The 144,179-nt window shown below is 43.1% G+C and overlaps 2 protein-coding genes across 3 annotated transcripts; both read left to right on the top strand.

Moving 5' to 3' along the window:
- The first annotated feature begins 24,204 nt into the window (after positions 1-24,204).
- Positions 24,205-126,187, top strand: ADAMTS5 (ADAM metallopeptidase with thrombospondin type 1 motif 5). Of its 2 annotated transcripts, XM_085078163.1 has the most exons (11): positions 24,205-24,619; positions 63,913-64,030; positions 64,933-71,734; positions 81,853-81,985; positions 93,234-93,401; positions 97,198-97,481; positions 98,566-98,749; positions 99,191-99,366; positions 100,023-100,198; positions 113,773-113,837; positions 124,638-126,187. In XM_085078163.1, exons 3-10 carry the CDS (start codon positions 70,859-70,861, stop codon positions 113,819-113,821), a joined length of 2,046 nt encoding a protein of 681 aa, XP_084934289.1. In that variant the 5' UTR covers positions 24,205-24,619; positions 63,913-64,030; positions 64,933-70,858; the 3' UTR covers positions 113,822-113,837; positions 124,638-126,187. The 2 variants fall into 2 exon arrangements, with proteins under 2 accessions (XP_084934289.1, XP_084934283.1); XM_085078157.1 differs by lacking the exons at positions 113,773-113,837; positions 124,638-126,187 and adding an exon at positions 103,591-108,124.
- A 2,269-nt stretch (positions 126,188-128,456) lies between these two features.
- Positions 128,457-136,427, top strand: ADAMTS1 (ADAM metallopeptidase with thrombospondin type 1 motif 1). The gene is made up of 9 exons (XM_085078145.1): positions 128,457-129,403; positions 129,654-130,000; positions 130,467-130,599; positions 130,962-131,129; positions 131,391-131,677; positions 131,895-132,081; positions 132,182-132,357; positions 133,206-133,381; positions 133,677-136,427. The coding sequence occupies exons 1-9, from the start codon at positions 128,899-128,901 to the stop codon at positions 134,416-134,418; spliced, it is 2,721 nt and encodes a 906-aa protein (XP_084934271.1). The 5' UTR covers positions 128,457-128,898; the 3' UTR covers positions 134,419-136,427.
- The last annotated feature ends 7,752 nt before the right edge of the window (positions 136,428-144,179 follow it).

Raw genomic sequence — 144,179 nt, 5'->3', positions numbered from 1 at the left:
ACTGAGAAATGGGCAACACAGATTGCTACCTTTTTATTTCTGGGAACAGAACCCAAATGGCCCAGAAGTTCTACTCCTCTTAGATTACTTCATGATAATTCCATGAAAAACATGGAGATAAAAGGTAAATAAGCTTGGCTGTATATAGGCAGGAGTGCAAAAGCAAGGGATTTAAATGCAAATAAACTTTATGAGAGATTACAGCAATTGAAGGTTTTAGACTTTTCAACCTTCATAAGGCTTAAAAAAATAAATTAAAAAACCCAACAAAAAAATAAGAACAACACCACCACAAACACTTCAACCTCTTTACTGATAAATAAGCAATAACTATAAGTGATCAAAACTCTCCCCAGTAGTTCAGTTGTGGAGGTCCTGGATTTCTTAATAATCAAGTAATCTTTCTAGATTTTAAGCTGGACTGTAAAGCATATCCAAATTCCCTTTTGGTTATAAGGGCTTTGTCAGAAATTGTATTCTGCAGAAAGCCAAATTTTCATAAAACTACCTCTCAAACTTTACTGTGGACACTCTTGGCCTTTTAAAGACAACTTTTCAAAAACAACATAAATATTAAGACCAGGAAGGCCAAAATATGTGACCTTTGATACACAAAAAAATTTAAACTCTCTTCAGTGAACTTCACAGTGTGTTCAGCCCGTAACTGTGGGATGAGTTACAGCATGTCCTGCAGAAATATATCTTGATCTTAACACTTCAAGTAAGACAAAATGCAGTATGTCCTCAGTAAGATTGTTCTAAGGGATTCACTGCCCTCCAGATTAAAAACCAGGTGATCCTTGGGGATGGCTGGGGGTGGTTTTTTTCTGTCTAATGCTTTGGTAATATTGTTTCTCATCCCTGTCTTTTCTACAGAGACATTTCTCCTCTCATGTTTTTATTTGAAAGTATTCAGTCAGAATCCTGTTCAGTTTCTAATTACAAAAGTAAGAACAAGCATTCAGGCCCACGCTATACAAATCTCTGTTAATGAGCCTTTAACTTCGTAACATATAATGAGAAAAATGGGGGAGAACATCGAGTAAGTCATGTTGATGTGTTTAAACTGATTTCTTTGGCCAATCTTGAAGAAAACAAGGTTTCTTACAACTCTGAAGCCCTGGTAATTTAGGTCTGGCCTGCAGTTGCAAATTAACTTACATGTAGCTCATATTAGAGAATATTTGAACTACTTCACATAGAGCTCAATAGAGAAACATTCTCTGCTTTCAAAACAAACAGTGGCTGTGAGTATCCACCTGTGATTCATGGCAAAGACATCTGAGGCAAAAGAGCAACTATTTTCCAAGAGGTGAACTGCAGTTAACTGGGTTCAAGTTGGAAACACTCAGAGGAACTCCAAATATTGCTTAGATGGTGTGCACTTAGTCTGAGGGCTTGTTAAAGATGGATTCTGCAGGATTCCAGCAGGGAGGAAAAATATTTTTTTTCTCTCAGGCAGTGCTATTCTTTGAACATTCAGTTGGGATAAGTTCTTTATATTTTGGAAGTACCCGAATGCTCCTTTTGTGTTTCATTTGCAATACTGAATTTATTGCATGGGGTTGAAAATAATGTTCATTGCAATTTGAAGTTGATGCCACAGCTAAAACTTTTTTTGAGTGATGGGTAGCTATGGATGATACACCCCTATCTTACTGTAATTAACCAATTAACCAGGTTTTTATATAGAATCACTGCTTGGAAGCACATGCATCAGGGCTTGTCTGTCATCTTTAACAATCAACTGCTCCTTTATATAACTTGCTGCTCTACTGAAGCTCTTTGGGAGTTAATTATGTTAAAACTGATTAGATTCAGAGGAGGGTGTGCAGAAAGTCTGAGGGAGGAATATCTTATTGTATACTGTGACATGAAATAGGTGACTGTAGTTAATTCAGAACTACAAAGAACTTGGACAAACACACAGAAAATGTCTCCAAATAGGAGGATGAGAGCAAAATGCCACCATTTTGGGAAGGCAAGAAGAAGATTCCTAGATTTGCAAAGAAATGTTATTTAAGCAAAGCTGATTCTGTAGCTTTGACAAGGCAACCACTGGACAGTAATATCTGCCTGGAGTCTACTTTAGAAAGAATTTATAATGAAATTTTATTATTTTCTCCTTGTTTCCATGTGATTACATTTATTGTCATCGCCAATTTCTTAATTTTCTATTAGATTATTTTAGCATAAATTTCTCTAGAAAGGATTAACTAACTGATACTTGAAATTCAGCTCACTGTATCAGCTAGCTGTTACTTCTCTACCCTTCTTCTCTTCTTAAACAGAGGGTCAGAGAAGTTTTCTTATTTAAATTGAAAGAGGTTCTGTTTAGATGGGATATTGGGAAGGAATTGTTCCCTGTGAGGGTGGGGAGGTCGTTGCACAGGGTGCCCAGAGAAGCTGTGGCTGCCCCTGGATCCCTGAAAGTGTCCAAGGCTGGCTGGATGAGGCTTGGAGCAACCTGGGACAGTGGAAGGTGTCCCTGCCCATGGCAGAGAGTGGAATGAGATGAGCTTTAAGGTCCCTTCAATCCCAAACCATTCCATGATTCCATGAATATTAACTCTATAAACTGTAATGAAAAGCAGGAAAACTATTTGGGAATAAAGAATAGCATACAACAACAACTTGAACATGTTTGCTTTTTAGTGAAACACTACTGTTAAGAAGTAAAGGAGAAGGTTTATTACCTGATGAAATATTTCTAGAGCTTCAATCACAGCTGGAGGTCAGCGTAAAACATTCCTGGACACAAGCACCAGGGAAGAAATCAAAAAGTTTTGTTGTAAAAATAGTACAACAGAAGCTCAAGGGTAGAAGTCAGTCCATGGAGAGTTGCAATGAGTTGCAATTTATAATTCTCAAAGCACCAAAGTGAGAAATAAAAAAAATTTGAATAGGGAGAAAAATTATTTAACTGCATGAACATAGTTTTCTAAGGTGTAGATTCACTTTTCCAGTGTATAGAGAAAGTGGCTATTCTTGGCATCCCCATCATTTGCTAGCAGGCAATTGTGTCAGAATAACTGTCCCAGATCCTAGAAAATGGCATCCTTTTCACAAAGGCAGCATATTGCACAAGTAATGCTTTTCTGCACCTATGCCTTCTTGCTGTAGCAGGTTTTGAGAATCTTACAGCTAATACACCAGGCATGAAGCTGAAAAAGCTTTTAAATCTTCCTGAATTAGTTGGTCTTTTCCCTCCTATTTTGCTTCAGATCAGCTATCACTCTTGGGAATGGACAAGTAATTGCCTGACTCATTAAAAGCTCATAAAAAGGAAAATAGTGAGTGCAGCTATTGAAAAGGGATGATCACTTTGACTTCATGTGGCAAAACAACTTCACAGAGAGCAGAGAGATTTAGGGAGATTTGGTGGAAATTATTATGCAGTTCAGATGGTAAATGTGCTTATAGGTGTCGTATAAATGCTTAAATCTGCTCCTTCTTTCACTGTTCAGGAAGCATTGGATTTTATTTTATTTCATTCCATCCAGGAACAGAAGGTATCCGGCCGTTTCTGAGGCAGAGGATGTAATTGAGGTCTCCTTGCAAGTGGCTGAGGTGGTGAATAAAGGAGCACTTTGTGACATATCATCATTTACTGTCACATGATCTGCTCAGACAGAACTTCTTTAACTGAAGTTCTGAGAATCTCAAAAGAGAAAGGGGAGCTTGGGGGCGGGGGGGAGGAAGGAAGAAAGAGTTACCAGCTCTTTATTACACCTCCAGAGTTTGATTCATGTCTGCATCGTGAAGAACAGGCAAGGCTGTGAGAGGGTGGGTAATTCACAGGAAACAAGGAGCTCATTGTAGGTATCCTGCTCCTTCTGAAAGCTGCATTAAAACCTGCAAACACTGGAGACTCATCACAACGCTTGGTCCACCCATCACACATGATGGTTTGTTCCAAAAGTGTTATCAGCTGTGCTCCTGACTTCTCCAGCTGATTGGCGTTATGAAATCCTAGATAATATTCCACAGTATTTTGAGAAAGGCAGTCTGTACCTATTCAGGCAAACTCGTAGGAAATCTGTAGAAAGTAGTTTTATCTATGAATATCTGTACCTGCTATTTTGCAATTTTGTTAATAGCTTTCCTTTCTTCATATGACATATAAAATTATGTGTATCATTATTGTAGTTTTTACTGGACAGATTATTTTTTAAGCCTGCTTCCTGTAATTCTGATTAAGTCATGCTCTTTATTCCTGCAAGTGATCAGCATTTCCCATCTTGCAATCCACATTTCCATTTATTGGCGTTTACAGTGCTTTTCTGGCATATCTATATCCTGTTTAGCACAGAATTGAAATAAAGCTGGGCTTAATCATATCAAGCCAATTCAAATGAAATTCAGTTAGAAGATGTACCTCTGATTTTTACCCTCCATTGAGTCTAAAGACTTACCTTCCCCTCATGTTACAAAACTAAAATTCTAAATTTTAGTTTTCTGTATTCTCTGTTTCATACTCATGTCTTCTCTATGTTCTTTATATCTCTGGAAACTTTATTTATCCCTCAAATAGTTTTGTTTTGTGATGGGTACCAATGGGTGAATTCAATCCACAATAATTCTCAGCTACAAAATGGAATGAAGTATTTTCAATACTGGGAAGTATTTTCTGCCATTTTCCAATGGGGCAAATTGGAAACTAATTAGTATTTCCAGTACCTCATTAAGAGAGCAGTAATGGTATTCCCATTTTGCTGATGGGATAGCTAAGTTACAGACTAATTTATTTGTATAAAGCCACTCTGGAATCAATGGTAAACAGGAGAATAAATAATGGAATTCTTTTGTCCCCCAAAACGATGTTCAAACCACAAGATGCTCTCTTTTTCCTCAATATAAAGTTAAATATGTGAAGTAAAATAATGAAGTTGTTCTACAGATTAAATTTACAGTAATAACAGATGTTCAACAGTTTTTAATTTCTCTTTTTGAGGAATGGGGTCTGCATGCTGCCTGCAGCAGGATTTAATTTGTCTCGTTGCCGTTATCAGACAACTAAGCTGCTGTCAAAACAGGCAGATCAGGAATTAATGAAAACATTTCTCTGCACAGTTCTGTGATTACAGTGCAGGCAGCTGTATTTTAATTTCCCAGCATTTCAGTTTCACATGCACAGATCTCAGTCTTAAATCAGATCAGAGCATGGGCTAAAGCTCACCTCACATCTGAAAATCTGATCTCATTAGGAGGGAATCGACAGTGAGAGCCTAGAAATGCTCTTTAATAGTCACATTTCCCCAAACCCCTATCACAGTTGGCACTGAGGGAAACCTTTCTTCAGTGACTCATCCCAACAGTCAGCACAGGAATACACAGCAGACTTTACACCCCACACAGCAATACTTCAAAAACATGTTTAAGCCAGAAAGGAATACAAAACTGCCCAAACTTTACTATACTTGCAAGAGTCTGTATGACCTTGACTGAGTTATCTTCTTATCTCTCATGGTAGGCCTGTGCCCCTCAGTCTTGAGCAGTGTTCAAATCACTGAACTGTGCTTGAGTGGGGAAAAAGGGTGATAAATGTTCCTCAGGGCATTTTGTTCTCATCATGAATTTGTAGTCTGGAATTACCTGGTTAGGTTTGAATGTTGTGTGTAATTTAGAGCCAGTGCTGAAGCCTGGTGAATTCTGTGAGCAGCTATGAGATGTAATTTTTTTTAATGTATCTTTTAATAAGCACCTACAGAGATGTAACCCTCAAACCCTTAAAACCAGCCTTTGGGAGGTTCCTCTCCCTGTATTCCCTACAGCAAAAACCAGAGGGCTTTTGGTTCTGTTGTTACAAAGAAGAAAACTTTGGGTTGTTCCTCAGAAGTTGTAATAGAGCTGTTGGCTGTCAACCTCCAGGGAGATGTGCCATACTCAGATCACCTTCAGTCTGAAGTTTGGGGGTTGTTGGGTTTTCATTGCAGCACTGCTCCCTCACTAGTCCAAATTAGAAGTATTGGTAGTGGATTCTGTAAAGCCTGTGCTGACCTGATTGGATTTGTGGCTCCTGGAGCTCTGTGTAAGCAATCTCTCTTATTTTTCTGGCCACATATTCTTTCCTGAATTATCCCTTTGATTATTCTGTGGCAAATACTTCTGCTAGGACGCAGGGAGATGGAATGGGAGACTAATCTGACTGAAATAAAGTCCAATCTACCCCCTCCTTGCCTCATGCCCAAGAAAAAATTAAATTATTGTGCTGGCACAACAGAGATGGCAGAAGTTACAGAGATGCCAACTGTCTCTGTCCATCCTGTCACCAAAAATCTTGTTTAATAACTGTCTCACCCTAGGTCAAAGCCCATCCCAAGCTGCTCTTATTGTGGATCAGGTGTTCAGATGCTTATTCAGTGGAGAAAAAAGTGCAGTGATGTCTATTCCCTTTCAATATCTCATTGTTTTCTGATTGCTCAATAATTTTCAATGCTTCATTCACCTTTAATGCTGTCAGGATATGAATAATGGGAGGCTATGTACTCATGCAAAAAATACTTCCCAGTATATTTCTTCCAGGGAGAACAACAACAGCAAAAAAATTTCTTATTCCTTAACCAGTGAGATATCCACCTAATGCAGTTAAATTAATACATTTTATTCTGAGAGACAAAGAAATGTGGATGAAACTTCTGTCTTTTATTGCAATAAAGAGGTTGGAAGAAGCAGAGAGGTTACAATATGTGTAAGAATCAAAGATTTATTTCACAGGGAGGTTTGCTTGTTTGTTTTTTTATTATTCAATACTGATTAGACATTTTATATGAAAGTTCTCCAGCATTGTTAAGCATTCTCCCAGGAAGGAAATTAATTAGTAACCTGATGCATTTAATTGTCCTGAAGGTAGGACTTAATATTCTCTTTTAGAAACTTCATTCACAGTCTTTCTTCCCTGTGAATGCAAAAATGAAAAATATTTTAATTGTTTATTTATACCACACCTATACTGGAAGAAACAGCATTCAAGTAATTGTTTTTTCTTTAAGACATCTTGAGTCCATGTGTTCATCCAGTCCCAGACAGCTGTTTAGAAATTTAACTGTCTGGCTGCTGACCAAAATAAATGGAATGCCCTTTGTATAACATCCTTGTAAAATCTGTAGTCATGCACCAAAATCGATAAATCTTGAAGAGAAATGAAGAACTGAGCTTCAGGGTTGCAAGGCATCTTAAAAAACACGTCCTCTGTTTTTCACCCTTCCTCCAACCTTCCAATTTAATATATGTGTTGGCTCCAAGTAGCTGGAATATTCTCTTTAAATCCAAAGGTCACAGCACTGTGGCTTGATAACATACCATTCTTGATTGCTGCTTGAACAAAACAAAAAACGCTGTTTGGCATAGTCAGAGGTAGAAAACCAAAATTAGAGACCACAATAAAGCCTGCCTGTAATAATCTGCAGTCTTTAAGAAGAGAGAAAACATATGCTGTGATTTGGGTATTCTCAGCTTGGCCAGGGCTCACCAGCAAAGAGCATTTCCCTTATTTTGCTTTTCAGTCCAGTCACTGTATTAATATTTCATTACAAACCTGCAAATATAAAACTTGGAAGTAGCTCCTCTGCATGTGCTGCAGCATCTTTAGGAGGCCTTTTCCCCACCCACCCAGGGAGTGGAAGGGATAATAAAGAACACCAAAATATTCAGTCCTCCTGGGATGCAAATCTGTGTGAAAATCCCCAGGAACAGATTTAGAAAATAAATTCAGTCAGATGAAGTATTCCAATAGAGGAGGATAATAGAACAAGGAGGATAGGAGAATGCAGGGAGCTAAGGAAGAGTTCATTTGGTGAGCAAGGTGCAACTGTTCTGAGGTAAAACTGGTTGTAAAAGGCTTCAGCTTAATCTCAAAGGGTTCTCTCTGAGATCTTGAGGCACACACAGTGTGACTCACAGATACCACACTTCTATCTGTCAGGACAGGGCAGTTATTACAGCAAAAAAATAATCAGTGGTGGAAATGGAAATTGCTCCTTTTCCTTGTACAGCAGTTATGGAGTGGGGGATGCTGCAGCCAGCGAATTCTTCTGTGCAGGAGGCTGAAATAAGCAAAAAAAAAAACATTTAGACCTTTTAAATCCCTCATTGTCTATCACTAAATGAGGTACCCTGATATATTTGGGTTCTGGATGGTCCAGAACATCTTCTCACTAAACTATTATTTACTTTCACTGCAGCCCATATGAAGCATGGAATATTTCCAGAAATAAAGTAGGGATTCCTGGTGAGGCTGGGTGAAGTGAAGGCTTGTGTGCAGTTGCAGCAGCTTCTGGTGGAAAGTAATAATTTAGACCCTGCTAATTAACTCCTGATGGTATTAAGGAATTTTTTTTTCTCCTCCCTGAAGTCCATAAAATAATGAGGATCTGGTTAAACAAGTCCTTCACAGCTGGCATACCACAGAGCTTAACAGATCAAGGAGCTGCATTCCAGTGCTGCAAACCCTTTCTCCATGCTCATCTGATAATCTTTAAATACTGAGCAAAAGCTCATGCACGTCTTTGGGCACCACTGACTGAGCTCTGAGTTGTGGAAGGTGATTTACTCAGAATGTCCACATGAGCTGTGGTGGCTGTGTGAAATTTAAGCCTTGGGCTGCCCAGTGCAGTCCTTCCAGTGCTCCCAGTGAAGCCAGATCTCCACATGAGCAGCTCATGCATCCACTTGCTGACACATCCATTGGGTAAGGACAGGCCACACAGCTCTGTGATAATTTATATGTTATAGCTTTGATTCTGACACCTGTTTCAAGATCCTACAGGTAATTTGTTATGGGGTGAGAGCAACAAAGTGGGAGGAATTATTTTTGTGGCTGCCCCTGGATCCCTGGCAGTGTCCAAGGCCAGGTTGGACAGGGCTTGGAGCAGCCTGGGACAGTGGAAGGTGTCCCTGCCCATGGCAGAGGGGTGGCACTGGGTGATTTAAGGTCTCTTTCAACCCAAACAGTTATATGATTCTATGAGACTACCCTTAATAACATCCCCTACAAGAAAATGGGTTTATGTAGTCATTTTAACTTCTGACCCCCGGGCCTGCTACCCACCTTCAAAAGAATTCATGAAAATGGGCAGAAATAAATTTTAGGTACTTCCTCTGCCACCTATTTCTATTCTGCAAAACAATTGTAAATTCTGTGTTTTCACTGTTCTCCAAACCCAGACTAAGATCAGTAAACCCAGATTTTTTTAATTAATTGTGAACTGACGCATGAACATATTTTATGGACAGCATTTCTATGCAGGCAAACCCCAAAAGTTTTGACAGGAACACTAGAATTGCTCTCCTGCCAACCTGTTCAGCCCTGTCCTTGTATGCAAAGCCTGGAGCAGAGGACTCCTCCCTCCCCTCTGAGAGGACAGCAGGGATGGGAAGGGATCCATTCCCCTGGAAGCTCCCAGCCACCCCAGGCTCTCCTGAAGGGAACAGAAACACCAAGTCTGGCCCAGCAACCTGACCTGGCCCTGGGGCAATGGAGAATTTCCCTTTCCAGTGCTTGGCAGAGCAGAGTCCAACTCACAGGCAGGGAAAGCTTTGCTTAATAACCTTTTAGACATCCCTGGAAAAATGCCTTTTTCTACGCTGGGAGTGTTTTGGGGGGTTTTCAGCCATTTGTGGTTTTATAGGGCCTGAAGGTACAGGGATGAACTCATCCACCTCACTGGCCCTTTGGCCTCAGACGTGTTCACTGAAGTCAGGCTTGGGAAAACAATCTGAAAACAGCAGCAAAGAAACACAAATGTCACCTTTTCCTTCTTTATGGACAATGACAAACAATGAATAAATAATAAATAATTGTCACAGCCTTTTTTAAAATTGTACTGGTAGAGGTAGGAAGGGAAACATCTTATTCTGCAAGATATAAAACTACATTTGTACAAAATGTATAAAGCACTGACCTGCCAAAGTGTGTTTCTACTGTTGGGACTAAACAGTGGATTTTCTCCAAAATATAACTCGGTTCTGAACAATTTATTGCCGTTCCTTTCTGTGCTCTCTGATTTATAGTTCAGCTACTTATGATAAATAGGTGGCGTTAATCTTTATGAGGAGATTGCATCTGCTGATAGGACAGAGCCTGATAAATTCCACCAGGCTGTTTGCATATTGGCAGGACTTCTAATTATTAACATTAATTCTCCGAGGAGCTGAATTCCTTATCACTGATGCTCTTCCTTTATGAGTCCCTCCCCTCCAAAAATTCAAGCTTTCAGCTTTCCAGCAACAAACTCTGCCTTTGCTGGGATTGCTCAAGCCGTGTCTTGGAAGCTCCTTCTTTGTTTTTCCTTCCATAATTTGCTAAAAGTACTACCATGTGTAACCCTAATGTAGCAAAATATTTGAGTATATACTTAAAATTAATCCTGCAAACCTAAGAAAGAAAAATGAGAATTTGCTAAATCAGCTCTTCCAAATGAAAGGGAGAAATGGGAAAGTACCATATCCATAGCTGAAAAAAGATCATTAGTGTGATTTATTTGAAATGAGAAAGCAAGGATCTGTGTTAGGATTCTTAGCTCCATTTGACTTTTTGAAATCAGGGCAAAGAATTGTTCTAATCTGGTATTTTACATCTCTGTTTCTCCGGCTTAAATGATTGTAAACAATAAATACAGTACTTTTCTTTCTTGCAGTAATTTAGTATATTCATAAGAGCAATATTTTTTTTAACTTTTCTATCTACTTTTTATTCTTTTAATATTTGTTCATTTTAACCTTTTTTGGGAGGAAATATCAGGTGTTTCCTTATGACTGGGAAGACAACAGTAACAACACTTTCTTTTAGTAGATTATATTTCTTATATAATATTCACTATAATCAGAGAGAGGGTTTTGCCTACTCTATTCTCTTGATTTCTGCATCATTTTAGCCTTAATTGAAGCAACATTTCTGATGTGTCCTTTAATTTTTGGCACAGCCATCCCTCTCCCATCAGTGGTTTTTCTTGGACAAGTTAAAATTTTCCATATGTATATCGTTGGAAGACTGACACCTGGAAATATGGATCTCCAGCCACATCTCTGGTCTTGTTTTTTACCTTTATGTTTTTCACCTGTGCTGAGAGTCAGCAGCTGAGACACATTCTGTTTGCCAGAATGGAAGCTTTGATCTTACACACAACAGCCCAGTTCATGCAGTTGACTTGTTAATGATGAATTTTCTTCAGGAGGCAAAAAGAGAGCTCTTGTCCTTTTTATGCTAAACTGGTATGAAAATCCCAGGTCGAAATACATGCTGAGCAACACTTCTTGTACTTTCTTACTCAAGCAGCTTTCTCTTAGTAAATGTCTTTTCCACCACAGCTACAGGTTACTTTTTATTGGGAGAATATGACCACTGGCTCCCCAAAAGGGAAAGGCTTGTTTCCATATTGCTTTCCAGACCACTCCCTTCCCTGGGAATTAAGTGGCCTGCTTGCAACAGTAAAATAGCTCTGAGCTCATGTGAAAAAGCCATTTGAATCCTGGATGGATTTCACAAAACTTTGGTTCATTGGGTAATAACCAGATTAAACAGGCCATGACATAATAGATTCCATCTTTTATAATCATCATCTGCATCTTGTCTAATTAGACAAGAGGCAGTAAGGCTGAAAGGCATTAATATGTTAATTTAATAATTGCATGGGAGTTGCTGCTATTTTATTGACAAGATCCTGTACTGGACAACAGAGTTGTTTCTCCAGATTAGTTTGAAATCAACACACTCACTTGTTTTTATTCAGTGCAGATATTTTTTATACAAAGACTTGAAGTGAAATGGCTTCAACCTGAAACAAAAAAATTAGGTTTAGAATTTTTATGTTAGAACGAAATTCTTGGCTGTGAGGGTGGGCAGAGAGAAGCTGTGGCTGCCCCTGGATCCCTGGCAGTGTCCAAGGCCAGGCTGGACAGGGCTTGGAGCAACCTGGGACAGTGGAAGGTGTCCCTGCCATGGCAGGGGTGGCACTGGGTGTTCTTGAAGGTCCCTTCCAACCCAATTCTCTCCATGTGTCTATTATTCTATTATTTTATGGCATTTTTATAGCTAAATAATATGCATCCGGTTGGACTCAAACAACAAAATTTTTTTCCCTTTTCTGCCTCCTTGTTTCTTCCCCCTTTCTTCCAGTGGAAAGAAGTCAGGAGAAAATTACAAGGATTCAAGGATTCCTAATAACACAAAAGCTGAGGCTTTTCTTTTCAATCGAACTTTTAGTATTTCCTCAGAGAAAACTTCTTGTTTTGGGTCTAACCAGAAATAAGAAGGTAGGAATGAATGCACAGCATCTTCTTAACGTTGCCTGCTGAGAGCAAGAAGGAGATTCATAGAATATGCTGAGCTGGAAGGACCCACAAGGATCATCCAGTCCAGCTCCTGTCCCTGAACAGACACCCCAACAATCCCACCCTGTGCATCCCTGGCAGTGCTGTCCAAGCACTCCTGCAGCTCTGGCAGCCTCAGGCTGTGCCCATTGCCTGGGGAGCCTGGGCAGTGCCAGCACCTTCTGGGGGAACAACCTTTCCTGATATCCAACCTAGCCATCCCCTGGCACAGCTCCAGCCATTCCCTGGGTGCTGTCACTGTCACAGAGAGCAGAAATCAGAGCTGTCCCTCCTCTTCCCCTCGTGAGGATGTTGAAGGCTTCAATGAAGTCTCCCCTCCATCTCTCCAGTCTGAACAACTCAGGCTCCACTCCTCACAAGGCTTTCCCTCCAGGCCCTTCCCATCCTCATGGCCTTTCTTTGGGCTCTTTCTAACACCTTCATGTCTTTCTTATATGATGGCTCCCAAAACTGCCCCAACTGAGCCCCCCCCAGGATCCCCCAGCGGATTTCCTGCTCAGCCAGAGGAGAATCCCCAGCAGAGGGCTGAAGGAGAGGTCAGCACAAGGCCAGCTCACACCACCAAACCCTTTGGTCTCCCTCTGCCCTGGGGAGCTCACAGAGCACAGCCAGGAGTGCTGTTTCCGTGCCCTGCCTCGGTCTGGGCTGACTGATTGGGGTCCAAGGAATGTGAGGATTGAAAAGCTCGTTCCAAGAAAAGGTGGGTGAGATGTGGGGTGAGAGCTGGCAGGGATTGTGGTGTGCAGAGCTCCTGGTCAGGGCTAGACCACAGCGTGCTTTCAGGTTCCTACTCTTTACCTCCCGAGCAGGGGATTGCCAGAGCACACCAGGCACAAAAATACATTTACAGTCTATAAACAAAAATAGGAGTGTAAATGGTTTCTTGGCGTAAACGTTTTAATATGGGCAGTTGCTAAGCAGTAGCCAATTCCTTCCCCTTACTGACAGCCTCTGAAATATGATTGTTTCACTTTTTTAATCTTGTTTGTCCTAACACCCAGAGGCTTCTCTGTTTTTCAGTGTAAACTGAAGTGTTCTGCATTATCTTTTAATTGTTCTTCTAGAAAAGCTACCAATTAAAAAGGCATTTTGCCAGTGTTAGTTTTCTTCTTCTCCTGTGACTGAAACCCTGGAGAAAATTGCAATTGCCTAAATATTTTCCTCAAAGGGGCTGTGATTTTTCAGGTTAAGTTACTGCTTATCCATCATGATGTCTTTTCCCTTGTTAAATCACTCCTTCAAACCCATCAGCCTTTGAATCACACATGTTTTGTGCTGCCATTTCATGATTCCTCACCTTGGAGAGGAAAAACTGGTACAAACCAATTCCCCCTGGATGTTTACACCACAGAAAACACCAGCTTAGCTTGTACTAGCTGTGACCACACGTAATTTTTTCAGGCTTATTAAAGAGGACTGGAGACCAACTGGGATTAGCCACACGCCTTTGAGGAAGTCTTGGGAGTTGATGGTGAAGCTTTTTTTGCAGGGTAGCGAAGAAAAAAATCCCCTGCATTCCTCTGTCTTGTGGTGTATTTGATCTGTGGGCAAAACAAGGAGTCTAATTTAATTTTACAGTGTGCTGTGATATTTTTATGGAGGGTGTGATGCGTGCGCTATTTGAGGTTATTTCCCTGCTCCTTGGACCGTCAGCCTAACACCTTTCACAGGCATTAAACCCTCATTTAACATGTGGAAAGCCAGGCTTTAGAGGATAAGGTCCAGCTATCAAACTCCTCTCAGACGAGAAATGAGAGGAGGTTGGGCTGATCAGCTCTTTTACCAACTTTACTGTGTCCTTCTCCTTTACCTTAAGTATATAAAATTTTGAGGAAAGAACGAGTTTGGGATTCTTTTTTCCCGAGAATCTAATTTTTCAGGTAAATCCTAACATAAACAAGGTGAAATATTGCCCAGAGACTGCTAATATTTCTTTTTTTCTGACTGAATCCTGTTCTGCTCAGCCACCATGAACCACATTAGAGTAGGAGGAGAGTGATGAAAAGCCTTCTGCAGAAAAAGCAAGTTGACAGCAGCAATCAAAATCAATTTATTTAGGAACACTCTACCTGCAATTTTTACCTCCTTTCCTCCTCTCTTATTATCAGAGAGAGTGTGACTTGCCTGAGTGTACTGGGGGATTTACTTTTTAGTGGTCAGTAGCATAATTTCTTTCTAAAATCATGTTCTTCTGTTTCAGTCTTGGAGAAACAACAAAATACATAAATAATTTTTTAAAAAATAGCACATTCTGCTTCACAGACTCCAAAACTTCTCACACTTTATTTCCTTAATGGTTTCAAGTGATAGCAAAATGGACCAAGTCCTCCAACATTTACCCCACCTGCAGCTTTGAAGAAACAGGAATTATACATCCTTGAATGAGATGTGAAAAGATAAAGCAGCTGTATGAACTCCTCAGTGAGTGCTTTTGAAAACTGGGTGTCAGAATCAGCATGCAAACCTAATGAGATACATATTTTTTAGGAGATTTTCAACAAAACCAACTCACCACATTTGGAAAACATCTGAGCAGAGCCCATTTGTATCAGTGGTGGTGCCTTTGCCCTCACAGAAAGGAGGTTTTTCAGCACACAGGCTCATAACATTCCCAGAAATAGTTCCACCCCAAAATCAGTGGGTTAGGAATATAGCCTTCTCAGAGCAGGAATGTTTTACCAGCTCCATTTGTGACACAGTATCTGCAAAGATTTTGCTTGAAAAATAAGCCAAATTAAAAAGACAAAGGCTATTTGCAAACAACAGACAAAGAATACAAATCATGAAAGAACAAATAGAAATAGTCAGGAAACATTGGATAGCCAACCAAAATATAAAACCAAAACCAAAAAACCAAAATCAGAAAAAAAATGCTGAAAGACCTGATAGCAGACCAGAAATGTTTAAAACTGCCTCTTCTTTTTTGATGAATACATTAGAATAAATATATTTTTATTGAAGTTGTAACTGTGAAAATTTTTACTGTTTAGCAGATAGAAATTATAAATTCTTTTTTTTCTATATCTATATCTATCTATATCTACATATCTATAAATAAAGGCCCACTTAATATTAGAAAATTTCAGATTTTCACTCTTTCTATGTATTCCCAACCATTTCAGGATAAAGTGCTAAAACACATGAAGCTGAAACAAAATCATCAGTGCTTGCTTCCATTGCAAAAGGTGCTTATTTCATTGTTTTCACACTTGGAAAAATGCCAATATATTGTCCTTAAAATGAGCCCTATAGCCCTGCTCAGAATAATTTATTCACACTGACACAGTCACACACAGTCCTATTAATACATGGGATGGATTTACTATTTCACAAGCACTTTTGTTCAAAACTTGCTCGGTATTTCATACTGAAGTAAGTTTTTACTTTAAAAGGGTGGGAATTCCTTGGCTCTTCCTTATATAAAAATGGGAGTTTGGCAAGAGTCAGAGGAGCCCTGACTGCTGTTAGGCAGAAAGACCTAAAGGATGGAGAGGGATGGAAACAAGGTGCTGCTCAGGGAGGCTGGAGCATCCTCCCCTGGCCTCTCCCACCTCCCAAGTGCCCTTATGGAATAGGAATGAGACCATGGAACTCGAGGAGCAAGATAAGGGTTTGATTTGATGTTTATCATAAAGATTGCAGCTATGGTTGCTTCATGGGATTATAAGGAGAGAAGGAAAAAAAAAATACGAACTAATGTTTTTAGTGATTTTTTCTTTCCTTGGAGTGAGACTTCAGGACAGGTAGTTGGAGTACAAACACCACCTTAATGCAGAGATTGCTTAAATTGACATCAGGTACCCAATCCTTTCTCACTAATGATCAGATCACATCCTTCCCCAACAGAATTGCAATACTGGAGAGGATTTTCATGTATTTCATGGTTTTCATGGATTTTTCAGGCCCAGCCATCCATTTTTGCACTAGGGAACAAGGAAAAAGCCTCATATTTCAATAGCAAGCTCTCAAAAGCCTTTCACCAAGGAATTTGGGAACACGTAGCTATCTATAGACCAGTTCAGGAACTGTTTCTTCAGCTCAAAAATACCCCAAATTTACCTGGTTTTTTTTTGTCACCTATATCTTAGATTTGAGGTGCAAAAAAGACCTGTCATCAGAATTTCAAGAAGCCTCTTAAGGCACTGTTTGAACAGCCTGGAAAACATCAGCTGCTGCTTTGACCTCACCCTCGTGGGCCACATTTTCTTTCTTCCTCAGACCAATATATTAAAGTATATAAAGCCCTACTTAATATCTGGAATCTCTTGTTCTGCTCCTGCTCCCCCTCCTCTTCCCACAGCTCCAGTTGTTCGAGCAGGATATATAAAGATACCTTTGTTACCCTTTCTGGAAAAGGAACAGCAGTCCTGTAGTTCTTTGAGAATTTATCCACTTTGAGTTTTTATTTGGCCATTGCAAAGGAGGCCACGGCTTTGGCAGCAGAGCTAGAGAACATTGACAAAGGTATTTAAAGTTTCCTTATTCAGGCCAGTGGGTCAGAATTCTCCCTTTCCCAAAAAAAAAAAAAAAATCTACTATTAAGAAAACGCTAATGTCTGCTTAGGAAACAAATGTGGTGTATCTGATTTTATTGCTTCTGCAGCTGATAGAGGCTGAAAAGTCTGAGCTCTGATTCCTGATACGACCACAGGTGTGAAGCTGGAGATTCCAGTTCCCTGTTAGAGGCTGGATTAGAGCCTCCAGCTCTGAACCCTTCAACACCAGAGCCTGCTGCACTGGGAGTGACTCCTCTTGTTCCTGCAGGCTGGTGCCTACAATGCCAGAGCTCAGTTAATAAAGCAGCTCCTTCTGTGAAGCACTTGAGGAAGCTCAAATTTCTAAACAGAGATTTTCCCAGTCAGCACTAAAGCCTGACCCTTGTGTACATTCAGGATAGTTACTATTGATAACTGTGGCCAGCTTTAACATAAACAAAAATCATCTTGCAGGGAGCCTTTCCAGAGGCCAAAGATGGGTTATTTGAACTGCTGAGGCATCTGTGTGTTGTGTCAGGAAACAATCTGAGTAATTCCAGTGTTTTATTCCTGCAGCTCCTACCATGCCTGCTTTTCCATTCTGCTGGCAAATGGATTTCATATTTCATTTCACACGCGCCCCATCTGCACCACCATAATTTGTGTACCTTTCAGCTGCCTTTATGGAGTGAACTGGTTTAACTTTTCCTCAGGAAAAGGCATCATAAAACGAGGTGTTGGTATGCCGCGGCCAAGTGTTTTTCCTCAGAGCGAGCTAGAGCTGTTCCTGCTGGCACCAGGGTCTGATAAGAACAGAGTTAAGATTCATTTCAGATGTAACCTGGAGAAATTTGTTTTCCTCCACAGGATTTGTCCTGCTCAGCGTGGAGCACTGGGAGGCTTTTTCAGCACTTTACACACTCGAAATAATCCAGTAGGGCTGTTGGCTCAATTATTCATCTAATACACCATAAGAAATGTTTCAATGTTCTGTAAAAGTGCCACTTTCTTTCTTTCTTTCTTTCCTTGATTGCTGCTATTGAATAATTAGGCTTTTCTAAATTCTGAGCTTGTCTTATAACAAATATTCACTTCAAAATTTGATATTTCTGATTAGCAGAGAAGCCTTTGCAATTAGGTGGAAATAGAAAAAAAACCAAACCTGGCTTACCAAGCAAGAGATGTTTGCATTGTTAGATTTACTTCTTTCTTGTCAAAATGAGGGGTTTGGGGGTTTTGGTTTTGTTGAAATTTAGACTAGGTGAAAGGAATTTGCAGATTCATGACTCAGCAGAACATATTTCTTCTATGAACAAGGTGGTGGTTTTATGTTCTTGAAAACTTTTTTTTAAAAAGAGGACTCAAAATTTCTTCCACTTCATTTGTTGCTTTTTGTTTCTGTTCATCAGGCATATTTACATAGCATGATGTAGAATCTGAATATCAGGGATTATTTCCAGCCCTAGGTATTGAACCTCTTGCAAAATGCTCTGAGAGGTTCCCTGAGCCCCTCATACCTCCCAAGTGTGAAATGAGTGGTCTCCTGTTACCCTTACCCATATCTTTGATTAAAAAGCCAACCCACTATAAATGGTTTAAAGGCAGCACAGGGATATCCTTGTTTGTTAAGTCAATAAAAGCCTCAATTGAAAGGATTGTAAATCTATGAAGTATTTACTGATATGTTAATGTTATCCCCACTATTTCCAAGCACACTTGGAGCATTTCTTGTGATGTTAATTAAATGTTTCTCATTCTGTTTCTGCCACTTAGGCCAGGTGGCTGCTAAATCAATCAAAACATGAGGCTGGGAGGGGGAAGCTGTAGGGGAAGGATTTTCCCATTTTCCCACCTCACTGCAGCTCACAGGTACAGAGGGGATTGTCTTGCAAAGAGACATTAATTCACTGGAATAAATGGTCAGAGATCCATCACCTTTAAGGAGCTTCCCACTTTATTGAGACTCTTGCCCCACTGATCTTTAAAGAGGAGTCTTTTTTGAGAATTATTTTCTCACTCTGGTTTAAATTTGAACCCATTTTTATTGCCATTACCTAAAATCCTTCCCTTTTTTTTTAGCAGTAGTTAGTTTTGTTTTGTTGTCCTTAAGAAGTAGTTTTCTTTTCTCCTCTATTGCATTTTATTTGAAAATGTGGTTTCCAGGGCCAGCAGCCAACTCAGCAGTTGCCTCTTAGAATAGATATTTGACTGGAATTTATGGAAGAAATATAGGTGTGAGGCCTCTGAGCAAGACCTGGCTGGGGCTGGGTTTACAAGAGCCCCCTTTGTCCTGCCTGCCATGGAAGTTGGGCACACAAACACGTGAGACTGCTGTGATGGGAGACAAACTGCATGTATTTACACACAGAGAAAAACAGAAAAATAAAAAGAAGACCTTTGGATATAACTGTGAAGTGTGCAGACAGAGCAGGTCTATTAAGGCTCTGAATCTATTAATTCCTGTTTTGTAGCTGGCTGGGCAGGAGCCCTCTTTGTACAGGGATTGTGGCAATTGCACCTTGCTCTGGAGACAGAAGGGCCCAGATACCCCTTCTTGCTTTAGAAATGGAAAATCTCCCCATACAATGGAAGAAGTTACACAGGATTTTAAATTAATTCTTCTGTGTGGATCTTTTACTTGTCCCTGCACTGGAGAGGCACAGAGGCTGTTCCAGCTGCACTGAGCACTTGCTCATGAAACCACTCACAGTGCTGTTGCTCTTTACTTTGGCTGCACTCACAAACGTGCTGAGGATGTGCCAGCACAAGGATATGGGCACAATCCACCTCCTCTCTTTTGAAAGATGGCAAAGCTTGACAGCATTTTAAGAAAGATCTTGACAGATCTCTGAGGCTGCTGTGGAGTTTGATGCCTGTCTAGCTGAGAGCCAGGACCACAGCAGCTGCTGCTGTAGGATGAGACAGTTGTCACTCCCTCCCTCCCTCTCCCTACCCACCTTTTTGGGTTGAATAGAGCTCAAAACAGGAGAATTCACACAGACCTGGCAGCATCCCTGTTTATTGAGGCACAATGTCCTTCAATTTCACATAATGTCCTTAAAATCCACTGATACTAGAGTTCACAGGGAGGGGTCACAGACTGCCCTTCTTAGTGACAAATGTACCTCTGAATGACCAAACCTGACTGCTAGTTATTCTTCCTGAACATATTCTTGTAAGACTTCTCTACAGTTCATTTTTATCTATACTTTGACCTTTTTTTTTCTTCTCTGAAAGAATTGTCTATTCTCATATATTAAAAAGAACTGCTTTAAAAATCCACTCAACCCAGGCTATGGCTGTTCATCTTCATACATTTAATGAAGGTTAATGTGAATCCCATTAATTTGACCTGCTGGATGTACCCAGTGCCCTCCAGCCTTGTCAAAGCCTCTGCTCTCAGTCTCCCTCACATCAACACTGGAGCATGACTTAACATATAAATTCATTAAGTCAGGAGTACAGCTCTTGACAAGTGCTAAATGCATCTCACATCTAACAGCATTCGTCAAAAGTCTTTTCTCATTAAGCTCAATTTGGGTTTTATAAGAAGTTTCCTTGGAGATGCTGGCTGTTTTCATCTTGCACCAGCAGTAAAGAGTATAATAGTCTCTTAATTGATCCCTGAGGAACTGCAAATGTGCAGAATTGCTGCTTTGTCGACTGGGTTCTCCCAGGGACAGGAGCTCTTGGGTAACTTTAAGGCTGTGTGATGAACATACTGTTTGTTTCTGAGCTTCTGTTCGATTTGGCTGTTATTGAAGAGAGCTGGGCTCTTTGCTCTGTGCTTGTAGAAGGAATCAGAGAATCACAGAAGTGCTCAGCTTGAAAGGGATTGAGGATTATGCAGTTCCACCCCCCTGCCATGGGCAGGGACACTTTTCCCTAAACCAGGTTGCTTAAAGCCCCATCCAACCTGGCCCTAAACACTTCCAGGGATCCAGGGGCAGCCACAGCTCCTTTGGGCGACCTGTGCCTCACAATTCTCACAGGGAAGGATTTTTTCCAAATATCCAGTCTAAACCTACTCTCAGTTTGAAGACATTACCCTTTGTTCTCTCACTCCAGACCCTTGTAAAAAGTCTCTCTCCATCTTACTTGCAGGTTCTCTTCAGGTCCTGGAAGGTCACAATTAGGTCACCCCAAAGCTTCTCTTTTCTAGGCTGAACACCCCAATTCTCTCAGCCTTTCCTCAGAGCACAGCTGCTCCATCTCTCTAACCAACTTGGTGGACTCATTTTCATCCAGAAGACCCCACAAGGACGCTGAAGGATGAGGCAGAAGGAGCAGGCAGAAGGGAGAAAACAACAACGGGAGGCACAGGCCCTGTATTTCCATTTTCTTCCTTGAATGGAACAAGTTTTTCCCCTGGCCCAGGCTCCCATGTTTGTTTGAGCAGACACTACTTTGCTGTCTTGTCTGCTGCCTACAGTGAGTGCTCTGTGATGCTCAAAGCATGTTTGTTTAAAAACTGTTTGATAGTCCCTCTTTGGAAGCCCTTTAGGAACTATTCACACCATGTTAAAACTCGGGAGACATTACATTTCACGTAATGCTTCCTGAAAAGTTCTGGCACCTAGCCTGTGTTTCAGGAAAGAGTTAACCAGGGAATACACATGGCAAAAGAGCATACATAAAGCTGTCCCCACCTTTCTCTTTGCCATAACAAAACACAGACTTCTTTAAGGGCAAACTCAAGCAAGTCATTCAAAATGAGCTCTTTCATAACTTATCAGTACCTTACATATTATATTGTACAGGTGTCACTGTGTAATCCCCCACTCTCTGCACAATTTTTATACCAAACTGAGGATGTAAAAGTCCATCTGGATTTCCTCTGGCTTTTCCTCCCAACATTATTCAGTCTCTGTTTCTTCAATCTTTGCTAAGCTGGTGGAACGTGCCCTAAAATGTCACTTACAGCACTTTCATATTCTACACTGAAAAAAATTAATGGAATAGAGTTTGCAATTCAAATCCTGCCACTGACAGACATTTGCTGAGGCAAAGTCAGGAGGTTCAATTTAGAAGCTGTAAACTGTTACAGGGCTATAAATTCCTATTCCATTAATGTTGTGCAACACTTAAGTGGGGGAAGAATGAAACCAGCCCTCAGATTTTCGGAGCATATGAAACCATGGGTGATCATGGTGCTGCTACAGCTGCTTCTCCTACCTGTGCCACCTAAAAGCCCAGGTGAAAATCCAGCTCCTTGGCCTTTTAATTGAACTGTAGATTCCTGAGTGAGAGGCAGGATTTTTATTTTCACCTGTTAATACCTCCTCTGAAAACTGGCAAAATTGTAACTCAATAGAGACTTATTCATATTGACTTACAGATTATTTCACTTACTGAATTATGTTCTCTCTTTGAGACATCATGATTTTTCTTTCAGAAGGAAACGAAAGGGAAGGGAAAGGGAAAGGGAAAGGGAAAGGGAAAGGGAAAGGGAAAGGGAAAGGGAAAGGAAACAACTAAGAACCACAATTCACAGTCCAAGATAAAATTAACCAACATCCCAATAGGCACCAGACACTGTAGGTTTTGGATTGGCAGCACTCTTCAAAAATCCTGCTTTTGCTGTTTGACTCCCATCCCTCTTTATGGTTCTGCATGGTTAATACTGAATTTGAAAGCAGGGTAAGATATTAAGAACCTTAGAAGGTTCTTCCATTTTCTCATTTCCTTCCCTCTCACCACCACCACCACCATCATCACAACCATCACCTTTTTCCATCCAAAATAAAAGGAGAGTGCTGGGAATAAAATGCTACAGCTTTTTCCACAATATAGTCCTGATACATTCTTTATATTTCATATAAATCCTTTGTATCTTGTCCTGTTTAGCCCTGCTGCAGTGCTTTCCACAGCAACTTCTGAGTGCATTAATTAGAACATGTGCTCTGGTTTTCTTTCCATCACAATTTCTTGTGCTCAGAAAATAGGATCAGACAACATAATCCGATTAGTTCCCCGTTCCTGCTGATTAACTGTGGTGTTTCCCTGGACATCTCAGTGTCTGTGCATGCTCCTGCTCCTGGGGAGGACAGACTGTCACGACAGAGATTGTTTTACCACTCAGGGCAATTTAACCTGTATTAATAATGGATTCCCATGAGAGACCATGAAAATCAGTCTCCACGGTGGGATAATGCCAAAACCAGGTTTGAGTTTCAAAGTTACCCATGAATCAAGAAGGGTGAGAAATTATGTCTGAGGAACCATTTCCTTCAAGTCTTGTTCTTGCACAGCAGTGAGGTTTCTTGCAGCATATCTGTAAATTTTACTCCCTTCATAAAATTCATCAAGGCTTTTCACAGAAGCATTTCTCATGTATTTCTAGATTTGGGGGGTTTTGGGTTCTTTTCACTGCAAATGTTAGTGTGAAGATAAAACAGGGAGAATCCATTTCCCTCATAACTTCCCAAATCATTATATTTATTAAATTTTTGCCTACAATTTAAACTAAAATCGAGCAATATTTTGCAGTAAAACCCATGGTCATGGATTCAGTTCAAAACTAACGGAGAGGAAAGTCCTTTAACACATTTTGTGAGCACCTCTAGCTTTGCACACTCTTCAAAAACTCACGCTGGCTCAAGTTAAGCACTGGTATATTATCTAAACCTTAAATATTACATGTGTTTCTTTTCCAAAGAGGTTTTGAATTTGTCTTATGGTTCAGAATTATTGCTAAAATGACAGTAGTTATTTTGGACAACAGCTGCTGCTCTTGATAAGAAGTCTTTTTATAAGGGCAATGTATGTTGAGGTGGGGTGTTTTTTCTCTTTTCAATTTCAACTTCTTATCTAGCTTCTTTAAGGGTAAGGCTGTGTCCATTTGGAATCCCAGAAAAGCACATTTTTGTCCAGGCTTCTCTTCTGTATTGAGCAGCAAGGAACAGCTGCTGGGGAATTCTAACCCAGAGTGAAAGTGGTTTGGGCTCCCTCCCCCTCTCCCTTATTCCTCCCAAGAAGAATTAGTTTGCTTTGAAAGCACAGTGATTATTCTGGAATAAAGTAATATTCCAGATAGAATGTTCCCAGGGGATGGGGGTGTGCTGAAGCTACTGCTGAAGAACAGGGATACAGTTACCCCAGTTAGTTTTCCTATTCGACTTTACTTGCTTTGAAAACAAATCCTTTCCAATTCAATTTTAAGGAATCAAATGATCATAAGCAGGTGAAGAGAGGGGAAATTGAAGTAGTGCATTTTAACAAAAAGTCAGGCAGTTTGCTGAATTGCATCTCATAGAGGTGGCAGTTGGGAGTTTGCCTCAGTCATCAGCTTGAAGATGAATTTCTTACTCAGCCGGTAAAAGGTGTGATAGCAGAAATAAATGGGCTTAGGTGACTGTGAGGGGAAAAGGCCAATTACTGGTGTAATTAACCTCTGATTATTCTGAAATACATGAGTTTTTACGTGCAGAGGCCATGGGACAGGGCATTAAAGGTCTGTAGGTCAAAGTCACTTCCAGATTCAGAGTGTGACTTACAGGTGTTGCCTGCTGGATTATTCCAGGATTGCCCTTCCCACTTCTGTGCCAGGACAGCACTGAGGCTTGGAGGTGGCAGCACCACAAGATGGTGCTGATGGCTGCCTGGCCACGTTTGGGCTGGGACAGGGGTCAGCCAGGAGGACTTCTCCTGCAGCCAGGCATGCAAACTATGCATGCACAAGGAGATCAGCCAGAGGCCTTTAATGCTGATGAGACACTCACTGCATGGAGAAACTGCCAGGCAGACCTTGGAAAGAGAACAATAACCCATAATTTGATGAGTCTAAAAGGTCCTGAGCATTGGCTCCAGCTCAGGTAAGAAGCAGCAAGATATTGAAAAGCCTTTCATTTACCAGAGTCAGAAGACTGTTTAATTTCAGCCATTTTAGGGTGGGTTTTGAGCACACTGCTGTGATCCCACTGATCTCCATATATTTGCTTCTTCCCGTTCTCCCCAGCCCCCCATAAATTGGATTAAAGGCTTGCATGATTGATACATGCAAAAGGTTGAATTCATCAGGCAGGAGATTGGGGTCAGAAGGAATTTCCATTAGAAGCAAACTGGAAATGACCTGAGGAAGCCTGGAGGAGGAGCTGAGGGGGAAGTGAGAGGGGGCTGAACAAGGAAATATTTCTCCAGAGCATTTGGAATGGATCACTCTCATATTGAAATTAAAAGCAAAGCAATCTGACATTGCAATTTGGGTGACTTTATTTCAATACAGTTTCTGAGGTAGTCCAGAATCCTTTCCTAAGGCTTACAATACAGCAATATTTTGCCGAGGGAAAGAAAACATTAGGATTTGGAAATGTGCATGTGGAAATTAAGACAAAAGGTACCTGTTTTATCTATTTCCACAGGAAGTAGACAGCTCTAACCACTCCTTCTAATGAAAGTTAAAGGGAGAAATAATTTGTTTCTAATTTTAGGTCATTGCTTGTATAGGTTGTGGATTTTTTGTTTCACAGCAAATATCCCTCTAGCCAGGTAAGTCTTATATAACGACACAGCCTTTAATTGCAATATTATTAATGTCACATTTGATTGAAAGAGTGATGCAGTGAGTGATACAACACCATGAAGTACTTGCCTGATATGGTTCATTCCAAATCATAATCACAAAAGATTGATAACAGGGCTTTTTTTCTATTGCCTTTTTCTCTGTCACTGGGGAATTTCCACCAGGGTGCTTCCTGGATACTCCAGGGACCAGTTTGGGTGGAATTTCTGTTGCATTTTGCACGTATAAATGACCTTTTGCATCTGTAGCATGTGGAGGCAGGGGTTAGAAACAAGCTAATACTTGTTTGATATTATTACTTGTGTTATCACCACCTGGTGTGCAGCTAAAAAAGTACCTAAAATTATTCTCTGTTACCACCTGGCATTTCCTGGCAGAGCAAAATGTTGGATTTGGCCAACGTAAGAACTGCAAAGAGAGAGTTTAAACACATGAAACTGAGATTCAACTAATGCTGCACCATGTGAAATGTCTTTGGTGCTGCTTATGCATCCCAAGTGGATAACATGGAGCGGGGAAGAAGAGAAAAAGATTTTTTAAAAATAGATTTGGAACTCTAAACATCTTACTGGTTCCAATTTATCTGCAGAAGGAATTTAAGTAAACAGAAACATAGTAAAAGTAAGAATTGAAAAAGATGCAGCACACTAAACCCAAACCGAATCAAACATTGGCTGTTTCATCTCAAAAATGCAATAAATTGGGGGCTGATGAAACCCAAGAGCTCAGTTTACAGATGAGATTAAGCAGTCAGGACAAATTTATTACTTTTGGATTAAAAGCAATCACGCAACATTTGTAATCAACAGAAGAAAAAGCAAATGTGATCCTGGTGACCAGGAAGAAGCTGAATTAATTGCTACATTATGGTATGGTGTTTATGCACCCTCAGTGTCACCAATCATTCCTGACACACAGGTATCAGGTCACAGATGTGGGAGTTTTTCCCAGTTTTTCTACACACACACACACACTTTTGTTTTTTAAATGTTTTTTAATGAAAATGTCCTTTCTGGCTAAGTTAGCATTGAAGAGAAAAAACATCTTACAGACACTGTGTTGTCTTGGTGGAGGGAAGTTTTCAAGGAGATTCACAGTCCCACACTTTTGCTGTAAATTAATGCATCTGATATTTTTTATGGTCCTTGCTTGGCCTCTGGTAAGAGCAAGATATGCTGCGTAATAAATAGATATCAATGTTAAGTATAAAGAAGGAAATTGTTTGTTTTGGTTTTTTAGCTCAAAAATGAATGAGCTAAAGTTTATGTTAATATTGTACTGAGGTTAACATTTCTCCAGTGAGAGGCTAGCAGACATAAACAAATGGGTTCTGCCCAAAATTAAGTTCAGCAGGTAACTATTAGAGAGTTTGGATTTTCCTATTGAGTTGCAACTTCTGTCATGGAAATTGAGAACATAAATGCATAACTTCTCTGGAATTCATGAATCTGATTTAAATCTGTGTGATTTCTTAAGAGCTGGAAATTGAAACTTTTCTGCTGAGTGGCTTATTTTGATTGGTGGTGTGAAATTCCTTCCCTTGGTTTAAAAACTATTTGAAAAATGCAAGGTAGGAAAAGAATAGCTCAAGCTTGACAAGAAGCAGACCATTGAACTGTGATTCTGTAGTGATAAAACTAGGATACACATCAGAAGCATTGAGTGAATTACCTCTTAAAATCGGTTTAATGTCATGTCATGTTACTGTCTAGATCTCTGTGACCAAAGCACTAAGAGAAAACCCTTCTCTGAAATGGTTTCACTGAGGTGAACTACAGACAACGTGGAGAAAACTCTCCAGAAACCTCTCATGTGGAATACACAGCAACTTTTTAGTTAGGAAAGGCATGGCAGCAGGAGCAGGGCAGTCATTGTCCTCTGTAATTGGACTGGTGAGGCCACACCTCAAATCCCGTGTGCAGTTTTGGGCTCCTCACTGTAAGAAGGACGTTGAGTGGCTGGAGAGTGTCCAGGGAAGGGAATGGATCTGGGAAAGGGGCTGGAGCACCAGGAGAGGTTGAGGGAGCTGGGAAAGGAGCTCAGCCTGGAGCAAAGGAGGCTCAGGGGGACCTTGTGGCTCTGCACAGCTGCTGACAGGAGGGGACAGCTGGGGGGTCAGGCTGTGCTCCCAGGGAACAGGGACAGGAGGAGACGGAACAGCCTCAGGCTGGGCCAGGGGAGGGTTAGACTGGAGATTAGGGGAAAATTCCTCACAGAAAAGATTGTAAAGCACTGGAAAGGGCTGTCCAGGGGAGGGGTGGAATCACCATCTCTGGAAGTGTTCTAAAAGACTTGTGGATGTGGTGTTTGGGGACATGGTTTGGTGGTGCATGTGGCCCTGTTGGGTTAATTGTTGGACTCGATGACCTTAGGGGTGATTTGCAAACTTTATGATTCTTCTGGAGCCTCTGGAGCTCAGTTCACTTTGATGTGCTGTAAGAACTGAGCACACTCTGCTGCTCCAAGAGCACTGGCAGGGATCACACACCTCACTTTGCTCGAGAGGAGCCCAAGCCCAGTCCTGCATCCACACATTGAAAAAGCTCCAGGGGCAGGAAGAGTGGGTGGGAAGAACAGAAACCCACCGTTTTCAGAGGAAAGATGAGGAAACAAGGCCTCAGAATTTAACATTCATCCAGGTTATGATCTGAGTTGTTGCAATCCTTAACTGCTGACAGCAGTGGAGTTGGGGATCTGCACAAGAGATTTCAGGAATGGCCCTGAGCTCTCCGCCCAGCTCTGCAGGGGAAGCCAGGAGCAGTGCTGGGAATGAACCCAGATTTCCTGAACTTCAGCCCCTCAGCCACAGGACTATATCTCCTCCTCCAGCGAGAAAATATTTCCTAAAAATAATTATTACCCTAAAATAAGTCCAGAATTTGTGTAGTTTAGTATGATATCAAGAATACATTGAAAATTTATTCAATCACAACTTTTTTTACTGGACACTTTCATAGTATTTTCAACCAGCACAAAACTTTAGCCCTACAGTGATGTGGTTCCTGACCATAATGGGGTCAGAATTAATGGGAGGCAACATGGCCTGAAATTGTCCTGTTAGCAGCAACTTTCAGTCTTCTTGAAGAGTTACATTCAAGCAAGCTAAAAAATATGCTGAGCAAACAAGGGAAACATTTTGAAAGATAAAATATTTCAAACACTAGCAAATGAAGCACTTATTGTGAAAAAAGAAAAAGCCTTAGGAATAAAAATTTTTTTAAATGCAGTTTGTTATACCATAATTATATTAATGCCTCAGAACAATCGATCCATTTTCTTTCTGAGAATATTTCCAAGCAGTTGTTTTTGAGCAATTTTTCTCATATGAATAATCAGTCTTTTGAAGCATGACTCCAGTGTAAGGTCAAAGTTGTTTTTTATATTCTCCAAGCAGCTGAATTGCTTTCTGCTTATGTAATACAGATGTCAAGCTGTTTGAAATACTTGTGCACTTTGGTGACTTGTAAGAAAAAGAAGCAAGAATTTTCTACAGCACTTGATTTTGTCAATTTGAAATTTTGTTTCTCATGTAAAATGGACTTTTAAGTCTCATGCATGTGGAAAATCTCCCCACTTTACAAACAAAATGCATTAATGGCTCAGTTTATAGCAGTGACATTTTGTCAGGATTTAACTGTGCTCGCAGTGGGGTGACAACATTCCTCAATTTTCAGTGAGCAAATTTCAGGCAAATTGGAGTCTTACCTGAAATACCTTCGAATCTGACAGGCAATTGAAAGGTTTCTTTCCACCTTGTGAAACACCTACAGGTAATTCTGCTCTGACAAGAACGAAATTTTGGTCCTACTGAGCCTGTGCGGCTTTTGCGTCATTGAGGTTATGTAAGTTTTATCCTTTAAAAGACACAGTAATGATAATAATGATGATGATAATGATAATGATAATGTGAAGATTAGGGGTAACAGGGACAGTGTTGGGCATGTTTGAGCTGGGGTGGGTGGGAGAGGAGGGTCAGATACAGAGGCCATATCCATGGATTTTGTGTGGAAGCTTTGGGGCTTGCCTGTAATAAATCAAATTTACAGCACAGCTTCTGAGGAGGGGCTTGTACAGCCCTGGTGTGCTGGGACAATGCAATTTCTCCACGATCAAAAGGCCTAATCAAACATAATTATTGCTATTGTGAGGGCTCCAGAGCCAGCCCTGGCAAATGGCCATTTAATAGTGGTCAGGCTGCTCCAGTCACACAGGGCTGTCACTGCAGCACAGGGAGTCACTGGCTCAGCTTCCCATCAGCTCCAGGAGCTTTGCAAAGTTGTGTGAATAACTCTAAATGTTGCAGTAAGACAGTAAACATTCCCCAAGTAGTGAAATTCTAGAAAAAACAGAACAAAGAAGTCATCCAGAATCTCAGACACCACTGGATAGAGCTGGGTAAAGCAGTTGGCTGGTAGAGCCACAGAACTTTCAGCTGGACAAAAAAACCCCCAAACAACCTCATGTTTCATTACTACAATGCACAGTGTGTTTTGTGAACTTTACATCCACACTGACTGAATCTTCACCTGTTAATGTGGTAATAATTTAATTTAAATGGCGTAGTTGTAAATTGCACCTTCTCAAGAGGAATTAAGGCTCAGCTTTTGCAAAAGGTTGGTAAATTTAATCCCAAGAAACGCAGAAAATGAAGTTGCTTTGGTAATCTGTTTTATTAATCTTTATCTTATCTTTCTTTTGCCACCACTTTGACAGTAAGAAAAAAGGCCTACATTTGGTAGCTGAATTGGAATTAGGTCAGTGCATCTGAAACATCTATATCCACTGTGGACAAATGCAAACCATTTTAATTTTCTTTAAAGGATATTTCTTTGTTAAGCAGATTTATCGATAAACTGCTCTGTGGTATTTTGTTACTTTAATATTTTCATCTATAGAGTGACACAGCAGAAGAATAGCCTAAATTGGGCAATGAGGAAAGAATTGATTAAAACTAAGGCAATACAAATTAAAAAGGATATATCCGCAAGAGGTGACAGAAATTACAGTTTAGGTGTTGATTTTAGAATTGTTGGGTTTAAGAAATCCATTTAGCTCTACAAAGGGAGAAGGCAGACTCTGATGTTGCCAGAAACAAGAACAGAGAGAACATAAAAATTTAGGAGGGTAACATGAAGGATGATATTTGAGTCAAGCATCTCATTAAAAGAAGAAAACTGGGAGGGGAATGGAAACACAGAGAGGAGCATGTTTTTCTCTTCAAAGCAAACAAAAAGTTAATACAATATAAAAGGTTAAAAAAAAAATAAGCTGAAAAAAGGCCAAAACTTTAAAGGCAACTTATGTTCCCATATTTATGAGATTGTATCATGAATACAATTTGAGCAGGGATATTTCCCACTAAAACCCAAAACTTTAAATGATAGCTCTTCAAAATGTTTTCCAGTGCTTTATGTTTCCTGTAATGGAAAATGTTATCCTTCATTAAAAGCCAGCTAGACTGTCAGTATTTTCCACCATCCTCTATTTTCTGCTAGGCCTATATTATAATTTAACAGCATTCTTGATCTTCATTTTCCCATCAGAAGAACGATACCATTTTTTCCTTCTATGTTTTCATCAGTATGGAAAAGGCTCCTTTTGTCTGTGTGGAGTCCAAACCCAGAATACTTGCCAAAAACTCATAGAGCCACAAAAAGGAGAGGTAAGGAATAGACATGACTGCTCTGTGCTCTTCTCCCTCCTCAAATCAAACTGACGATAGAAAGGTGCACCTTTTTGATGTCTTTCCCTAAATATCTGTGGATTCTGTTACTACTCACTGATCCTATTAAAGCATCATCCCACAAGTCCCACTTCATACAAATTCCCCACTGACTGAAGTGCAAAGAGGACCTTGCTTTTAGAGAGAGCCAGAGCTGCCATTTGAGGGCTTTCTGTGGAAAATCCTACTTGCTCAGGTTTAGGCACCTGTTGCAGGAGAGCTGACCTAAACCACCTGGTGGAAGATTCGAACAGAAATGGGGAAAAAAAACCCACAGCAAAAGAAAACAAAAATATTACATTTCTTCATATATTTCCTAGCTGACCTGGGGAATTCTTTGTGGATCCTAAAAGTTTATATGGATTCAGAAAGCAGCTGTGTAAAATCCTGGAGTGAAAAGCTCACTGAAGGTCTTTAAGCACAAGAACATTCATGGAGTGTTCGAATATTTCTCAGCTACAGAGGCTGCAAGCGAGTTCTGGAGGGGAGGAACACTGCACACCCATTGTTATGGTCCTTCCTACACTGGTCAGAATGAAAGAAAGAGCTCTGGGGGAAGATTTGCTGTCATCTAGGAAGACAATTGTTGTGTAAGAGAACTTCACCAAATGGTGACAATTTGCATGAGGGGAAAATGTCTGGATGGAGTAATCTGACCCTTTCCCACCTCTACTGCATTCTAGAGTTGGCTGATTTCATAACATTCCATTTTCTCACGCAGTTCCTTTAAAGCAGCAAACAAATTTTGGTAATATCTAAAGAGACTCAGCAGAGAATCAAATGGGATTCCTTGTTTCTAGGTTGGTGTCTAAATGAGCCTTTTAGGGACACCAGCCCCGAGCAGAAGTGTGCCATCTGCTCCTCTCTGCCCAGCTTCACTTTTCACCCTCTGCTCGGCTCACTTGTTCTTCCTGCTGTCCCATGTGCATGAACAAGCTGTCTGAGGGGCTGCAAGTGTGCACAAAGGGCACAAAACCATAAGGGACATCATCAGAGAGAAACGCAACACCAGCTGAAAACAGACGGTGAAAAGAGATTCTCACATGCTGATTTTCTTTTCTTTCATTCATTCAGTGCTTGGAGCAGGAATAGAATTCATCTCTGCTGGTTGGATATCTCCTTCTCTTCATTCCTAGATTAACCCAACTGGTTTGTATTTTATTCACCCAGTTATTTCCAGGGCTTAGCTAGATTAGTCACCTGTGTTTGTGCATTTGAGTCACTGACATTTGTCCAGCTTTTGCTTAAGTTATACATAGTAAGGTGAAAAAAGAAAATTAATATTAGAAAGTATGTCCAAGGAGCTAAAAAGAGGCTGCAGAGTGCATTAAATTACAAGAACCCTTCTGTGGAGTTTTAGGATTTCTATAAGTTGACATATATAAAGTGTGCCAGTCCTTTTGTCTTCTAGAGAGTTAATGTGATTAAGCTTTTTATCTGGCATGCCTTTTCACTAGAGAATCTGCATGAAATCCCTCTAAATTCTCTTCATGTCTTTCCAAAAAATAATATGAGCTTTTTTAATGCAGCCTATTTTACTGTCTGGAGTGTGTTTTCATTTTCTAAGTGCTTTTCAAGGTTGAAACGAAGAAAGTTTTGGTTACAAATCCAAATCTCCAGCAAAGAACTCGAGTGAGTAGACCAAAGGCTGGCATGTCCTCTTGAAACCTGAGGCCTTTCGAACTCATTTTATCCTAGATGCTGCTTTTGGATCCTACAACGTGAACTTCGTCCCTTTGGCAAAACCAGACTGATAAATGATGTCACTGAAATGAAACCCCAGCACGTGTGAGCATGGAATTTCTATTACTGCCCTCTTTACCTTGAAGGGGTTTTATTTTCCAGCATAGCCAGGAGTGGATCCCCACACTGTACAAGGGAAAGTTGAAACTGTATGTTCTGGATTTTCTTCTGTGAGCAGATTTGTGCAAGAAATTCTGTGATTAAAGGCCAAATGGAGAATTGGGGTAAAAACTGAGTAAGCTGGCTTTTAGCAGATGCAAATCTCTCCTTGCTGTAAGCAGTGTCCCTGAAGCTCACAGTCAGATGGCTGGGGGTTTTCAGATGGAGAATCACAGAATCATGGAATGGGTTGGCTTGGAAGTGACCTTAAATCTCCTCCAGTTCCACCTCCTGCCATGGGCAGGGACACCTTCCACTATCCCAGGTTGCTCCAAGCCCTGTCCAGCCTGGCCTTGGACACTGCCAGGGATCCAGGGGCAGACACAGCTTCTCTGGGCACCCTGTGCCAGGGCTTGACCATCCTCACAGGGAACAATTCCTTCCCAATATCCTGTTTTTCTTGTCCTCTGTCATTTTGAAGCCATTCCCTCCTGTCCTGTCCCTCTCTGCTCCGGTCAATAACATCTGGGGCAGCAGAAAGCCTCAACCTCCTATAGCTCTGTGAATTGCTGGATTCAGGCTGGGATCTTGAGCTTTGTCTTCCTTCACCATCAGTTCCCATCCAGCCCTCCAAGGCAGTAACTGAAATAACCTTTTGGTTGAGGAGCCTGAAAACCAAACTTTCCTGTGGTACTTGGAAACTTTGTTATCAAGGACTGAACTGAAATCCCAAAAACTGTTGGAGGAACAAGGAAAGAAAACTCCAGCTTGCTGCTAGCTTTGTTCCCACTGAAGCAAAGCTGAGCACCACAACTACTGGGGGAAGAGAAAAGCTTCAACCAAGAACAGTGCCCTGAGGTCAAACTGAAGAGAATATTCAGCCACCCTCCTGGCAGAGCTTTGTCTGAACATGTCCAGTGCTTTGGAACACTGAACACACTCTGTATTCCAAAAGAATACCCTAAAGCTGAAGTCTGTGCATTCAAATATTTGCTGCACGTTTCATCTTCCAGAGTTTTGAAGAACACCAACATTAACTGTACTTAAGTAATGAATTAGACAGAGCTAATCAGGCCATTCTGCAGTAAGCTTGGCCTTTAAAACCCTGAAGTGTGCCAGTCTAATTTTGGCAGTCAATTTTCCTCTTTAGTGCATTTTCACAATTTCTATTCAAACCAGCTCTCCAGATAAACAAGTTCCCCAAATGCTGGTTCCAGTGTAAATTATCAGCCTTTCCATATTTAGGCACTGGAGATCAAGTTTTGCAAAACAGGCCTACATAAAAGGAGGAGAAATAAAACTCTGGGAGTTGCAGAAAATAAACATTTAAAAGTTTATGTCTTAGCAGCGTGTTGGGGTTAAGCAAGAAAATATTTTTGGAAGCATTCTTTGCTTGGAAATGGAAAGAAATTGTCATTTCAGTAATACCTCAGGGGAGAAAGAGGAAAGTTTATTTCAAATATTCCTTTGGAAATTAGAAAATGCTATTTTCAAGCTGTTACCTACCATTCTCTAATCTCCACAGGAGACAGTATATGTGCTGCACTCTGAAATTGTTCTCCCTTATTTTTGGTGACCTGAAATAATTCCTGCAACATAAAATGTATGAATTCTCCATGGATGCATCTTGGGAGAGATGCCCTTTTTCCTGTAGGCATTGGTGGCATCCAAGATAGAGATGGGTGTAAAAGGAAGTCAGATTGGCCACGGAGACTCTTTGGACCCAAAAGAATGTTTTCTCATGTCCTTGTTTGGTTTTGGGAGCAAATAAGGTTTATTATTTTAGAGGAAAAATGATCATTAGTCTCTTATTTCAAGTAAAGATTTGTTTTTTTTCTTTATCTTCCACCCATTCTAGATGTCAGGAATAATATACAGATGACACAGTGACCATACAAAATTCAGGTAGTTAAAAAAAAAAAAGTCATCCTTGCAGGTTTCTGCAATAGGTTGCAGTGGCACTTATAATTTCTGTGATTGCTGAGTCAGATAGCTTTTAAAAAACTAGTGGTTTTTCTTTGCTATCTTCCAAGAAAACATGATCCAAAACAAATATCCTCAGACTCTTTCAAAGTACTGATCTCTGCCATATCTGAGCAGCTCCAGGGCTACGGCAAAGCACCCAGGTTTCAGTGATAAAATGACTGTAAATTATCAGCACTGGATAAGAGTATCTGTGTCCGAGAACAATTATGACAAAACCCACAAGAAGTTGTTGCGTGGTTGAGTAACAAGTGGAGGTTCTTACTCTGTTTGGACAGAGTTTGCTCGGGACTGCAAGTCCTCAAGGCTGGCTGATATTTCCTTGTGTTCTCAGGGGAAAGTTCTTACGTTAATCAGATGGGCTGGGAGAGAAAATCAGTTCCTTTTTCCTCTGTAATCACCACAACCAATCACCAAAACGGATCAGACACATTTTTTTATTGCTTCTTTATCAGTTTGATGACACATTTAGAGCTCTGCCATAAAGGCTCCCTGACCCTCTTAATGACTCGGAATTTACCATGGCATTTCTCTGATTTGTGTTGGGCAATGGAAACAAACAGTTCTGCATAAGCTCCTCATCTTAATCTAGATTCGGTATTACAGCAGCTTGAACGATAAATGCTGGAACAAAAGGATAATGTTTGAAAATGGTGTTTCAGCACTGCAAAACAAGACACAGCCAGGAAGCCACGGCACTTACTCCCAAGTGGTGCTGGCAACTGTGAAATCCAAGTCCAGCTGGAGCACTGGACAGTGCACAGAGCCAGGCATGTTTAAACATCCCTGCTGGAGTTAGAGCAAGAAGAAAGGAAAGCAGCAGTCAAATACACTGATCCAGTAATTTCCATGCTTGCTTTGGCCACTGCTCTGCTGTGGTAGGTTTCTTCTTTGCCTCAGAGCTGAGACAATCTCCTACCATCTGTACAAGCACAGAAGCTGTTCAAAACAGGCAAACAGAACTGGGTCAAGAAATCTGAGGGCTACTGCAGGGTTTAGGCTCAAGTCAAAATGAAGTTTGGCCTCAGCATTTCCAAATTTTAGGACAACTGTCATCATATTTTTATTGCCTTGATCAGAATTTTAATGCTTAGAAACGTTTGCAGACATACCTGATGAAATATAATATTCAAAAAGAGACAATGCAGTTGAACTTGAATATCTTCAGATTCTTAGTATTGCTCAAATACATATTCCGTTAAGCAGAGAAAATTGAAGAGAAGAATCCATTCACTTTACAGGGGAGCAAGGTTGTGATGGTCTCAGAAAGAGGACATGAATAGCCTGGTCAAAGAGATGGATCAGACAGGTTTTGTATTTTGTGGGTTTGAAGGCTGTTACAGTGTTTGTGCCTGCACACTTTCTACAAGAACAGCTCCTAGTAACTCCTATTCTTACCACGCAAAAATCATCCTGTCAGCTGTGCATCTCGAGTTTTTAGCCCCCCATGCATTTCATTCCCACGCAGAGCACAGGTCATGTGTTACATGGTTGGGATCTCTGCTGTAAGGAAAGCAGGAGCAGCGTCTGAGGTTGTTCACAATACTCTGGTTGATCAACTGTTCCTAATTTCCCAAAATTGTTCCTTTTTCTAGCCCCTTTTCCCTTTGTTCTGTAATTAAGCCCACATGTCCCTATTTTTAACTCCTCTAGTCCTCAGGCCCAAAACATGTTTCTGATTGTAGATGCTGCCCTTCTTTGAACTTTTGCCTCCCTGACTCAGCTGCTGAGTATCTGAGCCCTGAACTGCCCTGGTGCCACCATGTTCTCTGAGCCAAAATCAGAGTTTTTATGCTTTAACCACCTCAGCACCCAACCACAGCCAGCAGGAGAGGACACTGGATGTGGGAGGGCAGTGGGAATGCAGGGATGGAGGTCACTGTGCCCAACTGTTCCTTATTTTCATGTCATTAATGTTATCACAGGACTGATGTGACCCAGAGCCGTCTCAGGAGGAACAAATTCAGCTGGTTCATGTCCTCTAGCTCTTTATGTAGTATGTAAGTGGGATTGCTCTGTGTTTGTAGCCATGAAAAGTGAATTTGAAAATAAACTGAGCAACTTAGCAGTAAAAAAAAGATGCCCCACCTGTAAGGAATGAGGTGAGGGTAAGTGAGAAGAGGTAGCAGGAAAGGTGAATGAATTTAGCAAAAGGGACATAAAAAGAGAAAGGGGGAAAGAGTACAGTGAGGGAAGAAAGTACATGACAGCAGCCCTAGAGTGAGCATGGATCAAGGGATGCTGGGAAGGGAAGGGGAAAAGGAAAAGGAGGAAGGAGACAATGGAGGGAAACAGAGAGGAAAAATCAAGGGTAAATGGATTCAGAGTGAATGAAGGAAATCACCCTACAGCTTTTTTTGTAGTAGACTAAGTGCCTGAGGGATTTCCAGGGTGTTCCAACAGCACCTCGAGCAGTGCTCTTCCAGCAGGTGTGACCCCAGCCAGGGTGAGAGGGAAATGTGTCACTGCTGGGACATCTGGATCAATCACAGCTGATTTAGGAACCAGCATGTTTGGGATGGTATGGGAAGGACCTAAGTGTATGAGCAGGAGTGGGAAACCTGAAAAGCAAAGGGCAAACAGAAAAGGCAGCCCCAGCAGAGTTAATCCAGCCTCAGGAGCTGCCTGAGCCCTGCTCAGCTTTGCTCCCCAGCCCGGGAGAGGAGGGAAGTTAATATTTTTGTCTGGGAGGTTACTGGCTGGGGATGCTGTCACTCCTGAGGGGAGGCTGTGCCCGTGGGGAGTTGGGCTGGGGCCAGACCAGCCCGTCCCATTCCATTCCTGCTGCTCATCCAGCTCCTGGGATCTTCCTTGTAAACAACCTGATTATTTGCTTTGGGTTTTTCTCTTCCCCTCTCACTGGCTTCCAGTTCCCCATTTCTTTCAGCATAACAGGAAGGCTATCAGACACCTTCAGGATTTGCATTTTTTCCCAGTTAGTAGGGTGTTTTTCCTACTTATTTTTCATAGAAGGAATAAGGAAGAACATTTTCCAATTGCTTTTTCCGATTTCTTTTCATGAGCCACTATGTCATTGCCTGTCTATAGCTGTCCATTACAGCCTCATGACTTGTCTCCAGCAGGGTATAAATAGTCTCTGTTTACCTGGTTCCTTCTTCTGCTCCTACTTCAAGCATTCCCAGCAGCCTGAGGGATGTCACCTTTCATTGTGGGCATCACACCTGTGCTACAAAGATTAATAATAAGATGCCACATGAAAAAATTCAGTTTTGTGACTTTGGCAAGAACAACAAGTGTTCACTCAAGCTACAAGGCTTTTTTTGCTGTTCTTTAAAAGGATAAAACTTTGTTTAATATGGCATAATTTCCATCTTTTCTGATGTCAAGTTAAGATCATGTCAGACAGATGGAACAAGATGACAAGACCTTTGTGTCGTGGCTCTTTAAATCATGATGCAGCATTGCCATCTCATGAAACCTAAAACCCAGCTGAGGAGCCCGATTTGAATTAGAAGTACCAAATAATTGTGAGAAAGGGAAAAAATATTTTCAAAGAGACGAATGGCCAATATAAATTCCAGTGTATTGCAGTGATTTTTTTTGTCCCTTCCAAAATGTTCCTGACTGGATTCAGGAAAGGTAGAGTATTAGTAAAAAAAAACAAACTAAAAGAAAGCCCAAATTTTTTTCTTGTGAAATTCCATGCAAACAGAGACAAAAGGAGATGGTAATGCAATGCTTTGATCAAATTATACAGATATGATTCCCCACCACCACCCCAAAAAACCAATTGCATAAAAGTTTAAAACTTACCTTTTGTTGTAATACTTAGGCATTTTTCTCCATTCATATTTCCGGATAATAAGTTTCACATGGTGAAGAAATTGGGCCTATATATGAAATGCTAAATGCAACCTGCATTCACTGATGGTTAAAGAAGGAACAAGTAGAGTATAATATTTTAAGTGGAGAAAAACTAGCAGGGTACAACTGTAATTCAAATTTCTTCCCTTTGTGTTTAAAGGGTATTAGGCTTCATTCTGAGAGTGGCCAAGCACTGGCCCTGGTGCCCAGGGAGGCTGTGAAGTCTCTCCATCCTCAGAGATTTTTAAAATTCAACTGGAAAAAGCCCTTTGTAAGTCCATAATTAGCCTGGAGTTGGGACCATGGAGCCTCCAGAAGTCCTTTCCAACACATTTTTTTAGATTCTGGAACATCTCACTAAACTCAGTTCTGGAGCATCCAAAGCAGGTAGAGATTAAATCCCAACCAGACTGCTGGCTGTGCTTCCCTTACACTCCAACAGTGCCCTGGAGTGGTGGGAGGGCAAGAAATGTGAATATTTCCCTGCCAGCAGCTGGCATTGTACAAAGAACGGTGAAAGGGAATGGTTACTCCAGTCTCTGTAAATGAGCTGTTGGCACGTGCAATCGCCCACTTTTCAGAACAGATGTGTTTTGTGGGCACAATTTAACATGCAGCTCCTTCCACAGCTGTGACAGCATTCCCATGGCCATGCTGTGCCTGAAAAAACCCTTTACTGCTGGCAGCCTGAAACCCAGAGTGGCAGAGCCCTTCCTCACCCAGCTCAGGAGGGAGCTGCTCCCCTGAGAGAGCTGAGCTCTCCTGCTGCCTTCCCAGCTCGCTGGCACTGCTGAGCATTAGCCTGGCAGATGGCCTGCACATGCATGACAAATCTAATGTATTCTGGGCTCACCAAGCACAAGCAGCAGCCATTTGTCCTGCACTTCTGGGTGTCAGGCAGCCTGCTTGGTGCCCCAGCTGCCATCTGGAAACCCCTGCCACAGCCCGACCCTTCTCCCTCTGCTCCCAACCCTCTGCTCGCTCCCTTTGTGCATCCAGGAGGCTTGGGAGGAGTGAGCTCTGCAATTCCAGAGCATGAAGAGCCCGTGATTTTACACACTCAAGGTTAGGGAACAGCTCCGTCCACCCTTTCCTGCAAGGCACAGCTGTACAAGGACTGGGCAAACTCTGTTTCTGCACCACTGCTTAAAACGAGCAGCAGGCTGCTGGGGCAGGTGTTTGTGCTTTTTATTCTAGGGTAATGTGGCTCCACCACAAGCAGGTGGCTATTTCTTGAAGAGCAGTGTTTGCCCAAAGATGGGAGCTTGTCCCTAGTGAAATGGTGCAGGTAAAAACTCCACTTAAAATTAATTTTTCCTCACACCAAATGATCCTCACCACATAGTCTCATGAGTAGTTTTTTCTACGTCCCTCTGCAGTTCTTGACCTTACTCTATGATTATTTAATGTGAAATATTGATGACTGAAGAAAGGTTCATTATCAGCCCAAGGTCTGTGCTGTCTTCTGTCAGCATGTACCCTGGCAAGAGTCCCAGAGTCAATGTGAATTTCGTGCAATTACATCCAAAAGCGGCTAAATCCAAACACGTGGTGCCTTCTCAGCTTTTCTGGGGAGAGGAGGAGACAGAGAGAGGAGTTAAATTTCAAATCCCAAAATTAGAGGATAAACAAAGCAGGAATCCTTGTTACAGTTCTGTTTCTGGGGTCTTCCAGCAGCAGACACAGTTCACAGTGTCCTCTGAACTCATCAGTGGAAAATGGCCTGTCCTGCCATCCACACTCCTGCTTCTGTAATTCCGTTTCTTTTGAGATCACTAACCACCATCAGGAATTTGGAATAATCCTATGCCTAGCAGAAGAAGAAAGAAAAATTACTTACCAAGTCCTGACTGTTCCTTGGAAACTTTTGCACATGTAACCAGAGAGAATATGAACTGATCGTGGAGAGTTTTACAGATTTCAAAGGTGAAGAAAGCGCTTGAGTCACCACCAAGAAAAGAAAAACAACCCAAGAGGAAAAGACCACCTAGAACTGATGAGGGGCCAGACACCTGCCTTTAATTGAGTGCCTAAAGAAAACAGTATCTGGGCAGCCTTTAATTTGTAATGAGTTCTGACTTGCTTTGACACGCGCTGTGTGAAGTGCCATGTGTGCTCTTGGTTGATGGTTAGAAGGAAATTCTTATGCAGGAACATGGTGTGTATCTTGCAGACCTGAAGCATGAAAATGTGAAAATTAATAAAATCCTGCCTAGCTGAACAAAAAATGTGAGAATGTGCAGTGCAGGATCCACTGGACAGGTTAAATAATCCTATTGGTTCAAAGGTACCTTTGTCACAAAGCTACTCATTCTTTCTCTCCCTTTCTCAGGTTAATGGGGGACAACATTGTGATTTTATGATTTAAGGTGGACAAATAGATTACTTGTTCACCTACTTGGAATTGAAGCAAAGACGGACAGGAGAAAAGATAAACCATTATTTTAATTTTTTTAGCTGCCTCCCTTCATTGTTGCCTATCATTGTATTCCTGACAGTTACTCCTGAAGAGTTTATCTGGAATATACCATGGCCAAGGTTCTATCCTGCTTTGTGTTCCACCTCTTTGTCACTGTTAGAAACATTACTGCCCTTCCATCCTACTGAATTAGAAAAAAACATCATCTGTGACTGCTTTCTCCATCACCCCATACATCCAACTCTGCTCTCAAACTATTTCCAAGGCCTTGTTCCACTGGCTAAAGAGCTTTTCTCTCTTTTCCCTCATCTCTCCCCATCACAGCTTTCCCTCCTCTTGAATGCATGAGTGCCCAAGCCCTTTCTGCCAAAATCATCTTCCAGGCTGCTGCTCTGCCTGTCAAACCTGGCTGCTCAGGCACTTCCCTGCCTTCCCCTTCCCTCCCTGATCTGTTTAGGCTCTTGCTGAATGCCAGGAAGTTCTCTCAGCTGTTCCTTCCTGTGCTGCTCCCACGGATTCTCCCCTTGCCAGCCATGGGAACTCTCCTGTTGCCATTAATCCTCTTCTCCTACATGAGGAATAATGGTTTTATCCTTCTGTACAAAAGCCATGTTCTCACCCTTCTCTAAAGGGACTAAAGAGCAGCTTGATGAATGCTGCCAGGATCTGGGCTTTTAATCAAATCACTTGCTACTGTTTGAAGAACATACCACTTGTTAAGTCAGTGCATCACATAGTATAGACAGTGACTCTATTAATTCACATCAACACCACTTCTTTGCTCATGGACCTTTCCCTGTCCTCTTTTCTGCTGTTGCTACACTACACAAGTGGCACCTTGAGCTACAGAATAATTTCCTTTTAGTCCTCTGCTGTATTGTTGTGCAGTTTCTGCTACAGGGAGTTCAAGATACAAGAGAGGGATGCAACACCTGGGAGAGAAAACCGTATCTCTAGAGGGAATATCACTCAGAAAGGACATTTTCTACAGAATCATAGAATCACAGAAAGACTGGGTTGAAAGAGACCCTAAAGATGCACTTTGCAACCCTCCTGCCAAGGGACACATTTCACTAGAGCAGGATGCTCAGAGCCCCATCCAACCTGCCCTTGAACACTCAAGGATTTATTTCCTTTGCAGTTTATTTTGTAAATCCAAAGTTCCTGAAAGTCTACAAGCTTTGATTTGATACAAGGATTTTTAAGTTGACAATGATGTTGCTTTATCATAATTTGCGCTCACAGCCTTGTGTTAAATTGCTTTGGACTTACTTCAAGGAGCAACAAATGTCAGCTGTTCATTGTGCATTTTGCCTTGAATCAGAAGGGCCTTGGCTTAATGCCACCATGACATTTCTGGTCTAAAACTGCTCTTCCTTTAGCTCAGAGCCCATCAGATCACAGCAGTATGGAGTCAGGATGAGAAGAAATGGGAGCCTTAGTTTTGTGTAATTTTAGGGCTCTGATGGTGATGATTCACGAGCATGCTGATGTTGAGGTAACAAAAAAAGCCCTCAGCCTTCCAATTACATCTGCTTGGGAAGATCCCTAGGATTGTACAAAGCAGCACGAGAGCTGGAAAAATTATCCTTGGTGTATATTTAGGTGTAAATTAAAGCACAGTTCATTTGAGGCTAAATTTGGGTGCATTTTCATACAAACTGAGAAACAGGAGCCTGGGTTTTTGGAGTGCTTTGTGTTTGCAAGCTGCTCTCATCAAGGTAATTAGTTTGCAAGAGATCTCCAGATGCTGGATATGAGACACAAACAGGCCTTTCATCCTGCTCATTATACAGGAGCAATCTTTATATCAAGTACCCTCTGATAAATGTTAAAACTGTGATAAAACACTGGATAATGAGAAGAGCCTTCCAACAAACTACAGCAACGCATGCAAAGCAATCAACTTCAAACCTAATCCAGATCCTTCCCTTGCCCTTTTACAAAGCAACATCGCTGCAAGTTGGATTTTGTAGTGATTGTGCAGTGCAGGAGGCCTGGAGGAGGAGGAAAATTGGGCTTTCAGAACTTCCCAGCCATGAGCAGAGGGATCATTTTACAGCGACTGTTGTATGAGAACAAATGCAGAGGCTCTCAGATAGACCTCTGTGCAGCAGACACTATTTTCTTCTCATCTTACAGCATTAAAAGATGATGTAAAACAAGATGTAAATGATCTTGAATTTTCTGAGCGTGCTAGAAGGGGATTTTATTTAAAGAGGAAGCATTCTTTTAAAAACAAAGGATGTATTCTTAAGAGCTATATGTTAGAGCAAACAAAAAGATAGGGAAAATATTTTTAAGTTATCTTTAATTGGATTTTTTATTGACTCTTTTTTAATAAAACATCCGTTTCTTCTGTTGCTGCTTTGGCATCTGGAGAAGGATCTCCAGTAATTTCTTCTAAGAGTAAAGTTGAATAGAAAAGAGTTTCTAGGTTCTGGAGTAACAGTAGAATTGTAAATGAGAGACTTTGTAGAGAAATTCTAAAATTTCAAAGTTTTCCCATTTTTGTTTACATGAGACAGTCATGAAAAAGGAAAATACTCTAAAAAAAAAAGAAAAATGTTCATACTCTAAAAAAAATAGCAGAAGGGGCTTGGGGCAGATAGGTTTCAATGTTTCAAAGTCCAGTGAACTCAACTGAGACATTGCTGCTGCAAAATTATTGTTCTCATTTGATTTAGATTAATGTAAATTTTGAGTATTTATTATTTTAATTATAATATGTATTTTATATTAAAAAAAACCACTAAATCCTCTTGCCCCATTTCCAGCACCCTGGAAATTTCCAGCAGGGTAGGATTAGGACATTCCAGGGCTCTGCGAGGGGACAAGGGGACATGTCCACCCTGGTCAGTGCCAGCCACGAGGCCTCCAGTGCTGGAGCAGGTCAGGATTCCCACCCAAATCCAATGCCATAGACCTGGAGAGGCAGGAGGAGAAAGAATCACATGGAATCAGGGTTATGAAGGCTGGAAAAGTCCTCTCACATCAAATTCAATCAATAATGTCACACTGCCAGCTCCACCACTATGGTCACATCCTTTAGTGACTAATAACATGTGTTTCCCTCAAATGAACCTGCCAGAAAGTCATCAAATATTTTGTTAAAAACCATCAAAACCATATATCCTCATAATGAACAATAATAATTTGCAGGTGCTAGGGGATGAATTGCACTGTCCCACAGGATTTTGCTTCCTCAGGAGATGCCAGCACTGTTCCTGACCAACAAGCTGGGTATTGTCTCATGAAAAGCTGGGAAGGAAGTGGGACCTTTCCCAGGAAAGTGATGCAGTCCCCTTGGAGCTGTGACCCAGCTGGTTCTCCTGCAGAGGAGGGAGCTGTGAGGGGTGGCCAGAGCAGCCTCTCCAGTCACCACAGGGTCTGTTGGGCACCTGAACCTGAATTTGGGATGCAGGCAGCTGTAAAACATGGTACTGGCAGGAAGAGAAGGTAATTGAGACAGCTAAATCATGCTGCCAGGCATTTCCAGGATTTCCACTTTAACCAAGTTGCCATCCTCCCAGATTTCTGCTTTGAACACATGCCTGAGTCAGAGCTAGGCACTGGTTTTGTTACATGTGGAAAGCCTAAAGCTTCAGCTTTGCAGAGACAGATGAATTTGGTACCTCATTGAAACAAAATACCTGTTCTGAGCAGAACTGAAGGAAAATCAGGGAAAAGCCATACATCAGAGCTGAGGCTGCTCCCAGCCAACAGAAAATCTATGTTTTCACAATTATGTGGGAGCAGAGTTGAACCTGTGTGCTAGAGCCAATTTGTGTAATATTTGTCTTCTCTTTATAAATTTTTTACATCAAGTGTGCATCAAATAACTGAGGGATGCAGCAGCAAGGTGGCAAAAATGAAAGGGAGTTTTTAAATAACTTGCTTTCATACTTTTTTAGATGTTAGAGCCATACTCCTAAGGCTCTGTATGCTGAAGGCAAGTGAAAAATATTTAAAGAATAAAGCCATGCAGATATAATTGAACTATTTTGGTCAGAAATGTGGTTCAGTTGTTGGAAGAGCTACTCCTTTCCCAGCCCACCATGATCCTGAGCCATTCATGGACAGCAGCACAATCCAGATTTAAAGTGATTTTTGCAATAGAAAAGCTGACAATGCTTCCCTCAAAAGCAAGGCAACTTTGATTTCTTTATTTCTTCTTGGAGTGAGGCAGGTTGGAAATCTGAGAAATCAGTTTCAATGCAAGTTATTTTTTAAACACTTGGCACTATTTCCAGTGCAGCTTCATGCAGCATTTTATGCTCATTATTTGGTTTGGTTTATGATTACTTTTAAACAGACTTTTTTTGGTCCCTACTTAATTTTCTCACTTACACAGGTTTTTAAATAATTCTCATCTCCCCTGCAGCAGAAAACACTCTCAGAGATTAGATTACCATCCAGTGCCCCTTCTTTGTCAGGGCCACCTGTCTGCTAAAATGGTTTTTGATACAAGCCCTGGCAGCAAGGCAGGAGTTATAAACTGAGGGGGTTTTCTGGGCCTCCTTGGCAGTTTCCATAAAGCCTGTTTTTAATTTTTAGCCTTTGGGGGGGAAAAAAAATATTCCTTCAGCTTTTTCAAATGCTCTTAAAAGTTTATGTTTTTCTGCCTTTCTAGTCCCATAAGGATCCTCCATACTTCTGTTACAGAGGTGGTGAATGCAAATCAAAAATCAATGCTACCAACCCAAGATTGCTGCAAATTGTTCTGCACCTTCTTGAATTTATCAGAATTAGAAGTGATGCTTCACTAGACCCACATTCACCCCAACAGTCATTTATTTGCAATAATTTGCAATTATTGCATTTAATCATAGGCAATAAAACCTGAAATGTATAAAGAGCATAATGTTTTAACAAAACTCCATAACAAAGGCAAGCTTTTCTGAAAATCATTCCAACACATCCAGTTCTTCTGAGTCTTGAGCTGTACAAAGTCAGGTTTAATCAGCACAGCTCCAGAGTGGTGAAGACTTGTGGGGTTTTGTGAATGTTTCATATTGTAAGTTTTTTGAACTTCTATCTCCTAAAATGATGCACATCCTGGAACACCAACAGTAAACCAAAGTTTCCAAGCATTTATAGTTGTAGAAAAGCTGGAAAACACAGTAAAAAGGTCTTGATATATTATTAACAAACCCATAAAATTAGAACAAGATTATGAGTTGATTTTTATAAAGTATAATGATTTCAAACAAGAAGTCAGGTTGCTTTATGTATTAAAAAATCTGGTGAGATTTTTTTCACTTTTCAGGGTAGTTCTTTACAGCCTGTGAAGTTGAAAACCTGTTCCTTTTCTCCTGGGCTCTATCAGGAGTGGCATCAGTGCCAGTTTAATCAGGAACACTTCTGGAAAGGGAGTGCTGCCCTTCAGGTGCCAAACCCCAGGTGTTTGGGGACATTTGAGATGCCCTGGGGATCCCACCTGGCCTCTCTCTGCTGATCCAAAAGGACTCAAGTTTCCCAAAGGACCTTTGCTGGTGCTGCCAACCTGCAGAGATATCCCAACTATTCCAAAGCATTTCCAGTGGCACAGAGCTGCAGTTACTCCTAAAGGGTTTTTTAAAATGTCATCAATTGATGTTTGAATTAAACCAGTGATGTGCATGTAGTTCCAGGTGGTTTATTCCCCTGGTTTATGTGGCTTTTGGGGATCCATTACTCTGGAAGAAGGAATATGATCTTGTTTCAATGGGAGAGTGGCTGATGTTGGCCACTTGCTATCACAAGGAGGTCTACAGTGCCATTGTGTTTTTAATTCCTTGGTAACTGCAGAGAAATCCACAGGAGAAGAAGGAATAACAAGACAAGAACACTTGGAGCTGGAAAGGATTGGCTAGAGGAAAGACTTCCTAAAGTAGAGAAGTAAAGGAAGAGAAATTATTCAAATCTCAGGCTCCTCTGGAAGGCACAAAGAGCAAAGGCTCCTTCTCAGTCATGAGATACCTGGTGCAACACAACTGCCTCGAGAAAATGGGGTGGGGAATGGAAGGCAGTGAAAGGAGACGCAGATAAAACACAGGAAAATGCACCCCTTGACAAGTGCTTTAGTCATGACCATGAAAGGGCTTTATGGGGTAATAACTGCTCAGTAGCAAGCCTAAAATAAAAATAACAGGGCTTTAATAACAGTGATCATGTCATTGTTATTAAAGGGTTTAAATTGAAAGCTTTAGCTTCCCAGCAGAGAAAAAAATTCTTCGGCCAGTTCTGCAAATACATTTTAATACTCTTTTTTTTTTTTAAATTTGTAATGATTTCTGGCTACTTTACATTACTTTGGTTCTGTAAGGGAAGGGGTTCTGAGTGCCCTAAATGTACATTGTGTGTGACAGAGGGGTTTTATCTGGACTAGCCTGAAACTAAGCTGGGCTTCTGGGTAAAAGAAAGAAATAAAAAGGTGATGCTGGCAGTCATAAAGAAAACATAAACAATTTAGAACCGTGGAAACCATGCAAAAATGAGTTCTCAGCTGAAAGCTTTTGGGGTTTTTAAGATTTTCTTGTTTTGTTTTGTTTTTTTAGAAGGCAAGCACATGTTCACAGGGTTTGGGTGTTTTCTGTGAAAACTCACAACTTTCTGAAGGGATGGAGGTGTGGGAAACCAAAAAGAAAAAGATGCACTGGTAAATCTTGAGACATTTCTCACTGACCTATGTAAATGTTGTCTCATACAGCTTGGTGACTACATTGGATGCTTTTGTGACATTTTTTCCTCCCAAAAAAGCTTAGGCAAGTAATTTCCAAGTCAGATTAAATATCAGGACTTATTCTTTGGTCTTGAACCATCTCTGACAAGGGCAACAGATTCGTTTGCAACCCATGGCAGAGACTGGAAATTTGGAGGGTAAAGCTGAGCAAGATAAACACTCCTGTCTGCTTCCATTTAAATGTAAAGATTTCTTATTTCTGTGCTTGTGTTACTTCTATTTAGTTTTTCTCTGCTTGTTCCTACCCAGTGCTGCAATGCTGAGAGGTTCTCCTGGCTGCAGATGTCAGGAGTTACTTGAAATATTGGGACATTTGTGATGTTCATCTGGAAAGGGCTGGATTCCAGCACTCTCCCAGTACCTCAAGCAGCATCATGGCTTTGCAGGTACTGCTGCTGGAGCAGATGTCAGGAAGTCATGTGCCTGGCAGGGACCACATGGAGAATCCCAAAAGGGGCTGAGCACTCCACTTTATTGCCTTCCGGGAGTTTCAGGTCACCGAGGACCTGAAAAACTGAACCCTTTAGCAGATTTAATAATAATTTTTTCTCTCCCTCTCTCTTTTTGAATTATTGAGCCAAAAGAAGTAGCAACACGTGTGCTGGCTCCAATATTTCCATTTCAATCCAGCTGAGCTTCTGAGGATGTTGAGAGCGCGGCCTCTTTTGGACCTTGGAATTAAAAAGAGTATCCGAATAAAGCTTCCTTTTATTAGAGAAGAGAAGCATTCTTTTGAAAGGGTCTCAAATATCACCCTTGGCTGCCAGCACATTTTGGGAAAGACAGGTGAGAAGTGAAACACATTCCTTCCATTATGCCTTTTGCCACAGCGTCCAGCTTTATCATCTGGGCAATTACACGTCTTTGAAAACAGAGCTCAAATGCCATTACACTTCTGACTGAAACCAAGACAGAAAAGAAAAAAAAAATTATTTTAAGCTGCACTTTGGTAGGACTAGAATAGTATTAAAGGAAAGCAGCAGATATTTTATCACTATTTGCGGCCTGAGTTTTTCTTAGCTTATTCTCTAACACACCACAGTTTCAGTACAAGAGGGTGAGAGAGGGGAGCAATTGATGGGGTTGGTTAAAGGCTGTTTCAAGCGTAAATAGTTACTTTTAACTGGGTTGTGCACGTCAAAGAACCTATTTCCTCTAATTCTTAAAAATATGAGATGTTTACATGTGAAAGAACATGGCCTTGGAACATGGTTTGGGAGGAGTCTGAGGGACACACGAAATTCCTTCACAGTGCTGAAGCCAGAGGGAGCCTCTAAGAGCATTAGGATCACTCCCACTATTCTAGTCCACATTTTGGGGTGGGTTTTTTAGAGTTTGCAAGGTTTCCCAGTCCCACGTGGGTATTTTCACAGCCCTCAGGGATGTTTTTTAGGTTTCTCGTGCTGCTCCTGGTGCTCAGTGCCCCAGCAGGGATTAGCAGGCTCTTCAGGAGGGAGTTCCTGTAAGGGGAGAAGAGCCAAGATTGTTCCATGCTGGATGAACAATGCTTGCATTGCATGCCAGCTGTTCCTCAGGCTTTGCAAGGAGCTCAGACCCATCTTAAACCCCTCTTAAGCCCTACTTTGATTTTCCTGCCTGCATCTGCAGCTGATGAAAGCTGACAGTGACAACTCTGTGCAATGGCTGTGAGGAGCTGGTCACTCAATCTGAGAAATGCCAATGCCTGTGTCAGGAGCTGCCTTTTTCAGAGTTTGGGGTACAAATGTACTCAGGACTCTGAAGCTAAGAACTGCTGTTACTTCAGAGTATTTTTCAGCAGCCTTGTTGAAAAAATGCTCTCCTTGCCTCTTGCTTTTATTAGTCCTCCCTCCACTTAATTTTGCTGTTCTCTTTCTTATGTTACACAGACGATAAATTCCTGACTGAATCCTTTTTAATTACCACCTCATAGCACCACAAATCTTGTCTCGTCTGGAGAAAGCTTCTTCTCAAATGGAAAAGGAGTCTGTACTGTGGAGTATCTGCTACTAGTATAGCCCTGCCCTTGAGGGTTGTCCCTGCATTGCTTGGAAATCCAAAGCCTTGAACTGGAGAAACTCCTGACAGTGAAGCCAACAGGAAAAAAAAAAACCAAAACAGTAGGATGGGTGATTATAGCTTCCTTAGCAAAATCCAGCAAGTGAGTGGCAGTAGCCTATATTTTTCATTTTCAAGACAAATACTAAGAGTTTTGTAAAGCTGTAGCTGTGCCAAGGCCATGCTCTCTCTTCACAATCCCTCCTCTCCCATCCCCAAGGGCTGTAGATGAATCCAAAGGGGATGAGGTTTTATCTACATTTACACTTACTCAGAAAAGCAATTAGACACACATGTGAGGCTGTTTCTCAAACCAGAACTTAATTTAATATTCTTTTAGTTTGTAAATAGCTGTGTCTTCTTTAACCAAACTTTACCAAAGTCTCTGTGAAATTTTTGTGGATCATTTTCGAGGAGCAGACCTTGGATCTGTAGGATTTCTCCTGATTGTTGACAGATATTCCTGGTACAGTGTAACAATATCTGCAAGAACTTTCAAACCTCCACCTCTTATGTCTGTCAACAAACAGCTTGTGCACCAAAGCCCTTTGGCACATGCAGACTCCAAACGAGGCAGGGAGTTTGGATGCCTGGCTTTCAGTCATGCCTGCATATGCAGCTGTGATCATTCTGTCCGTAAACAACGCAGGGAAAACCTGGGGGAAAGTTGCCATAAAAGGGGAAAAAGTTGCCCTGACAGATTCAATTTAAGTTGAGAAGGAATAAGAAAAAGCTGCAGGTCTGTGTTAGTTATCCAGAAGTTATCCTTGCAATTGGAATAGTTTAAAAACAGAGTGATAAAAAGACAGGAGAGAGATAATAGTGACTTTTCATTCATTCATTGTTTGAATTTCTGTCATGAAAACACAGAATCCCAGAATGGTTTCAGTAGGAAGATATCTTAAAGCTCACCCAGTGCCACCCCTACCATGAGCAGGGACACCTTCCACTAGCCCAGGCTGCTCCAAACCCCATCCAGCCTGGCCTTGGACACTTCCAGGGATCCAGGGGCAGCCACAGCTTCTCTGGGCACCCTGTGCCAGGGCCTGACCACCCTCACAGGGAGGAATTTCTTCCTAATATCCAATCTAAACCTTCCCTCTGTCATTTTGAAGCCATTTCCCCTCATCCTGTCACTCCTTTCCTCAGAAATTGTCTCTCTCCATCTTTCTTGTGGTGTCTTCAGGTCCTGGAAGGCCACAGTTAGGTCACCCCAAAGCTTCTCTTCTCCAGGCTGGACAATCCCAAAGTGAAGCACACAGGTGTGTATACCTTGGCTATATAATACCTTGTGAGATGTGGATATAAAAAGAAAAGTAGCATGACATTTTCTGAAGGACATTCCCAGTTAGCATTCCTTTTTTTTTTTTTTTGATAGTCATATGGTTTGGTTTTAGGCAGTCCTGTGAGAAGCAGGGAGTTGGACTCTGTGATGGGTCCCTTCCAAGTTGAGATATTCTATGAATTTATGATTCCATGCCAGGCTGGATACAAAGAGAGAGGGATTTTTTACCCAAGTACAGCACATCCACAGAGATGGCTGTGGGCTGAAAACAGAGCAAGAGGGGGAATGCAGGTTCCACTGAATTCCCAGTTACTTCCTGTACAATCAGCTGGAAGGAGAACATTCTCCTGTGCACACCTGAGGTCTCAGCTCAACACAGGCAGTCCTGAAGGAGAGTGCTCTCGAGGAGGCTTTGCTGAGAGCAGTTTCTGTGAGCTCCCAGTCGAGCTGAAAGCTGTTCCACCTGCTCCCTGGCAGAAAGGCAACGTGTGTAATTAAAACCAGACATTTCAAAGGCTAGGAATACCCAGCAGGGTTTTGAATGCTGAGAGTAGTGAGGGGTTCTACCTCATCTACACAGTGTTTCCATCCTTTAAGGACTCTGGAGAAATTAACTACCAGTGTTTGGTTATTATTAATCCTTTTTACAATGGAAAGAGCATCTCAAGAAACGTCTGGTGCCAAGAATCTGTTGTTTCAAGCAGCCTCAGACACGGCAAGCCCTCCCCAGTTAAAATTTCAAGGGTTTAATTTGTTCCAGAGTCTGGATCAGCGCTGGTGGGAAGGTGAAAATCCTGTGTTTCAGTGTTCACTTTAGTGGAAGTGAGGCTCTGCTTTTCTTTCCAGGCTCAGAAGAGAAGCTGATTGCCACAGAATTAGCGCTTCCTAGGGAAAAGGGTTTTATTGGTATCAGAGACAAATTTGTTTTGGTTACTAATTCCAAATTACTTTTTCTTCAACAAGGCCATGTTATTAGATACTACAGATTTATGGTTATTTCATCCCAAATGCAATCTGTGCTGGCTCATCAATTATGTGCTTTGAAGAGCTGGTAACATTGAATGAGGGAGTCTAACTTTTCTAACAGAATAAGGAGAAACAATCAAACATAAATGCAAATACAATTGCCTATCCACTCTAAGTTTTCTGTACTGGGATAATCAGTCAACAGAAATTATCCTTGGTGCAGAAATGGAAAAACATTTAAAAAAAAAAAGTTATTCAAAGAAATCACCTGCTGATGACATCCCTTATCAACCCTCTAGTGACAGAGTTGTCCTGTTCTCCTAAAAATTTGAGAACTAATCATCAACCAGTAAAAGGATATTTTATGTTAATGCAATTAAGTAACACCAGACAAAGCTTTTCTTTCATTGTTTCTCCTTGCAAGACAGTTCTCAACAGAAACCTGGACCAGATAACAACTTCATGCCTCTCCAAGGCTCAGTTTTATTCCTCTATATTATAAAGTGAAAAATTTTTTTAGGGTTTTTCCCCTCAGTTTAGGAAAATTATATAAAATATGTTTTCCCCATATGAGAGAAATAAATACACAAACTCCTATTAGGTCATTTGGGCGTAAGTAATACTTTCCTCTTTTTTCTGCAAACAATACTATATTTTTCTCAGAAGGTCTGACTCTGAAATGTGTATACCAAGTAATGAAATACACTGATTTTAAATAGTTATTAATGTGAATATGTGTATTTCCATGTGAATAGGGTTGTAGAATCAGGGCAGAACCCTGCCAGTCACCATGGAAGGATGGATTATGGGATTGGAGAGGGATAACTGCATGAACCTGCAAACCCCATTGCATCCTTGATTGCATTTGGAATCTCCTTTTGTATTAAAGGTTTACAAGTTATAGACACCCTATGAGAATTGCCAGACAGTGCTTTAATAAACAGATATCCTGCTTGAGTTACCCCTCTACACATGACTAAACCCAATTCATTTCCTCTAGGGTCTGATTTCAGCTGTAATCTGTCAGTTCAAGGAACAAGATGACCAGGACAGGAGAAATGAAACAGAGCTGAGCTGGTCATGAATAAGTAGAAGTATACAGGCAATAATAATGGATTAAGTGGGTGGCATTCCAGAATGGGGCTCCTGTTCTTCATCCTTTTCCTCCCCACCACCCCATGTCATTTCCTACCAAAGCCATGCTTGTCTCCATAGTGCAAATTGGAAATCTCTCTGGGCAGCCTGTTCCAAGTGCTCTGTCACCCTCACAGTGAAGAAGATTATCCTCATATTAAGCTGAAACTTTCTGTGTTTCAGTTTGTGTCTGCTGCCCCTTGTCCTGTCTCTGGGCACCACCAGAGTAGAGGAGAGGATCATCTCCCTCAGCCTGCTGGCCACACTCTTCCTCCTGCAGCCCAGGATCCCACTGGCCTCCTTGGCCACTTCAGTTGTTCAGTTATTTATTTCCCACTCACTCTTAGGGAGCTATGTAAGAGTGATCCATGGTGATGGAGAGAGGAGAGCTTATCCTGCTGATTCAGGGAGCACTGTCACCTAACCACTCACAGAGGCTTTCCAACCTTGTCACCAACAGCACCAGAGTTACCTCTGGCAACCTAAGACATATCCAAAGCAGAGAAGAGTTTTCTGTAGCTGCACAAGTGGGAACAGCACTGGTGTTTCTCTCATGGAGTACTTGAAATGCTGGGGCTTGTTGCAAGAGTGCTCTATGGCTTTGGATATGTGAATAGCAGGGTTCATTTTCAGTAAAGGGCAGGCAAAAATAGGTGGCTGTCTTGAGAAGTGCTCCTGAGTTTTATGAGATCAATAAAAGTTGTTGTTGTACAGAGCACTTGGCTTTCTCCAGTGGTCTCTTACAACAGCTTTAATCAGGTTCCTCCCTGCACCTTCGAGGGGGAGGATGCACTTCGAGTTTGTTTGGCTGCTGTTCCACAAAATCCAGTCAAAATCCAGGCTTCCCGCTGGAGTGAACAGCCTTGTGGATGCACTTGAGTGCTTTGCTGAAGCAGGGCCAGCCTGGGTGAAAACATCTTGCCCAATCTCACCTTCTTTGGAGACATTTACAAGGTGGAAGATTTTTATTTTCCTTTCAAATGTTGGCCATTTTTTGTAGGTTTGGTTGGTTTGGGTTGGTTCTTTTTTTGTTTGGTTGGTTGGTTGTTTTGGTTGGTTGGGGGGGGGGTGTTGTTTTTGTTTTTGTTTGGTTTGGTTTTTATTACTATTATTATTATTTTTAAACTCAGAAATAAGGTCTCCGGAATGAAAATCTATGATATTATGATATCCTCTTGTATATGAAAAAGTGCATAAATAAGAACAGATGCTTCCAGTGCAGAGGCCTGAGAAAGGCATTTCTTTTGAAAACAGCAGTCAGAGGCTCTTCATAACTCTCCCATTTTTGGCTGATGATATGGGTGAGCACTGAGACCTGGGCTGGGAAGCCCCACTAACCAGTTCCTTCCTCTATAAAACAGACACTGAAGAGGGATTCAATCCAGATCTCTCCTGCACATTCCACCACACACCTTGGGTCTGAGCTCAAAACCACTGAGGGCAGCTGGATGACTCCATGCAGTTTGGGGAATATCCTATCTGGGGTAGGCTTGGAAAATGTCACAGAGGCATTCCTGGATTTCCTAAGGATGTGGGCTGCTCCCATTAATCAAGGCCTTAGAAACATACAATCAGGGCTACATTTAAATGGAAAATGTAGAGGAAAAATAGGAAAGAAGATCAGAATAAATAATAGGCCATGTGCATTCAGGTCCCGTTCTTCACATCACCAAAATAGAAAGCAGAGCCTAGAAGGAAGCAAGATTTAGTGCTTGCTTCCTTCTGACAAAGCTGGGACTAATGGCATTACACCTCTTAATCCTATTTCTTTAAAGAAAAACTAAAATGAGGGAAGAGGAGAAAGGAATCCTTCCAGAAAGAGGTCCCTTATGGCCTCTCAGGCAGCCTGCAGAGTCAGTGCCTCCCTCCCTCCTTCATCCTGTGCCTCCACTTCCCTGGCTGCTTATGGTCCAACAAAGACTGCTGCACCCCGTGCATCCCTTGACTGAGGAGACTGCATTTTTCCATTATTTGGGAGCCAGGATACAAGTGCACATCTCCAGCAAAGCTAACAAAACCCTCACAGTGCTCATTTTGCAGTGTCAGCCTCGATAAAACACCCTTTGGAGACGCTTTACTCATCCTTTTCCTCTGAGCATAAGCAGCAGAATGAGGTTGTGGACAGGCTGACCATACACCAATGCCATTTTAATTGGTTTGAGGTGATGGCTAGCCAGATTTACTGCATCATAAAATAAAGCCTAGCTCAAGACTGATGGTAGCAAATTACCCTCCCTTCCACCAAGAGTAAAACTTACGTTTTGATGCATGAGAGAATTCTTTTTAATTGTAAATGACCATCTAAATTACCTTATTCAGCTGGGTAAAAACTCTCTGAGTGGAAACCCTGGCTTAGGTGAGTCAGTAAATATTTGTGCAACTAACAGCAGTAAAGGAAAAATTAGGCAAGTTTGCTTTTGTTTGGGCAAACAGAATGATAAAAATAGCTTTGTGTCATGTAGAATTAATGGTTAGAGAAATATTACTTCTTCAAGCACTGTTCTTAGGTGAGGCTGCAGATCTGTCAGCACTGTCCTAATATCAAATGTCCTAATATAAAATGAAAGAGAACCTTTTCAGTATCATAGCAGTAATATTAATGGGTTCAAGATGCTTTCAGACATGTCATTTCATATGTAAGAAAACAGTTCTTCAATGGCTTGTGCCCCAAAGTGTTCTTTTGTTCCAAGATTTGAGAACAAATTGAGGAAGAGATGCTGGAGAAGATAAAATGTGATAGCTGAGATCTTCCAGGACAACAAAAAAAGGTGTCCTTTTCAAAGGTTGTCCACAGTTGTCTCTCATTTGTAATGATAAATCCACCTTGCTGGGATTTTCCAAAGCATGCTATTTCAGGGGATTATTAAACATATTCCTAAATTATCTAGGGGTTTTACAAAACTCCACAGCCATTTGTCAGTGACTTTCAATGGCATTTAGGGTTTCCAGGACAGCCTCAGGCACTTCTCCGGAATGCAAGTGTGAGAACCTGCAGGGACAGTTTTGCTGCCATTTCCCCAAATTGTAGGTCATTTGTAGGTGCTCCATCTCCAGCTCCCTGCAAGTTTGGATGCTTATGGCATTTGGATAAGGATCTACCATATCCAGCTCATCTGGCATAAGCCCAAAAATTAGACCAAAAGAACAGAAAAACTGCTATGAGAGGCTGTAGGCATTTCAAGATGACTTTACTGTGTGGCTTCAGCTTGGAGACTTGTCTGGTTTCCAGAAAACCTCTCATCCAGAGTTTCAGTCTTCTAAATTTATGGAAGCAGCAATCAGCCTTTTCAGGTACCAGTGTACTTTCAGTGTACTTATTTTTAACTGAGGAACTTTTATTGTTGTCATGCTAAAAAGAAAAAAAGTCGTTCTGGCCCTTAAAAAAAACCAAACCAAACCAAACCAAACCAAACACCAACGAACCAAATAAACAAAACAAAAGCAACAACAACAACAAAAACAGAAAACAAAAAACCCCAACGGAGAAGCAAAAAAAGATTAAAAAACCCACAAGGGTAGACATTAAGCTGAAGGCAACTTTTTTTGTGAAGTTATTGTTCAGCAGTTGGTCTCCTGCTTTCCAACAATCAGCAGGTGCCACCCCATTCTTGCTCCTGGAGGCAGAAGAGCTGGAAAAAGCAGAGCATAAAAAAATGCACTCAACATCACAAAGATCTCACAGCCTTTTAGCAAATACTTTGCAAAACTATTTCCCAGATTTTCAGGGGGTCTTTCCTATCTCCTTTAGTGAAGGGAGTTGAAGACAAAACAGAAAGCAAAGCAAATAGAGGTTGAACATTCACAGACACTAAATACTGTTAAAAATCATTAAGCACTGCTGCCTGAGTCAGTAAAATACCAGTTTTCTCAGATTAAAACACTGCCTAGCAGCCTTTGGGAAAACATTCTCTAACAGAAGAGAGGTTTCATTCTTTCTGATTTCATTTTTGAGTGTTTTTTCAAAGGCACAGACAGTATCAACATGATGTGAAAGACATGGTCAACCACTGGTCTGCTTTCTCAGAAAAAAAACAAGCAGAGAAGTTCTCCTGCACTGGGCTTTAAATGAAACAACATTTCCACAACTTTTCAGCAAACCTCCCATGGAAAGACTTCCCACTACCACCTTCCTCCTACTCCCATCAAAGTGTTGTGAAAAAAGCTGGTAAATGATGATTTTAAATCATATTTCTGCCAAGAAAGTAGGCTGCCAACAACAAGGAGCTTTACCTAAAGTATCTTTTTGAGCCTCAAACAAAACAAAGCCTATCTTATCTCCACATCAATTTACATGCTGTAATCTGGAGTGGTTTCACGTTTCATTTTGTTTGAAGAAGTAGGAAAAAAAAGTTTTGCAGGAATTTCCCTTATTTTAAAATGACCTAATTAGTCCTCAAGTTTGCATAGATTTCAACCCCAAACTCAGGTGCAGGGAGGCAGGGCCGTTCTTGGCTTTGTTTGCCCATCTGTTTCTCTGCACTTTGGAGCACGGGGGAAACGTGGCAGAACTGTTTAATGCAAATGGTGCTGAGAATATGGAACAAGTTACCAGAGCAGAGCATACATGTGTTCAAATTACCGGAGATTTGTTTCTCTGCTAGGGAGGATTGAGGGATGAAAATGCAAAACCATGGGATTCAGCTAAACTAAACAAAGGAATCCATACTATATTTTGGGCCAGATGCCTTTTTCCTGAAAAGATTTTGCTTCCAAATGAGTCAGGTGCAAACTTGTTGTCTGCTGAGACCCAGAGCCAAAAACCCTTGCTATTGCTTTGGGTGTGACACGTGACTGCAGGCAGGGGGTTTCTGACTGGTTTTCTTCTGATTCAAGTTGTTTTTTTATCTGCAAACTACGTGCACTAGGAAAGGAGTCTTACAGGCCAAGGGCTGGATTTTGGCCAGGCCTGAGTGGGTGCAAAGCAAGGCAGAGAAAGCTGGTGGAGGTTGTTAAAAAGCTGCTTCGTGTTCAACGGGGTCCAAAGGTCCTGGAACCAGCTGCAGGCTCAGCACTGGCTCTGGAGAAAAACCTGCTGGGCCAGAGCAATGGTTATGGCAGAACAGAAAGCAGAAAAACATCTCCTCCCCTGAGTGCTTTTATTCTGAGGCGAAATTCCTCTGACATCCACGGAGGCAACAAAACCCCAGATCACCTGAGGACTGAGCTTTACCTACAAGGCATCATCTCGTTGCAAGGGCTTTGATATCAGCTCAAACACAGAACTGAGCTAACATGTCTGCAGGACTTCTCAATTAGAGCTGGCTCGTGCCCAGGCAGCTCCAAGCAGGAGCAGAGGAGCCTCAGGTCTGTCTGAAATGTCCTCTAGATGGATTCGCAGATAGGATGCTCTGAAGTGTTGCCTCTTGTGGTTGCAGTTACCGTGTGGGTGGCTGAGTTCTCTGAATCACACCTTGTGCAAACAGCACTTTGATAGTCCTATTAATGACACAGAGAGTCCCAGGTTCAGCACGAAAACCCTTCTTTTTGGAATTCCTCAGATCTGAGGGATGGTTTGAAGGAAAAAGAAAAGAATATGATTCAGAACTTGAAGGGAATTTATGTCTTTCCCACAACATTTACGACTGGGAAACATTACTAACATTTACTATAAGATGCATTGACCAATAACTCTTCCAGTGTTTCCCTAGTAGCACAGCAAAGTGCAAGTAAAGAGGCTGGAGAAAAAGAATGCTTTGCATTCCAACATTAAAAAATAAAATAAAATCCCCCACCCACACGCACACAGAGTGCCCTCAAATCTGCAGAAAGAGCCTGAAAGCGTAAAGGCAGAGCTTGCTAAAATTCATCAGGCCATGTGAACGCAGGGCACTCACACCACAACATAATGAAAACCATCGGAGCTCCAACTTCATGTGGCTTTCAGGGACCCACAGCATCTGCTGGCTTTGTGTTGGAATCCTGCCCCTGCCCCATGCGAGTCACTGTGTCAGGAGAAGTATGTGAGCGAGTCCTCTGGGCTTGCAGAGCAGGAACGGCAGGAACATCCCAGCTGAGCCATTCCAGGTGCTTGTTAACACAGGGTTAGGCAAATGAGGGAGGAGGGAGGTCCCCAGGGGTTACTGTGCAGACAGCAGACAGTCTGATGGGCCTTGCATTTCATGCAGTCATTCATTTCCATATGTGCATCAATGCCGCATTCTTGCAGCATTCCTTGACAACTCCTTAGAATGGGGACTACTCCATATCACTGAAAATGATCACACAGATTTAAAAAAAAAAAACCAACCAAAAACCCAAAACCAAACCAATAAAATATTGCACCTCACTCAGTGTTTGCTTCCAAGGACAAGTACAGCTTGTGCACAGTGATGTGCAGTGAGGATTTTTGTCAAGGACTTGCACATTTTCCTCACCCAACAAATGTTTTCTCCTTGTTTTCTCCTCTGTGCTGATTTGAGCTGGGGTAGAGTTATTATTCTTCCCCATGGCTGGTGTGGAGCTGTGTTTTGGGGTTGTGCTGAGCACCGGGTTGATAACACAGAGATGTTTTTGTTATTGCTGAGCAGAGCTCACACACAGCCAAGGCCTTTCCTGCTTTTTCTGCTCCTGGGGAGGAGGGTGGGAGGGGACAGAGCCAGGACAGGTGACCCCATCTGACCAAAGGACATCCCAGACCAAGTGGCATCATGCTCAGGATAGAAAGTGGGGGGAAGAAGGAGGAAGGGGGAGCATTTGGAGTGATGGGGATGCAGAGCACCTGCCCATGGGAAAAAGTGAGTGATTTCCTTGTTTTGCTTTCTTTGTGTGGGGGTTTTGCTTTTCCTGTTAAATGAGATTGCTATACTGCTCTTCACTACAAAATTGGTCTGACCTCATCTGCACAAAACTGCAGACAGACTGTTCTAAGTAAGACAAAAAACCCCTGCAATTAGAATTTACCAAAAGGAGCTCTTCAGAAGATGGAAACAGGAAAGGACAGGGGGTTTTTATGTCTCTGTGAAGTACAGGACAGAGGTGCTACCTAAGCCCTATAAGTAGAAATGTGTACCAGCAGACAAAACAGGGCTGGAGTGAGGTCATGTCTTTGTCAGAGGCACTCAGGAAGGCTGACTCCACTCTGAGGGACCTCGGCAGCCATGGTCTACACAGCAGCCCTGGGCTGGCAGGCAAACGTGAAGCACACAGGGGATCAGGAGGAAGTGACTGTACAACCAAAAACTATTATTCATCCTCATTACACTGTGGTTGCTCAGTGTTGTTCATGTGGATTTGCTGAGGGATAGAAAATACACAGCAAATGTTGACTGGATTGCAAATTGAGAGACCTCAAGATGTGATGGTAAAGAGACACTTATTATCCAGCACAGCTTTCCTGCTCCGTACCAAAATACACAACTCTTAGCACAACACACTTTAATAATTTTATCAGTGGCCTAGAAATAGACAGAGAATCATGGAATGACCTTGGTTGGAAGGGACCTTAAAGATCTTCTCGTTCCAACTCCACTGCTGTGGACATGAATATTTTCCTCTATCCCAGGTTGCTCCAAGCCCTGTCTAACCTGGCCTTGGACACTTCCAGGGATCCAGGGGCAGCCACAGCTTCTCTGGGCACCCTGTGCCAGGGCCTGCCCACCCTTACAGGGAACAATTTCTTCCTATTACCCATCTATCCCTGCCCTCTGGCACTGGGAAGCCATTCCCCCTTGTCCTGTCACTCCAGACCTTCATAAACAGTCTCTCTCCATCTTTCTTGTCAGCTCCTTCAGGTCCTGGAAGGCCACAGTTTGATCACCCCAAAGCTCCTCTTTTCCAGGCTGAACAATCCCAATTCTCCCAGCCTTTCCTCACAATAGAGCTGCTCCATCCCTCTGACCATCCTGGTAAGGAGTTCCTGGTGTGGTCTCTGCCCAAAAGGGTTATGGAAGTCAAGTTGCAGCACAGCTTTGTCCAGCTGCAATATCCACAGCTTAAATATATTTTTCATTAGCTGAAGGAAGCCAAGATATGGACTGAAATACTGAAAAATTGTTCTTTGCATATGCACAAAATCCTTACTGTGTTTAGCCTCACGAGGAAAGTGTCTGTGACATGCTATTATCTATAATTTAACTAACTAGGAGAAAGAAGTAACAGACTCTTCTGACTGGCAGGAAAATGTTTAATAAAGTGTGATGTCTGGGCATTGCAGCTGAATGGATTCAGATTAGGTGTTGGATGCCACTTTTTACCAGTTAAGGTTAATAAGCACTGGAACACCTTTCCAAAGGCTCTCATTTCTTCCCTGAAAATACCAAATTTTAATGAATCAAGTGGGTCAGGCTGAGTGTTTTGGGTGTGAACACATGGCACCAACACAGTGCTTACACTCATCTTCCTCACACAACAGCAATCTGGCACCTTGTGGGACACCAGGTGCCTGTACTGGATGGAGTTCCAGGATGGAAAGGGGAGGTTTCTGTTGGGAAAGGTCATGGGTGGGACATTGTTTGGTTATGTTTTCTCTTAAAACATGTCACCATATGGTTTCCATGTTTGGAAGTGGTGAACTCGTGCTCTGTGCAGAGGAGAATGGTTTTGCTGCAGTGGGGATGGGTGAGTTTTTATGAAGCGTGGAAAGTCGTGCTGTTCACTGGCAAGGGCTCGAGTACACACATTTGTCAGTTCATATTGGAGCACATAAAGCCCAGTAAACATCAGGAAGGAAATAGGGTTGCCTGGTGTGGTTATGATCTAGACCATGACATGAACATTGCAAAATGTTCTCTTGGGAGAACAAAAATCTGAAAATATTGCAGGCAAGAGAGCAGGGAAGCAGAAGGGTTCTGAGAGAGAGTAGGTGATTTGGGAAACAGCCTTGAGGTTATGACGAAATCTCTGCAACTCAGACTACAGGGGAGAGCCAAAGTTTGGGTTGGTTGGGAAGTTTCTTGCCCTGTTCCAACACCCAGAAAGGTGGGCTGGGTGTTTTGATACCACTTTGCAAATCCATTCCAGGCCCAGAGGATTTTGTAGCATGATGTATAGTGCCAGAATGTTTTTGTCTGGTGGACCTGGTCTGGTTTTTCTCCTGCTCAAGGGCAGGATAGATGGATTTTGAAAGGACCAGTTGTTCACATCAACTCAAGATCAAGCTGTTCTGTACTCTGCCCATATGTTTTATCTGCTAAACATTAAGTTATTTATTTCTTTACAAATTTCTTTGTATTGTGGCTGCTGAAGATTTGCAAGACTCATATTTGATGATATTCTGGGTGCCCAGTAAAGAGGGAAATAATTTCCTGTGGTCCATTGCCATATCATGTAATAGAGCTCCCCCATCCCTTTCAAACACACCCCCTCCCGGAACAATGGTGAAAAAGGAGTCGTGATATTTATCAATTTCCACCATTTAACTTCCTGAAATGGAAACCCTAATGACAGCCCATGCAGGCTGTATGGTCAGGAAAACCAGACAAAGTCTCCCATTGTACCGGTCTGGTTGTTACAGGAGAGGATCTGCCTGCTTTGGTGTAACAGGATGTACTGCATATTTTGTATTTTTGCCCAGTGCTCCAATCCCTGTGGGCTAAACCTTTTCAACAGCAGCAATAAAAGAAGAAAAAGACTGAGGCCCTTCTCTTATACCACTTTTATTTTCGGGGGATATTAAATACAAAGAGTTTCACTCTCGGTGGAAGTTGTCCAACTGACTCCAGGATACTGTGTAATCATTAGGAACTGGAAAAACTCAAACTGCCTGTCTGTAGTGGCTTGGATAAGACCTGCTGGGTGCCTTCCAGCAATGAATATTGCAGCTGTGATGAGCCTTGTGTTTGGGCTCTTCTTTCGGGGTGAATCGCACCCTTACGCCCAAGGCCAGCCTGAGCCTAATGCATCATTGGAGACCCGTTCAAGCCCTTAAAATGAGACTAAAATTGCATTTCAATGTCACATGGACCTCCCAGCCCTTCTGAGGGAAGTGAGTGCACTGCAAGATACGTGTTAAACATGAAAATGTATCTGCTGGTCATTAACGTGTCTGTGCTAATCATTAAATGGATGCTTTCCACTGCTAAAGACAGGAAAATACATCCCAAAAGATGCATCCCTGTCTTACGTTTGCAACATCTCAGCCTGCACAGTGTCTGAAACCTTTGAGAAGGAATGTTGTGCAGGGCTCAGCTGATGCTGCAGCCTGTTTGTGTCCTGATGTTCCTCAAAAGTAGCAGGACTGGCTGCTCCAGGAAGGAGCACAGCTGGATGGGGGGAGATCTGGACATGGAGCAGTTGGCTCAGGACGTGGCATCCATCTTTAGGTGGATTTATTTGTCTAGCTCTATTCCTGTGCCCTGTGTGCCCATGAGAACATATTTCTGGTTTGCTTTCATCCCAAAGGAATCCTGCTCAGGTGCTCCATGACCCCTCCCTGGTGCAAACCAACGCACAGGCAGGAGATAGCAGGAGAATCCCCCAAAAGCAGGTCCATGATCCTACTCTGGAAGCACCCTGTGAACACCTGCATGCCCTCTCACACAGCCAGAGCTCCCAAAATGGTCCTGCTTGGGGATTAACGTTGGGAGAGCAAGCTCTAGGTTCTCCACGTTTCCCATTCATGGCAGGGATTTATCTTTGGGGTGAAGCCAAAGCAGGTGGAGCTCTGGGCCAGCCAGTGGTGCCACCTGAGACTATTCCCTCCTTCCTCACAGGACCTGCAAAGCCTGTCCTCCCCCAGCTTCACGGCAACCAGGATGGAGATGGAAAATCTGTGCACACGGCAACCAGAACTTGATCTCCTAAGCGGTGGAGTGTGTGTATTAATGCCAGGTGAGATCTGGCAAGTGAAAGTTTGTTTTAAATTTCTCTTTAATCACTCTTACAGTTTCGACTTTGAAGTCTAGGGAAGTACATTTTCTGGTTTATGCCTCAGATGACATGGAAAAAGATATTCCACCTCCAGTACTGGAATATCATTTATAGATGTGTAAATTCATAAAGCTGTGCCTCTAACAATTTGCCCACATGGAACCATCCCAATTTGCAGCAACTGAGAACTTGACTGAAGAAAAAAAATCGAGGCATTTCTTTTATTACAATTGCCCCAGAACTTCAGATCTAGCTATTTCAAAATACAGGATATATATTGAGCCTATGTGCAAAGAAAGGGCTGGGAGGACAGGGAGAAGCTGAATATACACATCCTTGGAAAAATATTTAAAGAAATAATGACAAAAAGTGGTAAAGTTTGGAGAGGTACAAGAGAATGCAGATTTATTTGAGCTCTGTTTTTCTACTACAGATGTTCTGCTAACTAGAGCAGAGATGTTCAGAGACCACATATTGGCTGTAAAATTCTAGGACTGAGATTAATTAAATGTCTGCTGCGCCTCATATAAACTACACTCGAGAGTTTTTTAGGCCTTCTATTCCTCTGAAGGAACAGCTGTAGAATACATCACATGCATATCTTGCACCCTTAAAATACATTTTTATAACAAGTGTCATTTTTTTTTACAAGGAAAGTTTAAAATTTTACCCTTCCTCTGATTATCTTGCTGCTGTTCAGAAAATGAAAAAGGAGAAGGGTCTGGTGCTTACTCTACTAACATCTGATACTTCCTGCAGAGCACTGCCTCCACCCAACATGTGTTTTTAGACAGAATTCACAGTAGGTTCAATGTCACAGTTACTCACTTGTGCTATGGTTTATGTGAGTGCATTTCTTGCAGTGGTTGTTGGAAGGTGAGGACCCCATTCCAGCCTATTCTCCAGGTCAGTTCCTAGGAAATGCCATTTGTCATTAGCACCTCCTTTTCCTCTTAACTGGACAATCTCACTGCTTCTTTTATCAGTCAGCTTACCCTTCCCCTGGATACCTGTGAGAAGTGTACTTTTATTACAGCATATATTTTTATATATGATTAACCTTGCAGAAGTCTCTTTTCCTCCTCCATGAGCTGATACCTCAACAATGTGATTTCTAGCCAGGCCTCAGACATTTTCCTATTTTAAGTTGATCTGGCACCCAAAAATTCACAACATTCTTGTGTTGTTACAGTAAAACAATACAGTATTTAAACAGTGCCCAACCCACTCTAGCTCCACACCCCTTATGGCTGCCTCCTCAGCTCTGACAAAAATCAGGCTGATGTCCATCAAATGTAAAATTTTCAGCCTACTGGAACTCTTACAGCCTTGATCCACTGCTTGCACATGCCGCTTATAAAAACACAAACCCCAAGCCAAAGGAGTCTTCTTTGCTCCCATGAAGATGTCATTGACCCTAAAGAAGCCAGTAGAACATTTTGCCTTCAAGCCACAGTGTTCACACCAAAAAGACTTGCCTTCCTTACCAAGTATGACTGCTTTGAGTTCATGATTCTGTTTAAACTGAAAAGCCTGGCCAGTTCCAACAGCTATGGGTGGTGGCCAAATGCAGGGGTGGCTTGTGAGGGGAACAAAGCTCCCACCTGACTAATGCCATCCAAGAAACCCAGGAACACCAGCCTGTGTCTTGCTTGTGAAAATACTTTCTGATTGTTTTTCTGAGGTAGACGTTACTTGACCTTTAAATAAATAATTTACAGCCTGTAAAAACTTTGTCCTGGACTCCTTGGAAATGCCAGCTGCGTGTGGAGGAAATGCCAGCTGTGGAAATGGGAGAAGGTGCAGCCCAAAGCGACCTGCCTTTGCCACAGGCAAGAGAGGATAAAAAACTTAGTCTCCAGGAGCACTGAGCTCCCAGCACATCTGGTGAGACTGCCAGGAAGGATGCACCAATAATTGTGGTGTTGTCTTATTTATCAACCACAAACCCACTTCAATATCAACGAGCAAGTTAATGTCACTCAAAACAACTGCCAGGAGGTCTCTGTCTGAGTGGGTTTTCACAGCATCCAAGCCACAGAACGACACATGGTCCAAAAACAGGGACAATGTTGAATATTTTGCTGTCCTGGGGTGGGGCTTAAAGGCTGTATAACTTACTCTGGAGTATCTAGTCCTTTCCAGAACACTAGCCTAAAATATTAATCTTTAAGAGTTCTTTGCAAAATTACTTAATAATGAGTATTTTATTTAATAATGAGCTCTTTAGGAATAAATCTCTTCAGTGGTTTTGATGCATCACTGTAGGAAAGCTTTAAAGTGTGTAGTGTTGAGCCTTGTAATCAAAATGTTTGCATTGTTAAAACTGCTGACAAGGCCAACAAACCATGGCCTTGGACACTTCCAGGGATGAGGCACCCACAGTTCCTCTGGGAAACCTGTTCCAGTGCCTCACCGCTCTCACAGAGAAGAATTTTTCCCTAATATCTAATCTAAACAAAGTATCTTTCGATTTGAAACCATTCCCCCTTATCCTGTCATTACAGACCCTTGTAAATAATTGTGTTCCATCTTTCCTCTGAGTTCCCTTCAGGTACTGGAAAGCTGCATTAGGTCACCCCAAAGTCTTCTCTCTCCAGGCTGAACAACCCCAATTTTCTCAACCTTTCCTCATTAGCAGAGCGCTGCTCCATCCCTCTGCTAACTGTCATATTAAAATTTCCCATAAAGTTAACAGAACAGAGGCTTTCAACCCTCAGGAGGGACAAAACTGTCCTATGTTAAGAATTGTGTTGCCACAGGTAGATTTTTGAATAGGATCTTACCCAAACCTGAGTCCACTCCCAGCTATCAAATGCTGATTTGTTGATACTTAGAATATGTTGGGCAGGCAAATTTCTTTGGTTTGATTCGGCCTTCTTATAATTTTATGGAACAAAAATTACCTCCCATAGTAACTGCCATCTCCCCTGTGCAATGGCACAGGAATGCCACAGAGCCCTAACACCAGAACAGTGAAAGCTGGACAGAATTGTTTTAATTTCCAAGAGGAAAGAGTTAAGTTAATGATGAAAGACAGGTGGTGTTGGGTAGGACATCCCTGCTAAGCCTTGACTACTCTCAGGGGACTCTAGGACCTTGGATTAATGGTTTTCTACCCCTTTTAATGTGACTGAGAATTGAAAAAAAGGTGATGTAAAACAGGACCTTTTTATAAAAAATTTGAAGGACACCTGGATAAAATCATTAACAACTTTGCCAGTATCTCCACATCTCTCAAGCTATTCCTTCATGTGAGTATTTATAATACTCAGAGCTGTTCCTTTTGTGGCTAAAACACTATAGGATCAGGAATCCCGAGGCTGTTATTTAAAGGATCCTAAAGGGTTTCATGGACAAACCCAGGGGGTGAAACACAACTTTAATGACAGCAGCTTGTAGCTCCCAGAGACTCCAGAGGATTGCATCTTCTTTCATCAGGATTGAATTTGATCCAAAGTGTACAAAACTTGTTTTGTGCCTCAAAGCTAACTGAGGATTTGTGGCTCTCTATCTCTCAGTTGGGAAAGGTCAGCCTTGAAATTTCCAGGTCAGAACTGTTTGACAAGGATTTAGTGTCATCCACAACTTGGGACATGCTAACAGGATTTCTTGTTTAAAGGCAGTGCTGTAACCAGAGAGAGGCTAAGAGGGCAGAACTGTGAGGAAAGAGATGATTCATCCAGTGATTTATCCTTGCACTTCCAGGCTCTCAGACTAAAAGATGTTCCCTCTCATTGCATGAGGCATGACTGACCCATCTTACCACTATTGCACTGCTGTGCTGAGTTATTGCAGTTTTGAAATGTAAATAGGAAAGATTTCCTAATCTGTGGGGTAATTTGCACAAACTAATTTGTACCTTCCTGGAAAGCCTGGATCCTTGCTCGGCTAGACAGGGCTGCCCAGCCAACTTCTTCTGTCCTTTGGGAAATCAAAGACAACCCCAGAGATGAGCAGTGGGACACACCGTTTAATTATCACCAGCCCTTCTAAGCATTCCTGTTTTTCCAAGGTTATAGGGCCGGACAGTTGGAATTAGGCTGTAGCATGGGGGAACATTACACTGGCCTCTCGTGCACCATATGCCTTTTCATTGACAAACTAACACTTTTTTAATGAGACTTGCTGAGGTTGTTATCCAAAATACATTCCTTATCCTAGATCTCATCTCTAGCATCTCTCCCAGGGGTATCTGGGAGCTTGGACCCAGAAATATTTGCGAATCCAGGGCTTGATCAGGTCCCAGGGAAGTCAATAAAAATATTGTTGGTGCTGAGCAGACGTGCATTAGGCTCAAAAGAAAAGTAAAAGGCATCCAAGAAGATTACAGGTTCTTTTTTCAATCAAAATATGTCTTCTCTCTCTCTCCCTTAAAATTTTTTTCAGCTGTTTTAACTTTATAACGAGTTTAAAGTAACTGAGAAAATGTTTAAATTTTTAAATGTTGAATAGTCCTGGCCCAATGCCCCAAAAAGTTAATGTGACCTTTCTAATATATAACTCTTATTAATTTTGAAACTTACTGACTCCAGTCAAGAATTTCTGGTGATGATAGAACACTGAAATGTAGAAAAAGAAACACCAGGAGGTTGAGAAATGAACTTCAGATCGCAGCTATCACCATTTCCGGAAAAATGGAAAAAGAAGAATGAACACCTGCAAAACTTTGGTGCTTATTTCATAAGCCCAACCTCAGGGTTATGTTAATGCAATCATTTACATGGGAGTATTAATTTTTCAAGCTTTTGTGGCTTTAGTTAAGCTGTTCCTTAGAGAAGTAGTGGCCTTGCAAAGCAGCCCCTGGAAGCTGCAGAGGCAGATTTGCTGTTGTCCCTGCATCCCACCTCCATCCTGACCCTGCAGAGCATTACAGGTGTGCACATCACTCTCTCCCAGACAGAGGGGTCAGGCTGAGGTGCTGCTTGCAGGGGAGGATGAGGCTGGAGACCTGCACCCCTGTGGAGTCCTGCAGCCAGAGAGCACCTGTTTCTGCACTGTCTTGGGATGTGGAGAGGAAACATGGGATAAATAAGCACTTTTGTCTCTCGGTGTGGGGTCTGGACCTCAGCAGGGGGACATCAGCCAGAATCCTCAGTGGTCCCGTTGCTCTCATCTTCCCAGAGCCCTTCCAGCCCTGACCTCGGCAGGGATGAGCTGTTTGCAGTCTCCCCTCACTCCATCGGCAATGTCAAGGAGCCAAGGTGACTGCAGCCACCTGCCCTTCGCAGTGTCCCCGCCGGAGCCCCGGGCAGGGGTGGCAGACGAGGGGACAGGGTGAGTGGGTCTGTGTGTCAGCGGGGGGATGACCTCAGGGTCTGCAGTCATCCCGAAGGTCAGGGCAAGCATCACCTCCTCCCCGCCCACTCTGCTGCCCGGGGCTCGGGGGAATCGCGGTCCGCCCGAGCGGATGACAGCTTGCCGGCACTTAATGACAGGCTGGGCGCAGCCGGGCTGCCCAGACAAAGAGGGGAGGTTTGGCGCTGCCCGGGGCAGGGGCAGGGGCCGGGGCCGAGCGGGGACACGGGGGGACCCCGCTGCGCTGCCCCGGCCGCTCCCTCGCCCGCCCGGAGCCAGGCACAGCCCTCTCCTCCTCCTCCTCCCCGAGCAGCGCAGCTCCGGCAGGACGCGAGGTAAGCGCAGCCCCGCCGCGGGGACATCCCGGGGCTCCGCGGGTCCCAGCGATTCGGGCAAACCTCGCGTTCCTCACACACACGCACAAACATCCTTCTTCTGCCGGTCCCTCTCCCGTCCCCGGCTTCCTCCGGCTCTTCTCCTCTCCCGCTTCGCTCTCTCCCGCTCACTCTCGCTGGTTTTCTCCTCCCCCCAGAAGCCACCCTCCCTCCCCCTTTCCGCCTCCCCTCAAGTTTCTCCTTCTGTCTGATTAAATGAGAAGGAAGTGTGGGAGTGGTGGTTTTGAAGCTCTCCCTTTAAGAGGCAGCCTGCAGTGACGAATTGTTGAAATTGCCATTGCAGGATGGCATTCCGCTATAAATTCATTGTTCCACCTCCTCTCATCTTCACATTTCTCTCCCTTCTCCTCTTGTTCACATCGACAGACTGGGGATAACAACAACAACAACAACAACAACAGGAAAGATACAGGGAGGGGGCTTTTACAGAAATCCAGGACGTTTTCCGCTTCTTGGGCTTTTTTTTTTTTTTTTTTTTTCGCTTTTAACCATCTCACCGGAGACGATCGAGGCGGTTTTGGGTGCCTGAATTTCTTCTCTCCCCTTCTCCTCCTTCTCTTCAAAACAAAAGAGGGCGAAAGAAGGAAAGGAGCCCACCGGAGCCCGAGAAAGTGCCGAGTCGCAGCAGACCTGCCCTGCTGCTGCTGCTGCTGCTGGTGATGATTCGGTGACTACAGCGGAGAAGTGGAAGAGGAGTGGGAAGTGCTCAAACTTCTCTACTTGCCGGCTCCGAGCCTTCTCTCCTCCTTTTCCTCTCTCCTCACTTTGCCTCCCCGGCAGCAGCGATTTGGGATTTTTTTTTTTTTTTTTTGCCTCTCTCTCCTTCCATGTGCTCCCGGCTCTTCCCTGCAGAGAAACACAAAGTTCACACGCGAGCGGCTTTTGTTGACATTTTTTTCTCTCCCACTCACACTTGAGTTCGGGAGGGAGAACTTTTTTTTTTAACTTTTTTTTTTGTTGCTGTTCTAGATTTTTTCCCTTTTTCGCATCCCCCTTTTTTCTTCCCATCCCGTAACTACGCTGCCGCGCTCCGCCGGCCGGCTCCTTCCAGCGCCGTCTCCCGTTGTTGTCATTAATTATTATTACCATCATCACGATGATGACTGTTGTCACCGTCCCCGCGCTGCCCCGCGCCGAGGCTCGGGTGCTGCCGGCGCTGCTGTGGCTGCTGCTGGCCGCCCGTGCCGCACCTGCCGAGCCCGGCGCGCCGCCCGCCCGGCCCCCCGCCCCCGGGCCGCCCCGCGGGGCCGTGCGGCGCCTCGACCCGACCTACGCGGGGGGCGGCAGGGCGGGCTACGTGCTCTACGCCGGGGGACAGCGCTTCCTGCTCGACCTGGAGCGCGACGGGCCGCGCTGCCACTACCGCGGCACGGTGGACGGCAGCCCGCGCTCGCTCGCCGTCTTCAACCTCTGCGGCGGCCTCGACGGCTTCTTCGCCGTGGGCCGCTCCCGCTACACCGTGCGCCCGGCGCGCCGCGGCCCGCGGCGGGAGGCCGGAGCGCGGATCTACGGCGAGGGCCCGGCCCGCGCCCCTCACGTCTTCCGCAGGGAGCGCTTCAGCTTCGAGACCGTGCCGGCCCGCGCCAGCTGCGGGACCCGCGACCCCGGCAGGCCGGCGGGCGGCGATGAGCGGCGGCGGCGGCGGCGGCGCTCCGTGTCCCGGGCCCGGCAGGTGGAGCTGCTGCTGGTGGCCGACGCCTCCATGGTGCGCAAGTACGGCAAGGGGCTGCAGCACTACCTGCTCACGCTGGCCTCCATCGCCTCCCGGCTCTACGCGCACGCCAGCCTGGAGAACCACGTGCGGCTGGCCGTGGTCAAGGTGGTGGCGCTGGGCGACAAGGACAAGGGGCTGGAGGTCAACAGGAACGCCGCCACCACGCTCAAGAACTTCTGCAAGTGGCAGCACCAGCACAACCGCCTCGACGACGACCACGAGGAGCACTACGATGCCGCCATCCTGTTCACCCGCGAGGTAGGCACGGCCTGGCTGACGGCCACCTGCTGTCCCTCCAGAGCGGGGGGCCGGGCTGGTGGACCTCCAGCCACCCTGCTCGGCTTTGCGCTTGGTTTCCTCCCCGCTCGTGGATCCCTCTCTTCCATCGGGGACGGCTGCCGGCATGGCAGAGGGTTTGAGAGCCCAGCGAGTGGTCTGTGTGTCCCCTGCCCTGCCCTGCCCTGCCCTGCCCTGTCACCCCCTGAGGGCACAGCGGTGCAGTGTCGCGACCCAGCCGGGTGGAGAGGTGGGAACTTTGCTCGTGGGACTCAGCCTGACATGAGACTTGAGCCATGGCTTTGTCCTGTCTGTCCCGGTGAGATGTTTAGCGCACGGCTCCTCTCTCTGTAGAGGTGGTCCAGCCAGAAAGGGCTGATAGCACTTCTAGCCTCAATTAGTCCCCAAACAAACCTAGTGACAGTGGGGGAGAGCACCTTAAGAGTACAGACGGCTTGCTTGGGGAGCACGTTGGGACGCTATTTCCAGCAAGAATAGCTCCACCGCACTGGAAGGCGGCAGCGCTTGTGGCTCGAGTGTAGGACGTAAATGCAAACCGCAGGTAAACAGAGCTGCACAAGCCGAGTGAGCTGGGCTGGTGGCAAGGGGCTGCAGTCCCTGTCCCGTCCCCAGAGTGGGTGTCCTGATCAGCCGTGGGTTGGCTCTGCTGGTGTTGCCCATGCAGAGCTGTGCCTTGTTGCTCCACGCTGGGTTGTTGACGAACTGCCTTGCCAGAGGTCGTTAAGGGACAGTGCTCTGGTAGACATGTGGCCGAGTTTATGCAATGAAGTTCTTCTGTAAGAATATCCCTTCAGCGGTTTGGGTTTGGTGTTTTCTTTTTTTCTCTTCCCCAAGTACGAAAAAAAATAACTGCATGACTTTCCGTTCATTTGAGTTCTCCAGCTTTGCTACATCGTAGGAGCCTGCCAAAAAGGATGCTTTGGATGGTTTGTGGAAGGACTTGCTCCAGAAGGGGGAAAAAAAGTGCCTGGCTTGCTTTTATAGCTGTAAATAGTTGAAACATGAGGTTCTGTGTCAGTCAGGCATCACTTGTACAACAGGAGCCCTTTTCAGCAGTTTAAAGCCCGTCAGTGCAATTTGCAAGCTTTCAGTTTTTTGTCACTATAACCTGAATGAAGGTAGGCTACCTAGAGTAGGTCAGAATGCTTTTGGTTTTGCTATAAACATCTTTTCTAATGGCTTATTAAGCCTGGGCCAGAGTCCATCACTTCTCTCTGAAGAGTGTTACTCTCTGCCAGTATTCCCATTTATTGCCCTTGGCTATATGACAATCCAGAAACGCTTAAGGTGACGACTGTGAACCTTAACATCAATTATTAAGTTAATTTGGATGGAGATAGGATGTGACTTTAAAGTGCACTTGCTTTACAGATGCTTATCTGTTTTCTTTGCATGGACACCCTCCTGCCAGAATAAGGGGGTGCTGCTAATCAGTAATCCACTTTCAAAGACTCATGAGCAATGCACAGAGTTGCTTCTTTGGGATGTAAGTAGTACCTAAAATAAACAAACCACCACAGTTCCTGTGGTCTCCATCCACTCTTAAGATGCAAATGTTGCTTGCTTTGCTGCTCAGGGCTGCTTCATGAGAAAAAAGCACAGGCTTGTGTTTTCTTGGTTTACATTTTAACAGCTTTAACTCTGGGATTAGCTCCTCGATGTAGTTCAGGACAACTTAATCTGCTTTAATGCTTTGCTGTGTGCACACGCACATTGTTTGGCAGCGTTTGACTGAATTAAGAACCAGACTGGAGTTTCTTGCTACATGTGTTCATGATGTTCTTTGCAGGGAGTGTGTGTGAGCCCACACGATTTTTATATGCTTACCCTTGAAATGTCAACATGAATCTGTTTGCTCCCCGTGGAATGTAAACATGAAAAGGGTTAAAGGATGAAAAAGCAGAGGCGATGTTTCCTGGAGAAAACAGCCCCACTTTGAACTAAAGGGGAGATTTTTTCCAGTTTAGCTTTTCAATGAGAGTGGCAGCAGTTGGCAGAAGAACACCACTTTTACAACTCTGTTTTGGATGGATGAAGTTGGTTGCTAAGCTACAAGACGCCGAGCCGTGGCTGCGTGTTTTGATGGGCTCTGAATATGGTCATGCTGATTTTTGAACATCCAGATGTCTCTTTCTAAATGCCTTGGGTTTCAGGCATTGGGCAAACGTGTGAGGTACATTTTCCATCGTTGTTTACCAACTGAGGCCACTGTGAGCGTCATGTCTCTCCATCAAGAGAATAATATTTGCAGATCGTTTGTCAACTGAATGCATGGCCTCAGCTGTATGGAATTGGTTTTGTGTAGATAGAGTCAGCATTGTGCATGGCTGGTGCCATACAAATATCTAATATAATAATTATCTTTGTCCCAGAGTGAGATTTACTTGGGTGTTACTTTTGTACACCAAAAGGGGGCTTTATTTGAGTCCCTTATAAAGGAAGAACCTCTGCAGAATTCAACACTATTGCTTCCTCCTCCTTGATTGTCTTTAAGTCTTTAAAGACAAATTAGTAACCATTGATAGACTGAGAGTGTGTTGGCAGCTCTCCCTTATTATTAAATAAGGACTGGTCCAAATCATGTTATATAAGGTCAAATAATGGTCATCAGCAGCAGCATTCGTATAGGAAGTATTTCCCTTGCAAAAACAATTTTAGAAGGAAATTTACTGATTCTGAGTCAAAACAGCCACTTACTTCTGGCCATATTCTGTATTTAATTCGATAAGGGCTTTAAAGCAATTATGCTGCAGACCATTGTAAATAAAGATGAACATGAGCTCAGTTTGGGGTGATGCAGGCAACATGCTAAAGCTGGTTTTAGGCTTTGTATTGCTTATCAGTGATGGCAAGGGTCCATTAGCTACAGTGGGTCCTGTGTTTACTCTGTAAATGCAGGGAGCACTTGAGTTCCATGTCTGGCCATCGTTATCACCTGTACAGGAGATTCTGAAAACCTTCAGTGGACACAGAAATTACCTGTCACTAAATATCACAGAAATTTAGTTTGTTTCCACTGTGATTATTTAAATTTTATAAGAAGTAGATTTTTCCAGTGGTCTCCATCTCTCATTTTGACCCATGATGGGCAGGATCAAGCATGACAGAAGTCTGATTTGACAGTAGGAAAATGTGATAATTTCCTGATATTTCTAAATTTCTCTCTTTAAAGCAGCTTGGCCATAACAGCCTTAGAGAGGACATGGTTTCCCTGCTGTTGGACTGCTTTGTGGCTGAGTCTTTGACAGCAGCTGTAAATCTTTGGGCCATGTGAATCCTAGAGCATCCTCCATGGAATATGGTGCTACAAGGATTCCATCACCTGCTGGCCAGCCACAGGGAAGTGGCTGTGTGGTGGGGAGGAGGAAGAGCTTGCAAAGCCCTCTTTCCCTGGAGATCAGATCACTTGGTCTCCATGGCAGTGAAGTCAACAGCAAATTTAGAGTCCCGTGTGTTTCAGCCTTTTTTATGGTGAACGGTTCTCAGAAGCTGGAAGCAAATTATCTTCAGATTTTTATGGGTGCAACAAAACACTTGCCAGATTATTTGTCACAGTAGCAGAACAGATTAGATGGGACTTGCAAACTGCAGTTGAACTCACAGTGCTCTTTTTCTGAGGTCCAGCCTGCTCTGCAATTATCCTTTAGAATTCATCCAGTCTATTTCATTAGTGGCCCTTAGTTAAATTTCAAGTGAACTATTGAATGCACTTGGACAAAATCCAGTTCTCTTCCTCTCCCCCCAGTTCTGAATCATCTGAAGATTAAAATAGATATTTTCTCACAGTAGATACAGACATGAGGAGCAAGAAAAAAATCCTTTCCTGAGTGCTTGTTAGCATCATCTGTGATAGTACCATCATGCCTGGCTCAAGCAGAGGGTTCATGCTAGAGCCAAAGGCCACGGTCCTGCCTTTTTCTACACAGTAATTATATGGGTCTGGTGTGTTTGATTTAGTTTTAACTGTCCATCTGGCAGTGCTGTTGAAATTTAACAGCAAGCTTTGTATTATCTCAGCTCTGTAGATGATAATTTCATTGCATGGAGCACATGCTTTCTTTGGCTCTGCTTCTTTCTTCTTTTATTTTTTTCTTTTCTCTGTTATCGTCTTCCAACAATTATTATCCCATAGTAGTCAAACAAGTCACTGTACCAATGGTCAGTAGAATGGATTTCACTGTTTATTATTATTACTCTGAAGAAATTGTAGTGTGACGTGTCTACCCGTTTCATAGTGTTTTCACCAATTTTGTTGCACATCTAATACATTTAAACAATGTCCCTAGGGAAAATAAAGTGGGTCATAACTTACAGAGGAGAAGTGGTGGGATTCACACTGATTTGCAGAGATGGGGTGGTTTCCCCACAAAGGAGCTGTGGCTTAGGCAGGTTAAATCATACATTTTTACTTAACAGTGTCATAACTGAAGCTTCTCCTCCCCATGAAGATTTCAAATGCTTTGTGTGCATTTTGTCAATACTTTTAAATAGCCTGGGGTTTGCATAACTCTGCAGTGTTTTCTTTCCAATGCTGAAGCCTCAGGCCTGTATTTATCACATGTACCCAAAAGGCAGACAACCTCAATTTTTAAGCTAAACTACTGGAGAAAGTAGTTTTTAAGCAAAACTACTACATGTGGGTTTTGTTTTCGTACCTATGGCAGGTATCAGCATTGGGGTTTTCCTCAGAAAGGAACCAGGCTTTGGTCACCCTCTCAAAAGGTGGCCAGGGGAGGACAGAGCCAGTGAGTCTGACAGGAGTCCTTCCTCACCAAGAATCTTTTCTGTTCCTGTTGAACATTACATTTTTCCTCATGTTCCTTTCCTCCGTGCTGTGACATCTATATAAGTTCACCCACTTTGCAGAGGAGCTCCTGGGAGGGTGGATGATGTGTGTGTTCCTCACACCACCTCACCCCAGCCTTCCTTCCCAGGGCTGTGGTGGGAGCACTGCTTCAGGAAATCGGAAAGTCGTGCTTAATTCCTTCCTCTGCTTGAGGGATTTTAGGTCTGTATCGCCCACCTCCCAGGAGAGGTCCTTAACCAGGAGGTCGTAAGCTGTTCCAGGTGTTGAGCAAACTTTCCACCCCTCTGACCAAAGCTCTGTCACTGTTCAGTGAGTAATTCATATGGTGAGAATGAGAGGAATGGTGACCTGAAGCTGCTGAGTGGAGCACAGTGCTTGGAGCAAGGTGGTCTGGGTTCCTGAAGCACGGAGAGAGGGCTGTTTCTGTGATTTACCACTGGCTGCTCAGTGAGACAGAAGGATGAGCAATAGGGACCAAAAATTGAGTCCCTTCACTGATTGCACTTCAGCTGCAGCCTGAGCTAGGGGAACCTTGGGCACAGGGGCTGCTCCAGGAGGAGCCCCAGCTCCCTGTGTGAATGGCCCAAGGCTGGTGTAGACCATACAGTGCTCTCCTAAAAATCATGCTTCTAATTGGCCTCATCCCTGGGAGGAATTTGTAGCTGGATCACGTTCTTACTAGGAAAAGGCTTTAGCTGATGAGTAAAGGAACCAGAACAAGGGAACATACTCACGGAGATGTAAAAGGTTTCAGCTGTGTTTTACAAGGTGATGTGCAGCTTTGCCTGGTGCAAAGCCTAATCCTGTGGGTTTCTCTCAATCTGATTTGAGAAGCTCTGTAGGCTCAGCTTCCCTCAGGGGCAGAGATGGAGACACATGAAACATCTCGACCCCAATAAGCCAAGTGCCCAACTGCTCCAGACTGTGAAACTGGGGCACTTTGGGGCCCATGGGATCCCAAGCTGCAGGCCCCATGAGCGGTAGATAAATCAAAAGAGCTGAGGACATGTTCTTCTGCCCTTACCTCCCACCAAACTGTCCATATTGGTGCTCACATCCTGTTTTGGGTCTGCTCAGCGGGCTCTGACCTAATACCAGCTTTCACTAAACAGTTTATTCTTGGTTTTAAGCCTGCTGAACCAATTTCAGGTGAAATAAGCTCCCTGCTCCAGCCAGGACGTGGTGACAGTTATCTCCCTTCACAACAATGCCATGTATACATGGCAGCCAGCCAGCTGCTCCTGATGGATTTAGAATGCCAAGAAAACTTGGCCTCTAATGAGCTGTCTAATTAACTACTAGACTTGTGATGTACAGCTTAGCTTTACTAAGCCTTTCCTTTGCCAGATCTTAACATCTATTGCCTCCCGCGTAGCAAATGCATTGCCTTGTCATCCTTATGTTTTGAAACTACTGTAAAAAAAAAGATCAAGAGCCAGGCTGCTTTCCTTCTTTAGAAATATCAAAAACCAGTCATTCTTTAAAGCTTCTGCCACTGTTTCAAGGCAATTGAGCATCCAGATCTGAGTAGCTGACTAACTTTCTAATAGAAGCGAAAAATACCAGAGTGAAATAACCACTGGAAACTGATTTTATGTATCCGAGTCCCCTATTTTTTAGTGCTTTAGCTGAAGTGCGAAAAGTTGAGGTGACCCACACAGATTTTTTTAGATTGTGTCATTACGTTTAAAATATTAAAATATTTTCCAGGGAAAAAAACCTTTTACTGTACTTCCAGAAAGTTTACTTCAGTAAAAGAGTAGACTGCTTTCCAGGACCGCCCAGGAAAGCAAAAAATAAATGTAACTATTGATTCTGGTAATATATGAGCCATGGCCAGTGTTTGATGGGTAAGCAGGCATGATTTTCAGTAACATCACTGGAAGTCAAGCTATTTGGAAGCTGCTATTGGTGAATTGAGCCAATAGCAAACTTTTCGGAGTATTTGTCTCAGAGATGCCCCTTGATAGGCTGCAGTTATTTTTACTGTATATATTATGTGATGCTATGAATAGAAATATATTCAAGTTCAAATCATGCAGAGGCAAGAGAAAGAAAGAATGAATGAGGCAATGACTACACAGTGGAGCTGAGCCCTCAGTAATCTGCCTCAATGATTGTTGACAATGTCAGCCTTAGCTGCAAAAGAGCATCCTCGGGCAGTCCCTGAGGGCTGGAGTTGGCAGGGGAAACCAGGCTGCTCAATCCATGCTCTGCTCAAAGCACAGCCATGACATGCCCTGCTCGAGCAGCAGATGGGCAGCCCACAGACATCCCCTTCACAGCTTCTTACAGAGGAGCTAATGCCAGAAAATATTTCCTGTCCTTGTTTCCAGAATCCTTTACAAGCCCCCTCTGCTGCTTCCCAGCTGGGATTTGGAGGTGGCTGCAGGACTCCCACACTGATTGCTGGGAGGCCACAAGGTGGTGGCCATGGGGCTACTGAGGGACCAGGGCTTTGCTGTATTGCTGCCCCCCACTTTCTGACCCCAGGGTGGTCACTCTCCTCATTTTTGGGTCCCACACTCTCTGAGGACACCTGTTTTCCAGCTGTCCACAGGGAGTTGAAGGAGCTAGGTAACTTTACAAACAGGCAGTTTGCAGAATCATGTCTGTCCTGCTGTGGGATTTCCTAGGACCAGCCTCTGATACAGCCCTAATGCCTAGGGAAGTCCTTGTAATGCAATCCTGTGCACTGCTTTTGAAATGCTCGCATGGGATTGAGGTAACAGGTAACATCTCTGTCATAATGTTCCATGCTCCACACATCCCATCAGAAGTACTCTAAGGACCTTTATGAGATTGCCTGCTCAGAATTTTTTCTTTTTTTTTTTTTTTTTTTTTTTTTGTGTAATATTTATGTCATGAACTCCAGTGAATCATTGTGAGGTCTGGTTGTGCCACTGATATGAATTCCCAGCATAGCTCCTTCTGGTGTGCAAATGGGAGTTAATCCTGACTGGCATGAGGCATCTGTGTGCTGATACAGTTGTGCCCACAATGGGAGCAGCACTGATGTCAGAATCTATGCAATAATGACAACCAAATACAAGAGAAGATCAAGTTACATAGAATCTGCATGCAGAAGTAAAGCTTGAATTAATGCTGTTTATACTCTTTTGGCACTGCCAACCTGAGAGTAGTCTAGTCCTCCTCAGCAAGCTGCTTTCTGTTTGATTTGTGTGCTTTTTGGTACTTGTGTAAGAATTTCAGTTCAACAGCTTGTGTGGATTCAGGTCCAGTTGCACTGTCACAGAATCACAGAATCAGTTGGGTTGGAAAAGACCTCTGAGGTCACTGAGTCCAGCCTATGACCCAACACCACCCTGTGCTAGCCCACGGCACTGAGTGCCACATGCAGGCATTCCTTGGACACCTCCAGGGATGGGGACTCCAAACCTGCCTGGGCAGCCCCAGCAAATATCTACTCACCCTCTCTTCCTAATGCCCAACCTAAACATCCAGCTTAGGACTGTGTCTTCTTGTCCCATGGGTAGTTGCAGGGGAGCAGAGCCCAACCCCAGCTGGCTGCACCCTCCTGTCAGGGAGCTGTGGAGAGTGAGAAGGACCAAGTTCAGTGTGAAGGGTTAATTGGATATGAACCCAAACAAAAGCAATAGGAGTTTAAGGATTGGGTCTTCTTTGTTGAATATGCCCCAGATATTTGACATCAGACTATCATGACCTCACTTGAGGCCTCTCCCAACACTGGTTGAGAGCTGCTGAAAATGATGCAAAGTTTATTTGCCTAAATACAACTGGAAAACTTTTGAATTTCTTTTAAAGTGCTTCAAAGTGTCCATCCCATACCTTCCCATTACCCATGCAGAGCCAGAGGCAAAGTCTGGGCCGCTGGGGAGTTAGGGAGAAAATTAACTGTGTATTATCTGCATTGCTACAGAATTGAAGTTTTCCTTAAACCATGGATTACACCTATGAAAATTTGTAAATTGAAATACTTTTCAACTGCGTTCTGTCTCTTCTTGCCAGGCTGTTTTGGTCATTGGTACTGCAGCATTTAAATCTTGGTATTAAGTAGTAACAGGAGAAAATTTAGCAAAAAGAGTTCCCAGACACCTGGAAGCCAGAACTGCTATATATGTGATATTGCTTTGTATTTTTAGCTTGAAAAATGTCTTTGTTGGGAAAAAAACCCCTTTTCTCTGTGTGTGTTTGTAAAAAGGTGCTCTGTCACAGTATCTATGAACTCAGTGTGTTTTTCTTTGACTTCAGTGGGATTTGAATCATGTGCATTTCCAAGTTTGCTTAACCTGTCATAATCAGTGAACACTGCTGATTTGAAGCCTCCTACAAGGTGTCTCTTATTCAGATGGATTAATTATGAAAGGCTTCCTGAAAGAAAGTCCTTATAGAAAGAGATCTGAAGGGAAGAAGAGAATCTTTAAAATGAAGGGGGAAAAGTGCTCTTTGATGATAACATTTGTCATGCATTGAAAATGTCAATTTCATTCAACCACAGTGAAATGTTGGAGTGTTCCAAATAGCATGGCCCCTACTTCTGATTCTCATCCAAAATATGTATATATACATGTACATTCAGATAGTATTCTTCTCTCTGCTCCAGCAGAAGCATGGAAAAGTTACAACTGGTGATAAAAACACGATGTGTGACCAAAGTCGAAAGAAAAGACCTGATGCTACCTGCATGGTTTTTGGAGACGCCAGATACCTACTTGTGGGAGATGTAGTTAAGTTGTTGGGATTTTGCCAACAGCTTTGTCGTATCACTGGCTCTCAGCAGTCTTTGAGAATTGCTTGAATACTTGGTATATTGCGTGAAATATTAATTAATACTTGACAGATGTGAAATGAGGTTTCACATGTAACAATCTCATTTCTTTTAAGTGCAGGTATAAGATATGCTTTAGAAAAGAAAGGAGTGATCAAGAAGTTGAGCTTTCTGTCAGTGTAAATAAAGAGAATTTTATATTTTTATTGTCAAAGAGGAAATGCTTCCACAGCGTATTTTGAGTACCTACTTCAATGCAAGTGTGAGCATCACAGAAATACAAATCTAACTAACAACAATTAGCTGCAGAACATATCCAAATCCTGTTAAAGTCCTTGAAATATTCCCACTGCCCTTACCAGGGACTGGTTTGCTGTGCTTTTAACATCTTTAGCTGGAACCTTACATTGATATTCTCATCCAGGTCCTTCTGTCAGTGACGGCAACTTTAACCGGTTGTTACCGCTGGGTGTAAAAATCTAACGATTTCTTTTCTAAATTTTTTTTCCCCTTGCTGGGCAGGATTTATGTGGGCATCATTCCTGTGATACGCTGGGAATGGCAGACGTTGGGACCATCTGCTCCCCCGAGCGCAGCTGCGCGGTGATTGAAGACGACGGGCTCCACGCAGCTTTTACGGTGGCTCACGAAATTGGTATGCGGTGCCTTTTCTGTTCCCTTGCCAAGCCAAACACTCCCAACAGCTGCATTAGGAACCAAAATACCCCGCAATTAATTCCAGATTTCCCCCGGCCCGGAGCCCCGCCTGGGGATTAGGGCTGTGTACATATGCACTTCAGGGTTAACTAATAAGGGATCAGAAGGCAGGGGAAGGCGCACAGTAGGTGTTTCCTCCCTGACAGTGGCCTTTCTAAGCAGCAGTTGAAGTGAAAATTCAAAGGCTGCTGCTACTGCCCAAAGATGTCAATGCATGGCTCTTCTGAGAAAGCTTTTGGCCCATCTGTTGTGATTTGCATGCATTTATTTATTGGAAAATAACTCACATTTTTCAACTCATTGCACGTGCTACTGTTAGGAAGCTTTTCTTCTTGTGATACCTGCAGAGAAAGGCTTTAGTGGCAAAAACCCAACATAATTCTAATATTTTCCTAAATGTATGGAAATTCCACCTTTATGAATCCTGTAATAAGTGAAATAGTATTTAGGTGATAACAGTTTGGTCAAAAAATCTGTATAGCTTTGTTTCAGTTTCCATCTCAGTGGACAGGGATTAAATTAGGAGCCTTGCATGTATGCTTCAGAAGGACTTAAGATAGAATTAGTGACAGAAGAAAGTTTGTGTTCTGGGATATTATATCTGTCATGCTATATCCCTTCAGAGAGGCTGCTGCCATCTTGATCATGTTTCATGTTCACTGTTGTTTTGTGAACTGTGTTCAATGGAAATACATTTTCTATAAGGGCTGTTCACTTTGGGGGATGAAGAGCAATTTAAAAGTGGAGAATGTTCTTTTTTTTCCTTTTATTTTTTTTTTTTTAATATTCTTGGAAGGAAATAACAAGGAAAGGAGAACTTTCAGAGAGAGCCAGTTGCTGAATTGCCTTATACCTTGTGCCAAACCAAAGTAAAGTTTGCTTTGGGAGTATCATTGCAGTGGTTCCATTTTCAAGGAGCTTGCAGGTAGAGCCTGAGATTTGAGTGCCTTATATATACATATGGCTCAGGAAACAGAGGTCACCAAGGATGGAAAGTGACCTGACTCTTCCGTGATGAGTGATCCTAATCCTGCTGCTTCTGTGGCTCTGCAGAGGAGTTACATCAGTAGCAGCTGCAGAAGGGATCATGATTGCATGATAGCAGGAAATACTGTGGCAGAATGAGTCCCCAAAACAGAAATTTTATTTTAATAAACAGTCATATAATGATAAAAGAAAAAGTCCTCTGCAGTCACCAATTCAGTGCATTTGGAGAGAGCTGCATGTAACACAGATTCACGTGGGATGTGGACGTAGGTGCTGTGAATGAGCCATCACCAACCTGGGTTGGAGCTGGGAGGAGGAGATAGATTGGAACTTAGTCTGAAACTAAATCTATCTACTTAGTCTCCCCAGAGTGCTGGGGACACTGCTTGAGGCCCTTTGCACCCAGAAGTGGTGCCTCTGCTGAGGGTCAGTGGGCAGGGTTGGGTGAGGAAACTTCTTGAGGTGCCACTGTTGGTGTATCTGGTGTGTGAAGAGGAGAGCAATGTCATTTCTGCTATTTTATCAGCAATAAATACATTTATAGGTAGATTAAAAATGAAAGAATGCAGATCAATAAAGATAGGGATGAGCAGCAAACATTCACATTGTTACCTTGAGTTCCACACAGAGAAAATATAAGCAAAAGTGAATTATTTTTAGTGATCTAGAAGCACATTTTGGAGAAAGGCCATTTTCATACCTAGACATTTACAGGAATCTGTAAAAACTATAATTTTCAATGTAAAAAAGGCATGAATTGAAATGAATAAATAAGAACCCTAATGGACATAAACCCTCTAGTTTGAGGCTGTTTAAAATAACATCCTTTCTTTTTCCCCTCCTTACCAGAAGTTTTTAAGAAAGGAGGGGTGTCAAGTCACAGAATGATCTTTGTGTGTGTGGCCTGAAGTGGGAGAAGCTGAGAAGAAAACAGCTAAAATTGCTTGAGTACTTAAATTAAATCAAAGGTCAAGAAAGGATGAAAAATAAAACTGTGGCATGGATACCCTTTAGTTAAGCACTTTGGGGAAAACCTTGCTTTATTTTATTTGGAGACCAGGTTTCTTCCTGCAACCCAGAAATCTCCAAGTTCCCCCTGTCCTGTGGGCAGGGTGTAGCTTTAATTTTACACTGGCTGAGTTATTCAGTCAGAGGGGATGCTCTGAGCCTGAGATGTTCTTTTCTGTCAGTAGGAAGGTCAAGGTGAGCCTCTGAGTGAATCAGAGTCACTCTGGAGTTAGTTAGAAAACCTTGCTGCCTTTGCTTGGGGAGCAGATGCAGCATCATTAATGTGGACTTGATCCTCAGAGCGTCCACACTGTGACTCTCAAGGGGGTCTGAATGCTCTTGTTTCTCCCCTGAAGGATCCAAGAGCATTTTCCAGGCTCAGATGCTTTCTCTGGAAGGCAACCAAAATAAATTGAACTGCAGCTCAACCCGACAGGAGGAGGCACAGCCCACAGGCTCAGGTTGGATTGGTGCACAGGAAGCCAAAAAGCAGCTTGCTGCAGAATAAACCTGCTGCTTCTGTTGCCAGGCTTTCTGCCACATCACCTGTGGGATGTTTGTTTTGTTGCTTTGAGATAAAATAGATGGGTTTTGACCAGAGGATTTTGAGGGGGAGAGAGTGAATGAGCAGCAGCAGGCAAAACCTCCACAGGCCTGTAAAAGAGAGCACAGAAAGGAGTAGATGCAGCCAAATTCTTGGTACACCTGGTTAGCTGGCAAGAAGAGGTGGATTTTCTTTCTTTCAATCTTTATATAAAGTTTGATAAGGTAGGACCTAAATTGTGTCCTACTTGTATGTAGGAAAATCAGTAATAGCTTGTCTCCAATGTCAAATGGAAAAAAAAGTTAGGATAGTGGAACAAAAAAAACCCCAAAAAAACCAAAAAACCCCACAACCAGCCAAACAAAAAAAGCCAACCAGAAAGAAACCTTGTAACTTTGAATGTTTCTCCTCAGAATACAGGGGAGCAGTGCTAATACCATAAAGCTTAGACATCCAGCCACTTACAGTGAATCCATATCTGGTTATTTTCTAGCAGGGGACATGCTGCTATCAGTTGGGACTGCACTAGCTTCATTTTCTCAAAAATAACCCCCTGGACTCTTGCCTGAAATCATCAGTTCATCCCCATGTTGTGGCATATGGAAGACTTTTTTTACTTCTAGCAGCTCCTTCAGCTACACCTCCACAGCTCTGCAGAGCTGCCTGAGCTCAGGCACAGTATGTAGACATTCTCCAAGCCTTTGTTATCAGCAGCCTGTTGTCCGTAAAAAATGATGTTTCCTTACTTCATGCACTTCCCTGCCTCTTGGGGACATGTGGAGGAGAATATTAAAGAACCTCTGATTGCTCATAATCTCAACAGTTATTTTCTGTTTTCCGTGGGTGAGCACTATATTGCTTCTCCTTATATCCCTTAATAAAATAACCATCAGGAAACAAAAATAACAAAATTCTCACTCTAACGGATTTTTAGCTCTGACTTTTGGTCAGAGATATGTTGCTTTGGCAGTGTAAAAAGTAAAAGCCAACCTGTGCATCTTGTGCAGATCCAGCATCAGCAACAGGCCCAGTCAATCAGTTTGAATTAAATTTAACATATTTTGTGATGGGTTATATCCATGTTTAGCAGCCTGGTGTTGTGTTTTGAGGTGCAGTCATGGTCAGAAGTTCCTGCTGGAGTCCCACATGCCTTGGCAGAGACATCCCACCACCCTAAACAGTTTACCATCTACAAAAGCAAAATGAGAAGAGTTCCAGGGCACATAAGTGAAGCTACTGCTTGTTTTATCAATAGGAAATTTCCCCAAATCGCAAAGGGAGTCTCAGGGAAAGCCAAGAATTAAACTTGAGTTTTGATCTAGAGTCTCTTGAGTTTTGATCTAGTCCTTAAATACAAAAGCATCCTTTCTACAGCCTTCAAGCAGGCAAAGCTCCAGTTCAGCTCAGTGGGAGTTACATGGCTCTAACAGCTTAAATTATATCTATCTTTGTTCTTTTCATCAATCTTGAGAAACTTACTTTTTCAAAAGAGGCAATACAGACTTTTTTGTCAGTGATAATGTTCATTTGACCTTTTGCAATGTTCCTACTCCTCTGTTACACAAACACTCTGGCATGCAGTTACTCCTTCTGTCCTCCTGAGTAATATGGTTTACTGATGTTCTTTCCAAGTGTTTTATTTTTAGGCTATAGCTTTAGCATTGCTACGTGGAACTAATTAAACCTTTGTTCATTAGTTTTCTTTTATCTTTCACATGTAACTGTAGAGGAGGGACGGTCAAAGGATGGGTTAAAAGCAGCCTTCAAATAAGTTTAAAAAAATCGCTGCAAAAATTTGCATAATAAATCATTCCCCATGTCCACCTGGGACAGCACAAGGGGTAATGGCCTGAAATTGCAGCAGGGGAGATTTGCTTTAAGCATTAGCCAAAACCATCTAAGCAGGACAGTTGAGGGCAGGACTGAAGTGCTTGGGGAGGCTCAGTTTCTGGAGGTTCACAGGAGCCAGCTGGCCAAAGCAGCTGTGGCTCAAGGGCTGCTGATCCTACCCCAGGGCAGAGGGATGCACAGGATGCCTTTTCAAGGTCTCTGCTCTGCATCACTTTCTGTGGTTATGAGGAGTTATCACAACATCCTCCACAGCTGGGCTGTGTAATGCCTGAAATCAAGGGACTGCACAGAAACTAAAGCTAGAAAATTAGGGAATGGTTTGGGTTGTAAGGGGCCTTCAGAATGATCCAGTTCCAACCCCTGCCATGGGCAGGGACACCTTCCACTAGACCAGTTTGCTCCAACCTGGCCTTGAACTCTTCAGGAATGGGGAAGCCACAGCTTCTCTGTGCCTGAGTCTCACCAGCCTCACAGGCAAGAATTTTCTTCATATAATAAATAGCAAGTTTGATACCAAATCTTCAGCCTGTCATCATTCTGTGGCCTCTACCACCACTGCGGACACAAGTGTCACAAGCACCATCAGCAAAATCTATTAGAAAGCATCATTTTCTGTAAAAAAGCCATTTTAGAAGTGAGGTATTGCTCTTGCCATCTCTACCTGTGCAGTTCACTGAAATACATCAAAGTACCATGAATTCTGAGTGGATTGAAGCTATTTATTCTGTGTTTGAGCTGCAGGCCACTGTGGAAAGAAGGCCATGTCCAGCTTACAGCAAACTATGATTCCAACCCTTCTTCAGTAACAAATGAAACTGAGAATAATGTGTGTGATACTTAAAGGAGTCTTTCTTTTGATGTCCACAGAAGAGTCAAAAAATACTCCTCCTTGTTGTACCACATGTGCTCATTTTGTGTACACTCAAAAGTAACTAAATACAGCAGTCTTTTCTTTCCCACTGCTGAACATGCAGCCCTTTGATTTCGAGGCTGTCAAGATAAAGCAGATAAAGACAAGCTTCAGACCTGACAGCTACAAATCTTCTGTAGCCTTTCATTTCAAGGGGGATGCATTGCCAAGGGCACAGAGTCTCACAGCCACGTGAAAAAAACAGTGGAGGTTGTCTGAGTCTCATATTATGTTCCCTTCATGACAGATGAAGTTAAGGCAAATATCCAGGTAATCGTAATTAGGCAGATTTGCTTTCTTAAAACAACAAAAAAACCCAGAGAGTACGCTCATCCAAGTCTTCTCTGCTGACACATCAGGAAAATTGCTTGATTCTTCCTCTTTGAACCTTTTTCAAAGTTCTGTCTTAACTTCTGCTTGCAAAAGCTCTTGAATTAAGTCTTCATGAACATACCCCTTTTGATTAAGAGGAAAGATGGGCAGACAAAGCTAAGCCTTCACAAGAGGTGAAGGTGGGGCAGAGAATTAAATTGCTGCCTCAAAAATCAGCTGTCTAAAAGGTTGCTGGTTAAAATCTTGAATAAAAATTCTTGCCCAGCAATATCTTTGTTAACTTGTAATGTCATACAAAATATATCATTGTTCCACCTGCAGCAGACATGGTGCTTAAAGCCAACTGTAAAACTCTGTGTTTTGCCTAATATTTCACAGCAGTCATTATCAAGATATATGTTAAGGACATGGTTTAGTGGTGGATTTGGCAGTGTTAGATTTGTGGCTGTACTCAATGGTCTTAAAAGTCTTTTCCAACCTAAGTGATCTCTGATTCTGTGATCCTAAAAGAAGTTCATTGTTCATCCTGAGCCTCCAGCCTTCCAGACTGCAGGGAAAGTAGGGATTGCTTTCGTCCTTGGCAGGTAGATAATACCAATACAATAATGTAGTTTTTGTGGGGAAGGCACTTGTAGTACAGAGAGCAAGGCCCAATAAACAGGCAGTGGACAATGCAATTTTCAATATTCTTGCACTGTGTTCTCCCACAGAGTTCATTGATCTACCATGAGCTGCTGTGAATTATGTTCTTTCCAAGTTACTCTGAGTTGAACAGGTGGGAAATAGGTGTCACCATCTCCCACGTCTTCATTAAAAAGAATGTTTCCCTTCTACGTGCCCCTTTAATTAGTGCAGCAGATGTTGTGTAGACCTCCAAGGCCACACCTTGTTAATGGTTATCTAAGTCTGTGTGGGACACAGGGGTCTGTGACTGCCTGGCCCACATTGCCTGGGCAGAACCTTGCCTGGGAATTTCCTGTCTGACAGGGGTGATGTGTTTGTGATCTCTCACAAGTCTGTTACAAAAAGCCAGCTCAGCACAGGTTTGTTTTGTGTAAAGTCTGCAGCTCTGGTGGCTGAATGTCTGATTAGGACCTTTTTTTTTTAATGTCTGCTCCTGAGAAGAAGCTGCACTCCAGACTATTGTTTCATTGAGTCTGAAGAACTCTTTTAAGCCAGAAATATTAAAAACTGCCTCTGGGCAGGAGATTTAAAAGAGAGAGTGATTTTAATTCCTTTTTCTTTCATAAGTGACTGATAGCAGTCAAAGAAAAGAAAACTGGAAGGAAAGCTCAAGAATAAAAAAGAAGAGGAATGGGCAGTTTTATATTTTATGCAATTTTTTGTAAGCTTGTGTAATTGAAATACCTTCTGTTTTATAAAAAAAAAGCAACAGCTTTATTAATTGTTATTGCTAAGGTCCATCATGACTTCAAGAGGATTCCTGAGTGATACCAGCATGAAGTTTTTAAGAAGGAGTCACACACTCACAGGAGTTAGAAAAACAGCCCATGCCAGAAGAAATGGTTTTATTTTGACAGAGTTCCCACATGCAATCTTTGTTTAGCAAAGGGGAGAGCAGGAGGCTAATGCAGAAGGTATGGGCTGGTGATTAGCCCAAGGAATGTTGAGCTGGGAACTTCCTGAGCCCTGATCCCGTGAGAGCCACTGACTCACTGGGCAACCTTGGGCAAATCTCTTGACCTTCTTTTGCACCCCACTTGTCCCAACTGGAAATTAGGTGAAAGGCATGACCTCACTGGAAAACACATAATTCATCCGAGCTGAGCTTCTCTAAGAAAACAAATTACAATGCCTGCAGCATTTTTTAGCCTGCTGTGTCACTTTGCATGTGTCCTGTGGTCAGATGGAGTGCAGGAGCTGCTCTTTGACATGCTGTTCAAGTTCTTGTCTATAAACAGGGACTGGTGGCTTTTCTTCCAGGAGACCCACCTTGGTTTGTGCTTTAGCAAAAGCTGAGGTTGACTTGCTGTACATTCTGGATGTTTTCTGGTTTCTTGTTTCTTCTTTGCCTGCTGTTCACTCACAGAATCTCTGCAGATAGTCTAAGACTATATATTAAAAAAACCCATAAATATCCAGACTTCAAGAAGTGTTTGGACAATGCTTTTGGGCACATGGTTTGATTCTTGGGGCTGTCCTGTGCAGGGCCAGGAGCTGGACCTGGATGATCCGTGTGGGTTCCTTCCAGCTCGGGATATCCTGTGATTCTGGTTTGCTTCCCAGTGCTGCTGGGAATAAGAGAACTGCTTCACCACACATCCACCAGTGCTCTGGTGCACTCCTGCTTTCCCTGCAGGGCTCTTTGTGTCCCTGTCCTTGAGGAGGATGGAAGTTTTACCTGCCTTGTCATGATTGCTCTGGAGTATTCCCACATTGTATTAGGGATATACACCCCATTCCTACAAGGTGTAGGGATCATTTTTGACCCCACTGCAGGTGTTCTTTCCTGTTGGGCTGTAGCAGGTGTTGTCCTTCAGCAGGGAAGGCTGTGAGGGAAAGATGTCACTCCATTTAGGTCATTGGTCTTTTTGGAATTTGGGATGACTTTACAAGCAGGCCACCTCCTCCTTGGCTACATGAGGGCAAACCCTGCCTCCTCTCCATCTGTTTCCTCCACCATTTCGTGCATTCCTACAGCATAACTTAACTAAACACCATCCTGCTGGTAAAATTATATTATGTCATTTTCACCCAGTGGGAACTGTCAGCACCAGTAAGATGCTTCATTAAGTAGGAAGCAGCAGATGATCTAGGAACCCATTCTCAATCAATCATCATTTTACACAGCTGCTGGGAGCCTTTTCTTTTTCTTCAATAGCCTGGTTTGACGTTCAGAGCCGTACAAAATGGGGTGGGGCTAAAACTGGCATTGTTTTTAAAAGCCTTCTTTGTAAGATTTGTATTCCTCGAGTCTTTGCTTCTCTCCAAAGCTTTCTCTGGAGCTCTGCTTCTATATGGGGTCACTTGAAGGATCAAGCTTTCTACTTTGGAAGGGAAGCACCCCACCAGAAAATGCCAGAAACCACCCTGATGTCACGTAATAACACCAGCATGGTCATGCATGTGAGGGGTGGTGGGGAGAGACTTCTTGAAGTGGGGAGGGAAGTGTCCCTTCCTTAATTTTTGGATGCAAAAGGATAAAGGGTGCAGGTGTTGAAGGACCATGCTGTTCTAATTTCTGTGCTAAAAAGAGCAAAACTTAGCCAGGCAGTATTTAGAGATAACACAGCCCAGGGATATTTTGAATTTTGATTCTTTTTAATGAAATGCAAAGCCAGGTTTCAGCGTCAGTGGAAGTTTGTCATATGCTTTAATCACTTCTAAGTTTGGTCAGAATGTCTTAAAAGGCAAAGTTAGGACAGAGAGAAATTTGTGATAAGAATTAGGAATTTTAGCTCCATAAAATCCTTTGAGAGTTGCATTCATAGTGTTGGTAAGCACGCATACAAAGTCAACTGGCAAATCAGTATGGAGAGCTAAAATCCATATATTTAATGCTATTATCCTCCCTAACATCACTGGTGGTTAATTTAAAAGCCCAAATACTGACAATCAGAATAATGTATTTTGGAAATCGTTCGCTACTTACTGCTTCTTTCCTTGTCATGATGTTTTTTTAAAATTATTTCTGAAAATTTTAAACATAACAAGGGAGATTCACAAATACTTTGGGAAGCTTCTCCTCCAAAAGGCTGAAGTCTGCCAAGTAAGTGACTTAGTTCTCGTCATGCTCTGGAACAATGGCCTGATTTAATATGACAAAGTAGACGCTGCTAATGAGGTGTGTCCTCAGCTCACCCCGTTTATCACTGTAAAGCATAGAAGTTATGCTGCTCTCTCATTAAAGGTGAATTCAGTAGCCTGACACTTTCCAGGAGATTACCCTCTTTCAGATTACCCTGCTTTTGCCAAAGTATTTGGGATGAAATGTTCTGTGCTGAACAGTGGCCTGAGAAGCATTTCATGTTATTTATTTACTCTGAACTTCTCCACAGAGGCTGTCCAGGCCTTTTTCTGAGGAGGGAGACTAAATTGCAGCAGAGTTATGAAGAAATTCTAAACCTCTGTGCTCAAAGTGAAGAGCTTGAAATTTGCCTGCAAGCTTTCTCATATCCCAAGGATATTTTATTATTTGGCTCTGTGAAGGAGAAAAAAGAAAGATGTCATAGGTAGCAAAGAAACTCAAGAGCTGCCCAAGTTGCAGAAGCATCAGCATTAACAGGCTTGTAAACATGTGTACTGTATTAAGTGTTTAATTATGGACTTACATGGGATGTCCTTCACAGAAATGAACAGTTCTGAAAGGTGAAGTTATGCAAATAGGGATTTGTATAGAGAGCAAAATTACATCTTACGTGGGTGAAGTGTTGCAGCTTGGTACCAGAGGCTGTGGCAAACTGGAATTCTACAAGAATTCTGCCACAGAGTTCTGGGTAGTTCCGAGTGACACTATAAAATGTTGAGCACTCTGAAAAATTACATTCTCGAGTTTCTAGTGGGCACCCAACTATCAATCACATCCCACACTGAAACAGTGCTGAGTGCCATAGGATGTTACTCAGCCAAGCTCTTTGGATCAAATCTCCAGCTGGTTCTATTCAGCCAGAGCTGTTTCGTACCAAGGCAATGACTTAGAAATGAAACTCCTTTTCCACTGGGAGAACATCATTGCCTTATTTCACAAACATTCTGCAGGGAAGTTAATTTCTACAACTGTGAGCACTCTTGGTTCAGTAAATACAATGTATTAAATCCTCAGCCCACTTCCAGAGAATTTGTTCTGTAGGTTAGAAGTGATGCACTGATTATTTGGTTACTCTGTCAGAGAGATCTGTCAGTTTGAAATAATAATGTTAGCAGTGAATTGTTTTGCTCAACACCAGTATTTGTCCTCAATGAAACAAAGCTGTTGTCATCTCTTCAAAACAAGTCTTCATGTGCTGTATCAGATTGAAACTTGACATGGACCTCCTGATAATCAGCTGTGTCTCAGTGCAGTATAAAAATACCACTATCAGGCCTTACGTAGGAAGCATTGCCAAAGAAAAATGGTTTTACCTATCTGGAAAAAACCCAACAAACTAACTAAAATCTTGCCGAATTTGTCCCTTTTCAGGTTTCTTTCTCTGCAGTGGCTTTTATGGGTGGGCTTTGTCCTTATTGTTGAAGCATTCTTGGTTTAGCCCTGTATATCTTATTAATTAACTTCTGGCATAGGCTCAACATTTGGAGTGTTAAGTTCAGGCTTGAGCTCTCTGCATCTTTATTCCCACTCATTCTTCTACCTTGTGTTTAGTTGCATCATAGATACTTTTGATTTTTATCCATTTAAAAAGGTGTTGTAGCACCTTTCTAGACAGTTGCAGGAAGTTTACAGAGTAAAGTCTTTTTTTCTGAAGGTGACTTGGAAAAACAGAACTAAATTATTAATATAAATGAGTACAGTTCCCTTCCCTCACGTGACTGTGAGCTCCAGCTGGTAAACTCTGCATAGGCATATCACATTATTTATTTGCTTCATTTCCACAGGGCACTTGCTTGGGCTTTCCCATGATGACTCCAAGTTTTGTGAGGAGAACTTTGGCTCCATGGAAGACAAGCGCCTGATGTCCTCCATTCTGACCAGCATTGATGCTTCAAAACCCTGGTCCAAATGCACTTCAGCAACTATCACAGAGTTCTTTGATGATGGCCACGGTATGTGTTACCACTCTTTGTGGCAGCTACATTGTACTTTCTCCTGTGAATCTATAGTTTTTAATAAGAACATTTTGTGGCAGCTTATTTGCTAAATATGACATTTACCCCTTGGGGAATAAGTACAAAAATTTCCTTTTCCAAAAGTGGAAATAAAAAAGCATAATCTTCCCTCTTTAATGAATTTTAAAGTCTTCACTGTGCTCCCAAAGCAACTGCAGTTATTAAACAAACCACTCAAATTCCAAAATGCTGAGATAAAAATGACATAGTTGAGTGAATGGATCAAGTTGTTATGGTAACCAAAATGCTTATGGATGAAAAGTATGGTGTGTTTGCTGAACGTAAAGGTTTGCTTTAAAATATTTTGTTGGCTGATTTCAGTGCTCTCTGAAATATTTTTCTCTGAATGACTTAATTTCTTCTCTAAATTTTATTAGATCCATTAATCTGTACTATCCTGTTTTATGGTCCATATTGCTCTGGCATTGATTTCATATTACCACATTAATTTCCACAAATGAAGAGACCTTTCCCTTTTTAGTTACTGAGGTAACTCTCCCACCATCCATGAATGACCTCTCAGAGAGTGTAAGGAACTCTTAACTGTTTTCTCTTCAGTTCATAAGTAGTTATCAGTCAAGTGTGTAGTCTCTAAGAGTTATTGATGATGAATTAATCTGTAGCAAATTTGAAATTCTCATCATATAGGTCCATAGTCCTCCGGGAATTAATTTTATCGCTGATGCTATTGGTGTTATTTCAAATACATAATATTTCGAGAATCTCTATTCTGGGTGGATCAGCCCTTCAGAATCAATTTCTAATGCTCTTCTTTTCACTAGAGATTTATAATTTTGCTGTTATTTATTTTAAATCTCAGATCTGTCCTAACAGAACACAAGTGCCATCCATGAAATAGAAATGGAAGTCAGTGATTTGACTGCAAATGCTTTGAAGACTTGATTTGACAATCAGTGGCCTCTGCAGCACTGGCTGACCTCGCTGGGTGCATGAGTGGTGCTGAATGACACCATAAACTCATTTTCCTCAGCAGGGAAACACCTGACAGCTGAGTGCACTGCAGACCCCAGCATTACATAAAGTCAGCTGAATAAATCCCAGCAGAAATGTCTCGTCCAAGGTCAGCCAGGGGCTGGGGAGGATCAAGGTGCTGATTCCCTGTCTCCTGGGCCCTGCTCTGAGAACAATAAACAGCTTTGTCATGATATCACCATTTGTTTTACACTCACGAGATGACCCCAGACAACAGTTTGACATTTAGGAAGAAAAGGCTGGGTTTGTGTCCAGAGCAGACTGACATTTGTATCCATCTGCTTTTAGCAAAGCCTTTCCAAAGGTACTAATTGCCTTTATTGTCATGCCAACCACCAGCCTGTGGGATGGTTGCTTGGGACTTACTGTGTTCAGTCCCAGTGCTCTGTGCAACCTGGAACAAGGACTGTTTGTATTTTAATTAATTTATATCCTGCTTATCTGCTTCCTGCACAGATCTTGTTCCGCCTCTTTTTTTCCCCCCAAGATATATTACACATAGCATTGAGAGAGGTAATGAGATGGCTTAATTAGCACTGTCATCAGCCAACAATGTTGCTCTATTCCAGGGCACAAAGATGTTCTTTGGTGCCCAAGACAAAAAAAATGGGAATAGCAGTATGTACATGCTCTGGATGTTGAAATGTAGTGCAGTGAATGGAAGCCCTGCCTGCCCTTCCAGCCAGGGGCCGCTCTGGTCTTTCTGACAGCAGCAAGCAGCAGGTTGGACCAGCTGGTGGTAAAAACACCTGCATTTCCTTGCAACCTGTCCAAACACACACACTGCTACTATCTATCCATGCAAAGATGGGGTTTTGTCCTGTGGGAAATCTTTAGGGCCTTCCCAGTCTTCAGTTTTGAATTTATGGTGTGAGACTAGCTGGAACACCTGGCTTTGTAGAAATTACACATCTTTCCTCAGTTAAGAAGAAGTTTGGATCTTATTCCCTGTGTTCTGGAGGGGAAAAAATGCTATATTTGCTGTGTGAGCTTATGAAACCTGTTTGTTATTTGTTTATGAATGGGTTTTAACTGAAATGATTGACAGATGGGTATATGCAAGGATGAGACTTTTCTTTCTTTTCTCTCTAAATTTGTATTTCCAGTCAAATTGAAGTGTTGTTATGATGTTTTAAAATGCTGAATTAACAGCTCTGCTTGGGAGTTTGGTAAACTTCAGTGTAAGTGCAAAAGCAGTGTTTAAGCTAAATGTTGGCATGCTACAACCTTCCCATCACTGCCCTCCCATTTTAGTGGCTTCCTCTCTCCTCACAAGGTATATGAAGGAGGATTTCCACTGTTACTTACTTTTACAAAGCGTATTTTGCCAGAACTTTTGCAAATTCCCTCCAGAAACTCCAGAGAAAAGACAGGTGCTTCCTCACTCCTCATCATGTCTCTAATATTTGACAGTACACCAACCTTTGAGTGCTAAAGGTACTTTTAATTATCTCATGACAGTTAGCATTGGCACGCCTTGTCTGCATTTAAAAAGTCAGCATAATCCAGATTAAATATGAGGCTAGGGTAAATCAGGGTCAGCAAATGGAACACATTTAACAACATGGAGAATTTTTGGTTGGAATTCATCACGCAGAAAGAATTTTTGGCTAATTTGGCTAATTGGCATTAGTCTTTAGAAGGGCAGAACAGTTGCAGTAAGTGTGTGTTTTGGAAGGAAAAGTCAAACTATTGAGAAATGGGGTATTTGCTTTGCTTAAATTCCCTGCCATAGCTTGAAATTCTATTCCATTTTGTGTAAATAGTGAGGGTTTTATAGATAGGCTTTTTTCAGCCATGATGCAACTGAAGAACACTGGTGTGGATTCCAAAGTGAGGTAAACTGTGGTGAGTTATTTTGGCCGAGGATGAGTGAAGCTTGCCCAGACCACATATCCCTTTCATGAAGTGTAAAAGAGGTTACACTGAATAAAATAGTTCTGCATGTCAACAAGTCAGGTTTTCAATAGTAAAAAAACCAGATATCAGAAGATACCTAGAACATAAATGTGAATTCTCATTTTTAGAGTGTGCCAGACAAATCTTGACCACTGCAGACCTTAAAACACATATAGAAATATTTATGTTCATGCAGTTTTTTCTTCCAGTTATTTATGTTTTTTTGTATAAAATGGATAGCTCTTTTCAAACTAGTTCCATAAGCAGCCAAGTATCTTTCCTTAGAAGAAAAGTCCAGTCCAGATTTAGTGCCAATATTAGTTTTGATATGCAGCTTATATTTTTCCTTTGGCCTGGTAGAATTTTTTTCATTTTGTTTTGTTTGGATTTTTTTGCCTCAATGGCTACAAGATCTGTGCTTTTTGATATTTTTGGCATTCCTTTAGAAGCTTTACTATTTCTGACATCCTGATTTAAAACTCAAATGACAGCTGTGCTTCCTTTGAGTCTTGCTTACACGAGTCTTGCTCAGACCTCAAATCACAAACTGATAAATAGCACAGAATGTGTTCCGAGTCATCTCATAAAGGAGTGAAAGGCCAAAGGGACCTTAGTAGAACTTGATTATATTTCAGGATGGGAATAGGCAGCTCGACAGCTGGGTGAGAACACAGTGGCAGCAGTTTTACCTTGTGCAAAACCTGGTGCCACCTCAGAGTCTTCATGTCACCATCCTTTGAAGGAGGTTCACTCTCACCGGAACGACTTCGCAGCACTGCAGAGAACACTGGGAAACAACAGTAAATAATGGAGTAAATAACAGCTTGACTTGCTCTTTTAGGGAACTGTCTGCTGGACCAGCCCAGGAAGCACATCGTGGGCCCCGAGGAGCTGCCGGGGCAGACGTACGACGCCATCCGGCAGTGCAAGCTGGCGTTCGGCGCCGAGTACACGGTGTGCCCCGGCATGGACGTGTGCTCGCGCCTCTGGTGCGCCGTGGTGCGCCAGGGACAGATGGTCTGCCTCACCAAGAAGCTGCCCGCCGTCGAGGGAACCCCCTGCGGCAAGGGAAGGATCTGCCTGCAAGGGAAGTGTGTGGACAAAACCAAGAAGAAATACTACTCGGTGAGTTACTGTCCGTGACCCCCGGGGAATTTCCGAAGGCGCGATCCTCGGAGGTGCTGATTTCTGTGGGAGGGAAATGGGCTGCGTGGAAGTCGGCTTGAAAGCTGCCCTGTTTTTTTAGCACATAATTGGGGTGTTGTTGGTGAGGGTTGTAGGAAAAATGCTGCTGAGTTTCAGGAAGCGTGTTTTTTTCTTGAAGTAGGAAAGCCTTCATTCCTGGAAAACTGGGAGCATCCTTTCAGAGGAGATGATTTACCCATTCAGTAAATCAGTTATCAGGGCTTCTTGGCCATTGAATGAAAGATAAATTAAGCCCTCATAATTTAAGCCCTCATCTGAAAGGCCCCAGGGCCCTAATTCTAATGAAGAAAAAGGCAGATAATCCAGAATATAATTTCTGGAAAGTTTATGCTTCCAGAGAACCCCTGTCTACTTTGTAAATCTGAAGGGTCCCCATGCTCATGAGAGCTGTCAATTGCACAGTTCAGATATTTCTAAAATCACTGGGTAGACAGCCCCTTCTGTTACATCCACAGAAGAGCTATGGACTTGTGGAGCTTTAAGAATATTTGCAAACTATGAGAGCCATTCTAATCAAGCTACAGCCTTTATAACACCCTTTTAAAATGGATTTGTATACTTCTGTGTGCTACTGCAATACCGTAGCCAATTTAGCAGAGCTGACAATTCAATTACCTTGCTGGTAATTCAAAGAAATACCTTCACATCACAATAGTTGGATTTAATTTATCTTAGATTAGCAGTATGGATATATGCTGGGAACTGAACCCCTTGGAGCCAGTTTAAGGGGCCTTTTCGGTAGGAATAGCAAAAAATAAGAGAGCAGCATATGAGACTATGGGTGTGTTCCTGAAGAGGCTGAAGGCAGCTGTGTGGACCAAGGCCCACCATGGCCTCTGCATACACATTGTAAATAAGATGTTGTCAATGTGCAAATAAATGATAGAAATGGCCAAGGAATTGCCTTCAGCTGAGGAAAGCATTAGCAGTGACTTTGAGATGTAACAGCTCCATTCATGCTTGGATGACGAGCTCACCTCCCGCTGTGCTGTGTGTGTTTCAGGCTTCAAGCCATGGCAACTGGGGGTCCTGGGGACCCTGGGGACAGTGCTCCCGTACCTGTGGGGGAGGAGTTCAGTTTGCCTATCGTCACTGCAACAACCCAGCGCCCAGGAACAACGGGAGATACTGCACAGGCAAGAGGGCCATCTACCGCTCCTGCAACGTCACTCCCTGCCCCGCCAACGGTGAGTGCCCTCCTGCTCCAGCCTGCCCCTCACACACACTATAAACCGATTATCTGCCCTGAAACCACACAGCAAAGGTGTGTGGAGACTGTAGTCTCCCCAAAACGTATTTACCAAGGCAAGACACTCATCATTAGTACAATATCCTAATTTTTCACCCACACCCTGCCCTGGATGCCGTAGAGAAAAGGATGCTCGAGTGAAAAAAAGCCAGTCCTCTAAAATGAAACATAATGCAAACTTTCTGCCTTTAATGCTTGTTATGCCATGGGGAGATTTCCAGGCTAAAACAGTTGAGGGATTGGAAGGCTAGTTCTAAGTTAAGTAGTAGTGTGATGTAACATAAAAATTATGTAGAAAAGAAATTGGAATAATAGATGGACGTAATGATATTTGCAGTGTGGTCTGAAGGAGCCACTAATGATATGAATAATTCCACAGCTAAATCCTTTCGACAAGAGCAATGTGAAGCAAGGAATGGCTATCAGTCTGATGCAAAGGGGGTCAAGACTTTTGTGGAATGGGTCCCCAAGTATGCTGGAGTACTGCCTGGAGATGTCTGCAAGCTCACCTGCCGAGCCAAAGGAACCGGTTATTATGTGGTATTTTCTCAGAAGGTAATGGCAGCTCCAGTCAGGGTCTCATGCTCCAGTTCAGAAGTGTCCCATATTTTAGAAATCTTTCCCTACAACCAGGGAAAAGAAGTTAATCATATGGTTCAAAGATTTAACTGTGTGATTTGTTTTAATGGTTTGATCCAATGGTTGTACATTAGGACCAGAATTGAGATAAGTTCTTCCACATCTCAGTATGCGAATCCATGATAAATATGGGCCTCTCTGCACTAGTTTGTTTTCAGTAGTGGATAAAGGGATTTCTGCCTGGAATTTTCTGTCATTCTGGGGTTTTCTGGAGGAGAAAGAGTACCATGAGGAAAAGAGTAAGTTCAACCCTGAACTATGTTTACAGAGTCCAGAGTAGCTCTTACACAACCAATTAATATAGGATAATTAGCCAAGTAATACAGATGTGACCTGTGGGCAGTTCTGTCAGATGCAATCCAAACTGGAATTTATCTGTTCTTGCTTTTGTCCTTTTGCTAAATCTCATCTGCTTTTGTGCCAAGAATATTAGAGAAGCTCAGTCTGTTCTGTTAGGGGAAGTGACCTGCTCTGAGCAGGGGACATAAATAAGCAAGTGGGGCTTGCTAGGTGGATCCAAGAAGGCAAATCTTTCCTGTGGCAGTTTAAGCAAGTTTGATTTGCTTGCCCAGGTGACTGATGGCACGGAGTGTCGACCCTACAGCAACTCAGTGTGTGTCCGAGGGAAATGCATCCGAACGGGCTGTGACGGCATCATCGGATCCAAGCTCCAGTATGACAAGTGTGGGGTGTGTGGAGGAGACAACTCCAGCTGCACCAAAGTCATGGGAACCTTCACCAAAAAGAGGTACTGATCTCAACAGGAAATGCATCTTGTGCAAGTAGTAACTCCGCTGTGTGCTGCTTGCTTTCTGTCTCTAAATGCAGTTTGCTTTCAAATGGAGAGAAAAGCACACTGCCTGTAGATTATTGCACATTCCAGATGTGTGCAGCTGGCTCATAGCATTACTCTGAAACTGGCAAAGCATCAACTGGAAAAACACTGCACCCAGCTCATTTCTGATACAAAGTGCCAGTAATGCAAGTGAGCACACCGTCAACAGGAATTCTGTCCAGAGCAAGGCATAGCAACTTGTGCCACTTGCAAATCTTCCTGTGTCAGATGGATTGTGGTTCCTAGAGGACAGAGAAAAAGGAAGATAGGAATGAATCAGAAAGTTGTTGGGATCAGAATTATCAGCGTATCTCTGAAATTTTGCATTTCCCACTTATTGCTGCATTAGCAAGTTACACCCTGAGAATGGTTTTTCATCTCATCTATTTTGAGTGGCACTGAGGACATCCCACCTGATTTTGTGAGACACAGTCCTTTTGTAAGTAGTGGGGAGAAGCAGACAGCTGTAAACACCTTCCTTAATCTCTGAGAGAGATTCTACCCTAAAATTACCTTTTGCCACTGCTGGGTATGTGTGGAGTTCAGGTAAATAGATGAGATACCAGAAGTATCATAGGTTTACTCATGACTATATCCCTTCATATCCCCTCATCCCTTCATATCCATTGGCATAATATCAATCTCCAGATGGATATTTTAAAGTCAGAACATTTATAGCAGTTATTCATATGACATTCTTCTGTCAGAATTCACCTTGTCACTGTAATAAAACTTAATGCAAGTAAAATAAAAGGAACTGCTACCATGGGTTTCCCTCACCATACTGGGGGAAGTACTGATTGATAGATCAACCTCAATTAGGTCCTTTCTGTCTGAACTAATCTTTTTCCCTCTTCAATTCTTAATATTCATAGAAAAATTGGGATTTTTAATCATCATTTATACAGATTCCAAGGTCTTAAAGGACTGATAGAAACTTCTAGTTGACAATTTCTGCTCAGGATCACTGACTGCATGAAACATCTTATATATAAACTTGGTTTTGTTTTATATCTTCCAAATTCTTACACAGCCTATTGAAAGCTACCAGAAGTTGAAATCTGACTCCTGGAATGACCTTTCATTTCTATATATTTCAACAGACTGATTAATAGCAGTCAAAAATGGCTTGCAGAGTGAATTTATTCTAAAAATAAACATAACTAATCTTCTTCTTGGTAAACCAGCAATGATTGCTCACCTAACAGTGCCAAAACACCTCTGCCAAAAAGAATGGTTTTTCATCCAAATTAGTAATTACGTAAACCAAATCTTTTCCAATTTGTAAATATTGGAATGTCTGGGATGTCTAAATGAGGATGACAGTGGGAGATGTATTTCATGTGATTCAGTAATAATCAAGCTCCAGGAAAAGTTTTAGAGGGGCTCCATGAATTTCAGGGAGGCCAGATTTGTATAAAAGATATACTTGGAAATTGAGAGATTTATTATAATTATCCCTGTGAAGTTATCATCTTACTCCTCAAATCATGCTTCTAAGTGTCATGAGAATGGCCAGAGGGTAAAGTTATGTTCTAATATGATTTTGATTGGACTTTGGACTGCTGATTTATTTTTACTGGAAAAGTTGTTTGAGGCGATTCTTCTCTGCAAGTAATTGATGTTAAAATAAACCCCTGATTAAAATAGTGAAATCTTAATTGTCTGTAAACTGTTTTTACAGTTGTGTATGAAAGGGCAGTGCTGGTAGGAAAATTGTCTTTCCTTCACTGAAAAATGACAGCTCCCTTGTTGCTGTCGATTATAAACCAAGCTTCAGAAACCTGGACATTAAATGTACAGGGAAACTTAAATTTACAAGGCAAAACCACTATTTCCCATTGCAGACAATTGCCATAACAACATTTGTTTGTATTTTCTTTCTTTTAAAGCAGGCAAAACATAATCTTCTGGGAAATCTGCTTCCTAAGTTTTTGTGTTTTTTTAAAAGCTGTAAAGCCAAATTATCAGGAGTTGGGAAAGAGAATTAATGCTGCACATGGTTCTCTGTGCACATGGAGAGTTACAGCTCTTCATGCAGACAACTTGAATTCTCCAGGACTGCTTGTAGGTTTTGAACAAATGATTTTGTAACTTTAATGACATGTTTGAACTGAGTTGTTCTGGCAATGGTTGTGTAAAAATATTTGTTCAGTGCTGTAGAGCAGAGTCCCCAGCCTGGGATTCACACCATATTCCTCCAGCTTGATGGAGGTGCTAAATCAATGGAGTCTTAAGTCATTGTCCCATAACTGCTGGAAATGGCAGGGGAGCAGCACAAATGTTTAATCTGTAATATGTGCAGTCTCTACTTGTGCAGCCAAAAGTTCTCAAAATTAGCAGTCTGTTCTTTAAACAATCCCAAAGGAGACCCCATTACTTTTATGTATTTTTAATTTCTTTTCTCATTAAACCTTTCAGATATGAGATACTTGCAGGATGGTTTGGTCATGGCTTTAGGAATGAAAATACATCTCCAAAGTGCAGCTGGTAGCTTAGAGCTATGTAAAGCCTTTAGATTTTTTTTCTATATATCAGTAAAGTTAAAATAACATACTTGAGATAGTGATAAATTCCAGCACACTTGCAGTTTTGAATGCTTGTCACTTTTGGTAAAAAGGTTTATTATCTTTTTCTAAACCCCATTTAAGATACTTTATAAGTAGTAATGTAGAGAACTCTGTGATAGTACAAATGAAGCATTTGGGTGCCCCTCTTATTAGACACTTGACAATTAATCTTTGGCTTTATGAATTTCAAAGTAAACAAATTTTTTCGCGGTGATCAGGATTATTTTTAAATGTTCCCAAGGTACCTCTACCCAGCTGTTCCTCTGCTCCTGCTTTCCTTAATCATCATTATAGCAAAGACAGCAAGAAACAGCTGTAACCAATGCATATCTCATTATCTTTTCCTTGGCAGGCAGCGCGTGCATCGTATTTCATATCTCCCACCCTTTGCTGAAATCTATAAGCTATCTGTTATTTTTCATTCCTCTGGTATCTGACCCACGTCAAACTGTCCCTAAAGCTAAAGATTAAGCAATCTGCAAGAAGTGCAGTAGAAATTTCTTGGAGAACTTGAAGAGCAGCACAGTAGGCCAACAGCAGAACCTGGTTAAGTTAACGTTAGGGAAAATCCAGACGGATTCAGGGCCTGAACTGAAACTAAGCAAGATGTTGTCCATAAGTTGGACTCAATGATCTCCAAGGTCTTTTCCAGCCTAGTTGATTCTGTGATTCTGTGTCATGCCAGTGATTTGCAAGGCATTGCAGTGAGACTCTTCTTCCTTTCCCTTCCTTCAGCAAGGGCTACACGGACGTGGTGAAAATCCCGGAAGGGGCGACGCACATCAAAGTGCGGCAGTTCAAGAGCAAGGACCAGAGCAGGTTCACTGCCTACCTGGCCCTGAAGAAGAAGAACGGTGAGTACCTGGTCAATGGGAAGTACATGATCTCCACCTCGGAAACCATCATCGACATCAACGGCACCGTCATGAACTACAGCGGCTGGAGCCACAAGGACGACTTCCTGCACGCCATGGGCCACTCGGCCACCAAGGAGATCCTGATCGTGCAGATCCTGGCCACCGACCCCACGCAGCCCGTGGACGTGCGCTACAGCTTCTTCGTGCCAAAGAAACAGGGCCAGCTGACAAACTCTGTCCCCAGCAGCGGTGGCGGCGGCAAAGTGACTGTGCCTGCCGCGCAGCCCCGCTGGGTGACGGGGCCCTGGCTGTCCTGCTCTCGAACGTGCGACACGGGCTGGCACACCCGGACTGTCCAGTGCAAGGATGGGCATGGGAAACTGGCCAAGGGATGTCTGCTCTCCCAGAGACCCTCAGCGTTCAAACAGTGCTTGCTGAAGAAGTGCTAACCTGTGGTGGTGACCTTCTTGCAGAGAGGTTTGAGTAAGCCATTGTTGACATACTGGTGTCAGGTCTGCCCAGACAGAGAGAAGCAAAGGCTTCGATGTGCTTGCGTTCAGTCTCTAATTATGGGCAGAATCTGCCTGTTTGGACCAAATGAAGATGTGCACTGCTTTAAGTAATAGTAGGGTGGTCTTAATATGTCAAAGAAAGTAAGCATAAAAGTTGTTATAAGCCCTCTGTGTCTGCAAAAATGTAAAATAAAATAATGCAAAAGAAGAGAAACTAGTGAATGGAGGATCCTGGGATATTTGAAGGTTACAGAATCATCTCCCCTTTTTCACCTACCTCTACTACAGTATGTCCTTAGGAAATGTCACACATCCCCATGATCCCACAGTAGCTTATTTTATACTGTTTTGTAAATATCTTTCATTTGGTATATCACTTCATATCACTTCCTTCTATTAAAGAAATCAAAAGACAAACTACATAAGCAAAATGATTGACCAAAGTATATCTGTAGCCCTTGTGGACTCGGTCCATCCTTCAGAAAGGGCAACAGGTGTTTTACTGGAAAATGAAGAGCTTGCTGCTGGTTTTAAAAAGTGATACTTTTTGGTTTTGACAAAAGGAAATACGTTTTCATGGTAGGGATTTCCTGACAGCATATCATTATTCTCTGACAAATTCTGTGACAAATCCTGTGTTTGCAGCAAAATCTGCAGCAGCTGGCAGAGCAGGGAACCCCACACTGCTCCACTACCAGGAGCATCAGCAGCTCCTCCTCATGTGTGTCAGGCATGCACAGAAGGAGGAGTTGGCTGCCAGGACAAGTTTGTGTACACTGTGCTTGTAAACCTCTCCCTGGTTCCAGCTGTGTCACAGCCTGGGGTCCTTGTTGTCACTGAACAATGGCTGCCAGAGCTGCTCCTCTCCACGAAACAAAGGCATACTGTATTTTGTAGAAAACTATTTAGAAAACCAAAAATTGCAGGTGAGGTAATCAAGTGTCTTCTAACTCAGATATTCTGAGGCTGTGTTCAGCTCCTTTCTCTGTTATTTTCTCTATGGCTTCCACCTTGAACCTAACAATGTGTAATGTACCTACATCTTTTCAAGAGGCTATAAAGGTCAAAAAAACACAGCAAGCAGTTAATATTTTATCACTGTTTTGTCCATCATGTCTAACTCTGGTATTCATCTTACCAGCAAAAGTTTGTAACTATTTGTCTTTTTTTTTTTTTTAATGGTTCTGTGTGTGTTTTGGGTTTTTTTTTAAAGCTATCGAAGGCATTCATGTTTTGTATATCTACCATATTGGGGAGGAAGAGGGGTCACTGGGAAGTCAAACCACATCAGGATGTGGAGGACTTGTCCAATATCAATAAGACTGTTTCCACAGCACAGGCAGTAGCTGGTAACAGTTTTCCTTGGCTGCAATTCCTGAATCCCATTATTGTCTTGTGGAAGTTCTGTGACTGAGGATGGGCATTTCACCATGTGCAGGTGGAAGCCTGGAAGCAATCCTGTTAAAATTGCTCTCTTTAATATCAGTAGGCTTTGAATTAGGCCCTAAGATAACAGGTACCAAAAGAAATGGCTAAAAAACACTGATGAAAGTAGAACCCCATCTGTCTTTTATTCCCTTGCTCATCCACACCAGAGAGAAGGACACTGCAGGAGGATTTTCAGACAAGCCTCAGCTGTAAGTCACCGGTACTCAAGCACTGAAACACCTCAGGCTCTTCTGAAAATCCCAGGCATGAAATCAGCAGGGAAAACTTGTTGGAGTGTGGAGCAAGAAGGGCAGGTCTGACTCCAGGCTGACACAAACATGTTTTTGCAACTGTGGCATGTTTGTGTGAACTCTTAAAAGTCATGTGATGATTTCAAAACAGCATAGAGTTGCTACATCTACAACTGTGAAATCTGGAGAAGGATCTGGTTTTTTACCCTCTTTTAAATCAACAGCACCAAGGGCAGGGCCTTCTCCTCTGTTAAATGGATTGCCAGCAAATGTTATTAATCAGCTTCAGCTTTCAAAAATGGTGTGGCCTTCTGTTCAAGAGTAGTCCCTATGCAAAATTCTGGATCCTGAGGAACACTCTCCATTGAAGCTTGATCCCAACCTAAGCACTGAGATCAAGGCTCAGAATACTTACAGAGTGCTGTAAAGTAAACATTTCTGCCTCCTCTGCCTGTTAAAATAAGATCACTTTGAAATGCCATATTTTCCTTTCAAGTAATCTAATTTTTATTCTTCTATGTGTATTACACATGTCCTAGAACCTCTCCAAAAAGTGTTAACAAGTAGAAACCGTCATGAGAGGAAAAATCAGGAGATTTAATGTGTCTCAGCATAGACTTAACATTTGTCTCAGCATACAGCTGCTGCATTAAGTGGTATTTGTGTTCTGTCTCAGTAGAGACAGAATGTGGAAGTATTTGTGTTTGCATCATGGTAATAATTTGTTATATATTCAGCAGGCTGAGTAAAGCTTTTGGAAGCTATCTAGGCATGCTATATGCGGGTAAAAATTTAAAGCTTCCTTAGATCATGAGTATCTTTTAAAAATGAAAGAGTTTACTTAGAAATAAATATGAGAACAAGCCACTGTAGTTATTTTTACCCTTTTCACTAGTGTAGCAATGAAACAACACAAGCAAAGATGTGAGGGGGCAAAAGGGACAGACCAATGCAGGACCCTGAAAGTGTAAGATAAACCAGGTCAGCCTGCTGTAGTTAACACTTGCTTTGTTTAGGTATTCCTAAATCAGATTCCAATTCCTAACCATGGCTATGTCAGTCATGGCTGTCCCATGATGAATGAAGAATTGGTGCAAGGTCTGTTCTCAGCTGAATTCTGTGTCACTCACACTTGACATCATTGTTTACATTTCTACCCAGTGGTGCACAGCTGGATTCATGCAATGCACCGAGGGGATGGAAACACGGAGCTTTGCTCTTGGCACAGCCAGGAACAATCTCAGTGTTAAATTCACACTGACTTTTGGACATATTTCCAGTGCCCTTAGGTGAATTTGCACCCCTGAGCATCAATGGGTTTTGCAGCATCTGCTTTTCACAGAAGACATGCTCATTGAGAAAAAGCCTGTCATCTTTGGTTTGAATGTGTACAAGAAACTAAGTTTAGCTGCCCTCCTGTGGAAACAGTTTTATCACAAGGGGAAGAGGGAATAATCTTGTGGATTAATAACAACTGTTAAAAAAAAAAAAGCAACACAGCACTGAAAAAATAAAATAATTTATTGTTTTTACAACTGGTATGTGAACGGATGTAATGAATTTATTTATTCTTATTTAACAAAATACCAATTGTGCAAATTCTATATTTAAAATGTTTTGCTATCGTCTCTGTCTCTCTTTCTGGCTCTCATTTAATTTATGCTTCGGATTTGTGTTGAAAGTACGCCTTGTGAGTTTACATAATATATGGCACTGGTCATTTTTTGTAAGATTTTATTTAGAAAACTTTCTGCATGAAACAGGAGTATATGTGTATACACATGTACAGATGTATTTTCTTTTTCTGCCAACATCTTTTCCTTAGAGAAGCTGTAGCATTTTAACTCGATGACACCTCGTGCTCCAAGCTCCTTGGTACACTTCAGAAATCGCTCAACTAGTAAGTCCAACAGGTCTGTGGACCAAAAGAAAGCCCCATAATGGCTCCTGAAGAAAACACGTGCAATTTATGCTGGAGACTTCAGAGATTGACCACCTTGTCCTATCCCTTGATTTAATTGTAGCAGTCTTTTAGGAACTGGGAGTCTTCTCCATGTGGATGAAGTTCCTCTGAGTTGCCAGGACTCTTCTCTCATGCAGCTTCTTATGTTTAAGTGACAACACTAAAGAGAAAACACTTGGGTTTCTCTTTATAAAATAGCTTAAACAACATATGATTTGGTTTATGAGGATTGAACTATTAAAAAAGCTTATTTTTCCATGTTTTCGCTCTTTATATACATATATAACTATGTATATATGGCTATAAAAAGTCAAAAGCCCAACTTGGAAGGCTTTGCAATGTTTTACTTCATTGTATTTCAGCTCTTTGCACCAGATCAGGTGAAGTTAGATGCAAAAAAAGCCAGCAAAGCATGTTTCCATGAGAATAATTTGCTCCCACTTTTCATCCAGTACAAATGGTGCAGAACTCAAGGGAACTAGAATTAGGTGCAGTGTGAGGGGAAAAATGCCATGGACAAACCTCCAGCTTTTCTGCAGTCCATTCATTTACCTGTAGCCCCTGTCCTGCAAGGGCAGCGCTACAGACTGCACATGCACAGTTCCAAAGTGCTGGAAGTCACCTTGCTCCCCACGATCAGATTCCACTCAGCCTCTCTGTGCAGTGGGTGATGCTTCCTCACTCAAGGCCCAATCCAAAATCCTAGGGAATACAAGGCTGGGCTTTGCTGAGTTTAAGGGCAGGGTTTAAACATTTTACAAGGATGGATCATGAATCATTGTGGGCTTTCAGCAGTATGTTCAGGTGAATGTTTCTCCTCATCCCATGCTGTTACCACTGAGGGAGATGGAGCCTATAGCAAGAGGCAAAGTTAGATTCTCTTGGCACAGGCTGTGATTTTCAGGAAAAGAAAAGTTGCTTGGTTTTGAGGAGTTTGTTCCTCTTTTTAATGAAGTGATTCATTTTTATAGAGCTGCCAGAGTGCATCATTGCATTCATACTTGCCGTGTGCAACATTTTCAAGGTGTTGTGTTTTTTTTTTCCTGTGGGTACCCTGATACAACTTGTACAGTAAAGCTAATTCAACATTCTTGTTTTGAGTCATGTTGCAAAGGCTGATACTTCAGGTCTATCATGTGCACCAGCAACGACTCTTAATGTAAGAGAGATAATTTGGTCCTCAGCTGGGCACCGCAAAAGGTACTTTGGGGCTTAGAAGGTTTAACCACAAGTTTAAGCACAAGTTTTCAGTGATAAAATATGAAAATTCCTGAACACAGGTGAGTGGAGTAAGAGCTTCTCCCTACACCACACCAAATGTCCCAACACCATCCCAACTGCTCTGCACTCTGTGGAGTCACAGGACAAAACTCACAGCCTGTTTTGCCCTGGAAGTTGTCTGTGGAGGCTCAGAGTTGGTGTGGACAGTAAAATCGTCTCCCCAAACATTAGCCTGGCATAGGCCATGTTCAGACACCCGTGGCTAAGTGCAGGTGCATATTTTGTGTGTGTGCAGGTGTGTGTGAGTACTTAGGTCTCCATCCCTCCCACTCCCAGGGGAAAAAAGTTGCACTGGGTTTAGTTATACCTGCGTAAATGTAGAGTTACTTCATGGCATCATTTGGCTTTGCTGGAAGTGCTTCAGGCTTATACCACTGTAAGTGACAGCATAGTTTCTTCTTTTAATTTATATTTACTGGTTTACACAATTTATCATGTGAACTGTGAAATCTTCCAGCAGTTTATCTTACGAAACAAAGTGACAGGCAGGCATACAGGCATTGTTAAAATCCCATCAGATACAGGAAATAATATACTGAATTCAAATCAGTTGGAGACAGGGTATAATTGTGTAGAGCGATAAATTTAACTTCTGTTGCCAGGTCATCTGCTTAGCATCAGATAAGAGAAAATGAACGAGGTATTGCAGGGAAGACTAAGGGGAAAGCACAAAGTTGGCTTTGCTTGGTTTACTTCATGTGCCTTTTTATGCACTGTTGGTGTCAGCATATTCTGGGAAGTCACTTCGTCACCTGGCAGAAATACCAGTACCCTTTGAGAAACCAAGATGTCACAAAGCTTTTTTTTCATCCTAGTCTGTGTCTAATCAGAGGGAGTTAACATTTTTAGAGCACTACTGTGTCAGCCAGTTTACATCCTAAAAATATGTTATGCAAAATATAAATTCATTTGAACTGAACTGTGCGAGGTCTACACTGTACTATGACACATGGAAGGCCAATATTTTGTTTTGTAAACTATTACATATGTATAATTTACCAGTTGTAATCGTAAAACACTTGACTCTGTGATTTCAGTAAAAGTAATAAATACAAACTGTATCATAGGTTCAAAATACTCGTTTATATGGTATATTTGGGGGCCTCTGTTTGCTGTTTGTGCCCCACTGCAGGCAGATAAGCATAAAGAGCCTGAGCATAAATTTAAGGTGTAAATATTCTTCCTATATGTGAACACTGCATTTTAGTTGTGGTGGGGTGGAGTTGTAGCAAAGTGTTTGGGGCATTGTGTAACAGCAGGAAGGTGCAGAAGGTGGTGTTTGTTATGAGACTCATAATTAGCCATGTAAACCAATCTCAGGGCAGTAAAGACCTGCCAGAAGGGGTGATGTTGGTGCCCCCTGTGAGCTGGTGGCACAGAAAGGGGAGAGGTTTTTTGGGGGAGACAGGTGCAGACAAACTCCAGTGGAAGTGTGGCTCTTCAAAGGCACTATGACAAAGATCTACTTTTCTAATAGAACCTTGTAATTAATTTTTCATGCTGATTTCTGGCTTATCCTTTCGCATTCCACAACACTGAGGCGGGAGTTTTTCTTGTTCCCAAAAGGATGTTCTTGCCAAAAGTAAAAGCAAACTCATCCTGTCTAAATCTTACCCCTTGTGTGTGTCCAATCCATTGATTGCTGGTATTTTTATGAATTTGGGATTTTGCCTTTTAATAATTTGGAGAGTTTGCTTTATTTTGTTTTACAAAATGTGAATGAAATGGTTTCTTACTTATATGTGTTTATATATGCCTAGGCATAACTCTTCTTCTTAGGGTGTTAAACAATGGCAGTGAAGTTTTACAGAGCTCTCAGTACCTATTGAGGGGCCCAAGGTCTTCACAAAAAAGTGTTATCACCACAGGGATACATCAGTGCCTCCTCCACAGCTTTGCATTACAGCTGCAATGTCACCAAGAGATCATGGCAGGTCTTGCCTTCCCAAAATTCTATTTTCATTTCCCACTTTACAGTTTGCAGTAGCTCAGAGAAAGCCATTTCTGGCAGGGGAAATCCATTGGTGCACAAATCAAATGGAGCAGACACAGCATTACAGACTTTCCCAAATGTCCAGCGCTGCCATAATCCCATTACTGTGCAGGGACTGTTCTGTATCAGGAAGATGAACTCATTCTCTCTTAATGCATTTTCCATCTCATCCTATTGTGACATTTCACCTCTTCAGAAACTATCTGTAGTTACATGTGAGGAGGGAGATCTCTGCTCCCAAGATTCTCAACTTGTAGACCCAAATCTCATTTTTAGGTGGGGATGCAAGATGGATTTGATCCAATTGCAGTCTTCTAGCCAAACCAATCCTTTTATTTTTTTTTTGAGAAAAGAAAAAAAAACAGCATAAGTTTTGGAAATCTCAGAGTACATCCAGTAATCAAACTAGAAAATGTACAAGTCTTTCCACATTGCTTACTCTGTTACCTCACTCTCCTGTGCTCTGTGAAGTTTAAAGCAATAAATTTATCATACTTAGACCACTCAAGTATGCAAGGACAGGGTTGAATAGTAAATGCGTGGGAAAAATAATTTAACAAAAGCCAAGGAAAAAAATACTATTTTCCATGCTTAGAGGGCCAGGGCGGCAATGTCTTTGCTTTCCCTTGATTTTTCTGGGGAAAAAACCCACATCTAAGAGAAAACTCACAGACATTTTCTTAAGCAGCTGCTCAAGAAAGCTTTGTTGTAGCAATCTAAGGCTGAGCTTATTAAACAGACATTTTGGCCATTGCCACCGTAGTCTGACTGATCCCAAGCGTTGCTGAAGAAATGCAGCGAGGCAGGGAAGCTGGATGGAGTTGTGGAACACGTAGGTGTGGGAGAAAGAGGGGCGAACAGCCCTTACTCCTTTGAAGGCTGAAGCTGCTGGGCAGCAGGTGCTGTGCCCTCTCCCGATGGGATGCTTCCCATGCCCATGGATCACTTTGCTTCTGATCAGAGGCCAAACGCCCTGGTGAGCTTTGCAGATGTGAATTCTGCCCTAGTAACCACAGAAGGGCCAAACACGTGTGTTCATGCACACAAACTACATTTTTGGGGGGAAAAATGTGCAAATTGCACCTGACTGGCAGTGCACCAGAGAGGCCCATTGGAAAGCAAGCCTGTAAAGCCACAGAGGTACGGGAGAAGGACATCCCAATGAGCACCAGGACAATCCTGTCGTGCCCCAGAGCAGCTCTTGAAATAACTCACATCTTGAAATAGTTGAGAGCTGGCAGCAGGCCACCCCTGCAATGGCTGAGATGGCAGCTGCCCAACAAACAGGCTGAGTTACCTAGTAAAGGTGGTCTGTAACTAAAGGGGAACAAAAATTACCCTGGAAACGTTCCGAGAGCACTTTAAAGTGGTCGATGTGAGGCAGGGCCTACCCGCTGGAAGTAGGCCTTTGCCGAAGGCCTCTGCGCTAGGCCGCGTCTCGTCCAGAACAAACAGCGCCGGTGCATTCTGTGTGGGCTGCAAGGAATGTTTGCTCTCTGATATTTATGTGGCATGGTAAGATCTGACAGCCATCCAGAGCGGGGTTTGGGGCCAATATTTCATTTTAAATACATGCTGCACACAGGGAGAAAAGCAATGTGCAATGGCATTGCATCTGAGGGTGACCCGAGCGGAGACAGGCTCCGTATGGCGAACCAGAGAGAGGTTGTTTCGACAGGAATTTGAGCTATGAAAGGATTTAAGGGGAAATTAGCAACCAGTCTGGCATTCAGATGCCAAAATACACAGGCAGGCTTGGCTGCAGAGGCACGCTGTAATGCTCCTCAGCTTGGTTTCAAAGGGAGAAGGGAAGTGGCAGGAGCTGGCTGTGGAAACCTCAGCCTCTCCACGCACGCAGGGAATAGAAAATCTCCATCACAACACCACCCCTTTGTCAGCATAAAATCAAACACTGAGGAATTCTGTATGAAGAACTTTTCCTTCCAATGGCAAGAGAATGAACTGAGGGATGCTTTGTTTCCCTCTCCATCAGAGCATTTAGTATTTTGGGATGAGCTTGTTGTGCATCTTTGGCTATTTTTTCCCCCAAAATAGGCCAGGCAGAGCCAGAGCCAGGAGCTAAGGCAAGCTGTGATGTTGCTGTGGAACAGCTTTGCCTTCAGAAGATCTCTGCCTGCCTCAGCCTGCTCAAGGTTTTCCCAGTATAACTCCAGTCTCAGGTTCCTCTTCCCCAAAGCCTGCACCTTCTACCCCCGGAGCCATTTCCTTTGGCTGCATTCATAATGTGTATTTAAATCATCACCTGGTTTGCTTTCAGAGCTGGTCAGGTTTCTAGAAATATGGAAAAGAGGATGTCGAATACCAAGTAGATTAGGAAAAAAAAACACATCAGCAAAAAAAAAAAAAAAAGGAGGTGTAGTTACTTCTCATTTACAACTACAAAAGAGAAAAGAAAGGGAAAAGCTCCAAAAAGGAACAGTGTCTATGGACGGTATCTCTCTCTTGAATCTGGATGTAAGCCATAACCAGGCAGCATCCAAAAACTTTGGAAAACTCAGGGAGTTAATTTAGATCTCACAGAACTCAATCTCTTGGGGTTAGCCTTAAAATATAAAGTAGAACAGATAAAATAAAAGCAATATAACAAAAATATGTTATCTTTTTCATTTAGATACTGCAAGGAGGGAGAAGTAACTAAGAAGGAAGCCTGGACAGTTTAGGATCATTTCATACAAGGTAAACTTAACAGATAAATATAAGGAACAAAACGTTTTGATTCCAAGAAGATAAATACAGATTTCCATTAGAAGTAGTAGCTGAAGAATTCGTAGCCCGTTTTTTTAATGAGAATGTGGATAGGAGATTGCAGCCCAGATGGCTTTATCATTTTATGCCTTTTTAAAGCCTGGTTGATTTATTTAATCAGATATTCCAGGAGGTTCCTTCTCCTGCATGGAAGCAATGGTAACTGCAATATGCATTACAACTCACAAAGGGGTGGGAGTCAGTGGCTCCTGATGTACTCCTGAGTGTGTAACACTGGCTTTCAGAGCAAAGGGTTAGCAGAGAAAATAGAATTTCTTTGTACACCTGCTCAGGCCAGGAAGATGCAGCTCAGAAACACAGGATTTAGGCAAAAGCTTCATTACCAAGATTAACCCCGAGGGCTCTTGGTTAAAGAAGAAAGCCCGAGACCAGGGTGAGAGTCCCAGCTGAGAGTTCACCACTACCCTGGGTTGCAGAGGCTCCTTGAGGGGCAATGACCCCAGAAATTTGTGAGGATGAAGGGGTAGAACCTGCCTGGGAGCCAGTCTTTGAGCAGGGGTGTGAGGCCAATTCACCTGACTTGGTCCTGTGAGTAAATCATTTGGGACGCAGCTCAAAGCTGGAGGACCACAAAAACTACATTGGTGTCTATATGGCAAGAGACAGAGGTTATTTTAGCAGTGTGAAATGTTTTCGGATTCCAACAGCACGCAAAAAGTGCCAGAGTAATTTGCCAGGGACAATAATGTGTGGTGTAATGCTGAGGATGAAAAGCCTTCAGCTGGGTTTGACCCAGTATAAACCATGCCTGGATTCTACTCCAGTTGTTTGCAGTGTTTATCACCTATATCTGGGCTTTTTATCTGGGTAGTATCCATCACTTGAATAGAGAAAAATATTAAATTATGTCTACAATTAGATTTACACTTAAAATGTAACTTTTATTTCCAAATAATTCCAGTGAATTTGTAAATCCCATCCTTAACGCTTTTGAAAAACATACTATTTTTTTTTACTCTGCTATTTTACACCAGAGTGTGGTTCCAGCCAAAACCTGAAATCCCACGCAAGGCAGATTATGTTCAGCTCTCTGGCTGTCTGTGTATTTTCCTCTTCTATGTACCTTACAAGCCAAAGCCTGAATTTAGCCCTAAAAGCATATCCTGAGCATACACTCAGGAGACCACATTCAGGATCCTGCCACCCATCATATTGAACTGATGGATTCTACCAGGACTGGTAATAAAACCATCATTTCAAAAATGGCTCTTTACTTAAAGCCTTTTTTTTATTTCTTATTTTTAATGGTATAGTAGTTATGGCAACTGCTTCCTGCCACCTCTGCTGCCAAAAGCCACAATCCATCCATGAAAAAGAACTCCTCCATCCAAACACATTTTTCAGTGGACAGCAGCATTCCCTGGCTGGAGCACATTCTTCCCTTCCCTTCTGCCAAACAAAATGTGTAACAAATGTGAGCTAAGAGTGAGGAATTAAGTGAACTCCTTACAAATGACTTTGTATTTTTACACATACATGCAAGAGAAAAGAAATAAGAAAACCTCTCAGGGAGGATTGAGGGAGAGAAAAAGGTAGCAAACTCCCAGGGCTGTTCAATGAAAGAAAATGTTTTCCTTTCTTAGAACACACATTTGGAATTCAAACTCTTAAAAGCCTTGGCATAATACTAATTAAAAATTTGGTGAGTTATTTCCCCTTTTCCCTTCGTTTTATTCTACCTTTGAGGTCAGCAGCAGGATCTCTCAAGTCTGGGGTATTTCCTGCAAAGTGATCAAAGTTTGCTGTATGAATCTGGAAATAAAATGTTCCTATTCTTTGCTAATGCCACAACTCTGTTTCTATGGGCAGCTTTTTCTGGTCTTGACACAGATTAATTCTTAAATTTCTTGTTTGACAACATGCTTTTAGAAAAGCTTTTACAATTGCTTTTATAGGCTGTATTAATAAAAATATTTTCCCTCCCTAGGTGTAATTCCAATGCAGAGCTATGTGGATCTTTCTTGTCTTTCCCTTCCTTTGTTGGCTGTGACCTTTCACCAATCAGAAAATAATTAGTACATTTTCCAGCAGATAGTTGGATGTTTCCATGCCCTCTTATTATGGGAAAACATTGTAACAGAGCACTGGAGCAAACAGTCCCATGTGCTGTTCTTTCAAGCCCCTGTGTATGAAATTAATATAAATTTACAAGAATGTAAAAAATTGAAAGAATCAAGAATGAACAGCTGCTTATAAAGCAGGAATTCTCTAATATGGACTGAATTTGGAAGTTTTATCAAAATGCAACACAGCCATCACAATTCAAGTCCCTTGGAGATTTCTGGCTGCCTGTGAGAAGATAAGGCACAAGTTCCAGCTCTAATTAGGCATTGCACGCATTGGGGTCATTAATGATTTCCACCACAGTAGCTTCAGCCTATGAGATATTTTGCAAACAAATGGCAGAAGCACACTGTGGGCACCCAAACACACATACAGTACACAAGCTGGAAATCATGGGAAGCAGAAGGGAAGGGAACAGCAGATCCAATCCAAAATCTGAGGTCAGGTTATCACGGTTTTACTTCCAGGTTCAGTCATGCATTGCAGCAACAGGAGAATTATAGGAAATGATAAGGCAAAGCTCATAGGTATGATGCCATGAAATAAATTGAAGTGTGCATCTCCAGGGATTCATTGCTTAGATTTTCTCCCATGTAAATTATGCTGGGTTTATCCAGACCTAGCCTAGGTAAAAGATAATGCTGCCATTCAAAGCCTAATCCTAATCAAATATCCCCAAGTTCCCCTTAGCTGTGAAGTTGAGCTGCAAGATTTCAGGATTTGTCAGTGCTTGCACAGGTCAAATGAAGTGGTGACAAATAGGCACCAGAAGATATCCTTCTCCCTGCTTCCCACCCAAAGCAACTGGAAGACATAAAAGTCATAATTATCCTGGTTTAAGTCACACAGTGAGCAGAACCACAGCCAGGAATGTACCGTGGGCTTCTAGGCTCCAAAATAGTGATATAAAACAACTGTTCCTCTGTTACCAGGATTTTTTACAGCTGCTTTCAGCATCAGGTTTACGCTCTCAGTTATTTTTTCATTCCAGCCACCTCTTGCAGCTGCATCCACAGAAGCAGCTCTAGACTGCAGACAGGAGCACTGGCCCTGCCTACAGCACCTCCTGAAGCACCTTTAATTAGTCAGCCCAGGCACCTTTGCTAATTGACAGAGAATCACAGAATCACTGAGGCTGGAAAAGACCTCCATGATTGTCGAGTCCAAGCTGTGCCCTATCCCCAACTTGTCCCCTGCCCAGAGCACTGAGTGCCACCTCCAGCCCTTCCTTGGACACCTCCAGCAACTGGGACTCCAAACCTCCCTGTGCAGCCCCTTCAAAGGCCTGACCACCCTTTCCAGGAAGAAATTCCTCCTGGTGTTCAACCTGACTCTCCCCTGGCCCAGCCTGAGGCTGTTCCCTCTCCTAGTGTCCCTGTCCCCTGGGAGCACAGCCTGACCCCCCAGCTGTCCCCTCCTGTCAGCAGTTGTGCAGAGCCACAAGGTCCCCCTGAGCCTCCTTTGCTCCAGGCTGAGCTCCTTTCCCAGCTCCCTCAGCCTCTCCTGGTGCTCCGTTCCCTTCCCAGCTCTGTTCCCTGCCCTGCATACTCTCCAGACCCTCCATGTCCTTCCTGCAGTGAGGGGCCCAAAACTGCCCAACTTGGTTTCTTCTGCAGCTGAAGGTGCCCTTGATCCCCTCATCCAGATCATCAATAAAAATATTAAACAGGAGTGAAGACATCAAACAGGAGTGAAGAGCCAGCCCCTAAAAAGTACAATGCTTGTGGCTTTTGCCACTGACCTTAGGACAAGATGAACAGTGCCCCACAGGCCTTGGTTTCTGCCCACTGGTCATTATAGGTGGAGAATTTTTTGCCCTTTGACCAGACAGATCCATCCCTGGGCTCAGACTGCTCTTGAAGCTGCATCATGGAACAATGCTTGACTTCTCTGGGAGCAGATCTATGAAGACAAACACTGCTGTCATAATTTATTCCAGTGGCACATTGTCTGCCAAGGCTGCATTACACTGCTCCTCTTATTTATTTTTTTTTTAAAGCCTAAATATATAAAACTGTTGCAACTGTTTAATGGACTTTCAAGAATGTAAAACAAAATATTTTGATACTGGGGAAGGTATTTCTCCCAGGACTTTTGGATGTACCTCTGAAATGTTTATAGGTGGCTTTTGGATTCAGCAGGGAAAGAACAGGCACTTCACTCGTACTCTTCTTTTCAGCCTACAGTGGATGTCCACAGTGGGTCAGCTGGATTGCACATTCCAAATGTGGATTTCTTTCCAGTGACAAAGGGACAGGGGGTTCAGAGGCAGTCAGCCACAATGCAGATGTCTGAAGCTGAGTGAGATGAATCTCATTCCAGGTCTCAAAGGGCTCAAAGTGCTTGGGAGCAGTATCCTGTTTCCAAAGAGTTTTCAAGTAAGAACTCAGTTCCAAAGGGCCATAATTCTTTCCAAAAATTGACTGGATGAAGGCAGGTTTGTTCTGCAGCATTTTTTTTCACTGAGCTACCATTGTGAGAATTAGTAATGTTCCAATTCAGCCTTTCTCCCTCCCTACCATCCCTCCTGTTTATGTCCTCCAGCTCTTACTTCATTGCAAAGTTATCTTCAAGCTCGTAAGTAAGAAACTCTACCTCCTCTCCGCTATAGAAAATATCTGCAGTGCATTCAAATCCCCTCAAAATGTGAAGGTTGCAATGATTGCCAGAAAAATGCTTTGCTTACCTACCCCTGCCCAAAATATATTCCTGTGGAGTGACCTATTTTTTATGCTGCAACTTATTTTCAGGGTTGTTTTAATTAAAATATGAAGTTGTTTAAAATCAAATTAGGAAGGCCTTGCAGAGATGCACAAGTATTGGCTTCACTGAGCCTTGATACACAACATCAAAATTGTAACTAGAGAGCTTTGAGAGTCAATTATTGAATTATATATTAGCAGTGGCTATTAGAACTCTGTATCCCTATTACACATCCAATATTGGCAAGCCTTTAGCTTCAAGGAGCTGGGACTGTGAGAGCCAAAATGTAACCATGAAATACTCAGAGGCTTTGACTGCTCTGCATTGTCCAGAATCTCTTGGTGAGGAACTCTTGTTGCTGTGTTACCAGCACAAAGGCAGCCCGGCTCCTCACCCATTTACTGTGCATGTACTTCCACTATCTCTCCTTTTTTCCCCTTCTTTACTCTGTGGTGAATAAATGTAATCGAGCCAGCTGCTGCTTTCATGTCTGTGCAGCTTTTCTGCAGGTGGCACTCAATTCTCTTGAATGTGCTCCAGCTCATTCCCTGAAGAAAACTCCAGCATCCAAAGTTCTTATTTTGATTATAACCAAATAGTTAGGCAGTAAGAAAGGCAGAAGTGAGTGAATTACTGAACTCATGGAGGGGACAAGCTTTGGAGCAACTGGTGTGAGATTTTGTGTCTGGCTGCTGGGAAGTTTCTTTTTATCCTCCTACTTTAGCTGTAGTTTTACAGGCAACCACATTCAAAAGAGGAGCCTCATAAAAAGGGGAGTCAAATATTTGTGGAAGGTGTTGGATCTCTCAACTTCTTTTGCTACCCAAATGATTTCTGCTCCAAGCAAAGGTGGTGCTCAGTGTTCTTTCATTTGTGTTGTTTATTATTAACATGTATTTGATTAAAATCATGAAACTGAAGTAATTGTAGAAAATTACTCCCACAGGATGTGAGGATTCCTCCTCTAGCATTTTCTGTGAACACTCTCATCTTTATGGTTTAGTATAAATTAGAGGCCACTTCTGAGTTTTTAGAGGTTATAAATAAGAAAGAGTCTTTTTCCCCCTCCTTTAACTATTACATCATAAAATGAAAAGTGACTGACAAAACCATGTCTTGTTCTTCCTATTGCAGACAATGAGCTAATTTAAAAATCAAAATAATCAGCCCTACCTATTAAAACAGTGACGATTGGCCCCTTGCTAACACTTGTCACTCCATGTAGCTCCGTGGGCTTTGGTGGGATGGCTCCACATTGCACCCACATAAATAAAAATACTATGGGTCCAAAACCCACAGATTTATAAAGGTCAACATACAGCAATGGCATCAGCAGCTTCTAAAGAAACAAATATTTTAAGTGCAGTGCCTAACTCCTGGGTAATTTTAACCCATTTTCACAGCTCACCAAATGTCACATTGTCATGTTTACAAAAACATGAATGCTTTCATGTGGGCTTAGGGAAGTCATATTTGCAGTGCAAAGTTTACCTGCTTATATAAGTCTCCTCAATTTTCCTGTTGCTCTAACATAGAATTATCTAAAATGATTCCTACTTTCACACACAAAATTACAGAATTAAGCTAGTGAGCTATTTCTGAGTATTATTAGCAAATTTCATGTGTGTGTGTGCATGTGAGGAGGACTAAAGGTTGCTTAGTGCCATCTTTTGGGTGGTCCTCATACTACAGAACAGCTTAATCAAAGTCATTATAGATTTGCCACCATTTCTGTCTAGGAAGCCACGTGTTACTTGTTTCTAGAGAGTGTGGGGATGACAAAAAACTCAATGGGAGCAGGAATTGCTGGGAGTGTTTCCATGCTGCATAAAGCCCTTTCTTAGCACACAAATCCCCAAATCCCCAGCAGCAAAATATTTTCCTATTTAGAAGCACTGTTTTTTTCCAGCTGTGGCCAATGTTCGTGCTATTTTATAAGATAATTATCTATGTATGCAGTCACACCCTATAGGACCAAATTTCTTTCTCCTGACTCTCAAAGATAAACAGTAAACTCCTTAATTTAATTGTTAATATTCTGTCTTTATTCAATATTCCTTGTTAGGCCTAAAAGTAGATCTATGTCGAAACCAGACCAAACCCAAGCATCCAAAATTCCAACTTAACACCTGCACTGACAACACAGAATTGGAAGTGTATATAGAATGTTACTCCCATGGTATGTGGTACATGATAATTCCAAAATCTAGCCATAAACCACTGGTTTTAGTAGGATTTTAAATAGGAATAGATTATAATGCCCCTTTGAAAAGGTTGGTGGTCAACTAATTTCACCTCAGGCAAGAAGAAATTGAGTGTACTGAAGTAGGTAATGCTTTCAGCAGGGTTTGCTTTTCCCTTAATGGGATGAGAGGCCTTTCTGCCCCAACTCCTGGACAAATGAGACACTTCCCATAGCAAAGCCTAATTTCACCTGGTAGGGAGAGCACAGGGCTTGGAGGAAGCTGGGCTTTGGGTGCCCCTGAGGAGCACAACGAGCAGGGTTTGTACTGTATGCTCTGACCCAGAGACAGCACACACAGAGCCAAAGGAATTACTCATGTGTGGAACAGCACTTATTTACAGCAGTTGGCCCTGGAGTCTAGAACACCAGCTGATCCTTTTTGTGCTATCTGTGAGGGTTGAAATGACATACAGAGCAAAATTTTGGACAAGGCAGCCTCCCCAACAAAATGCTGATGTGTGTAATAAACTTATCTCTGTGTGGTAATGTTCCCCAGGCACTGCTTCCTGCTCCAAGTGCTTGTTGGAGGCTTTCTGGAAGTGTCAGAAGGTTTGCATTCCCCTACTCTAGGATAATCAAACACTGCTCACAAATTCGTTGGGATGTTGAAACAAGCCCAGGCAGGGAATTTATGCATGGATGGTTTGTAGCATGTTAGGGACATGGGATGCACTTCAGTGCATCCTTTCCTCTGCTGGGGCAGGAGGTGGACACACGTGATTCCATCCTGAAATCCATCACGTTCATTTTTACAGCTCTCTGTCTCCATCCCTCCTGCTGGAAAGCACATCTACACATGTGCCCTCCCTCAAGGAAAAGTCACGAGTTAATGTTGTCACTTCTTGCAGTTTCTGAGTGCCTTATGTCATAGCTGGAGTGTTTATAGCTTTTCAATTTGTTTCTGACACCATGTTTGAATCCTTTGGAGGAGGTAAAAAGAGAATATTTTTCTTGGAGAGCTTTGAAATCCAAATTGCAAAGCTGGCAGGGCCCTCACAGTTAAATTTGGGTTCACTTTTCTGCCTTATTAGCAATTTCTTTGCGCAACCTATTTTAGCTGATGTATTTACCATATAAAGCAAAGGCCAGCTCAGCTGGCACCATGGAATTATATAAATGTATGTTTTTATAAAGTGGAAAATTTTTACCTGTTTGCTAAAATACCTGATGATGCTTTGGTTTTTCAAAGTGTGCTCTGTCTGACAGCTGTGCATATTTGCACAGGAGCTGGGATTTTTATACCACGCTCAGTTCATAAATGTTATTGAGCAACAGCTTCTGAGATTTTCTAATAATCAAGAAAGGAAATGTGGGTGAGGGAAGCTTAGGAATTGTGCTGATCTACTCTGGAAGTTTAGGAGCAATCCAGGTTCAGCAGGAGCCCTTCTGTGGGACACTGGAGGTCTCAGGGAAGGGGCTTCCCAAGCTGCCTCTGAAGACACACAATATAAAACATAATATACAACCACAATGGTTACTGGAATAATTGGAATGCCATATACTGGAATGTCAGCCTCAGAAGTGCAAGGAGTGTCCTCCAGTCCATGTCTCTCATTAAGTCCCACACTTAATGGGGACTAACCCTGCTCCTGCCAGGGCATCCCTGAGGATCAGCACAGCCACAGGACATCAACCAGCACCTCCACAGAACCCAAACCAGCCCAGATCAGCCACAAGAAGCTGGAGAACTCTGTGTCCTCTTCCCCCACTTGCATCTCCCAAGGGATACACAGATATCCCTCTGCCCAGCATGCAGCTGAGGCAGCCAGAGATAGCTGCAACCCAAAGAATTTGGGGTTGCCTCAGCTGTGTTCCCCATGGATCCAAACTGGGCACCAGAGCCAGGCCTCTTTCCCAACAGGAGAGGGCAATGCCAGAGGCTAAGGGGATATGATGTCCACCTTCCAGTTATGTCCAGCTCATGGTCAGAAAGGATGGCTGGGCTTGTCTAGGCAATTAAATTAATTATTCTGATAAAAAATTAATATTCCATGTGAAAATATAATACATCTTTCTGCCTGCAATATTTTAACTGCATATCTAAATATATCTGGAATTGAAACTAGTAATCCTCTAATTAACCAGAAGGAAGAAAACAATTATGAAAGAATGAGTCAAAATTCTGAGATTAACTGTTAGATATAATAATACTGGGAAAAGCTTTCCCCATGCCTATTTTACCCCTTCCCTCTCTTCTTAGGTCCATGACGGCAAGGGCTTTGCATAAGGGTTTGCATATCAAAGCAAGAGGAGAAATTGAGTGATGCTAAGTGGAAGTTACTTGTTTTCTCAACTGACTTTTTGATGTTTGGTCTTAAGCAGCAACAATGTTTCTTTCAGAAGACCTAAGAGCAACAAGAGTGAAAATACAAATGTGGTTTGCATTGGTTTACTACCGTCTGTTTATTTCCTGCTGTGTCTGTGGGATAAACTGACATGGGGGACGGATGGGTGTTTTGTTTTAAAAACTTCATTTCTTGTAGAAGACACTGCACATGCTACCTCTTGATATCATTTGTAAACAGAGCATTTCAGCCAAATTTTTATGGAGCTTTCGATGCTGTGAGGGGTTAGGGCGATTCTGGGAGTCAAGCCTGACTATAAATATTCCCAGGAGTGGGGCCTGCATGTCTGCTCAGTCCCCGTGGTTAATATTCTGTGCCCCAGCTCAGTGTCCCATTGCTGCAGACAGGGCTGTTCTGATGAGGAGGGATGAGGGATCAGCTGACATCCAGTGCAGGTCAGCACACCATGATACCCTGCAGTTCTTTGCCTAAGATCAGCGTTACAACATTTTATTTCACTCATTTCATTAATAAAACAGAGATATTAAACATCCCAATGGGACAGGCAAAGTATGTGATGATGTCTTGCCTCCAGCTTGGCTGACCTTGTGATTAAAACACCATGTCAGAGTTGGCATATAGAAATAGCCAGAATTTAGGGAGACCTTTCAGGAGGCTGTTCCATCCCAAGATACCTAAACAAGTCTTACTGACTTACATGCCCCTGTACCTGAGGGCAAACAAAGATTTCTCATTCACTTCATCCCCAACATTAAAAGAGAAGCAGAAAGCAATCTGAAATTAGAGCCTAACATTAGAAAAGAAGGGGGATTTAAAACAGAAAAAACCATCCCATGTCCTGTTCAAAATGTGGATAAAACTGCCAAAAAGCAAGGGCAGATCAGCAACATTATCAGCCCTGTCCTGAATATTATGGCAGAGCCACAGGTTCTGCAAATGTCTAAGAATTGCATTGAAGTAACAAAGGTATTTTGTCTTATTGCTAAGAAATTGCTAAATCCTTTGTACCTCAGGTTTTTACCTGTTAAAGAAGGATAACACTCGCTAAGGGATTTTAGGAGATACTCCTCAATGGCAGTGAGCTGCTCACTTGAGCCCCATCCCAAGAAACCAAGAGGAAAGCCCATCAAAGCTTTTAGCAAAGCATGGATTAGATGAGTCTAAACACATATATAAATTGTTTGGAGAGTGGAGAGTGGTTAATCACTTTCCTTAAAGTTTTTTGCCCCTTGTTAAATACACTCACTGCCAGCTTTTGTTTATCCAGCATAACAAGGAAGAAGGGTGGGGGAAGAGGGGATGAGCCAGGGTGAGGGAACTGCCCAGCTTCATACTGAACTCCACTGAAAATCTTTGCTGCTAATGTTCAAATTTTTTTGTGCTTTTTATAAGGTGTATCAGCATTATATGGGATCTGATCAGAGAGAATGACCAGCGTATCCAAGAGAACATGGAAATCCTACTGAGCAGTGGCTTTGGAATGAGTCTGGCATCACACACGGATGTGTCAAAGGTAAAAAATTATTAATAGGTGCACTGATGAGTTTTCATTAGGAGGAATTCCATAGAAACTACCTCATGTCTTGCAATGCTTGTGAAATCCTCTGTCCACAGCACATGGAGAAAGTGTGGGATCTGTTGAAATCCCAGTGTGATAAAAATATCAAAATGTCACTGGAGCTGAGGGTACTATGAATGTGCTCCTTGCCATTTGCCAAGGGGCTTTGAAGCCCTTGTTAAAGTTATATTTAACTTCTGAAACACTTCTAAAGCAGACATGCCATGATGCAGCATTTTGTTTTGCCTGATAGCTTTTATTTGATCCCTGGCAGTTGTTTTAACCATGAAAATTTGGATTTAGGTCAGCTGTTCACAAGAAATTTAGATGGTGATGCAAATTCTTCAGTAGGAATACTTCTACTACCAGAAAGTGAGATACAAAGTCAGATCTCAACAGTCATTTAAACCACATATTGTGGATTTATGTGGGACATGTTCACATGTGAATTCACATTCTCATGCAAACCTTCTTCTTTTTAAACCACAAAATATTTGACTCACACAGCCAGAAGTGTCACTCCAAGCTCCTGCTGAACCCCATCTTGATAAAAGTTTATAATGGGAAGTAGAAAGAATTGGGAGCAGCTCATTTTGAGTGCACACAGACCTGTATGGGCTATTTAGCAATAAAATTTGGAGGCTGCCCAAATTTCTGCATCTACTTAAGCAAGTGTGATAATCAGCAATGTAAAAGCAGAAATTACAGAGAAACACATCATCACGTTAAATCCTCCAAAATAAAAATGTGTATGTCTCATTAAAGTAATGATGGACATTGTTCTCCTTTTTCCCATTTCTGCTGATTATCAAAACAGGCAAAATTAGAGGTTTTCTCTCTTAACCCTGTTATCCTGCTAACAAAACCCAACTGTTAATGACCTCAAAATGAACAATAAATGAAAAAATACAAATTAATCACACATAACACAAAGACATTATAGAGAAACAATCTCCAGAAATAATCTTGGAAGTGTCTTTCAAAGGACTTTTTCAACAGCATCAGGTCTTTTATCCCCTATTCAGTGGGCTTAATGTGCCATCTGCTGTTTTAATTCTTAAATTATAACAGTTTTTGAAAGAAGCAATGATTCTGCAGCCTCTAAACAGATAAGCTGGAAAACGTTGGGGCGGTTGTTTGTGTTGCCCTTTTTTTGCTGTTTGTTTGTTGAATTTTGGAAGCAGCCATTTATGCAAACACTGGGGAAGAAATTAAAGCTTCAGCATTGTTAATCCTGCTCGGAGACTGACAGCACTTGGGTCTGAGCCACTAAAACTTTTCTTGCAGAACAAAATACGGTGATCTGACCAAAAACCATGATGTGGTAGCGCTATCTGGTGGCTTACTCAGCATTACAAGGTCTTTCATCCCTGATGGGGTTTGGATTTTCCCTCCAAGCACTAGAAATATCTTTTAAAAGGCAAGTTTTATGTATTTTCTAGGTCTTTAAGTGAAATCCTGAGAAAGGTCCGTATCTTTCTGAGTCTTGATTCACCCAAACTGTGATTGGAGCTGGCACAGATTTGGTACAATATAGATAAATAATACATACACGGAGGCTTCAGTGTCCTGAATAACCCAGTTAAACTCCCTGGGTTTGTTCACAGGAAGAAATTCAAGCACTCACAGGATGATACAGGTGGTGATACAGACGTGACAGGCAGCAAACCTGTTGTAAAAGGTCATTCCCAACATGATTTGTGCTCAGGTAGTGCAACAAAACAGTTGAGTTCTTCACTAAAACACTTCCCTGAATATTACATAAAGGCCAGGAAAAATTCTGTCCTAATCAGGGAACTGCAAGGCTTCCTGCTAAAGTGTAAGCCTTTCCACCATGGTAGCTGGAAAGCTGGGAGATGAACTGTGAAACTCTCCCAGAACAATTTTTTATAGGCGAGTGCCACCTGCTGGGATATGGGGAAGACTTTTCAGCCCGAAAAAGCTGTTTTAAGGTGGTCAGGATCTTTTCAAATCAGAGAATTAACACCAAAATAGCACATTTTGGTGGCCTAGCTCTGGTCCCTGCTGATCTGTGAGTGACACTGATTATGTTGCCACACAAAGAGGTTTTCATATTTTTAAATTAATATATTTGCAAGACTTTCTATATTGAACCAATGCAAGTTCAAAAACAAATTATGAAGATGCTTTCCTTTCAATTCCACGTTTCTATTTCCAGGCTTTTAAACTTGTAGTTCCCTAAATTAGGTATCACATGCAACACCAAATTAATTAACAGCATTAATGAGCACTACTTCTGTTCTATCCTAGGAAAAGCACAGCAGAGTTTGGCACACATAGATATCAAAGATAAGAGTAGAGATTGACCCACATTTCCAATTCAAGTGAAAAATTACTCATAACTGAATGGATTTTCTGCTCCTGATGTATTAATGGGCAGCAGTCGCAGCCTCTGGAAATCAATCCAGGATTTCCTGCTGTGTACCAAAGAAAATCCCACATTTGAGGCCTACTTCTGATTTTGCTCATCACTCTGTGGGACAACAGCACTTTTGTTGAGCAAGTAGCTGGGAAATTGGGTTCATCTTTTCATATGTTTTTTTGCACAACTTCAAACAATGTGCAATTCTAAACTTGCAAGATTTACAGAACGCCATGGGAAATGGATGTATTGTCAGAACTTAGCAGGCAGTCAGACTGTGCTATTGACACAGACATGTGGTTCCAAGTTTGCCTGACATGGTTTAAATTAGGAAGAAAAGCCTTTGGGTTATTAGATTTAGTGGCATAAATGGGATGCTCCATCCCAAGAACACAGTGGATACATAAAACTTTAGAAACGTTCACCCTATCCTGAGGTTTTGCTCCTTCTGTTTTCAGCCCCCGAGTTTCACACTTGTACTAAATGATGTGCTGACAGACACACAAGCATCTTTGTTTAATTGGGAAGCCCAGGAGTTGTCACCAACAGGTACACACATTCTGTTTTCATTCACACATTTGCTCACCACCTCTTTGCCCTCCTCCTCCAAAAAGGCCTCCAGAAGCAGAGGGCTGAGGCTGCACACATAAAGAATTAAGGGGATTAGCAGCACTACCATGGCTGGGTTGTGGCTTCAAAGCAAAGCATTGGCTGCACCTACGTAAATGCCTCTGTTCAAGTGATTGGAAAGGAACCATTTCTTGGAAGTACAGGTGCATGACCGACTGCAGCTATTAGGGCCGAGAAAGGGCAAGAATTACTTGGGAAGGGGGAAGGAGGAGGGGAGAAGGGAGGGATTAAAACCGGAAAAATTTAAAAAATAAAAAAAGGGAAGAAATATAGAAGGAAGAGCCACGAAGGCGAGCAGGGATGTGTCCCATCCCTCCCCCGCCCCAGGAGCTCCGGACCGTCCACCTGCCGCTGCCGAGCCCCGCGGGGCGGGGGACAGACCCACCGGAGCTGCCCGCGGGGCGCGGCGCTCAGAGCCGGGCACAAAGCACCCCGGGGCAAGCGAGGGGCGCAGCCCAGCCCGCTGCGGCAGCCGGGGGCCGACCCCGGGCCGTGCCGGTGCCGTCCCGCCCCGTCGGGGGCGGCGGGAGGGCGGTGCGGCGGGGGCCGCCCGCGGGCGCGTTACGCACGCAGTGATCTCAGCGGCGCGGGCGGCACGGCCGGACCCCATAAAGGGCGGCGGCGGAGCCCCGCTCCCGCACTCACCCCGCACGGCGGAGGCGGACGGGCCCGCTCCGCAAAGCACGGGAGGCTCCTCGGCGCCCTGGAAGTGCAGGCGGGACCGTCCCGGGGCTGCCGGAGACTCGCCGGAGCGTCCTCCCCGCCCGCCGCCGCTGCCGCCGGGGAAAGCTGAGGAGGAGGAGGCGGGCAGGAGAAGCGCAGCCGGAGCAGGACAGAAGACAGAGGGACGGAGCGAGGGGCAGCGCTGCCCCCGCAGAGCCGCGCTCCCCGGCCATCGCCGCCGCGCCCCGGCCATGGGGAAGCCGACGCCGCCTCTGCAGTGACCGCGGGACTGCTCCCGTCCGGTCCTCCGCCGGCAGAAAGACTCAGACACCCCCCAAAACCTGAAAGCAAAAACCCACATCTCCATATCCATTTCCACATAAAGTGAAATAAAGAGAGGAGAAGGGCTGCGCCGAGCGATGAGGAGCGGGGGGCGGCTGCCGGCGCTGGCGCCGGTGCTGGCGGCGCTGCTGGGGCTGTGCAGCGCCGAGCGCAGGGCGCTGGTGCTGCCGCGGCGCCTGGGCGCGCCCGGCGCCCGAGAGCGCTTCCGCCTGGAGGCCTTCGGGGAGCGCCTGACGCTGGAGCTGGAGCCCGACAGCAGCTTCCTGGCCCCGGACTTCACCCTGCAGTACCTGGGCGGGCCGCCGCCGCCGCCCGAGGACGACCTCTCCCGCTGCTTCTACTCCGGCACCGTGAACGGGGACCCCGGCTCGGCGGCCGCGCTCAGCCTGTGCGCCGGGCTGCGCGGCGCCTTCTCGCTGCGGGGCCGCCAGTACCTGATCCAGCCGGCGCCCGGCACCGCGCACCGCCACGGCCCGCACCTCCTGCGCCTCCGCGGGGCCCCGCCGGCCGCCCCCGCCGCCCGCTGCGCCGTGGCCGAGGCGGGGGCAGCGCCGGAGCGGCCGGAGCCCGCCGAGCCCGCAGGTACCGTGGGGACGCCGCGCCGGCCTCCGCGGGGACGGGAGGAGAGCGGGGTGTGGCGGGGATGCTCGGCCGCCGCTTGCCCCGCATCCCAGCCCGAGGCGCCCACCTGGGTGCGGGGATCGCCGGGGTTCGGGGGCGGGAACGCAAACCTTGGCCGCGCATCTTGAGCGTCGGCGGGTTTGGGGTGCTGTACGGTGATCTGTTTCGCCGTGCTCACCTGCGCTTTCCCCCCCTCTCTTTTTTAATGCAGAAACGAGAAGCAGGCGGAAGAAGAGGTTCGTGTCCAGCCCCCGCTACGTGGAGACCATGCTGGTGGCTGACCAGTCGATGGCCGAGTTCCACGGCAGCGGGCTGAAGCACTACCTGCTGACCCTGCTCTCCGTGGCTGCCAAGCTGTACAAGCACCCCAGCATCCGCAACTCCATCAGCCTCGTGGTGGTGAAGATCATGGTCATTTACGAGGAGCGCAAGGGACCCGATATCTCCTCCAACGCCGCCCTGACTCTGAGGAACTTCTGCAGCTGGCAGAAGCAGCACAACCCGCCCAGCGACCGGCACGCCGAGCACTACGACACGGCCATCCTCTTCACCAGGCAGGTGAGGGACACCGAGGTCACATGCAGCCCCACGCCCACTCCCAGGAGGCCCCCTCTGCCAGGAGACTTCCGAAAAAATGTCCAGAGACAGTCGTATGTCACCACAGCTTCAGTGAAGCAGGCTAAAAGTTAGATGATTTGCTTTTTATTTTGGTTTTCTTTTTTTTTTTCGTTTTGCACCATCTTGGGTGAAGCTCATGGTTTGTGCACTGTATTTCTAAACTCACACTTTGTGCACTCTTTTTCTGCCCCATATATTTTTAGCAGATTTCAGATGGAAATTATGCATTTTATTTCTACGTGTAACCCTCGTCTATGTTCCAGAGACAGATTTTTGCCATCATACCCATTGAAGTGCTGAATATTTATGCTCTTTCCATAAGTAAAGGCAAACTGCCAGGGCTGGATGGCTCTTGCCAAGGTTAAGTCTCTGATCTGATTAATAATGAAACTGCCTTTTTTTACAGGACCTGTGCGGTGCCAAGACATGTGATACTCTTGGGATGGCTGATGTGGGAACAGTTTGTGATCTAAACCGCAGTTGCTCTATCATAGAAGACGATGGTTTGCAGGCTGCCTTCACAACAGCCCACGAATTAGGTACTTGAAACTTTGCAAAGCCATTCCCTGGGATTAATTGAAGCCAGCTTGATGCCGTAAAGCCCAGCCTGCACCTCCCCGGAGCAGTCGGGAGGAGGCAAAGCCCTGCCTCGGAGCAGGGTTGGACTCTGGAAAGCAAATCCGGCCTGCACGGCATTGTCTGCAGGAGCTCTGTGTGTGCCTGCAGAAAAAAGGGAGAGAGCATCCAGTGCCATCTGCTTGAAATCTGGGAGCGTTCAGATTCGGGTTATTAATTAAAGGCCCAGCTATGAGCGGCTCTAGAGCAGGATTTAAAATACTGTTGGTAATGCATAGGACAGACTTCCCAAAGTCACAGGCTTTCCTTTTCTCCTTTTTTGAAGGCCACGTGTTTAACATGCCTCATGACGATGCAAAGCAGTGTGCTGGCATCAATGGAATGAGCCGGGATTTCCACATGATGGCATCCATGCTCTCCAACCTGGACCGCAGCCAGCCCTGGTCTCCATGCAGTGCCTACATGATTACAACATTTTTGGATAACGGTCATGGTAAGGTTATTAAGCTTTCCATTCATGTGGCGTTTGAGCTCTTGTGCTTTACTGCTTTGCTTTTTTTTCTTTTAAGAGTGCTTTCTGATTCAGTACAGACTTAACCTTTTGCATGCTGTCCATGAATTTAGAAGAGCCTTATTTTTGGGGGCACAAATGGGCTTAAAGGCTTCTATTGCAAAGCAAATGCAGCTCCCTTTTAAAACTGAACCCACAGCATCATCTGATTTCTTTTTTTTCCCTTCTTTTTCTAATTTTCAGGTGAGTGTTTGCTGGACAAGCCCCACAGGCCCATCCAGCTCCCTTCTGACTTGCCTGGCACGCTGTATGATGCCAACAGGCAGTGCCAGTTCACGTTTGGAGATGAGTCCAAGCACTGCCCCGACGCTGCCAGTACGTGCACGACGCTGTGGTGCACCGGCACCTCCGGAGGGCTGCTCGTGTGCCAAACCAAACACTTCCCCTGGGCAGACGGCACCAGCTGCGGGGAAGGGAAGTGGTGCATGAATGGCAAGTGTGTGAATAAGACTGAGAAGAAGCATTATGATGTAAGTAGTGAAAAAGAAATCAGTGCAGCTTGGGTTGCGGAGCAGCGTGGAAAATGCTGCAGTGGGAGGGTTCTGTTAGAATGGGTTGATTCAATGCTAATAGACAGGGCAGGTTTTTAAAGAAGTTTGGGTAAAAATGAGCACGGTGATGGGTTTTGTGGTGTGGTTTTGTATGGGTTTTCCTGTGTTAACTTCTGTTCTGCTTTTGTCATTCCAGACACCAGTGCATGGGAGCTGGGGGTCCTGGGGGGCGTGGGGCGAGTGCTCCCGCAGCTGTGGCGGGGGAGTGCAGTATTCCTTCAGGGAATGTGACAACCCCATCCCGAGGAACGGGGGCAAATACTGCGAAGGGAAGCGGGTGCAGTACAGGTCCTGTAACATCGAGGACTGCCCGGACAACAATGGTAATTTTTCCCCCTTTTTGAGGCCAAGGGTTGGTGTGTTGTGGTGGAAGAGCATGGACAGAGATGATCTCATGTCCACCTGTCTTTTCTCTGCCTGCAGGCAAAACGTTCAGGGAGGAGCAATGTGAAAAGCATAACGAGTTTTCCAAGTCTCCCTTTGGAAGTGGACCTGCGGTGGAGTGGACACCCAAGTTTGCTGGTGTCTCTCCAAAGGACAGATGCAAGCTGGTTTGCCGAGCCAAAGGAACAGGATATTTCTTTGTTCTACAGCCAAAGGTATTTTAAAACTGCACCTCTTCCAGCTGATCATGAGGAGGATTTTCATTCTCTGTCTTTATGTGAAGAGTCAAGCAGCGTAGAAATCTGAAATTATATCTTTCTCATATTTAAAGTGGATTATTCCTCCATGTACAGCTTGATCATTGCAAGAATATTTCAAGTGTTCTGGCACAAACCTTCCGGTTATTTCACACCACATCCTCTACCCACTCCACCCTCGTTTCCTTCCCTCTCCTTCCACCATCTGATTGTATTGAGATAGGTTTGGAAAACTCTTGAGGGATCTTTGCCAGAACATTGGTGCTTTCTCATACTGGTTACTAATATGCTGACAGCTTAAAATAAACATGAGGAAAAATGTTCATCTTGCATAGCTACTTGAATTCACTGTCATCAGATGGTGAGAGCCAGGAACTACCAGGGCGATGACACACAGGGTTTTTGTGGAACAGTACTCCTAGAAATAGAGGATGTACTGAACAGCATCAAAAGCAATGTTGGCAGCGTGCTTTGAGGACATGGCTGCCTTCTAGGGACACCGGAAAGCAGTGGGGTTTTTTTAAATTAAATCAGTAAAACAGTTTTGTAGGTTTTTTGGGGGGGTATTAATGAAAACTGAAATGTTTTTTTCCTCTCACCGTGGCATCATTTTTGCTAGTGAGATGAAGCAGCACCACATACCTCCAGCTACCTATAGGCTGCTCTGGTTTTTAGTTTCCAAAGCCGTGAAAACAACAGGTGCTGCAGGTTTTCCATCAGTCTATATTTTACATGTTTGCGTTACGTGTCCTGTTAGGCATTTTCAGAGCACTGCCTGTTCTAACCAGACTCCTTGTTTGCCCCAGGTGGTGGATGGCACGCCGTGCAGCCCCGACTCCACGTCGGTGTGTGTGCAGGGGCAGTGTGTGAAGGCGGGCTGTGACCGCACCATCGGCTCCAACAAGAAGTTCGACAAGTGCGGCATCTGCGGGGGCAACGGCTCCACGTGCAAGAAAGTGTCTGGCACCCTCGTCAGGGCCAAGTGAGTGTGGGGCTGCTGCTTTACCTTGTCCCTGTGGATGTTTCGTGGGTGGAAGCTCTGGCTTTCCACTGGGATGGTGCCCAGGTTTATGATCAGAACTGAGAGTTGATATGTCCGACTGGGGATAGCTTGCGGTGGGATCCCAGCAAAACAGAGCCCCTCTGCCAATGTGGAATTCATCCATTGATGAGCTAAATGCCTTGACTTCAGACAAAGTTTAGTCTTGTGCTGGGAGGCTTTTTCCTTCTCCCAGGGAAAAGCAGAGGACTTAGTGTTTGTCTTTTCTCCCGGGCAGACCTGGCTACCACGACGTCGTCACCATCCCGGCAGGGGCGACCAACATCGAGGTGAAGCAGCGGAACCACCGTGGCGCGAGGCACGACGGCAGCTTCCTGGCCATCAAAGCTGCCGACGGCACCTACGTCCTCAACGGCGACTACACGCTGTCCACGCTGGAGCAGGACATCACCTACAAGGGCAGCGTGCTGAGGTACAGCGGCTCCTCGGCCGCCCTGGAGCGCATCCGCAGCTTCAGCCCCCTGAAGGAGCCACTGACCATCCAGGTGCTGACTGTGGGCGACCTGCCGCAGCCCAAGATCAAGTTCACCTATTTCGTGAAGAAGCCGGCGCAGCCCGGCGCGGACAAGGCGCCCGGCAGGAAGAAGGAATCCTTCAACGCCATCAGGGAGATCATCTCCTCGGAGTGGGTGATCGAGGAGTGGGGCGAGTGCTCCAAGTCGTGCGGCTCGGGCTGGCAGCGGCGCGCCGTGGAGTGCCGGGACCCGCAGGGCCGGCCGGCCGGCGACTGCGCCCGCGAGCTGAAGCCCAGCAACCTGCGGCCCTGCGCCGACGTGCCCTGCCCGCAGTGGCAGCTGGGGGACTGGTCCCCCTGCTCCAAGACGTGTGGGAAGGGCTTCAAGAAGAGGTTGTTGAAATGCGTGTCCTCCGACGGCAGCGTGCTGCCCCAAGAAAGCTGTGAGCCCTCCAAGAAACCCAAGCACCTGATAGACTTCTGCAACGCCACGGACTGCAGCTAAATAGGACGACTTGGGAAAGCTAAAAAGTTTTTTTTTATTGTTTTATTTTATTTTTTCCTTCAGACCAGTGCACTGAAAACAAACAAAAGAGGGCTAGAGGCAGCAGTGTGTTTTTGCGTAAAAGAATTCATTGAGGTGGGACAGTGCAAACAGCTTGAGTTGACCTTGCATCCTAAAAATCCCCTGCCAACTGAAAATTGGATAGAATAGCAGACCCATGTCACTCATTTGTCTTCAGCAGATAAGGCCTAAAGGCATCACAACTGCCTTGCTCTAAGTCTGTTATAAATTAAGCCAAACGTGAGCAGTGAGACACATTTGAGCAAACATTTTGGGGTTTGGTTATTTCTCCCTTCTCTTGGATTTATCTTGTGGTACTGATCAAATCCCCACATGCAGGGAGGGGAAGGAAAAAGATCACATAAAATAATTGGTCAGGGCTTACCTACCTCACAAAGGGCAAAAAACAAGATTGGAAAAGGAGCTTTAACTACGTCATTCATGGCTGCTATTGTTTCAGAGAATAGTTTTATATAAAAATAAAGCCATATTCTCTACCTGTCAAGAGTAAGAAATACCAAGAACAAGTATCAACTCCACAAATAACTAGAGTTTCATTTTTTTTTTAAAGTACCTTTATGTCATCCCAGTGTGCCTGTCCATTTCTCTCAGCCACTCCAGTGCCATTGTGGTGACATGTGTAATCCAGAGGCTTGGAAAAGTGGAAATCTGAGTTGTTGCTCTTTGTGCCTTCTGCATACCTTCCACTGGCTTGTCTTGATTCCAGCGTGGTCCTGTCTTCCTGCCAAACAGATTCATGGAGTGTTTGAGCATTCCAGTCATGCTTTCACACTCAAACCTTTGGCCTTACCCCAGCCAATGGATATTATTTGAGTTTAAAAAAAAAAAAAAAAAAGAATCCCACTCTGAATGGGAGCATCCTCTGTGGCCTCTGCTGGGCTTGTAGAGCTCAAACACTGATCAGGTGGGAAGGCAAAGCTGAGGGATAGCAGGTCCATCCACAGCAAAACGCCAGCATTCACATCACAGAAGATTGTGCCAGTCCATAGACCATGAGAGAATATGGCTTTCCATATGTATATAGTAAAATATATTACTATAGATTTATATACTTCATAAGTATTTTATATTTCTCTCCCTTCTGGGAAGGGTTATAATTTGTAATGAATGCATATAATGAGCGTATTTATTTTTATACTTCTTGTCTAATGTGATCTTCTAAGTTATCGCTTTTTTAAAAGGACATATAACAAGGATAGAGTATTTATACAGTATAATATGTTACTAGAGGTAATAAATGAACCCTATAAATTTTGGAAATGGAGTGTCTTTATTTCACTGGACTAAAACCAGAAAGAGCTTGGAATCTAAGGAAAATATTAAGCAAAAAGCACCTGTGTTAGTGAAGAGGTCTGGACAACTCTTCCCCCTTAATGTCAAAAACCACCTAAAGAGGTAACTTTGTATTTTATTACTTAACCACTAACTCATCTGTTTCAGAAAATGGAGTGCAACTAAATTGATGCCACTGGTTGTAATCACTGCTTGCAGAGGGAGCAGTGCTGTCAGTCGTGTTTAGAGCCAACAAAATATGTGCAAAAGCAGCAGTTTTACCTGCTCTGCCTGACCTCACTCTGATGGGAAAGAAGTCAAAATTCAGAGCCATTCACCTGCAGTCAGAGGTTTCCCTCACCAATTCCTGGAGAGTTTCCCTTTCTAATTTTCTCCTGATGCTGCTTTTCCAAGAAGCACAGTGTGGATGAGCTGTTCTAGTGCTGTTGGTAGCACGTTTCATTATGTTCAAATGGATACTAAGCATCAAAACCTGATTTTTGCTCCCTTATACCTGATCTCATCACCACTGCAGTCAAGGGAAAATCTTCTGTTGGGCTCAGTAGGATTTTTACCATGGAATTTGAGACATCAGTAATTTCTGGATACTTTTGGCTTTGTGTCATGTAAAAATCTATTAAAACTTCCTTTGCCAACGTTTGGACTCTGTCTCTGCAGAAATACTTCTCATTTTAGCCCGTGGATAATGTCCTGGCCCCTCTGAATCCCAGAGAAGAATTCTCATCACGTCACACTTCATTGGGCATTGCTTCGACGTGCAAAAATGCTGGGGAATGTTTTACTCCTAACATTATTCAGGAGGCAGCCAATCCCTTTCTGGTTTTATATACAGTTAAGAGTATTTATAAATACAAGAAATAACTATTTATTGTGTGTGTATACATATATATATGTACATATGTATTTTATTCGTCATCTAAGTTAGAAAATAACTGGGAGTTTGAAGAAGAGTTATGCTGGAGAACTATCAGGCTGATGAGATGTGAAATTGTGGTATTTGTGCTCGGTAAGCACTCTAAATGGTATAACTATAAAATGTGGAGTAGCTCTTTTCCTCTGGCGCTGTTAAAATAATAATGTGATTTACTGCTTGAAATTGTCCAAACAGTAAGTAGGAAAAATCGTCAAAACTCACTCAAATCAACATCTCCAAACACTGGAGATGTTTTAGCAACAAAACCTTTGCTTTTATCATTTTCACATCCCAAGTGGGTCAGCAGATTGAAAGTGATGTGATTTGTTGGATTTTGTCAGAGAAAGAGGGATATTTTCGACAAAATATCTTAACCCGCTCTCTTAAGTAGGGACGGGAGAAGAAAATACTCCTGAAGAAACTCAGAAAGACATCTTTAGAAGAATAACTCAAGCTTCTCAGCAGAAAATCCAAGTGTTCTGGCTGGGTTGTGCTCAAGAGCTGCCTGTGAAATTGCTCCCACAGCCAGGATTATCCCAGCTCATCCACCTGGGAATGCTGCTCAGCCCCTGCGGAGCCAGACCTGCCTGCCAAGCCCCATTTGGAGCAGACATCAGTCCTGTGGAGTGTGGCCACGGCTGCTGAGCCCTCCAGGTAAAGGGGTGTAATTAGGTGAAGTTTTATCCCTAGCAAAGGTCACAAATATTCCAAAGGGATCTCCTGGCAGGCAGATCCCTCGGACGTGTCCAGGCTACAACAGGAGTGTAAGAGAGCAATCAGCAATAGCCCTCATTTAGCATAAATATTTGCATTTTGCCTTGTTCTGCACAAGCAGAGCTCTCTGTTACAACACGTTGAGGCCAAAGGAGAGCAGCACCCACTGGATATCCCTTCCTTCCCTGGCCATCCATCCCATGTTTCCCTCACAAAACAGCTCCAAACATTCACTCCTGCCTGATATTCCCCATCAGAACCCAAAACATGGTCAGAAGGCAAGTCAAAACACAGTTATCAGGCTCACAAGTGGTGCTGTGAACGTGAGATTTTAACAAATATTTGTGCTCCCGAAGCCTGGGGCAGAGGGATGATTGTGGAGATGAAAGCAGCATTGTTTGGACTCACAACAGTGCAATGGGAGCTTGTGCAAAACAGATTTAATGTTGGGCAATAGAAGTGCAGTTTCCTGCAGTCTCTCTGCCTGTAAACTGAGCTTGACAGCTTCATGGGATAAAGGATCATCCTTGGCCCTTTTGCAGCCCAAGACTTCAGCTGATGAGATTCCAGACCCCTGGACAACAGCTAAATTTAAACATCCAGAATCTAAGTGAGTAAATCTGTCGTCTTCAATATATTGTACTTTTGCCTCATAATGCTGCAAATCTGAGCTTCTCCCAGCTTGTGATTCTTCACAGATATTCCAGCTGGAAATTAGTTATTTTCTCCAATATTAGCTGCACTCAGTGATAACACAATTTCCTTCAAACACACAAAAAGGAGCTGCATGTTCCAAGAGGGAAGTCATATGGTAGAGATTATAATCAGGGAAGCTGGAAGCAGTGGCCATTTTAATTGTGCACCAACATATTTTTTCATTATAACTAAGATAATATGCCTGTCTCCCAAACAGTTTAAATGTCTGCTGCCACTTCGTGTGATCTTTTCATGGACAAAAATATTTTCAAATATTTTGATTAAAAATTTCTCTCAAGCAGCAATTGCTAACAGAGCATCTTTTCTAGTTTGTTTATCTAACTGAATACCTACACCCATCCTGGTTCAGGACAGCCCTGGTTAAACCAGAGTCCAAAGGAAAGTTTGCCTTCTTGTGTTCAATCTGAGTCTTAATTACAAATTGAATTAACACCAGAGGTCAAGTTTTGGTGGGAAATTTTTCATAGAGATAAAATTGTGGGAGGAAAAGGGAAGAGAGAGGAAGAGGGAGAAGAGGAAGAGGAAGAGTTGAGAACTTTTGTGGAATTGTTCATTGTGGAAACTTTTGAAACAGATGTTGGAGATTAGATTTCACAGCCAGACTTGGGCAGATTTAGAAGTGAATTAAATGCACTGTAAAATCCATCTCCTTTTTCTCTCCCAGTGAACCAATACTGACATTTGGGGATATGCTAAAATAATGAACACTGGTGTTTTCCATTTCTCATTATCCTGCTGGAACAAATGCAAAGCACAACATGGAAGCATAGAGGGATTTAGCTGCCTTTGATGAATAGAAAAAAAAATTTAAAAAAACCAACACTATGCACATGTTTCCTCTTAATTCTTTTAATTTATAATTTTATTTATTTGAACTTTTAAAGGCATAATAGCTGATGTCAGAAAGGAGAGCCCCCAGGGCAATATCTGAATTCAGATCCAGCTGGAGCAGATTCAAGGGGGGCACTAAACATCTGCCTGGCAGACAAGAGGGTCAGAGGCATTAAAGAATATAAATGTCAAAATCCTGCATAAAATAATTTTGAATCTGATCTAAGCTAGCACAAGCCCGGCAATTCAGAGCTAATGCTGCCATTTGCATAGGGACAGAAATTTGTATGAGCTTGTTTCCAAACTCAGGCTGAAGGGATGGATATTACCCACATGAGGACACTGGCTTCAGGGAGGCTAAGCCATTTACTTACAACTTCAGTCCAGGGTTTGAATCAGATTCCTGCTGGTCTGACTTGAAAAATCAGTAGGTTCATATTATTTAAGTCTGTGCCAGAGATGTTCTCTTGCATGAGTGCAAGGAATGAGTGAGAGGGTGGTGTGGAGCACAAGGAGGAGGAGACAGGGGTGACTCCATCCTGCTGGAGACACCCCCAGTGCTGGAAGGACAGCAGGAGGGTTTGCAGCTGGGCTGTCCCATTGGGAGATGGGCTCTGGAGAGACTCTGGATGAAAGTTCCTGGATGACACGGACAGAATGTTTGACAGGTGTGTGACAGCTCTGGGCTGCTCAGGGCAGTTTGGCAATTTTGCCTTCAAGTAGTGAGAGGGACGTGTCAAGACTGGAAGGTGGAGATGGAGATATTGGCAGCATCAGGTGGTTTAGAGCAAACTGGTGACATCACTTTGGGGCTTTGCAAAGGAGCCTCTGCAGCCAGGCTCTCCTTCCCAGCTCCAGGAATTTCCCTGGGGAGGCAGGGCTGTCCCTGAGCCACAGAACAATCCAAACCCACTTCAGCACAGGTCCTGCAGTGAACCTGCTCTGAGCCCTCAGCTACTGCAAGAATTGTGAGTTTGGCACCACTGCACTATTTGTTCAAAAATTGGAGCCAAAATTTGCATTCTCCGTTCCCTTGAGATCCTAGGAAAGAGCTTTCCACTGGAAATGGCTGTTCTGATAACTGTGGAGTGACAAAATTGCTTGTGTGGATGATAAGGGCAAAATTTCCAAGAATAAGGAGCAGCTCCCAGTCAGTCAGCTCAAACAGCTTTATAAAGGATCTTATTAAATCAAGAGGGGATAAAATTTAGTTTAGACTTAGCAGAGACTTGTTTTAGTGGCCTGACCTGAAGAGGAATACTGTCAGAGAGAAGAAAATACAACTTGATATAGTAACTATACTTATTTTCCAGGTATTTTCAGCTGTCTGTTCTGAGGGAGAATCACTTTTCTTTTTAATGTCAGTGACAATGGAGGGTCCTTTGGCAGAACCCAGCTGAAGGGCGAGGTTTGTGTAACCTAGTGTTATCCAGACAGTCCCAGCTCTGCTCCCCTGAAGCCCTGGCCTGTTGTGGGGCTCTGTGATGGGAAACAAAGAGATGGTGGATTTTGTTCAGCGCCAAGAAAAATGGATCCTACAATTCACACTCAATTTCAGCTGGATGCCAGGAAAGTGCTTCAAAGGATGGAAATAATTTGTCACTCAAAACCTGAAGTACTAAAAGATAAGAAGTGTTTGCACTTCTGGGTCTACAGAGGACAATTTTTAGGTTTTGGTCATGCTGCTTAATTGCATTTCAACACAATTCACATGGCCGTGGATTTTGCCTGAGTATCCTGAATGTCCAGTGGCCTAAATCTCCTTCATGTTCTCCTTCAGTGCAGCCTGATGTAGCTGTAGCCAGTTCTCTTCTGGTCTCACTAGTGAGAGCTTGTTTGCTTTTGCTGGGGGCTGTTTGACAGACTCACACAAGACCTGCCTGAGTCAGGCTTGCTCTCAAAAGCATTGCTGGCATAGTCATGTCACTGGAGAACATGGGAAAGAAAAGCACAGCCTGATCTGTTAGAGCTGTAACAGCAAAAAATCCTAATGAAGATGCATTTACAGCAGCCCAAGTCCTTTATTCTATTCTGAGAGCTGATCTAAGCTGTACCTACAAGGCAGTTTAATTTGCTGAAGTGAATTAGATTTGCATTTTCACATGGTCAGAAATAGTCTCACTGGTTGAAGCCATGCTGGCAAATGCATTTGCATACAGAAAATAATTAAATAGCTTTCTGTTTCTTGTGTGCTTCTAGAAATCAGAAATTCTCTTGGGAAGGAGAAGGAGATTCTGCTTTTCCCCCTCATGTCAAACTGCAAAGTGATGGGGCTGCAAAGGAGGGTGGGTGTTACACATCTTCTCTAGCATATCCACTACCTTTAAATATTTGGGCTGTCAGAAACCCAGGGGAAATTTCAGATCATTTCAGGAACTGAGCAGAATATGATGTTTGCTGATGCCTCCACCTAAACCATCTTAATGGATATAAATTCTCACAAATAAATATAATAGCCAGGAGCATCAAAATGTCGCCTCACTTGCCACTGGAGCTGGCTGGAGATAATAAAACCCACCCCACACGCTCCTCAGCAGGGTCTGGGATGGAAAAACTGACACAGACTAAGAAGAAAAAGCACAGTTAGCCGCACTTTAAAATCTGAGAATGGCAGCATTGTTTGGGGAAACAATAAATGCTGGGTTTAAACAATTTAATGTCAACCAAATGTGAAGGCTGTGTCATGCAGGAGCAACAGTTACAGCAGTGTTGTTTGAGCCTGAATTTCACATCAAGCAGTAACTACAGGCAAGCTTTGTTCCCTAGCAATGAGATGTCTGCACATCACAGATGCACAGCTTCTTCAGAAAACTGCCAGATTATGGGATTACTCCAAGGAAAATTTCGCAATGGCCTTTGATTCCTTCCTGATGAAGTGATTTTCCACAACACTTTGCGCACTAGCAGATGAGGGGAGACTGGGGAGTGAAATGCACTGGGTAGTATTACAGAATAACAATAAATGCAATCATCAGTGCCTTGATGAAGGACTCCAGCCCTGTGGATACACTGATACCAGCAAAGCTTCCTGAGGTCAATGAGATTCACTTTATAAGCAGAATAAAATCAGTCCATTCCCCCTTTGCAAAGTCACAGCAAGTACATTTCAGCCCAGAAATGTTGGAGGCACAATTTTGACCAGAAGCACTTAATGAGTAGAGTTTGAAATATTCTACATTCCCCAGCCTGTCCCAGCTGTATGGAGAGCAAGGATGGCCCAGCAGCAGGGAAAAAGAAGGGAGAAAATGGAGAGCAAGGATGGTCCAGCAGCAGGGGAAAAGCAGGGAAAATAATGAAGAACATCCCAGGCCAGGAGGTTGCTGCACCTGCCCTGCCCAGTCGCTGCTGATTAGTTTAACGAGATGCAGGTGGTGGATCACAATTCTGCCCCAGAAGGAAAGCCTCGCGGGCTCAGCCCTCAATTAGGTGCAGCTGGGTGGATTTGGAGTGGTGACTTTCTCTCCCTCTTTGTGAAGAGTTTGTGCGGCAGCACTGCAATAATGGAGCTCATTCCCGGCCGGTGTTCACTGTAAGTGATGGGGTTAAGATATTTTGTGATGCACTTTTAATTGCTGAATTTCCTGCCTTTTGGGTGTTTACCTTTGCGGCCTTTGTTCTTTGATCTGCGTGCTAAGCGGTGAAATGATGCTGTTGAGTTTGAGAGGCAGAGCAGCATTTGAAGTGGCTTTATCAGAAACGACTGGTTTTGAGAGCAGGAAGCTTTCCTGTTCTGTTTGAAATGTAAATATTGGGCAATGTTGCAAACATTAGGTATTCTTAAAAGCTGTTAGCAGGTGCAAAAAGAAACATTGAGTATTGTCCCGGCTGGTTAAGATAATTTATCCCTTACGGTTTATGTTACTATGTAATTAACCTCAGTAGTGGCACAAATAAGGAAGCAGTTCATTTTTATTGTGGTTTTTAGTTTAAATTTGGTGAGCGTGACTTTTTAAAAATTTGTCCAGGGCTGAATAAACCTTTCAGATGTGATGTGCTCTACGTTAACAAAATGTCCTTGTGTTATTCAAGTAGAAGAGCAGAGCATTACCTTCTGCCTTGAACAAAAACCAGCTCTGGTGTCTGAGCCATATGACCTTTTCTTTCTCCTCCCTTCTCTTTCTGCTTGCGTTCTTTTTATCTTTTTTCCCTCCCATCCATGAGATCTGCACTTTTCTTGGGCAAAGAATGCTAAATAAAAGGGGGAGAGAGAGAACATTAATTTATAGGGTGAGATAATTTGACAACTGTTTTGAAGCAAAAATTCAAACTCCCTGGTGAGATCAAGGATGAGTTTAGTTTTAAAATAATTGAGATGCTGTTGTCCCTGCAGAAGAAGAATTAAGCTTTCATTTTTTAATTTGCATCTTGATATGGCTTGTTTATCACAGACTGGTTGAGGCAGGAGGGGAAGCAGGGATAGTTTTGTGCTTCTCTGCTGCACAGTGTCCATGTGGAGCAGCATCCAAATCCAGACCTACAGAGATCCAGGCATTGGGACAGAGGAGGAGCTAAAACAGGCATCCTTCAGCTGTTCCTGGGTGGAGAGCAGGGCAAGCACTGCATTTCAGGAAGGCAGGAAAGATGCACAGGAGTTATTTCAGGATTCTCTTCCTGAACTGCACTTCCCAGTACCCTCAGGGGACAAGGATTGGCATGTTGGAAGGAGATGGAGGTTTAGAAATTAAGACCTCTGTAGAAATCTGCCTCTCCTCCCTCACGTCTCCTCCTGCTGGGGTCACACTGCTCAGGCTCTGTGGGACAAGGAGAGACAAGCCAAGCTCAGCCATGCAAATCCCTGTTTGCCAAAGTCAACACTCCCTCTCCCCATGCCACTGAGATCATTCCCTTGCCCTGATGGCATTAAAGGTGTGGCCTCAGAAGCAAGGGAGAGAGAAATATGACACTGTAGAGAGTCTGAGAGCAGAATCAGGGCATAATGATCCCTCCTCCCTAATTCTAATTCATTCAAAGAAGAGAAAGATTAGCCAAATGGATCCTTTTGGAAATTACTCAAAATAGGGCTCACATTGAACAAATAACCTTTCTTTTGGCTGTATGACTGAGGTGCAGCTTTTGGTGTTTGTGGATTTTCAAGAGCTGGCTGATTTGCATAGGCACATTATTTCTTATAAGTGGGGCTGGCAGTGCTGCCAAGATTTACAGTTGGCCAACAATTTCTCTTGTAAAATGCTGCTCCTGCTGGGGTAAATTA

This window comes from Lichenostomus cassidix, chromosome 1 (assembly GCF_008360975.1).
Source record: "Lichenostomus cassidix isolate B80296 chromosome 1, HeHo_3.0, whole genome shotgun sequence".
Lineage (NCBI taxonomy): Eukaryota > Metazoa > Chordata > Aves > Passeriformes > Meliphagidae > Lichenostomus > Lichenostomus cassidix.
The sequence above is the reverse complement of the archived record's forward strand: the minus strand, read 5'-3'. Positions and strand labels throughout refer to the sequence as shown.

Bases quoted from the DNA above. Each gene is read 5' to 3' on its own strand.
- ADAMTS5 (XM_085078157.1), top strand. From the start codon at position 70,859: ATGATGACTGTTGTCACCGTCCCCGCGCTGCCCCGCGCCGAGGCTCGG. The intron at 81,986-93,233 runs GTATGCGGTGCC...TCATTTCCACAG, and splicing joins TACGGTGGCTCACGAAATTG to GGCACTTGCTTGGGCTTTCC. The intron at 99,367-100,022 runs GTAATGGCAGCT...TTGCTTGCCCAG, and splicing joins ATGTGGTATTTTCTCAGAAG to GTGACTGATGGCACGGAGTG.
- ADAMTS1 (XM_085078145.1), top strand. From the start codon at position 128,899: ATGAGGAGCGGGGGGCGGCTGCCGGCGCTGGCGCCGGTGCTGGCGGCG. The intron at 131,130-131,390 runs GTAAGGTTATTA...TCTAATTTTCAG, and splicing joins ATTTTTGGATAACGGTCATG to GTGAGTGTTTGCTGGACAAG. The intron at 132,082-132,181 runs GTAATTTTTCCC...CTCTGCCTGCAG, and splicing joins GGACTGCCCGGACAACAATG to GCAAAACGTTCAGGGAGGAG.